Source organism: Thermobia domestica, chromosome 14, assembly GCF_964235325.1.
Source record: "Thermobia domestica chromosome 14, izTheDome1.hap1.1, whole genome shotgun sequence".
NCBI lineage: Eukaryota > Metazoa > Arthropoda > Insecta > Zygentoma > Lepismatidae > Thermobia > Thermobia domestica.
Genome location: NC_137467.1, coordinates 48,139,051 through 48,283,229, shown reverse-complemented (window position 1 = coordinate 48,283,229; position 144,179 = coordinate 48,139,051).

Genomic DNA, 144,179 nt, shown 5'->3' with positions numbered 1-144,179 from the left:
CCTCAGCCCATAATTAAACTAGTAATATAATTTTGGTATATGTGTGCTTCTGAAGGATGAAGCTTCCTACCGAATGTATTTTATGTACGTGGGGGGTACCACGGTGGACGAAGGAGGGTAATTACGTGCCTTGATGTTTTTTTCTTCGAGATTTTGGGTATGGCAGTCCTTCCCTCTTGGAGAACACTCAGAAAAATTGGTATGTGATTGAAACATGTAGTCAACTGTCTGGTAATACCCAGCATGTGCACTTCATTCTTATATTGGGGACAAGGGAGAGGACAAAGTTGACCAGTTTTTTGAACCTCAGTTTTAGACTTAAATTATATTTAATTTCAGGGTGGCTTCATATAAGACGTTTGCTACGAATATGATGGAGACTGCACAAATGTTACCATTTTGCAATTTGTATAAAATGGGGTTTTCAACAATGTATCGATTATGACTCTGTAACGATTATAGGGTTCATTAAAGTGAAAGAGTATGATTTCGTTCGAACCTGTGGTGGCGTTTAATGGTTAATTTCCTTAATGCTCAATTCCAACAATTCTGCAATTGGAAAAAGTGACAAAAGAACAACCGCTCTTGCATCTGAGAACCACAAATTGTAAGAATAATGCGTATAGATTAACGAGTTGTTTTTTTCGATGATATATTATCGTTAATCTTTAAAAATAATATAAAGCATTTACAGTCTCCAAGAATATTTATCGGGTAATAAATCAGTAAGACACACAAAAAGATAAGAGAAAGGAGCGAGAGGGAGAAAATGAGATTAATGAGAAATAATTTCGAAATAATAAAAAAGAGAAGTCAGTTTAGAGGAAAATCTCTTAAATGAAATTGTTACGTTTAGTATTTTTTTGTATGTGTTCACCTTTGGATTATTCTTATACATATGTTGGCAGCCTTGAAAAAATGCATTATACGGAACAATGCTCACTATGAGCCGACAATAAATTTTCAGATCGAAGATAAGAAAATTGAAACAAATAATATAAGACAGCAAACATTTCAAAATTTCATTAGGAATATCGAAGAAATTTTTAATTCTTATTAAAATAGCTTTGTTGTTGCTCAATGTTCATCGAAATATGCAAACACATCGCGGCCTATAAAGTACAGAATGAAATTATTATGATAAGTTACAAGCACTTGAACAATAGACACTTACCTTACAGAAAATTTTTTCTCATGAAAACAACTTCCTGCTTTCAACTTCTTTTGCTCCAGGAATAAACAAATCAGTACATTCAAGCACGCTGTGCTACTCCGTACTTGGAAGAGAAACTGCTGGAACGCCTCTTTTTCGAGGGGCATAATTATAAGTGTTCATAACGGATGGTAGGGCATAAACGAAATAGAAGTGGCAACATGTAGTGTATCAGCTTCAAACTATCATGCTGAGCATAGCTTTTTGATTTCGACTAAAAAGGCGCCATATCGCTTCAGAGCAAAACTGATGGTATGCTTCAAAACACGATGTTAGGGACTAGGCTCTTTTCTTGTACAGATACACATAAAATGAAGTATAACACAGCATTATATTATGTCTCGCAAATAATGAAACTCTGACCAAGATATGTTAAAAAATCAACAAATAATACCATGCACACAATGGTCTCAATATCATACCTAGCCATAATGTGAATCTAAACCTTTATTTGGCAATCTTTGCTAAAGAAACATCTATCTGTATTGATAGCCTCTGTGGTCGTTTAACTGATATTGTTGCGTTAATAAATATTTCATTTACGACATTTGTGTATTAATTGTTTTGATAGTTATGATCTTTGTCGACAAAGAACAGTCCTATTGAGTGGTACTTAATTTTGCTTTCCAGACTTTCGCAAAAGTGAAAAATGCAATATTGTTCTTAAATTGTGTATTTTATTCCTAAAGTACAAAAAATACTTCTTGTAGAAATATCATCAGAAAGAAGTGTTTTAATCAAAAATAAAAGTAAATTATTTTAACAGATAGTTCTAAAAGTTTATCAGTGAAACTGTTATTATTACCAGAATCAGTAGATATTTATTAAAATTTGTATCCACACACACGGAATATATTTAGAACCTATATCACAAAAGTAACTCTGTCTTGGTATTTTAAATATACTTAATGTTACTCCAATGTTACTCCATATTGTTTTCATCATGAAATGTTTACGAACTGTAGCGACCTATATCAGATATCATGTACAATATTAGTTTAATTAAACTAACCAGTAATAATAATAATAATAATAATAATAATAATAATAATAATAATAATAATAATGTATTTCTAGGTTTTCTTATTCCCAGGTGTATCGTTACCTTCAAGTGATATAAAAATAAAACTTACGGATACAGGCCCTACAAACGTTAAATATCAGATAGTGCTTCACGAAGATGTTGCTGATTACCAAGTTAAGGATTTGGTTCCTATAAGCAGAAGGAAATGTAGATTTTTAGACGAATCGCACGGATTATGGGCTTTCAAATATTACTCCAAAGGTGCCTGTATCATACAATGCTATGTTGCAAGAAAACTTGAGTTATGTAATTGCACGGATATTAAGGCTGGATTTTCTCAAGGTATATATTGAAGAAACCAAAATATTTATAATATATAGAAGGTTGCTCCATATTTGTGAAAACTAACTGTAACGTTTGCCAGTGGCACTAGAATCACAGACAGTAAGCACAGCAGAGCAATCATAAACCAGTTGTGTGGACAATTCAGTAGCAAGAAGTGAAGTGCTCTGAGTGTAAAATGATTCCAAAAGTGACCCCATTCTGGGAGAAGTACATCACCGTTCTTTCCGACATTGGATACAGCTACAGTACAATTTTGAAACGAAGGGTTTCAATGTTTGAAAGAAGGGCATTGCTAATGTACTCAAACACAACAGAAATGCAAACCCAGAGAAAGCGGGTGTGCTCACTGTGGCATGAAAACAACATCCCTGTCCTAAACGTTCAATGGATGTGGTTCGACATGTGCGGGAGTTAGTAATCCGGGAGATTCCACAAAGAGACATTGCGAGGAGGGTTAGAAGATCCAAGTCAATTGTGCAGATAGTTAGCCAGGATTTACGCTTACAAGTGGAAGCATAAGTCACGTGTTCACACACTCACAGATTAATACTTCCGGGAAAGAAGGGATCCATTGTAAAACGGCTCTATGAATGGTATTTAGCAGGTGTCAAATGAAAATATGTCGTCAGATTAGGCGAGGTATGGATCGATTTCTGAAATTCGAAGCAGGTATGAGGCATTTACTATCATTCCAAGGATACCTAATACGCCAATCGCATCCTACGTGCAGCGAAAATTTTGCCGTGGCTCCATGGTGGTTGCAGGTTTTTGCTATACTTCCCCTGAATAGAGTTGAACGAAATGTGAAAATTAACAGAGCATATTATCAGAAACACATTCTGGAGAAATTATACTGGCAGCATGTTTTGTCGTTGTTACGTGCGGAGGTGTCGAAAGTCTTCATTCAAAAGAAGAAAGCAGCCAGCCATATGGCTCGAACAACTGTGGCATACATGGCCTGTAAAGCACACGAAACTGGCATCCATGCTATCCCGTATTCAGACATCCCTGTCACGTGTCCCGACGTTGCACCAATTGACTATCGTGCTTTAGGGTGTTTGAAGCGACCGAGATCCTTACGTCCTTAAGACACAATGACTGGCTTGTGGAAAGTTTACAACGAGGAGTGGTCAAAACTGAAGCCACTTGATTTCTGTAAACAGAAGCCTTCTCCAGTGGAAAGTTGGATGCCTATATGTTAATAGGGTAGGCATATTGAGCATAACTGATGGTGGAAATAATGTTTTACGCCCTAGCGTAGGGGACACACAATCGTTTCCATATGTGGACCAACCTTCTGTATTCATGTATATTGTAATATTGCTCTTAATAGAAGGAAATATTTACAGGAAATATTAAAAATTTTCTATCGAAATTATTATATAGAAGAGTATCTTATTATTTTTACCTTGTTATTTATTATCTTCATAAATCAGGCTGAAATATTTATGTAATAACATTTATCTAAATATATGAAATAATGAAGTGACCTCATAGTATCGAATAAATGTTGGTAATGATTTTCCCTTACTTCTCTAATGTTATATCCGGATATGATAACTGAAAATTTATGAAATTGTTACATATGTCACATATTTCATCATAACACTATTAACTAAATAGTTAAATTAAATGTTGTTTACAACAAGTATACTTAATACGAACATAGTTATTGATTATGCAGTAATGAACATATTCAACAATTAACAAAACCATTATTCTACTATTGTGATTAGACTAGGTTAAACTAAGGATAGCATAATAATTTAAGGGAAAGTAATAACGGTGCATACGAAGAAACAAAAGCTACACCAGAAAAGCAGTAAACTTTCACAGGACAGAAAATATACAAAAGTGAGAGGGCTATCATATTTCTGTATAAAAAATATGTTTACATTAAAAAAAAGTATCAAAACTTTAAAGCTAGGAAGCGCGATTTTCGAAAGATAGATGAAGTGATCATTGGAATTGTTATATGTGTAGCACAACGCACACTCGTATATGTAAAAATATAACAACAAATTTAAGAAATGTTGCAAAACAAAACCGAAGAGCATAAACAAATTTAAAAATAAATCACTATGAACAAATTAACGAAACACAAATCTCCTTGTCGTTTAACGTTCTCCTATACACCAACGACTAATACGAGAATAAGAATGACAATTTGCATCTAAGTGTTGCAGACGACACTAATTCAGCGCTGGATACTGCCAGTGTTACGAAACCCCAGTACGGGAAATTGCCAGTCACTTCTCTGTTTGACTTTCACTCGTAGAACGGATTCCACCGTATCATTTTCCAACCCCTTAATGTACCTCACAGTTGATTTTGCTAATGGTAAGAGACTTATTGCTATGAATTGAAAAATGAGATCTATAGTATTAAGACAGAGACAGAATTTCGTGTAATTATTCTAGCTGCAAGATATTCTATAGTAACCTATATTCATTTTTATAATTTTTTGCAGCACTGCGTAGCGAAAGTTAATCATAGCAATGGCCACAACACTTATAAGATTTTGCAAATACCTTCCAGATATTCGTAAAAAAAATACAGCGAAATGTTTGGATTTATAGAACCAATAATAGTTAGTCGTTTTCCCACATTCCCAGAAACATATTTATACAAATTCTACGACGCTGCAATGCTCTACCTGTTCCACTATAACCGCCACCAGGTTATAGAAGTATTTTTGTGGACGCCCTGTATATTTCGTGAAGACAGTGATTATTATTTTCAATTTGTACTTTATTCTGCAACGCATATAAGTTCTTTCTTTGGTGGGAATTGCTTCTTTCCCACACAATTGGACAAAGAAGTCTTTCATCATTTTTTCATATATATATTTAAAACGTTGCTTTTGCTGAGAACATTTCAGTTAGTGACTAACCATTTCAGTGTTTCTCCCTGACTCATTATATGCACAGCATATATTCTATAGTTAATGGGAACTGAATTTAGTGTTTTCTTTAATTGCTTATGGAAACATTATAATAGATTGGAGAAATACGGGCTGACCAGATGTTTCAGTAACCAAAGTGGCACCAACTGTGTTGTTTCGTAGCCCGTTATCTGTACTTTCTCACGCCAGTGTTATCGCCGTGTCTAGTGCATTATGGGCAGTTGACTAAAATTAACAGAAATTGTTTTCTATATTCTGTTTGTATGTGCATACAGGTGAGTAACTGAGTAATTTTTGAAATGTACTGCCAACACTTTTCTGTTGACCATTGCAACCCGTAGCTTGAGCTTGGACGCTCGAGGAGTTTGACTACAGGTCTGGAAGATGTAACCACGCATCTCGCGTTGAACTTCAAACATAAGTTGTGTTAAGGGGCACAAGCTATTTAGCCGATGAAGGACGATTTCTTACGGCTAGCCCCAATCAGTGAAATCCCAGGTCCGCAGACCTTGTGCGTTTCAAACGTTATATACGCGCCCTCCAATATCAGAATTCAACTGTGAAGACCTTCTTTTCGTTTATTTACTCAAGATTTACTTTTACGCTGCAGGACTGTTCAGCGTAACAATTGGGTTCATCGTGGGACGATCCAGACAACTTTTCCCCAGTGTGAATCCCCCAAGTGTGTTAATGGTGTGAGCAAAGTATTTATAGTGATACCTGAATTATAATCATATATACATAGAAAGGGCTATATTTCCCGAATAGGGCAAAACGTAATTTCAGCGGCAAAATTTATTAGTGTCCAGTGTTGTATTCATTTCTCTTCGTTATTTTTTTCAAAATAGTGTTCTAATAAATAAGTATAGTGTCAATTAATCCAGTGTGTTTTCGTTGTTTGTATGAGTGATGTTTGTGTGTGTTATGGTCTGGATGACCGTCTGATCGTCCGTGAGGTTTTCGAGACGAGACACCCGAACCTCTCGGCGCCTAATGCTCATCTCATTATTGAGACCGACGAGCTTTTTGGGAAACAGTTTGTAATCTTCTTTGGAGAGGTCTTCGTCGTCCTGTCCAGGTAAGTTAAGGTATCAGGAATATACTTATTGGTAATACCACGAGCCAAGGACAGCGACCAGAACTACTGACGGTTACAAATAAATAGCTGCCCGAACATGGACCACGAACTCGAGACTGGTTACAAATAAATGTTCGCCCGAACATGGACCACGACCTCCAGGTGGTTACAAATAAATGGAAGCCCGAACAGTGACATGAACACTCAATCGATTACAGATAAATGGCGCCCGAACAGGGACTCGAATCGAGACCGTTGGTGCTCGAATATTTATAAGATAAATATTTTAATATATCACTTCTTTTCCAGCTTGGAACCAGTAATCTGAAAAAAAAAAAAAAAACTTCTCTTTCAGATGATTTTAAAAAAATGTTTTACTAATAGTCTATTCTATTTTGTATAAGATGGCATACAACGAGGCAGATATAATCAGGAAACTAAAGTTAATTTTTGAAGAGACTTTTGAAGATTTAAAAAAGGAAAATAGAGAGAATTTTGCTAGGTTAGAACGAAAACTGGATAAAAATAGAGAGACTTTTACTGAGGTAAAGAGCGAATTAGGGCAAAAGATAGACGCTTTACGGGACGTGTTTCGTGAAAATAGCCAAGAAACAGAGAGCGCTGAAAGCAAAACATCGGAATGTGAATCCCAGTTACAGTCAGATTTTCCTACCGAAAGCAAAACACCGGAATTTGAGCCTCAGTTAGTGACTGATATTCCTAGTGTAAATAAAACATTGGAATTGGAACCTGAGCTAGAAACTAATACTCCTAATGAAAAGGAAACGCAGGAATCTGAACTCCAACCAGAGACAGGTAGTCTAAACCAACCTCGTAACAAATCTGATAACGATTTTATCTATTCAGAATCTAGTGACGCCGCTTGTAGTAGAAGTAGTGAAATCCACGAACATATAATTGTAGACGACAGAGGTCGTAAGCGCATAAAAACAGCTGTCACAAACCGTAATTATCAAAGCAGAAACAGTAATCATAGAAAAAGAAAAAAAAAGTAACCAAGACTTTGTGTGTTAATACAAATTTTTCTCCTCGGCGAGCGACGCATTTCCAAGCGATAAACATATATTCATTTTTCTTCCTTTTTGCTTTTAGTTTTTGATAGAACACCTGGATACGAAAAGAAGAGCTACGCATTTCTTTTAAAACTCCTTTTTGCTTCCAGCTTTTAACTGTTCAGCAAAGAGCAGATAACACGTTTTTCTTTCTTTATTTTGATAAGATAGTCGCTGCATTTTCGATCACCTGTTAATGTCGATGAATGACGAACAACACACAGCTGATTGATTCTTTGTGTGTGTGTATGTGTGTGTCTTTGCTCAACGTAGTACTTCATACTTCAACCAGTTGTGCATTTGTGTTGCAAACCTTATCACTATTTACTATTAGTTTAATGTTATTAATTTTTTCTTCTTTTCATTACAGATGTTTGAATTTAGATTTTTTAGTAAATAATTAACGTATCATATACGTAGGGGAATTGCATCCAAAAGCAATTTGATATCTTGGCGAGATATCCGTACCCTCAGCCAGTGGGAAGATATTTTGGCCTTATAACATATTTTTATTAAATGTTTTAAATTTTAAATCCCTTTTTAGGATCCCCTCCCACTTTCGAAATTCTTAAATATGTTATTACATGTTATTTAGAATTAATGTTTGATTTTCTTTTAGAAAAAAAAAATGTATCGAGATGCCCAGGATAAGAAAATTTTTAGTTGTTAGTTACGTATATATTTCTGTATTTGTAAATGAAACTTAGTATGTAATCTCATGCGTAGAATATGAAACTTTACATTTATAATCAATGTTAAATTCCTTTTCAGTGTTAATCTTAGATTTTCGTTTTCATTTTGAAGTGTTTACTGTAATTTTATTGAACCTCATTTACGTCATTTACCCGATTTTGACTTATTTGAATTTCCAGGATATGACATGATATATTTTGTTCGAAGAGAAAAGTTTAGAACGGAAAGTAGACTAAGCCTTAAACAAGTGATAACAGACATTTCCTTGTTGGTAATAGAATGTGCAGGAATGTCGTGTGAATAGTATAATTCTCCGAACGAAAGCAGTAATCTTTTTATTGTAGAAGGAACTATATGAACAGATATTCTGATGGTGAACGGTCGTTTTTCCCCTCATATTAATATATATGCGGAAATATGTTTAACTTCTATATTTTCTTGTAATTTCTAATTAACATTTTTTTTTCGTCTTCTCTAGACCACTGAACGACCGTAGGGGAACTTCTTCGGGTAGGATATTTTATGGGGATAAATATAAATATTTTTTTTTTCAGGGAGGCAATTTTTCCTGGAATTGCAGATCTGTTGCAAAAATGGATGTGGCTAATCCATTGGATATTCCATAGCTAACTGTATTTTCGCCATCAATCGCAAAATATAGTTTTTCATTTCTCTTCTTCTTTTATGGTACCCGTAACTAAGCATGCATATTCTTAGGTTAGATTTTTTTAGTATGTTTTAATGTCTAGTAACATTTCAGCGAATATTTTAATGTTTATGAATCGTAACTATATTGTGTACTGGTATGCTAATGTGCTATAATGTTTAGTTTTACATTAATTTTGAGAAAGTTATATTTTAGTCACTGTATGTCCCAAAACTATTTGGAATTTTTTTTAGTAAAATTGTTTTTGTTATGGAGTATTTCCTTCAGAAATCAACATGGCCAAAGGTTTTGGAATATAAACCTTTAGGTTTCAGCCATACTGCAAATGACGGATGATTTTCTTCAAAAATCGACATGGCCCATTATTTATGAGGTTTCAGCCGTCTTAGAGATATTGATATATATCCCGAATAATAAACTTATTTTCTTTCCAACAGCATGAAGCCATAACGATTTTTTAAAATTATTTTGTTAATTATTTCATATGCTCGATGACTTTGAATTTTAATGTGTTAATAAGACCATTTTGAATATTTTGTAGCGAAGATGCCTAAGAAAGTTTAACTGTCGTGGAGTGACATAACTGTTTTGTAGGGAATTTAATTGGATGTTTCAGACCAACCAGAAAGTTGTAATGTCGTTGACTATATTCTTGTTTGTATCTCATGTTTTTCTCTTAGTAGGTCTCATGTATTTTGTCTTATAGAGACATATCTTTACGATGCTACGAGAGCATTTGTATTTTGTGTGTTTACACATTTTTTCTAGGTGGAAGACGTATGTTATGTTCCAGGGAACATACGCGTAGTTTACTGAATATTAATGTTTATATTTCAGTTTTGTGCAGAAACAATTTTGTAAGTGCCTAGGGTTGCAGGCCTTCCTCGTTTCTAGTTTTTTTTTGCCTCGCAGGTGTCGATGGCATATTGCGTGTGTAAGTACGTGTAGTATTACACATTTTTCCCACCTATGGTTTTGGTCAATTCATGGTGTAATGACCATTTATTTTCAGGAATGTTTGGACTAGTGAGTCAACTTCCTTGATTCAGACCTTAGAAAAACTTGGATCAACACCGTATAGTTTTCAACGCTGCATTAATAAGTTCTTTTGCAGATAATACCCATATGTTCTGGTAACCCTACAATGTTTACGTTTATGGAAGTGAACAACGACCATTATTCTAGGCCTAAGCTAATAATAACTTTGTTTCAGAACGAAACCATTTGTTGTAATGAGCATTATTGAATTAAAGTCTCGATTTTCACGACGAGCAGATGGCATTTGATCTTATGGCGTGCCGAATTTTCTTCATACATGTCAACGAAATTACGATCTTTTCTTTGATATGTAGAATCATGCTTATTTCTTGGGATTACTATGAACGTCAATTTTGACACTTAAGTTTATTTTTTTTATTTTTGAAAAACGATTTTTCGTTCTTTTCTGCCAAACAACACGAGGCACAGTTAAAAAAAAAAAAAAAAAAAAAAAAAAAAAGGACATACAGGTGAAAATCTTATTTTGTTTATATATTGTCAGTTTATCATGTGTTTACATTTCCATTCATTTTACTTTTTCAATGATTTTCATATTTTTCAAATATATTATAGTAATATTGAAACTGTGACAATAATTTTAATATTTTAAATACAGATATCAGTATATTTAATAATTTTTATTGAGATGTTTGATAATTCTTTAAGTCGATGTTTTCATGAATAGTTATCGTGTGTGTATATTTATCTCATATTATACAAATGAAGTGATCGAAACGGAACACTTAAACATTTTACGAAAAGAATTTATTAGTGTTAAAAAAAAAAAAAGAAGCATTTAAATAGCCCTATAACGTATTTACTTCATATTATATCAAATAAAGTGATCGAAACGGAACACTTAGACATTTTACAAAAAGTATTTATGTGTTTTTTTTTTTTTTTTTAAAAGTAAGAATTAAATAGCCCTATAAACGCTTTCTGCGAACTTTAAAAAAAAAAAAAAAAAAAAAAAGTTATCATACAGGTGTTATAACCGTACTTCGCTTCTCACACCAGTGTTAAAAAAAAAAATCTCCCCTTCTCCCCTCATCAACTCATCGTTGGAGAACCATGGAGGATACTCACACAGGAAGACAGCATGGTTTCAATATGTGAAGAAACGGAAGATAAGGAAACCCAACTGCACCAATTGTTCAAGAGGATCTTATTACTTTATGGAACATTTGGATTGGACATTGCTCATGCAGGAACCTCATCATGTTGTAGTGAGTGGACAAGTTATTTAACTATTTTAAATAGCCCTTTTTCAGGTGAAAAACCATTCATCGTTTATACACGTAAGTCTCACACCATATGACAGTGTTGCCAACTAACTTATTTTAAATTTTCAGGTGAAAAACCTAATTTTATTCATATTTCGTCATACGGCCAAGGGTTCTCAACCTGTCTACGTGTGCACTTAACAGGTCGTTCCACTTTCGGACACCAATCTATAACCGCCACCAGGTTATAGAAGTATTTTTGTGGACGCCCTGTATATTTCGTGAAGACAGTGATTATTATTTTCAATTTGTACTTTATTCTGCAACGCATATAAGTTCTTTCTTTGGTGGGAATTGCTTCTTTCCCACACAATTGGACAAAGAAGTCTTTCATCATTTTTTCATATATATATTTAAAACGTTGCTTTTGCTGAGAACATTTCAGTTAGTGACTAACCATTTCAGTGTTTCTCCCTGACTCATTATATGCACAGCATATATTCTATAGTTAATGGGAACTGAATTTAGTGTTTTCTTTAATTGCTTATGGAAACATTATAATAGATTGGAGAAATACGGGCTGACCAGATGTTTCAGTAACCAAAGTGGCACCAACTGTGTTGTTTCGTAGCCCGTTATCTGTACTTTCTCACGCCAGTGTTATCGCCGTGTCTAGTGCATTATGGGCAGTTGACTAAAATTAACAGAAATTGTTTTCTATATTCTGTTTGTATGTGCATACAGGTGAGTAACTGAGTAATTTTTGAAATGTACTGCCAACACTTTTCTGTTGACCATTGCAACCCGTAGCTTGAGCTTGGACGCTCGAGGAGTTTGACTACAGGTCTGGAAGATGTAACCACGCATCTCGCGTTGAACTTCAAACATAAGTTGTGTTAAGGGGCACAAGCTATTTAGCCGATGAAGGACGATTTCTTACGGCTAGCCCCAATCAGTGAAATCCCAGGTCCGCAGACCTTGTGCGTTTCAAACGTTATATACGCGCCCTCCAATATCAGAATTCAACTGTGAAGACCTTCTTTTCGTTTATTTACTCAAGATTTACTTTTACGCTGCAGGACTGTTCAGCGTAACAATTGGGTTCATCGTGGGACGATCCAGACAACTTTTCCCCAGTGTGAATCCCCCAAGTGTGTTAATGGTGTGAGCAAAGTATTTATAGTGATACCTGAATTATAATCATATATACATAGAAAGGGCTATATTTCCCGAATAGGGCAAAACGTAATTTCAGCGGCAAAATTTATTAGTGTCCAGTGTTGTATTCATTTCTCTTCGTTATTTTTTTCAAAATAGTGTTCTAATAAATAAGTATAGTGTCAATTAATCCAGTGTGTTTTCGTTGTTTGTATGAGTGATGTTTGTGTGTGTTATGGTCTGGATGACCGTCTGATCGTCCGTGAGGTTTTCGAGACGAGACACCCGAACCTCTCGGCGCCTAATGCTCATCTCATTATTGAGACCGACGAGCTTTTTGGGAAACAGTTTGTAATCTTCTTTGGAGAGGTCTTCGTCGTCCTGTCCAGGTAAGTTAAGGTATCAGGAATATACTTATTGGTAATACCACGAGCCAAGGACAGCGACCAGAACTACTGACGGTTACAAATAAATAGCTGCCCGAACATGGACCACGAACTCGAGACTGGTTACAAATAAATGTTCGCCCGAACATGGACCACGACCTCCAGGTGGTTACAAATAAATGGAAGCCCGAACAGTGACATGAACACTCAATCGATTACACCACGAAGATAATGATATTACGCATTTCGACTGTTCACATTCCTTTGTTGTTGCCAAGGACACACTGTGCCAAGCGCCTGGTTGAGAAAGGGTGAATATCAAGTTAATATATTTGGTCACGGTTATCTCACCAAAATATTCATGCGAGATTGTGTCGTATTATTCAACGCCAGTTGCAAATAGCATGCTTTATGTTATTTGCTGTTGCGGCAGAAATACATTACTGCCCTAGCAAATATTCAAGGCGATATTGTTCTTCCGAAATGAATATAGATCACAATTGAGCACACCATATATGATATACAAGCATCTTTCTTATATGTAATACCCTTTAGCGCAATATTTATTTCCAGCAGAGTTGACGATTTTTTTTTATTTTGTAGAAAGTAAATGAATTTTATTTAAATAGCGAAATAAATGTGCTTACTACATTTATTAAGTATCAAACACAAACCAAGCGAGAGCTGATCGACATATCTATAGTATTTTGAACATCTTTTTTTTTAAACCGTCAAACTAACCTCACTCGAAAAATACTCGAAAGTCAACAGAGAAAATAATGGCGCATTCTGACATTTTCCCACGTGCTACTGAACTGAAATTTAAAAAAAGTCATAAGTATGAACTTATATGTGGATCAGAATATCATATTCTTATATATGATAATTAAGTTAAAACTACTTTTGATATGGATAACACAATAAATACCACATAAATAAATTTCTGTATTTAGTATTTTATCATACCATATATATCGTACTACAAAATCTATAATACCACCTGAAGTGTCTATAGCAGGTTACAGTTTACAGTAAACAGTAAACAGCAATATCAAATGGAGTTCTGTTATTTTAGGAACAATACTGGGATACTAGGAACAAAGTGATTTTTTATTGGAATGAAAAACATGAGTTCCATAGAATGGGATACTTATAAATTACCAAGCCGTTAGTCTCATGTTTCTTCGGCACAGAGTAATGATGATATAAACATCTTGTGTAAACAGAAAGCCAAGCGCCTACTTGGCCGACAGTATTATGGTACTTTTACGTCTGAAGTGTGAGACGGGAACAGTCCTTCCCGAGTAGGAAGCTGGGATTAGCGACATTCATAGCAGCCAGTCTTATTGGTAAGTGTGAAGACAATACTGATTACAAGCACAAAAATGCTGATCTATGGAGAATTCGGAGAAACATGTGCCTGTAGGAAGAGAGATATCTGCTCAGAGTGTAGGAATCACGACGTTACTTTGCTATGCTACTTTGGAATTTCAGAGACACCGGAAAGTCTGTACTTAGCAACGTGTGCAGAAGAAGCCAATTACAGGTGAGGAATGCGCTACAAATATTCTAGCAATGCTTATGTAGTAAATCGACACGTTTGTTTCTGTGTTATTTACCAGGGGCGGCTGCGACTGTTATTTGGTGTTAAAGAAGAAGAAATGGTCAATGTTAAGAAGCCATCGTGCTCCAGAGGATGTTGACATACTTATGGAACAGGCAGAGCGAAAACTAAAAGGCAGAGGTGCTTGATATGTATGAGATGGTTGAGTGGAGGACATCTCAAAGACATTTGTGTAACATGCTTGGAATCAATCTAGTAGTCAAAAGAAAAATATGTTATATTCAGTACAACGCTGTATACAACAAAAAATATAACCTGTGATTAACATTTTATGAAATAAATGAAAGAATCGTCATTTAAAGATAATTTTACTTATAATAGGTGGGTGACACCTGTCGCCCACGCGCCTAATGGCGCAACCAAAACGTACGCGCCTAACGCAGGGTTAAGGTGGTACTATTAGATGCCTCATACTGACATTACAGACAAAATAAACGAAGACATATTATGACCCTTTGTATATATTTTCAAATTTTCCAAGTAAAGTTCACGTTTTGGTGAAAAAATATTAAATTACTGCCAACATGTTCTGGAATTTTCCAAATATTGTACGCTTAAACTAACAGAGATCTATAAACTGGCTAATTTGGATGTTTGTTTCTTTGTTTAGTAAATGTTTCATCTTCTCTCAGAAGGAATGTTTCCTACCAATTTTCAAGTCTATTTTTGACATAATAAACACAATGCGTCTTCACAAAAATAAGTGCAATGGCACCACTATTTAAGTATATTTTCTAAGTAGTAGTTCGGAAAGAGAAACTTAGGTTGTTTTCTCCTTAAAAATATAAAATTAGAATCCGACATTTATTTAGTCAGTTATTTCCAGTATTTACTTTTGATGTAAGAAAAGTTATGTCTGTTCCTTGGCATGTGCCTAAGTTTCCGTTTTGACATAAATCTATCAGCACTCAATTAAAGGAAGTTATAAAACCTTGCAGAAGATCTAATAAACCCGAGCAACCTCAGTACATGCTTGTTCATAATAGAATGTGCTAAAGAAACAGGGCTGCACCGCTGTCTACTGAGCACCGATATGTATAAGGGCATTCAGGAAATCCGTGTCATATAACGACACCCATAAGCGTAACATTGATATTCATATAGCTGCAAGTCTCTCTTTGTCAATTGCTCATATATTAAGATTTTCTGAATATAAAGAATGTTTTCTTATTGAAAAAAATAGGAACGAGAACATTGAAAATCAATTTTACTAAATAAAATTGATTTCAGCAACTTGTAAAATGTTTTCGAGTATTATTACTACCAACGGAATGATATTTGCACGTCTCATGCCAAACAGCAGCATTGCCCTGATTCATCTACAGTGCGAAAATTCCAACAGATAGCTTAATATCTCTGAGCTTCGTCTCAGGGCATCCTATAGAATCTGAAAAATGGCTTACCAAAAATTCGAACGTAGCGTGAGTTGTGTAACACATGAGCAACGAACAGGCCATTGAACGAATAAAAATCAATCCGTATCGGTATCTTAAATTGATGTTTCAAAGCGTGCATATACTATATTTTCTTATATTTTAAAATTCGCCATGATTATTATAAAACTCTTTGGAGTAAAAGCGAGCTGAATTGCGAAATATTAACACAAATTATGCAATATTACAACTAATTAAAACAAAGGTAAATGCTGAACGTGAGAATAGTTTCTTGCCAAGCTTTATGAAAAAACAAAAAAATAATCGAATTCTTTCAATTTCTTAATTACAATAAGTTGGTAGTAAATCTTGAACAATATGGACAAAAGAAGTAATTGTCTTCCCGTTGTCTCGCCAAAAACCGATGGTCTCCTTGACGACGACAAACTGAATGATACCACAATGTTAACAATTAAGTCTTCCGTGTATAATAGGACTTACAATAAAAAGATAATATAAAACTTTAGTTAAATATTCTTGTCTACTGCTTGGGGGCTATGTACCCAACATATGTTTCTTAAATTGATGTTTCAAAGCGATTATATACTATATTTTCTCATATTTTAAAATTCGCCATGATTATTATAAAATTATTTAAAGCCAAATCTATAGCTTGAACACGAAAGTGTAGAAAGACAAACAATAATTTATGGACTTGTGTTTTAGATTTCTTTGAAACTCATCAAAGATGCACCATAAGTGGATTAATATGTCTGAAGATAATGGAAGGTACGTATGTGCCATATATATATATATATATATATATATATATATATATATATATATATATATAGTCCTTCCGTATTTGTTCTAGTTAGACTTTACGTGATTGTTTACATGTTCAGAATTGCACACATTTTCATTAGAAATATATCCGTTTCGATTAGAAAATAAAGAATATATTCCGTTACTTAGATACTAGAAATATTTAGCATTTTTGAACTGAACTATATAACCTGATCCATATGCAAATTTACTCCAGATTTATTAAATTGTTCTATTTTTTATTTGCGCAATCTATCAGTGAGTAGGTTTCCTTAGAAACCTAAGGTAAATTACAGTAATTATATCCACAATTGGAAATAGGTCTTTGCCGAGTTTAGATTCCAATAGTTTCATTTTTTTCCTGAACCAATAAATAAAAGTGCCTTGTTTTCCATGTAACTCTGCATTTTCAAATATCAATATTGGCTGTGCTTTTAAAAGAAATTTCAGTTCAAACACATTTACACGTCACTGAAATGCCTTTTTTGCACTATCACTTGTATTAGTTAATGCGCTTACACCAACATTTAGTCTTACATAACAAGAATATACATAATTCCTGCTTTTACTATCCACTAAGCTAAAATTCATACGTGTTCATCAGATACAAGCTATTTCAATAACATATTAATTTTGAATACTTGCGTTTAGCGCTACAAAAACAGGGAGCCATATACAATCTTGCCATATACAACCTTATTTAAACGGGAGTGATGTTCACAAATTTCAGAATGTATTTCTTATTTTAATTATTTACATGCACATTTTCCTTGTATTGAAGCCAAAACACGTTCCGCACAATTCCATATTATTGAAGTCCTTTGTTTCTAAGGATGCAGTAGTGCTCTATAAAAAGCTTTAAAGCATGTACCAATTTTCTTTCAAAGCAACATTACGATATGTTACCTAGGAATTTAAATATTTTATTTCATTTTCCAATAATGATAATATTTTTTTAAGAATTATTCTTTGTCCTTATTACGAGTATATTACCCTTCATTCATAAGCTAAACTTACGCACACTATATAATCAATGTAGATCTTGATACGACCTAGTATTTTTGAACTATTGCACAAACATTGCTCAGATGTTGCGCCATGCAAGAATCGCGATAAGATGTATTGCTAGAAATACATAGTGACGCTACGAAAATAGCATTGTTGAAACCTAAACGTAAAGTTGCATTTCTTTGAAAAGGCATTGTGTTAGATGATCAGGTATATTAAATTTACGAAGACATAATTAAAGGAAGACATAATTAAACTATTTTAAATAACTCCAAAATGATGTGAGTTATTAAGGTACTGTAAGCGAAAATTTCGTAATCAAATCTTTTGAAATATATCTAACTAAACATTTCCTAGAAATTCAAACTGTTGAATAAATGAATTCTAAAATTCCTTGAAATGTTGTTTCTTCTTTCTGTATGGCACTTTACTCTCTCTACTTTGCAATGCTGCTTAACGTGTGTGATATCGAATGTTTTCCTTGTAAATGTTACTATTAAAATATATATAATACCTTGATGGAACGTTATGTGAAGTAGGAAAACTTAATATTGGTTAGCAAAAGTGATAAATTTTATGAACAAGAATATATCAAAATATATCGCTCTGCCAATAAGTGCTCAACAGAATATGTTAGTTGTAACTTATCTGATATTTTAAAACTTACAGATATGTACCAGAATAACTTCTTCATTCGAAATATACTTACATGTTTTTTTTTTAATTTGACTCATTGTCAATATACTATTTGTGTGATGGAATTCGCTGTAACAATTTGCTAAAGTATGATTAGAAATATGCGCCTCATGCTAATCAGTGAATAAAAAAATAGAAAGAGTACATATACTGCTCCATGTGAAATATATTTTGAACGGAAAATTTGTAAAAGTTTCTATGTACATGTAATCTGTTAAATTTTATTTGGAGTTGAACAATAAGACGGGGGGGGGTATTTATGACAGACTAGCATAATAACTAGCATTACACAAACCACTGCCCGAAATGAGAAAGAACAATGAACGCAATAAATATTCAATGCGCATCATTGTATATTGTACGAAAATTTAAAACGAAAGGAAATCTCTTAATAGTGGAATTACCAGAAAAATCGACTTAACAGGTAAATTCAGTACTTTTTAAACCTCGTTAAAGGTTTCAAAGTCTATTCAATTCATATGGTCAGCAGCTATACATAGGAAATTACACAACTAATTAACTCAAGAAGTGAGATGTAAACGAGAACTTGGTCGTATATGTCGAAAACTTTGTAGCAAAGAAATGATGCTCCTAATATTAAAGGCGCAAATCGATTTTTTGGCCGAAATTGAGAAGTATATTACTTGTTATATGCTTGATCTAAAAGGAATTCCATGGAAACAGAATTTTGTTTAAAAGCTTAGCTAATATTTCATACTAAAAATCTAGTTTAAATATTTGACTTCACTACACGTTTTGTGAGATTACTAGAAACTAAGCGGAATGGATGTGTCGGATTTTGATACTAGGCGCCTCAAATATTAGATATGTAAATAGTGTTTGCAATTGTGAATCTCAATCTTCCTACACTGACTTGAGAAAATAACAATTTTCTCTAATATTGGATTATTAAACTACGACTTTATTATCCAAGGATTTATTTGAATTTGATATTATTGTGGCTATAATATTACGTTTATTAAGTATATGCACTGTGTTACAAATTATAAGTGAATTGCTGCTAACAAAGTGAATCAATAACACTCGAACGCGTAAGTGAATTAATCAACTATTGTAGAGCCACCATTGTTATTCAAAACCTTCCACTTCAGTGTAGCCAATCACTCTTAGAAATGATCAAATCACTGACCACGAATGCAATATACAAAAAGAAATTTTGAACTGATGTAACATAGTTTAACAATAATACGCCATGTGTTTTATAAGTAGTGTGCATCATGTGCACAATAAAGTTAACTATTATATAATACATAGATGGTAAAAGTGTAATTGAAAATATTATATTTTGACCACGAGTCTAATAGATGGACTTGTATCGAGTGCTTCCTGATTTATTTCAGTTTCAAAGCGTTTTTTTCTTTATACAATTTTACGCTATAAACTTATACGTTAGGTGGAGTTACTAATTAATTAACATCAAGTCCAATAAATTTTGTATAAAGTTAAACAAAGTAATGTATTTTGCATACTGTTGTTATTAGGTAAAATATATTCACAAGATGTGGTAGAGAAATGCAATTGTTTACCTGAATGTTTGAAATCTTGGTTTGTTATAAAAATGAAGACTTTGAGGTAAGTTGACTTAGTTCATTCATGAATCCATAGAGTTAAAGTGTATCTTACTGTTAAAGAAGTTTTGGTACCCATACTACACGTTTCAATACTGATAAACTTCAGCAATTCCTTACCTGTAGAAGTAAATGGAACTTTGACCTTCAGGTCGATTTTTTATATAGAACAAGTCAAACTCGAATTACATGATTATTTCCCCGATCTTGATTTGTTAATGTTCAGTAACGTGACCTTCAAATCACTGAGAGTATTGGAGTCCTTAAGGAGACCTTAAGTGGATGGATTCCCTTGGTTAGTGAATGAGCTTAAGTTTTGTAAAATTCTGACTAACAAAGCCAATCAACGTGTGTGCGAGATATTCCTCAGCCAAATATGGAAAAGTTATATATATGAAATCATATAATGCCGTGCTCTCTCTCGGTTTTAGTTTAAAGGAGAACAGTCTTGCAAGTAACTGAAATTATTTTTATGTGTACTATAATTCGGGTTAAATGTAAGAAATAATACATTCTGTTTCTTACCAATTCATAGAACTGGGATCCAAACTATGTATCATGGAACTGTTACTCATTTTTCACTTGACCTTGCACCTGTCGCTGCACCTATAATACTTTTTAAATTAAGATATTGAACATACTTATATACAGAGTCCTGATTAAGATTTTAGAGAATCATAATCACTAATAGAATATTAAATATTAAATTCGAACATCTATGACCAGCAATGTATATTCAGTGAAATGGGACAGTACTTTTTTCCTCGGACTATAAAATATACGTAGGTACACATATCATTATAGCTATTCCCAACGAGATATGGTTCGAATTTCAACGTAATTTCCACAAGTACTAGCGTAATAGTTTCACAGTTCTACCCTATTATAATAATATCTTGTCGATACTCCAATTTGTTTACACCTAGTATTCAAAACTGTTCATAACACTCGTTGTTCATAGAGTCGAATTAGTAGTAGAAGTCATCATAATTATAGCGATAATGTAATATACTGAAAGATATTTTTTGTTAATTTTTTCGTGTTTCAATGTCCTAATAAGAAGTGTAAATTACTGTATTTTTCGTTGTTTTAAATGTTCAACATGTCAAACGCATCTTTATTAGAATTATTCGAAAAGCACAATTTTTTTTTCAAATAGAAGTCTAAAAATGCGGACAAGTTAGACCGGCTTCGTAAACGTGATAATGTGTTTCTTTTAATCGGACAATATCTTCAGTTTGCGCATCGAGGTCAAAGTTTATCAAATTCTTAAAAATCCTACTCCTTTCCGATCACCCTGTACAAAATACAGTTTACCTCTTATAGTTCTAATAGGACAGTAAGTTTTTGCTAGGTACGCATCAATATACGGAAGAAAAAGAATTGAATTCTGGCGGTATCTTCAGCTCGCGCAATGAGGTCAAATTGTCGTCGTATTGTGAAAATTCTCTCTATGTGGAACACCTTGTATGAACAAAGATTACTTCCTATAAAACTGACAATTTTTCAAATCCAAAGAACTCTAAAAGCTTTCATCAACTAACAAGGGAATGAAGGGGAATTGATATCGAGTTGGAACTTGGTGCATACATCAATCGAAAGCACTAGTGATGCTGATTAAGAATCTGTAATGGAAAGTTTCCTCATAAATGTATTGAAGGAGTTATGTCGATTTGTCACTTTTCACATTTTGCGAGACTTTGTGGTTTTGAAATTAGTTAAGTAGGTGAAAATAAAACGATGAACTACATCACAGTGCTTGCTACTTTCTAAAGCTAATCATCTATGTGAAATGCATAGTGAGAAAGCATCATAAGCCATATTGCACGCATAATAAAGTCCCTGTGTGGTACTGCCGTCTATGCGGTAAATTGCGCAACAACTTCGATTGTCCCATGTCTCGCTTCGGACTGTAAACACGGGAACAGTTGTGTGTGTGCTCTCGCCGAGGTAACAAGGTGCTTGTTTTGATGTGTACTCAAATGTTGTTCATTTGTTACGTCAAGGTGCAAAATGCCGCAAATGAATATCGCCAACGTCTTGGCAATTCTAACTGAACAATTCAGCGACTATATCCAGTGGAATCGGATCAAATCTGCTGAAAAAACGCCAAGTAAAATTGACTTCGCATCCGTCATTAGTGACATGATTATTGAAGATTGTGAAAAAGGCTGTCGTTTCAGAAACTTTGGTTTTCACAGACTTTCGCGTGATTGACGGTGATACACCAGTGGCCCATTTACATACATCACGAAGAAGCTGTACGGTTTTGGATGAAGACCCTGATTATGAACCATCGACATAAGCAGGTCGTCCGAAAAATTCAGACACTCGGAAATACACAGACGACGAGATGAGGATGGTTCTTGATTGTGCATGGACACCGCGAGGCAAATGCAGAAAAATCACTGCCATCCGTAAGAAACACAGTTGGACACAAGACTGCCCTGTCATTCGTGCGTGGAAAAGGCAAGTCTCATCTGGTGGCAATAGAGAATTGAAGCTGAAGCAAATAAGCGACGACACGTTTGCCGATTTCAACGCAACTGCTGCGGCTGGGCATCCAAATTATGACGACGACATACGAATCTGAGCGATGAAAAATGCAGCCAAACTTGATCTCGCTCATTCGTTCGAGGCTTCGTCTTGGTGGGTACAGCAGTTTAAAAAAGCCCGTGGAATTACCAGCCGCCGAATCATGAGTTGCGTGGCGAAGCCCTATTTCGAAGATCAGGAACTTTTGAAAATGGAAGCAGACAAATTAGTAACCCGCATCAGAAACACAATCAATGAAAATCGCAAGCTGCCGCAAAGTTTTTAACGCCGATCACAGTGGAGTTCAATATGAAATGATAGGACATCCCACTCTAGCGTTCAAAGGACAAAATAGAGTTGAAAAAGTTATGCAGTCAACAAATGTTACAACCCACTCTTTCACTATGTTGCCAATAGTTGCGATGAGCGGAGTTGTTCACGACAAAAAGAGGGTAACACTCCAACAGTCTAGAGGAAAATTTGGGCCGAGAGTGTGGGAAACAATGTTCGAACCCGAAAATCTAGTGCTTGATGCATCGAAAAGTGGCATCATGACAAGTGACGGCCGCGACAAGTTTGTTAAAGACTTGCTGTCTGCAGCGATTTCACCGAACGAAGAAAATATCGTTCTACTTGACCATTGGGGACGCGTGTTCGCCAAATGGCGCAATCGTGAAGGTTGTGAATATCACGAAAAACTGCACGCGATTCTGTCAGCCGTTAGACATTTATGGGTTTGGCGTTTGGAAACCTTATTTGAAGAAACTTGAACACTATGTGAAACTCGAACTTGACGGGTATAAAATATTTCAACGAGACCAGCGCATTATATTTGCTTCGATTCTACACAATCAGATGAGTTTGCCAAGATACATTGGGTTGTCTCAATATGCATTTATTAAACCTAGTTATAAGACTGGTGAATATTCTGCTTTTGATTCGCCAAGCAATTTTGATTTCAGGTTTGGTGTCGCCAACTGTAAGCATTGTGAGAAACTTGCGAGAATCCGTTGATTTTGGTGCAAAGACATTTTCTGCTTGAACCATTTTCTTATTGATAATCCTGAGTATGTGCTGAAATATCATTACCGCACATTTATGTCAACTAATACATTTAATTCTGTTATGCTCTAAACGTATTGTTTCCTCAAATATGAGTAACGAAAACATTTCCAAACTATTTCTAGTGCGTGAATTAGTCGTTTGTATGTGTTTGATAACGATTGGAATTGAAATAACGTGAAAAGTGCGAAAACTGTGAAAAGTGACAAATCAACATAACTCCTTCAATACATTTATGTGGAAACGTTTTATTACAGATTCTTAATCAGCATCATTAGTGCTTTCGATTGATGTATGCACAACGTTCCAACTCTATATCAATTCTCCCTTCATTCCCTTGTAAGTGGACTAGAGGAAAAGTACAAGAAACTTGATAGAGTAAGAGCGAAAGAAACAAACGCTGCGCAATGCTACTATCCAGTCCCAAGACGACACTACCTATACCTTCTGCGATTAGTTTGGACTAAAAGGATCCGGGTACTGTTAAACGCAATACTGAAGATAGTATACAAAAAGAACATGCACCACCATAACTTCAAATGCAATTGAAACTGGGTGCCAAAGCCTTAACATGTGATTGGTTTATCGAAAAGAGCGATTGCAGCACTTTCTTTCTATGTCTTACAAGATTTTGGTTAATATAAAACTACGTCTTTTCGTAAAGTTTTCGATCTCTAAGTTGCAATGTGAGAAATGAATATAATATCCAATTTTCTTTTCTTAGTGTATTGTTACCTGCCTGCGAGGAACTTGCAGACCTATTAAAACTACAGAAATTAAGCTGTCTTTAATAAAGGGAGATTCAAATATAACACGAGTTTTGATAGTTTGATGAAATTTTGATCTACATTTGCGAACAGAAAATACTCCCCAATTTCAAAAATCTGAAGTAGAATTACACGTTGGCATATAAGATTTAACGATCGGCACTATTAGAATTCGATTAAAAAGTGTTTGTTTTCGGCCTAATCTAATATTTATATTTAAATTTTAACATTTAACGAAACTAGTAACAAATATTAGGGAAAGTTCGTATCCAGTACAAAACTAAATACCCATATTAAGAAATGTAAATTAGCAGAGCATGTGTTGTTCTCTCATCTGCTCTATATTACACTGAAGAGATGTAAGTTTGTTAGTGCAAGATATCTGCCTTTGTATACACAGTAATTTGATTAAAGTTCTTAAAAGATGTGTAGATAAATATTCGAAGTTAAGAAATGTGTTTTAGATTCTTTCTGTTTGTATTCGTGTTTACAAATGTATGAAGAGTTACTGAGTTTTTCTGTCAATATATTAATGAACAAATTTAAGATGACTGACCACATATTAAGAGATAATTTTAGGAAAACGTATTGAATACAGGATAACGTGAATTCAGCATGTCAAATATTAGAAGACTATAGAACTTCAAGTTGGCAAATCTATAGAAGTTTAATAATGTAATGTTGGAATGGTTTAATTTCTTTTATTAAATGTGCTAATTAATTCACACTAATTTAAGAGCATTGAGAAAATTGATGAATGAAATGTATATTTCCCTGTTATTAACTTTTGTAACACTGGGTATATGAACACTACATTTTGATTACTTAAAATGAAATATGCTTCGATTTATGTTCGTTTCTGAGCGGTAAAGCAAGTTTACCACGATATTCTTTCAAAATAAGGCAATTTCAGAACATATCCATAGCTTCATATTATATTGGAGTTTCAAAAACGATGTTTACGCTCAGTATTTTTCGATTTGTTTTAGTAAAGTTACTAGCTTTCTCTATATACATGCGCTTTTCTCAAGTTTATAATATTAATGAGATATAATTTAATTATATTATTGTATATATATAAACTGGTTGTAATGTGTTTATGAATGTTCTGAAATATTCAATAATGAAGAACGCATTCTAATGCATTTGTATCAAAACCACCATAAACGAATTTTGACTTTTATAATGCTACACTTGACTTGGACATTAAGATAGTTTACTTCGGGAAACGTAGTTTTAAATAAAAATATCTCAATGAAATGTATTTACTGTAAAATGTATTATCTTTTTCAGACTTTATAAACCTTCGTCTAGAAGGCCTTCACACTATTTATACATTTTCGAAGCAAGTCACGTCAGAAGGACGCTAATTGTCACAAAGGACAATCTTGATATTTTTGGTATGTGTTTGAATTGTCTAGAATATTATGATGGCATTTGAGTAGAAAGGTAAATATAATACCCCGATTTAATGCAATGCTTCATCATTCAAAGCAAAGAGCATTTGCTGTTCGCTATGTGAAGTAATACTGAGATCATTGTAAGTATTCAAATATGGTATATATCGAAACACTTTTGAATGCTGCCTAATACAGTCACATTTGTGTATTGTAATTTACGATGGTTAATTTGCATGTCTCTTTTTAATTTTTAAATAACATAAACATAAATTTTAAAATTAAATTATGGAAAATTAAAAGTAAGAAATTTCATTTTCGAACAAAAATGTATGACATAATCTATTAGGATCTAGACACTTCTTATGAATATGAAATCTTCACACCATTTTATAAACTACTTAATACGTTTTATTTGGGGAATTATTGAGCTCGTTTGTGCAACACATCTAATTATATATCTAAGCAGTGTGCAGTGTTGTAAAACTATCGTATAGTTTGTTATGAATATAGGCTCACTGGACAATTATAAATATTGTTGAGATCGAATCCACTCAGTTTTTTTGTTTATCTCAATCAGTTCGTGTGAACTAGTAGAAAGCGAATTATGTCCATTTGATTTCCGTCTAAACATTCCTAATTTAGTATATTTGTTTCTAATATTCACAATAGATTATGCGTTGCAAAGCAAATGCTGAGTTTATAAGTTTTATTACGTGATGATACCACTACAATTTTAAACAAAAACTTAAAATGAGAATTTCTGTCTTTTATTATTTGTCTTATCCAGTGCGTAGTAATGTATGTTAATGCAACGATATTCTCATCAGAAATTAACATTGTTTTACCACCGTATTAGATTTCCGTTCAAGTTCTTAAAGAAATACTATAATACTATTTATTATTATTTGTAGGAGAAACATGTCCTAAAATAAATTATGACTAAAATACCGTGGTATTTAACTCCCGACCATTAAAAAATGCAAAATCAGTACACCAAATGCTTCCACATAACTGGTACAATTCCATTGGTAAAATCCAGTATCACTGCTGCTACACTATCCAGAATGTACTGCTACTTTAACAGGCATTTACAAAGAAAAACGAAGCACTAATTATCTATGTGTTATAAAATAGTGGATCTTGATATAACGTATCGAATCTACAAGACTTGAAACAGTGTTTCTAATCCTTTCATACTGAAAAAAACTGTTAAATCCTTGTTTCAAATTTCCCGCCAATCTCGTCTTCCTTCTCCACAAAATAATATTATACATATCACACAGCATGGATACACATTGTAACATGTTGAGTATTTCTAACGTCGGCATAACTGACTAAATTTGAATACCATAGCCGCTTCCCAGATGAAGTAATAAATTGTTAGCAAGCTTAAGGAATTTCTTGCAAGATAAATTTTGATTCTGCATCATTTATATTGTTACGATTTTTAGCTCAGTTACTCATCCTTTACTCGTAAAAATCAGAAAAAAAATGTTAAATGAAACTTCATGAATTAGAGAAATATACCTTAAGATCAGATTGATGTTTCAATCCTAATCTCACAACCTAACAAGAAGAAAAGTCAAGGAACGTTATTTTATACTTGCTTAAGTTGTGTAGATACACAAGATGTGCAGGTATATTACTTAGATTTCGAGAGTTTAGAAATCAATATGATATATATATATATATATATATATATATATATATATATATATATATATATATATATATATATATATATATATATTAAAATAACAACTAAGAGCGACTGAGCTCCAACGTATTACTTTCGATTTCAAAACTTTAATTTACGGTTATTTGTGATTTCACGTTTATAAAAGAGACAAATGTTTTTTAAAACGTGTACTTTAAATAAATTACTTAAAAATATCTTTTTCACAAACTTTATCCTTTTAAATTGTTGTTCAAAGCCTTTGGATTTTAAAAAGCCTTCTCCAAAATAAATGCAAATGAATTGTGGTGTCACCTCTGGAGTTTTTAAAACTATAAGTTTGAAGACGTTTATATGTTTGTGTCAAGATCGCGTTTTCACTGATCGATTGAAATTTTGCGTACATCGTCCACTTCTAACTCATTATATTTTTTAATAAAAATATTTCCATTATTTATTTATTTCATTTTTACCTGTACACTGGAAATATTGAAATTAAAAAATAAGGCATCATATCCTACTTATTATACATCCGAACACCATTGTATATAGGGCCTTCATATCTCTCAGGTGTTTGTTTCATGGCCAAATTATAATGAAAAACGAAGGATAAATATTTCTCCAGTCTAAGTTGAAACTTTATTGTTTGGAGTGTTTCCGAATGAGGACGTATATCACTGACATTATAATTGATTAAATAAGTAATGTAAAATCTTATTTTAAAATGTAAAAAACGATAATCATGCCTGTTGTGCTGTATGGTTGTGAAATGTAGTATGTTCCTCGGAACAAAGAACATAGATAGAAAGTATTTGAGAACATCCTTAGACGAATATTCGGATCCAAGAGAAACGGGAATGGGGAATGGCGGAATCTTCATAAGGAAGAACTACATAATTTATACGGTTAATCCAACAATTTTAGGGTCACCAAATCTAGGAGGCTCAGGTGGGCTGGTCATGTAGCCAGGATGGAAGAAAGAACGAACGCTTTCAAAATCTTAGCTGGAAGACCAGCCGGAAAACGCAGATTATGAAGACGTAAACGCAGATGGGAGGAAAATATTAAGATGGATCACGCAAATATAGAAATACAAAGTAGGAACTAGATCCAATTGGCTAAGGATAAAAGTCAGTGGAGAGCTTTTGTGAACGCGGCATTGAACCTCCGGGTTCCATAGGCCATAGAGTTACTTAGTTGATGTATTTGCTTATTACATACTACATGCGAGAAGAAACAAAACACAGATCATACATTAATTAAAAACTCCAACCGAAAGTAGGCGCAAATCTTTCGAACGGTACGAGATATTGAAAAAGTAATCGAAGAAAAAGCCGCTTTACGGTATCTCTTGCCGATTTTTACCAAGACTTGTTTCACTAGTGTATGCAAAGGGACTATACAGATATGAGGAATAACAAGGAAATTCATGCTGATGTATGAATGATGCGCTGTGTAAAGAGCGCAGGTTCTGCTAGTGTATATATATATATATATATATATATATATATATATATATATATATACATGTGTGTGTGTATGTGCATATACACATATAGGCAATGCAGGTCCAGTATAACTTGCAGGTATACTGTCAGCCTTACATGAATGACTTGTAGCACAGAGGTATCGTACTGATCAGCACTGTGCAATACTTGGAAATGTTCTAAAGTTAAAAAATTGCATATTTATGGAACTATTTTAATTATTGTTAAAATTGAATCATCCTAACGTCTTCTAAATCTCACCCAATTCATTACTTTAACATCAAGAAGTATTTTATGGAGTATGTGCTTTGTTTTATAAGTACTTGTAAAATCATTGCATATATTTCATCAATTTTAAGAAAAGACATTAAACGATAGAGTAGTGTTCCCTCAAACTTCACGCCATATTCAATTGCGTTATACAAGTCTACCAGATTGATTAATAGAAAACGTAATTGTCCTTATGTATCAACACGCTTGGGATTCAATTCACTTGGTGTAGTGTGTTGTTACACGTACAGTGAAAAGCATTAACACATAGATTGCACTTGAGAATAGAAGTGTGTACAGGCTGTCTACAACTTGTGACATGCAAGTGTTTATCACAGCGCAGTCTGACTATGAGTGAAGCCCGCACTACATCCAGATATTATCATCAAGATGAGTGAGGGCTATGCATTCATCACCCACGGCAGATTTGAGGGATCTGAAATCTAATCGTCAAATTCAGCACTGATTCCATTGTGTCCACATATGCAAACTTGTCAACGTATAGATGGACGCTTGCAGTACAGCGACAGTCTGTGCAGATTAGCGTGAATCATGTCTGACCTGCAAGAGTTTCAAAGAAGACAAATTGCGGTTACGCATACAGTGGGTACTTCCGTGACGAAAGTAGCGGAAATGATTAGTGTATCAACACACGAGGTCTAAAATATCACTGCGTACGAGTGTTAAGAAAACCACAGAAAACCACCTAAGAAGTATGACGCAAGTATGTGTTACACGATAGAGACAGACGCACATTGGATAGGAGTGTGACCAAGCGGAAGATCACTGCTGCGCTAAAGGTACAGAGTTAAATAAAATGATTATAAACAATGTCGGCGATAAGAGTGTCAGAAGAGAATTCCTCAATCAGGGTTTTTATAACAGATCTGAAATTTCCAAACCAGGCGTGGGTGTTAATCATGATGTTATACACGGACAGTGGTGCTAAATCCACAACAAGTGGACAATGAAAAATTGGAGGACTTTCCTTTGATCAGATTATTCTTCCATTGCAAAGTTTGCAACTGGTGGAGATGTTTATGTGTTGAGAACAGCAGCACAAGCATATGATACAAGTGTGAAGCATTGCATTCATTCAGTGAAGATTTCGGAACCCATACCTTTTTAGTCTCTCAGAGTCTTCATTACCCTCCGTGGACATGTCACTACCAAGGACTACGTAACCATTTTGGTGACTAACTGCATCCCATGCTACAAACTTTGTTTCCATATGGCAATTATGTATTTTAAGATTACACAGCCTCTTTCATACATCTCACATCGTGCAGGACTGGTCTGAGCAGCACGAAGATTAAATGTCTGATCTGCAATAGTCTCCACAACTACCAGACTTCAATTCCATTGAGCTGTTTTGATCAGTTTTGGAGATTGTTGTGCCGGTTTAGTATCTACTACCGTCGTATACACAACAACGTGCAGCTCTGTTGGCAGATGAATGGTAAAAGACTGCATTCACAACCATACTCGATCTGTATTTCTTTATTTAACATCGGCCGTGATATGGGTAAACGTGAACTGCGCATAAGATATGACAAGTCTCCTAAACATATTACAATATCAACATATTCAGTCCTATCACTTTTTTAAATATATGTAGATATAGCTGCAGTATTTAGCCCTAGAATTTCTAAGATACATCAAAATGACCACACATTCACAGCAGATACTGTCTTGATGCTCTCTACACTCCTTTGAGGAGTGACTACAGAAATGTGTTGTCATACTCCTGAGTCTTCGAGGGCAGAAAACACAAATGATCCTTCCTTGCCGTTTGGGTGGTCCTTTAACTGGATTTTGATAATTGCCATATTTTTCCTCTGCCGAATCTCTAAACTCAAGGCAAAGAATAGAAAATTAGAGATTTCTTAATTAGAAATCTTCTCCTTAATCATTTTCTTAATCAGAATTGAAATCTGGTCAGCATCACTACCGCCTGCGTCTTCATGACTTTTCGTTTATTCCTCGCCGGAGGAAGTTTCACTTTCTCTTTCCTTAAAATAAAGATTTCTCTAGATATTTAAAATTTGACATTTCACAAGGTCCATTTTGTTTGCCAACAGTTCGAAGAAAACTTAACACACTAAAACAAGAGAGTTTGTATATTTAAAGCTGACATTCTAAAGAATGGCAGCCTATATAACGTTAGTCAACAATACAAATTATACCTACGCTAATGCAATTGGATAGTATGTCAGACGACGCGAATTAAAATTACGCAAAACGGAAGCACACACTAACTTACCACTCGATGTCCTACTCTGCCTAGCCACAGAATGAAGGTACATGGAGTATGAGAAGCGGGTAGCGAGTGGAAGTATGCAAGGTGAGATTTCGGCATTAGTTACTTAGTCTGCTAGACGACGATTTTGTAATCTAGGGTTAAAAGATGTCCTACTTGCTATTAATAATGGTAATGTGCAATGTTTAGGGGCTTTCTAATTCTTGTCCATCCCCTGTAATTAGCTATGATATATATGATTAACAATATTAATTAAAAGCCTGCCATTATTTCCTAAGAAATATAGTACGGAATAAGATGGGCTCTAAACAATACCCAAGCAAGGCCAAGCTATATACTGCAGCAATTTTATTGCCTTTTTAATGGCACTATTGCACAAAAAAATTATTTAGATGCAGTCAATACTTACAAAGAAATATTGTACTAGTTGCATTCAATACTTACTATCTGCTAGGTGATACGAGCAAAACTGAGAGTTTCTTTAGTTATTTGCCTGCCAAAGTTTGTCCAAATACATTCAGAAGTTACGAAGAAACATAGTACAAATATTGAAGAATATAAATACATACAAAAAATATGCATATAATTATGTAGATTAAAACTCTGTATCTTTCCACCAAGAGCTAACACGTTATTGGGAATCGAAATCACAGGCTGCCGAAAAAGAAAGATTTGGAACACAGCCCTTGGTAATATGAGAAAAGGAGTCCAAAAATATTACCTCACTTATTTTCTACATATTGGAATAATTGTCCATATTTTTTTCGTTACTCAGCAGTAGTTACCAAATATCAAGTAACACGAAGAGTACGAGAATATCTTGAGACAAGCACAAAATGTGTCAAATATATCCAAGTTTCTTTTATTTTATTGCTCCATATTTGCGTAAACACATTATGCAGATCGGGTAAGCAGTTAACAAGAAATTAAACACCACATGTAAGATGTCCTGTCAAGCGAAGCCTGTCCCTGACCGAGACTGGTCACCAAACAGAGCAATTTCTTTTTCATTGACCATGGGCCTTTTTACTCCTCTTTTAAAGACGCAGATACAAGTAAGGGGTTATAGAAACACATAAAAAGCAATCCTAATATTTTTCTAGTGAATGTTCATATTATATTTACATCTCATGTTTGATTAACTTCTGACCAAGTTACCAAGTACTTACCATGAAATAAAATATGTTATAAATACAAACAATCACATGCACTTAGAGGAAAACAAAAATATAATAATTGAAAAAGAATACTAAAATAATAACTGCTCTATCTTAATTTTGATCTTTATACGCAGGCATTATCTATGGCAACAGGAATAGAAATTTATACAAATTTTGCAACTTACGCTTCACATAGATTGTTTCAATGTTAAACAAAAAGCTGTATATTAGGGTATCTTTCTTTACTCTTACACGAAAAGAATATGACTATGCACTTTGTGGAGTATTGTATATTAGGTTTCTCCTTGTTCAATAGGCTGAATTCTTACATATCTCCATTAACACTACTAACTAGTAATCTGCAATAAACGACTAGTCGATTGTACAACAATTTGTCAAATTCTGTGAACAACAAATCATAATTGTCAGTAAAGTCTCATACTCTGATGTATCTTAGACATTCCCATTTGTGACTCGGTAATACTACTACTACTACTACTACTACTACTACTACTATTGTTACTACTAACAATAATAATGTAAAACTTCCAGTAATAAAAATGCATACCGCAAAGTATCATGTATAAAACTATCTGATGCTTGGAGGATGTATTGAATAGTACTCATCTGTTCAAATTATTTCCCTGAGATCTACAATTTCTCAACTTCTTCAGTTAATGATAACTTGTCATTCGAAATTGAAGCATTTCTTCTGTCATTTTTATAAAATGGTTAAAATGACATGGTCTAAAAATTAATAAGAAAATGTAAAAATCTTTAAGTTTTACGTCGCACGGTTATGCCGGTTAGGCTAAAGGAGACGGTGATGATGAGTAATGAATGAAATTGTGGAATGAAGAAAGTGGGAGGAAACGGGAGAACCCCAAGAAAATCCACGCACACGGTACTTGTCCACCACAAAGTTTACTTGGCGGGGGCTTCGTTCGAACCCGGGATCCCAAGTACCAGACGTGAACGCTCTACCACTGAGCCACCGCGGCCCAAGAAAATGTAAATATCTCTTATATATATCGTCACTTGGTGTGACTTAGGCATACTTCAAGCATACCTTTGTTCACAAGTTTTTCTGTGACAATGGTCTGATATTGTCTCTGGTATGGAAATAAAGAGGGAAGGCTACAGTATCATTGGATATTCGAGTTTTAAAAGTAGGACTTCCCATTACCCAGGAAAAGAAACAACACCATTCCAATCTTACAAGAGTTTTGGGTGTTTTTGGCACTCCCTCTTTCCTTTGCAGAAATGAACAGAATTCCTCGTAGAAATGCCAGGGTCAAAACTCGTATGTAATTCTGATGACTTACTGAAGAGTTGTAGAGATTTTGATTTTGGGGTGAGTTTGGCATCTTTAATTGAGGAGTTTGATGCAATAAGGGCGTAAGTCGGAAACATGCAGTTTGCAGTCGGAAACATGCAAACATTTGTTTCCTTCTTACATAAAACAATATAATATAAAACATTTTATTCCGATATTGTAAATGCTGAAGGCTAAACAAGCATGGCAGAAGCCACAAATGAGTTTCATCCAAAAAGGGCATAAACTCACTCACGCCCTTATTTCATCAAACGCCGCAAATTCATATCACTTATGACAATTAAATACACTGTGTTGCATTGAGATCTCTATTGTGCTTCTAGAAAAATGTAGAAATGCTACAAATAAAGATATTATATTAATACGAAAATATAATTCCCTTGTACAAAATATATAGAGAGATATGGACCTTGAACTAAGAAAGTAACAATAAAGCAATTATTCTAGCTTCTGGCTACAGAAATGTACCAAACATCTCTCTTCCTAGAAGTAGGTAAAGTTGGTAGGACCGGGAGTATAAAAACAGTTTCTTTTTTCTGCATCAATGTTAATCCTTGGCCTTGGGGGAACTAGATGAGATAAAACTGCATGTATGTCATCTTTAGGAGTCTGACAGCAGGTTTGTTCGAGTGCGGTTCGATTTTTCTGTCGTGCTAGTGCTACGAGTGCTGAACTTTTGAGTTTGTGTTTTATCTACCTTGGTGTCATTTGTAACTGTACCTTGTGTTTCCTTATCAGTTTTTTGTAGTGTTCTTATCTATTCTTTATATTATTGTTTTCCGCCTTGATGGAAGCAACATCCGATGGTTCTGTGCCTAACCAGGCCACTTTGACGACAACTACTTCTACTTCTCCTAATGCTATGGTGATCGATTCTACAGAAAATAATTCAACTTCTGCACCTGCTGTTCCTAATAATGTTTATGGTGCTCTTCATTTGGGCCCTTATATTGTCCATGCTACGGATTACGGCACTATTGGTAGACAACACCCTATGAAATTGGGTCGCTTATTACATACACATGGTGTTGCTGACGTCTTGGATCTCAAACAAGTAGACCGTAGTTTACTTAAAGTTTATTTTCGTACTGGTTCCGCAGCGAACCACTTTCTTACAAATTCATTATTACAGGCAAACAACTGGGAAGCCTATGTGCCTAACCATCAAGTTTCCTGCAAAGAAGTTGTCCGTAATGTGGACCCGTCTCTTAGTGAATCCGATCTTCTGTCCCATATCAAAAGTTCCGCTAAAATCACGCACGTGAGGCGTATATTTCGTACCACTTCTTCTCCTGTTCCGAGCTTTCACCCTCCCTCTACAGCGGTCGAGGAGGCTCCATCCCCCACGCTTCCTCCCCGTTCCCCGTCTGTACCCCCTTCTTCCCCCCTAAAACACCGACTACTACAGTTGTTTTAACCTTCAATACAAATATTCTGCCCGACCATTGTACTCTTTTTTACACGCGCCTTCAGGTGGCCACTTATATACCCCAACTGAAACAATTTTACAAGTGCTTCTATTTTGGCCATTACTCCCAAAATTGTAAAGGGCGCTCCCATTGCGCAAATTGTGGCTTAGAAGGGCATGCTTCATCTGTCTGTATAGCACAACCTCACTGTCTACATTGTTCTGGTGCATATGTTGCCACATCCTGTACCTGTCCCGAACGGACCTTCCAAACCCAAATCAATCAGCTAATTTCCCTAGAAAACCTCTCTTTTCACGAAGCCAAACGTCGCGTGCATACTACCTCACCCTTTTCCGTTCCTTCGCCTTAATTCCTTACACATTCCTCATCTTCTCCTCCCCCTCCGTCTCGCCGCCCTTTATCCTCTGCAGATACTGCAAAACTACCTCCTCCCGTTTTCACTGTTGGTTCTACTTCTCCTGTCACACCCCGAAAGAAACGCTCTTTTGGTCAGGTCCCTTCTAATCCTTCTAAGGATCGGATCCAACCTGTTTCAAGGCCTTCGTCGCCCAGGCACACTTCTCTTCAATCAGATGTTACTCTTCATTCATCTTTTCGAGTCTCTTCTTTTCCTTCCTCTTCTCCTACTAAATTGAGTGGTATTCAACCACATTTCTCTATTACTCTTATGACTATCCTTCAAGTTCTGGAAACACGTCCGACACACTTTACTTCTCACGAATTGAATACCTGTTTACAAGTTCTAAAATCCCTACCTTCACTTGCATTATGCAACCATTAACTGTATCATTTCCTTCCATACTCCAATGGAACTTGCGTAGTTGTACTCCCAAGATTTATGCTGTACAAAAACTCTGTACCTATTTTCACCCTGATATTATATTCCTACAGGAAACATGGCTTAAAACTTCTTCTCCCCGTCTCCTTTCTAATTATCATTTGCTTCATAAAATTCGTGCTGATGGCTACGGCGGTAGTTCCATCGGAATCCGTAAATCGCTTCCGTATTTTCTTCTTCCGCCTCCCTTTCAACACTTCGAGATACATTGTCAGGCTATTCGAGTTGGCTCTGTCACCTTCATTAATATGTATCTACCTCCTCATCTTCATCTGTTAGCATCGGATTGGATATCGCTTTTTTCAATCTTTACCTTCTCCGTGGTATCTTGGTGGAGACCTTAATTGTAATCATCCCCTCTGGGGGGCCACATTCGCCAATACGGCTGGTAACGAATTATATGTTGCTTACTTTCATTCCTCTTGTTATCTTCTAAATGATGGCACTCCTACTTGTATTCCCCATCCTTCCAAAACTCCTTCCGATCCTGATCAGCCTGTCTGCTCTCCTTCTCTCAGTCGACTCCTCCGTTGGGAAGTCTTCGCTGACGCTTTCGGTAGTGATCATTTCCCAATTATTATCCATGCCTCCTCCCCCACCCTGCTTCTCCACCTTTGTCATCGGCTTTACCTCCCTCTCCTCCCTCCTCTACTCGCCTATCCACCTCTTTGGACTGGGCCCACTATCAAACTTTCCTCCAACATTTACCCTCCACACCGCCTTCTACCCCTTTCCACGACCAAGCAATCCATTTTCGACATAAAATTGCTATAAGCACCCGTAAATCACGCCTACACCATTCTATTACCCCTTCTCCTACTCGCCGTTCCGCTCCCCCGTGGTGGACCTCTGAATGTCAAAAATGGATAAATCACCGTTTAGATGCTCAGCAAACCTATCTCCGCACCCGTTCCACAGCCAATTTCCTTCTTTACCAACGTGCCCAAGGTCTTGCGAAACGACATATCCGCCTTTCTCGTCGATTAACCTTGGAACGCTTTTATTCCACTCTTACTTCCTGTACTAAACCTTCTAAACTTTGATCCTTTTACCATTCCCATACTCGTCCGTTCCCTTACATCTGGAATACATATTTCTTCCTCCTTGTTTTCCCAATTTCATGCCCAATTAGCCCCGGCTACGACTATGTTACCTCCCATTTGGTTTTCACCTTTCTTTCAAGATCCTTTGGTTACGCCACTGGATTCACCCTTTTATCTACGTGAATTAACCATAGCCCTTTTCAGACCTAAATCCACTGCTCGCGGTAAAGATGGCGTCTCGTTTAGTCACCTTCAACACCTGCCTCCTCCCCTTCTATCCGAGCTTTTACAACTATGCAACACCGTCGGGACCACTGAACATATTCCTCCCCTCTGGAAGTAATATGTCGTTCTTCCTATCTTAAAGCCAAATAAAAGCCCTTGGGTAGCTAATCATTACCGTCCTATAGCTCTTTCATCCTGTTTTTTAAAAGTCTTTGAGCATCTTCTTAAACATCGACTGCAATGGTTTGTGGAACATCATAATCTACTGTCCCAATATCAGTTTGGATTTCGTGTGATGCGCTGTACTTACGACTGTCTCACTACTTTGGTTTGTGATATCTGGTTGGCTTTCACTCAACGTAAATCTCTGTTTGCAGCGTTTTTAGATCTTGAACGTGCCTACGATACAGTTTCCTTTTATTCTCTTTTAGACGAACTCTGGCAACTAGGTCTTCCTCCTAAATATATTCGTGTCATACATAATTTACTCATCAATCGTACTATTTACATCCGCATTTGTCATGAGTATACTTCCTCCAGACATACTTCCCAAGGCCTTCCTCAAGGTTCTGTTTTAGCCCCCCTTTTATTCAATTTACATATCACTCAGCAGATCCGTCATCTTAGTAATACTGATCGTATTTTGTGCTTTGCAGATGATATTGTCGTGTATGCTACAGCCCCTTCTCCTTCCCTAGCCTCAAACCTTCTTACTACGGCTCTCACATTCTTCGCCCTTTGGTGTGATAAATATAATTTTTCAGTTAACTGGACAAAAACACATCTTGTGGAATTTACCCGGAAACGTTCTACTTCCCTTCTCAAATTAGTCATTCGTGGCGTTTCAGTACCTCAGGACAAATCTGTTAATTATTTGGGCATGTACTTGGATTCCTCTTAGCGCTGGACTCCTCACTTTCGATACCTACAAACTAAAACTGACCGTTATACTCATCTTATCCGAATGATCAGTAATCCTCGTTGAAGTGTTGACATTCGTCACCTTCTTACCCTATTCCGTCAAGTTTATCTCCCTATGATTACTTATGGCCTTTTCGTCCTTTCCCCAAAACCTGTTAAACGTATTAAAACCATCCAATCCCTCCAATATCGCACCCTTTGTCGTTCCCTCTTACTCCCTCTTACTACTGCCGCCACAGCTCTCTTTACGGAAGCACGTGTTCCTCCCCTCACAATATATGTTAAATTCCTCAGTGACACCTTCTGTCTTCCTCGCTTCCCCGGTACCTCCACTGTTTTCCTACCCAAACTCCAACTATTATCCTACTTACATACCTCATCTCATCATCGTTCCTACCATTCCTCTCTTCCCTTTATTTATTACAGTTATACCACTCTTTCCCCTCTCCTTCCCCTACTTTCCCGATCTCGGACCACTTTGCCATATTTGTATGATTATGTTATTTCACCTTTAGATCTGTATATCGAACTTCCCCCTTACCCTCCCTCTTCGATTGGTCTCCGATTCCCCAGTATTTATGTTTCTATTTTCCATTCCTGGCTTTCGCACTTCCCCTCCAACACCCGCTATTTATATACAGATGGCTCTAAATCACGTGACTCTGTCGGTTCGGGTTTTTACGATTCTTTTCTCAATCAACATTTCAGTTATAAATTGCCCCCGTCTACTACTATCTTTCAAGCCGAAGCTTACTCTGTGGCTGCTGCCCCTCGCCATTCTCTTCACCATTCTTATACTATAGTATGTCTCGTTACTGATTCCAAATCCATTCTTTTCACATTACAATCATACCCTTGGACTTCTATATCTGACCGTATTATTTTAGAGATCAAATCGTTGGTAGCTCTACGCCACTCATGGCTATTCTACTTTCTTTTTACTCGTGAAAAGTCACTTGGCTGTCACTGGCAATGAATCAGCGGACCGCGCTGCACGTGTTGGGAGTTTGTTTGGTCACTCGATTTCTCCCAAACTGACCCCCTCCTCTTACCGCTCCTATTCCCTTTCTCGTCATATACAGCGCTGGAAAAATTATAACTCTCAAAGTCCTACAGCTACTTGGTATTGGCATCACCCTTCTCCCCTCCCCATCCCTCCATGGTTTCTTTCCACCCCCCTCTCCACCTTTCAAATCCATAACTTACTACAACTCCGTCTCCATGTCACACCTACCCCGTTCGCCTTTATCGCCTCCGTCAACGTCCCTCTCCCCGCTGTGACTGTGGGGTGGACCTTGGTACAGGTCATAATTTTTTTTCATGTCCTCTTTCCTCTCTTTGTCGTTCCCAGTTCTACTCTCTCTTGTATACATCTTATGGTTTGGGACCTTTGGATTTGGATTCCATTCTACACACGGCGCCGATTTCTCTTCTCAATTTTTTCTCTTTTACCTCTCTACAAATCGCATGTTTTCCTGTAGTTAATAGTGCTCTCTCTTGACGACAGCTTATCTATTAACTTTCACAGAGTTTATTCTCTACCCTCTTTGACATATCTTACTGCTTTGCTGTTACTTCCGTAAATTGCCGCTAGGTCTTATTCAAGACGGAGGCAACCTCTCTGCGTTATATTCGGCGCAAAAGGAACAGGAATGTCATCTGTAGACTGATCGAATGCAACAGTACTGAACACATTTTTCGATTTGCTGGAATAGAGTTCTGTAACCCTAAAGCCTTTGTCATGAAGGATATATTTGATGACGCAAACATACTTATATGTTGGTGCATTTCTTTTGCACCCTTTGAATGACTCTAGAACGAATTTCGCAGGAAGGAGTTTAAATAATAATGGAGCTTCCTACTGGTAGATGTCCATGCTGGCAGAGGATTCAGTTTAACTAGTACCATCATTGACTGATTATCTGAAGGTAAGTATAAATCTTCGTTCTCGTCTGTGTCTGGAGAACTTGCAGCCGTCATTCTTTTGCCTGGATCAACAGCGAGTCGTTCCTTTTTCTCATGGAGTTTTGACACGAATTTGGTTAAAAAATATTCTTTCTCCTACAAAAATGTAGACTCCTGTGACTCCTTGCTCCTGATTTTGTGCCTTCCCTGCATTATTGAATGATTCAGCCAACTACAAGAAATTCTCTTCACACCCCAGAAACGCATCCCAGTTCAAAAAGAACAAAATTCATTCTCACTCTTGTGTGCAACGATTTGGTACTCTTGGGATTGTGAAAAGAACAGCTTAATTAAAAAAAGAAAAACATGAAAATTTAGAACTCATATTTTTTGTGGTTTGACGTGTAGCACTGAAATTTTACAGCTACTGAAAAATGACGTTACCCTTAGGTGTATTTAAATAGCGCGTGCAGCTGAAAAATGCTTATTCTTTCCTATAAATGTCGATGATTTATTAGAAAAATATCTGTTTACACAATTATACTCAGCAAATGCAAAAATTATGCTGAGTTTGTTAGTAAAAATAATTAAATATTTTTGGTAAATATGGAAAATTCACCCGAAGTGACGCTATACATATATATATATATATATATATATATATATATATATATATCCAGGGTGTATCATAAATGCATGTCCAAAAGTGACGAGGTGATTGCGGACATTGACATAAGTAAAAATGTTCCGAGATAAGCGATGTTCAAATGTCGGTCCATCCAATTGCTCACTATGTGGAAAGTGACTATAAATGCTCAATATTACAGGAATAATACAATCAAGTGGAATTATTCCTGTGCAGACATATTTACACTAACATAAAGAATGACACTAATCAACATTTAAGTTTATTGCGTTGCCATTGTATCCACCCTAATACAAACTGATATGTTTTCAAAAAGCACTAGAGTTCAAAATGTTAGCATATAATTGCTTACATTAAACCGTTCCTAAATATGAGGCTTATTTCGCTTCGTTATCAAAATACAACGTTCTAGTGTGAATAAAAACTAACGGCTCACCATAAAAAAACAACAGTTTATATATCACAATTATAGCATGTTTCCAAAAATAGGTAATTGAGGATAATATTCGACTTTAGCCACAGCTTTCGTTTATACCACACATAAACTTCGGAAGACTGTTCCCCATGTTTAGGAACGTTTAGATATCAGGAATCATATGTTTAGGCGTGAAAGTCTAGTGCCATTTGAAAACATAACACTCTGTACCAGGTTGACAACGCTGCTAACCAATAACATCAAATGTTGATTAGTTTTATTCTATATGTTAGGGCAAATGTTTTTTTTACACAGGCAAAATTTCTGTTGATTTATTATTCCTGTAATATTCAAGATATCAATTCACTATCACGTAGTGAGTCATTGAAGGAACTCGGCATTTGAACACCCTGTATCTCGGAAACGAATTGGCATCGTACCCATGCTTATGTAGGAATACTTTTACTTATTTGTATGTCTCCCAACACCTCGTCACTTTTGGTCCTGCATTTGTTATATATATATATATATATATATATATATATATATATATATATATATATATATATATATATATATATATATATATATCGCTATATATTAATCACGCTATATACTACCTAATTTTTTTCACAGTGACCTGATAATGAGGAGTGTTTACCTGGAAGGTGAATTATTTCGTAACCTTATTTCTTGTCGCATTTATATATTTTATCCAGTTACCAAATCTAATTATGTATTTTGGTATATATTATTATTAAACCATGATATAAGTTAGGTGTGGAACTTATATGGAATGCAGTGGAACTTAAAGACAAATAAAAGTGATTTAGTACTTTATAATTTTGTGTTCTTCTTACAGTATACTTTGGCGGAGTGATATCCTTGTTCCTTGGAGCCAGTGTCATCAGCATTGTAGAAGTGGTATACTTTATATTTATTCGACCGGTTTTTACTTACTTCAATGCAGTTGGTGGTCATATATAAAGCATTAATATGAATATAGCATTGGTGATAGAAATTTTTTTCCCGTTTGAATCTTAGATAGAGTGGAAGAAGTTAATATGCATGCAGGAATATTCTAGATACTATACAAAATCCGTACACTAATCATTTAGTTTTTAGTAGTACTTAAAATTAATAAACTAAAACTATAATTGAGATTTCCTTTTTATTGCGACTGTAGTTGAACTCTTGATTATGGCATGAAGTCAAAATAAATATATATATATATTGAAAACTCATACGCTAATTCACAGTAAATTGAACCTCACCCATCGGAATAAAATGTGCACTATATAAATACATGATTAATAATAACCATCCCTGACACTATAGCTATATATCAACAACTTTAATATTAACAAGTCAATAGGTCTTATAAGTAAAGAGCACAGAGTGTGTTAGAAGCTTTACTGTGTTATATAAATTTACCTTGTAGCATCTCATCTGGAATATATGTACGTAATGAGATATATTCGTATGTAATATAAAGCAATTTAATTATTATTGCTACTATGGAATGAACCGTTATGTCAATGTCATGTTTGGTCCTTAAAGATATGTTGACTAACTTTTCGTAGTTGCAGCACATACTTTATTGTAGCAAGCGTAGTAAATATTCTAGCCTGTCACTGAGTGTGTATCTCTGTTTGTGTTTGTATGTATAATCTTCTGTTGAAAAAACAAAACTAATGTAAAGGTATATTAATTTTAGTAAAACGTGTTGTATTCAATCGTTACATCTACATAATAAACTCTCAATGCTTGGGATTGCAATCCATCCTAAACAAAAGTGTAATTCGAGGTCACATGGCAAGTTTTGAGGAATTCATACCAAAAAATTCCAACCTAAAGGACATAGAACAATGCCTTTTAAAAAATGATATATATGCATTTTTTCTCGTGTCAGCAGAGTAATGCGTGGGGGTTGTAGTCTAAAGTGTTTGTTTCCTAGTCAGTATCTTACTCAATTGAAAGAATGAGACTGATAAATATTGTAAGGGGAGAGCCCAAAGGAACCATACTTCTTTCAGATAGGATCAGCATATGAACCACAAATATCTACACCATGATTCTATTCCGTCTCAATGTGTATCAAAACGTCTAACTTTACCTGAATAATATCGCATCGGAGATAACGAGATAGTGACTTCGGACGGCTTTTAAAAGTAAATTATGTGACAGTTCATGTTTGAGAAACCTGAAGAAGAATCACTTCACTATAATTCACGAAATTAAATGTGAAACACACATAAACAGTTCTTAACTGCAGAAAATTCACGTGCAATTATTTCTTCCATGAAGTTTTGCATCAGGGAAATGTATCCAAGTTTTCCGAAAGTTAAAATTACAGATTGGAGTGCAGAAAAGAAATACATTGTATTATTTGCTCTTGGCCTGAGGCAACTAGCTTCTGTTTCATAACATTTGAGTTTACTATATCATAGTACGCGCTTTTCGCATTGGTCTAGCTTATTGTTCCGCTTCCTCTTTTTCCTCGTCTCTATAAAATAAACAATTATTCCTAAATCATATAAAAATCAACCGGAGGAAAACCAAATAATCAAGTTTGTAACATTACGTACAATGTTTTGAAAATAAACATATTTGCAACATTATTATTTTGGGAATCGACAAACGCGTCACAGCACTCCACATTCATATTGCCAGAAACATACAAACGGTAAGAGAAAATTATTGAGAAATAAATGATACTAATAACGTGGAGCTTAAGAGATAGAAGTAAAAGTTTCACTTCAATAATGTAATTCAAAAACCGCTTGTAAAAAGTGAAATACTGAGAAGGAAACATAGGATTGAAATGATATATACACAACAAAGTTGTTACATGACAATATACGAACAATTATGACAACAGAACTGTATCATAGCACTAGGATATCAGATATTTTGTCAATCATATTACGCACTCTGAGCATCTAAAGGACATGGCATTGGAGGAATTGGATCATGAGTACGTTTCTGAAGAACTACACTCGACATGAGCTTAATAAAAGTGCACTAAACATCAAGAATGGTTTCTTAATGATCTTGAGGATCAAGTTGTGGAGCAAAAACAAGCCATATATTTTCGTGAAAAATAGGTAATATATAACTGGGATGCAGGACTAATACAGCGGGAGAAAACTTTCAAAATTCTTAACCAATGTAGCTCGATGTTTGTCTGCTGGAAAATATCATAATGAGTAATTGAAAGAGTAAGAGTACTTTGTGTAACGTTTGCTTTTATGATTTCCTGGGTCAAATGTTGTAGGCAATTATATTTAAACAATAATATTTGCAGATTTTGCCCAATGTTTTCATAAGGTTGTGTTATAATTTAGTATAATACAAGTGGGAATACTTAGTTCATCATCGCCGAATTTACTATGTATGTGGCAATCACAATAGGAAGCGTTGAAGTGGGATTTACTCAGAAACTACACTTGGCTACTCAGTATTTTAGTGGCATTGCTCAAGTGTCCAATTTATTTTGAAGCGTTTTTGATTAATGAATTGCAGCCAACAAATAACCTACATTCCATCAATTCAACTAGAAAAATACGTCATCAGACCGTCATGCATAAATGTTAATTATTGCTGCTGTCTTAGACCTTTGATCCAGCACTGCGCACATAACTTTACCATTCGTTACGACCATGTGAACAGCTGTATGATAAATCCTTGCAAAGAAATGAAAATTACGTTCGTATACCTTTAGCGATGAGTACAACTTCCTATTGCCTATCGTTTATGAACATGCATAGTGTATGTGTCAATCTGCTCTGAATCATCGTACATTTCACGGCTATGATAATTATTTTAGAACTAACTAGTATACATTGTGCCTTTTGACGACGTTGTGCTCAAGCGTTTTTGTTCGCGTATACAATATTTTACCAGTCCTTTATTGACTGATCGTAGCATAACAGAACCAGAAATATGGGCGCAAGTCGGGTATGATAGCATACGCTTGAGAGTCTTCGGTTCCACCATGTTCAAGATTAATCATATATTACCACTACCCTTTCCCCCCGGTTCGGAGTATGCTTTAATGAAGCCTTTTTTTTTCTAGGCATCGCAATTTCTCAAACGGATTGTGTTTACAGTTGCTCGAACTTCGTAAATATTACATTAAAGTAACTATGTATAAATTAACTGGTGTGCTAGAGATTAATAAGATATTATTTCTCTTGTCTTACGATGCTAATAAATTTATATTTAATACGAACTTATGGAGAAAGACCATGCTAAAATTATTTTAAATACTATAAGTAATTATTGGGCGTCATTATGTTAAAGTGTAACAACACTTCAGTTTGAAGTTGACCGTCGACTTAGATCGGTAAGGGAAAAGCGATAAAAAATATATAATAATTGTGAATATAGTATTGAGAATAAATAACACGATTGTCATGCGTGCAAGTTCATTCAATACGGGTGAGTAGATGTAAAGTTGTTTTCTTTCTGATTTTATAAATCATAAATAGTCAATACACATTTCCAAAATAAACAATGATCCAAAATTGACAGAGAGGAAGCCTTGAAAGCAATGAGCACGATAATTCGAAAACATTATGGAGCTCAGCAACAGAGGTTGTGTGTGAGAAATTATTATGTGACAGGTTGTTTGTCTTTTGGACGCAAAGTCTATGCACATCTTTCACAACTAGCCTTACGCAAATGTCGTTGAATTATCATGAAATATGTAAACATGAAAACTCAATTTGTTAGGAAAAATACAGTTCAAAAATAGTATGTAATTATCAAAACAGTAACCTCTGAATATTACTAATTTTCCATAACAAGAAAAGAACGTAATTTAATGTTTAATGATTGAGGTATGCAATGATTAAATAATAACACTAAATGAAAAAAGAAAATATTTAAAAATTGGATAACAAATTCCTTTTGAAAGCCAGGTTCTTACTCAGTCTCATTTAGGCATGTACAAAGGATTTTATTTTGGATGGTATCCAAGAATTTGAAGGATCGAAATTCGATAATAAATAATATTTATTTGTTTCTAATTACCCCTAAAATGAGACTAAATTTCATGAAAAATCGTTATTTTATGAGTCAGAGTCACAAGTCACTCAATATGTACGCTTCTGGCCATGCTAGTATACTTTTACAGCAGGCCGCGTAGAAGAAAATTATTTAGATTAGATTACGTAAGTTTCATTTATATTCCAAATTTGACATGAACACGATACGCATGTAGATCTAAGAATGAGGCATGTAATGTCCTTATGTGGATGTGATTACTCACAGAAGGAATATTAAGTACAAAAAAGTTATAAACCAATTCTGTATTAATTCATTTAAAAAAATCTTTACAACTTAGTTGTAAGATATCAGGATAATCTAGTGGTGTTATGTGTTGTTAAAATGTTTGTATTGCATAATGTTTAACATGAAAATCACATAGTGTTTGCTTTGAACGGTTGTGGCTAAAATTGATTAATAATGTTCAAATATACTGTAAAAAGATGTATCATACAATGTTATTAAAACGAGTGAGGGTACCTGCATAACTTGTCCACATTCACAATATATTTTACTAACCAACTATTGACACCTGAGTTAAGAGTGGTTTAGTTAGAGAATGCGATATGAGTTGTGAAATGGGAGCCTAATAAGAATAGAGGTTAATTTTGTTGTTGTTAAATGTATTGTTTTAAATGATCTAAAATATTTGTTGTGATACCTTTGTAAATCAACTCCCCAATATTGATTTATAATATACCTAAGCTTTCCGTTTCTTATTTTGTTCATATTTATAGAATCACTCATTTTGCAACTTGTAAATGTCAACTGTTTTCCGAAATACAAAAAATAAATAAATAACTATAAAAAAGACGTTTTCCTAGTGTTTTGATTTCATTAAATGCAAATGATCGGAAATATTTGTCATTTTGTTTTCATCGAAAAGAAACGAATCTAGTCTGGATTTGGTGCCAGTAATATTCTGTTAATTTAAATATGAAATCGTACATATATTAAAACACAACAGGAGTTGTACTTATTCGAAAAGAAACTCCATGATTTTTAAAAATACAGATCATGGCAATCAGCATTTTACCCAGACCTTCCCCAAATTATTTTTTTTGTTTATTTTTTAGTTATTCGCTTCATTTACTCTATTTAGAGTCCAACAACTATCAAGAAAGTGATAATTTATTTTTCTCTCCATTTACAAGTGCGTAATAAATCGCCCGAAAAATGCAGCAATGGGTACAGGAGGGTAGATGATATGAAAAATACTAGTTAAGGCTAGCAACAATTATGGTATATACGTCCTAGCAAAGAAAAAGAGCGAACTTGAATGTTTTGTTTTATTTAGAACTGTATGTGTTATATAAATTGGAGGAAAAACATTAATACCATGTAGTTCAAACAAGAGAAACATACTTATACGTGCGCTCTTTTTCCACCTTTATTATTTTAACACTGATCAATTTCATATTCTTCTTATATTGCGCTTTTCATATTAAAAACAATTATGTATCAGACGCCTTAATAACGCGACAGTAGGAAATGTTTCAATGGTGGGAGTATAATCTGCAGAAGTTGTTGGTTTGCACAACGTTTACCTCATATTTGAAGTTCGTATGTAAAAATAAAAAAGATGTTTACAATATTTGGTTCTTGAATCTGCATTACTCGCTTTTAAGATAAATTTGGACACACACACACTTACACACATTAAAAAAATGGACAATAGTCAGTATCACTTAACACAAAAGGTGAGGAATGAAAGGCAACGTAAAAAATATAAGAATAAATTTGGCGGTATGTCTATTACCGGAAAATAACATCAAAATATGAGTTGCACTTATGTAAACGCTACTTAATTAGGACATCAGAATATGTTAATGTACATTGCAATAATCCCGCCGTGGCCGGTCCCAAGCCCGTGCTGAGAAAGGGGGAAGGACCTCCAAGGGCCCATGTCCTGTGCCTCCTGGGGGAGATAGGGTCGAGAGCAGCGTGGGAACACGCTTCACTCTTGTCTATCCTGTGCACAGAGCTGGCAACGGTTACATAGTTGACGGTGCGAACCAGGATAACAACCTACCGACGGAGGTGAACCTTAGGGTATCCACCGAAATGGGCGACTAACTCGTGCCATTGTATCTGGGAGAGTACGTGTGACCCCATCACGTCCTAAGTGGGGTAGGTAGCTTCGGCTGCCGTACCTACCGGCGGGAGTGAGCTTTCGGGTATCCCCCGAAATGGGCAACTAAGCTGTGCCCTTGGGTGGGCGGATCCAACGCCCTACCGGGAGGATGATGTAGGTACTGCCCTCAAAGAGAGTGTAATGCGTTCTCTTGGGTTCGGGATGGGATACCTAGTATCCTAACGCATACTCGTACCTCAGGAGCGCTGAGGAAGTGGGTCACTCCTTCGTCCCAGTTATGTGAGTGCAGCTGGGTGCAGGAGCCACGACCCTACCAGGGGAGCCGCCGCTCCCAAATGGCCATTGTCTTTAAAGGTAAACAGTCTACATCAGCCATTGTGTCTGGTGATGTACGGTTCACCTCTCCCGTAAGAAGAGGTAGTTCCGTATTGTTTGGAGGATCCTACCGAAGGAAGGGTGTGGATGTCCCTTCTAATGGTGGCTTACACGTACCATTGGGATTCGACAGGTAGCCTTGCTACAACGTGTACGTGGTGCCTAAACACATTAAAGATAGGTAGCCACGCATTGTTTGGGCGGGCCTACCATGGGGAGACACGGCTCCCAAATGACAATGTCTGCCTTGAGCAAACGGTCTACATCAGTCATTGGCTCTGGTAATGTACGGTGTACCTCTACCGTAACTAGAGGAAGTCCCGTATTGCTTGGACGACCCTACCGGTGGAAGTGTCGGATTCCTGCCTGCGGGAGGACCAACCGTAGGTGGGGGAGCGGCCAATCCCAGGAATCTGGGTAACGGTTCTGATCCTGCTAAAGGGAGGAAGTTCCGTGGGACATGGGCCGGCACCAAACTCAAATGGTGACTCAACACTTACCATTGGGTCCGGAAGGAGATACGGGAGTATCTCGACCTGTGCGTGGTACCTCTACTCGACAAGGCGGTTGCCAATTGAACGATAGAGGTAGGCAGGGCCGGGATTGAACAAGCCCCCTCGGACGTTGCCTGGGGCCCCGGATTGGGTTGCACTCAGCCGGGCTGTGGTCATACCGTGGGATTCGGTAGCTTGTAGGAGCCACTCCCAGGGATCTGGGTAACACGGGCGGGAGGTGAGCTTGCCTTGTAACGCTCGGGCGTCATGCCTGCAGAGCATGGTAGGACTCACTGGCTATCAGTCTGCCTCAAGTAGTAGGTTTACTGGTAGGCACTCAGGACTTGATCTGGCCGCGTAGTGGGTGTAACCAACTTTCTCCGAGAATGGGGGTGACACACTTAGGTGTCAAGGTTAAGGGATAAATCTTGACGGTGCACTTCGTGCACGAGCGACGATAGCGTATATTGTGCAACTACGGGCGGGGTGCATTACATTCTTGCGGAACCCGTCCATTAAATAGACCGAACGGTCGCGGGCATGCTCCCCATGCATGCAATTAAGCGTGGCATAGTAGACCACTAGCTCACAATGTACATTGCAATATCATATCTAAGTGTCTAAATTCTGAATAACTCCCATAAAATGATAAGCGTTTAAAAGAAATCGAACCAAATTAATTAGATGCTGAAATATTAAAAGTTTGTTAGGGACATTCCATAGCATTTTGTGTTTAGTTTGCCTTAAGCGACATAGGTGTTATTACTGCTTGTAGACGATCCAAGAAGGCTTAACAAGAGTGTTGTTCAAGACCATTCAAGACAATCTTATGAATAAGATGTCAGCATTGAAGTCATTTTTTTCTTGAATTTAATAGTTTCGTTCAAGACATTTAGTTAATTTACTGTTCTAAACAATCCAATTCAAGAACGTTCAATAGCCAGTCACCGCTCGAGTTGAGTGCAGGAGAATACGAAAGAACTATGATAGCGTCGTAACAGAACAGCAGTTATTGAATAAATATATTTTCATTAACTCTTCCATACTTATCTGATGTCCAAAGTGTGCTTATAATAATAAACGAAGCCTAATATCTGCGCTGAAGATATTGTTAGTATTTTTGTTGATAATTTACACCATTTATGTAGTTACAGTGCTTGTATGCCCATAACAATTGCTAAATTTTGTGGCAATGATATAAGAATTAATTTGAGAATTTAATATACAAGAATATCTGCTGTAGATTAAGAAACACGAGTCCATCAAATGAAAAAAAAACATATTTCTGACTTTTCTTGCTTTAATCAGACGTTTTGTATTGTTATTAACCTGGGAGAATTAAAAACATAATTGCGTACAGATTGATTATATGCTCGCAAACTAAAGTACCGAGGAAATGATTACATGTTGTCCTATTATAAGATTACAATTCTTTTATTACGGAATTTACACGTAGCATTTCAGAAGTTATTTCTTAAGGTAGGATTTCCTTTCATGCGTGCAGGTAAATTTTACGACGACTTTCCCGTAATTTACAAATGCGCATCCAGACATACACGAAAGTGAAAAAACACAAAAATCGAGAATGCTATTTAACATAACCAGGGTAGGAACATAGAAAGGGCCCAAACGAGAGTACGATTGTAGGGAGCAGGCGCGTCATCGACGGAGGTTATACTGCAAGAAACATAAGAATAAGAATAGTGCAGCAAACCCTTCACATCGTATGTACTCAATGGAACTTAACTATAGCCCTTGTAATTATATGATATAGGTAACATTAAACCTCTAAATACAAAATACTTTTTTCCTTTATTAAACAGGCATGTTCCGAAATTGGAAATTATCACAAACAGTCCTCTTTCATACGCACTCACAGATTTTAAGTGTAAAATTACATTTTGTTTGACGGGCTATTCTTAACCACTATCAAATATGGGATAGGTTTGTGAAGAAAGTGTGATGCAGATATGGGCGGATAATCCAGTGGGTGAAAAAAAATATCATTGCTCCGTTCGGTTTTTCTGCGTTTTCAGCCTTTTCTCTAAACAGTATTCGATGCCAAAGCATAAATAACATCTAAACGTAGTAATCGCCTCGTGATACAATTTTGGGAAACAGTTCTTTTTTTCTTTTCTAGTATGATTCTGCCATCAGTACGCCATTTGAAGAATCAGATTTTTAAAAATCTTAGTACAAGGATTTGATATCTAAGCAGCACTTTACTCTTTTAACTTAAGCAAACCTAACCCGCATTTAATGTAAAAGGAACAAAATACTTAGTGAAAATTCAAAGGGTGTTGCTACAAAATCAATTGACCTGTTTTCCAAATGATTTAATATACCGGTAATGTATTACATTCGAAATGCTTAGAGAAAGTAAGGAAAGATATGCTAATATTATAGCTATTGATACGTAGGTCTGAACTACATCAGTACGAACTTTCGCTTTCATTTGCTTTCAGTCACTTGTTTTGGACTGCCACCTAGCAACAAGTATACAAAACATGATACAATACCTTTATGATCATGTAAAAGATGTTTCAAGACCATTCGAGCCTGTCGTTCAAGTGTCTTGAACAATATTCCTTTGAAAGTGTAAATTTGATGTATTAAATGGGCTTGTTCAAGCTTTCTTGGATCGTCTTCAAGAAACATTAGAAATATTTCTGCAGTTTTTACGTTGCGTAGCTAAACGCAGCTTATGCGTTAACAGACACGAAATACTGTCCATAATTACATTTATCTTATACGTAGATATTGCAGATACAAGAAGCGAACGTTGTAAATATAGTTTTCGATTTACATCCAGATTGCAAGAATCAGGTAAAGTCAGACAAACCAACAACTGCAGCACATTATGCTCCGATCATGCTTAGCACATTATGTCAATTAACAATATAAAAATACAAGATTAGTACAGATGATATGTTGTTTGTGGATACGGAAGGACACAATATAATTAAAAAATGACATTGTAGCAAGATAAACTATTAAAAGGAAGAAAAAAAAACAACTCAACTTTTCCGACTCGAGATTTTCTTGAGATTCCGTGAAATTAACTACTTTTCAAAAGCACTTAATAAACAAATGAAAAGCTCAAATTGCAGGTCAAGTTTTGCTAGATACTAAAGACGTCTATTAATAAAGTAATTGCTTTTAAATAACTATTACGGATTTTTTGTGGCTCATTAATTTTGTTAATCAATAGAAGGAAGACAGTCTATGCAGTGTTAACTTCCAAATCAATGAACAGGTCTCGTATGAAAATTGCCAAGAACTCTCTCTTCGTAAGCATATACATATATGTTTGAATGTGTGTGTGTGCAACTAACTTCGATCACATCGCACAGAAATCCTTTTATGGCAAGAAAGGAAGAAGAATCGCTTCACAGAGCACTGCAGCAAGAAATCTCATCGCTAAGTTTAGCCATTGCATCAGTTGCTTGCGTTTCAAGTCAAAACCGGGATTTTCCCTTTGGAGAAACAACTCAAGAGTTTGCGAAAAAAGCAAATCAGTCTATTGAAGAGGCTTGGAACAGCAGGGGTACGCCTGCCGCCTGTCGTGCGTCCTGCACGTAGAGTAAGCTTTCATGCGGGGTCGCACCAAGCCCGTCAACACAAGTTTAGTTTTCGGAGTGTCGTTCCTAAAAGGATTACACTTACGATGACAATTACAAGACGGACCTTGTAGTTGTATTTCCTCCCTCGTGGTTGAAGATGTTGTTGCGGCCGAACAAAGAAAGAAACGCTAGTAAGTTAATTTTAAGACTATTCAGTTATTAGTGAATTTCAGCATAAGCAACGTTTTATGCACACCCAAACGATAACCCTGAAGTGAACAGTATAGCAGTTGTATGCATTTTCTTGTTTCGTATAGCAAATGAACTACTGGATTGGAGTTGTGAAGGAGATTTCTGAGAAGAGCAAACTGGGGGTAACGTAATACCTACTCTCCTTGTGGAGTGCATTATTTTTGTGAAATGTGAATGTTATACAATTATCCCTTACTCTCATTCCTTGCCGCTAGCGCGAGCTGTAAGTAGGATTGAGAAAGAATAATTCCTATAAATCAAAATGGCCATCTGATTAAACTAATTGTGTTTAAGAAAGTAAAAATTAAAAGCTCAGTAAATGTTTTTGGGCGCTCAGGTTTTTAAATATATTGTAGTTTGTTTATTGTATATTTTTTGCTTGATCAAAAATATCGTACTCGCAATTTTAATCTCACGCTTAATTCTGAGCTCTAATGGCTCTTAGCTGTACAGGATTTTGTAACGGTTTCTAGATTATTTGTTTTAATTTGTTTTATTCATTAATCTTTACGGGAAGCACTCTTCTTCTCCCCGATATCTTTCCAGCAGTCGATGGAGACGGGGACTACTTGTACGGATTTTGATGACCTTTTGTGGGCGCTTTAAGCCACGAAGCCAGAGTTTGAAAAAGTGGTAAAAGATATATATATATATATATATATATATATATATATATATATATATATATAATGTCGTCTGTTAGCATTCCAAAATCAAAATAAGTCGTCCTGTTCGCGAAAAAACCCACAAAGATCGGTGATATAAGATTGTAGGTAAAAAAGGATAAAAATTACACTGTTCCACTTTTGGGGCAATGGGAAGATGTGGGACATATTGTAAAAAAAAAGAAGTTGCCTGATTTTTTTTAAATACAGATCAGGACTATCTAACTAACTAACTAACTAACTCTATGGCTTATGGAACCCGGAGGTTCAGTGCCGCGTTCACAAAAGCTCTCCACTGATCAGGACTATCAGATTTTTTAAAAGAACTAAATCTTGTACGATATTTCGGCTGAATGGAATGATGATTTACTGAATAATATATTTTATAAATAATGTTTTTTTCTTTAGGAATTTTTCGATTTTATTAGACCTTTTCACTTAATGTCCACCAAGAACTATTACCATTCTTAATACCTCATACACTGCCCTGCCAAGAAACTTCCAATTTTCAGAACATTTAAGTATATGATCCTTTGAACGTGAATACACTTGTGACACAAAAGAAGTTAATTTCTTATTTACAATTGATTTTTTTCTTAACGCTGGCATCACTGACGGGTCATATTAAATGTAATGGACTTTGTTTATTCTAATAGCTCAGATTTAGCTAAAGACATTATGAGATTTTATGTTTTTATCAACTTGTACAGAAATACGACATATTTTCATAGTTGAACTATGTTCTTACAATTTATTTGCAAGTATTGTTTAAGTAGATTTATAACTTGTGAAGATACTAGATTTCTTCATTCACTGATGCCGATGAAGTAGAGTATGAAGGAACATGTGTTAGGTAGAACTTGATAAATAATGGTAAGATACGGGGGGAAAGATGTTTGAGTATATGAAAAAATCAAGTTAGATTTGGGTTGGCATTTGTAAGGAAAAAGCCTTCATGTGCTCTTTCAGTGTGATTTGTATTTGTTGAATTCATATCTTATGTACACACACTCAACATTAACTGTTTCTTAGAAATTCATAATAAATCAAAATGGCGGGCGAAAGCATCATTTGTAACGAACTATAATCGTTAATTAGCTAAAAATTAAAAATTAATATCAAATTTCAATTAGCGGATCATGTAATTGTCACTTAATCTCTTACATTTACTAGGCGCTGTGCATGAGGTTTGTTTGCAGTTGCCCCAAACTGTTTTGCATGCAGTAATACTGTTACAGGTTCTGAACTCCTCGCAAGCGTCTGGAATTGGCTGTAATGCTAATAAATTAGAGAAAAAAATCTTTGTTTTCCTTTCTCTATTACATTGTTAAACTGCATGCTTTAATGGGTTTGGTGAGACAACGATACCTGGTAATAAAAAACGTCCTATGTTAAATTAAAGTGGAAAAATGACTGGTTGCACTTTCTCTATTGTAATGTCCTTTAAGACTATACAAGAACAAACTTCATTGATGTTGTCACCATCGAATCGCCATGACACATTGCAGAAGATTTCAGCTTTCTTAATGGTATGGTGCTAATAATCATCAGAAGCTAATCTTCTCAGCAGATGATTATGCTGTGCAAACACATCCCAGCACGTCCAGGAAAGCACGAAGTTGAATCATGTTCGGCAATAACATGAAACGCTGGAAGAAGCTAGAGAAATTGTGGTTACATCTGTAGCATTTCAACGTTGGTTTTAACTTGAATGTACAGTCTATTCTTTACTGTCCCTGGTTTGATCAACAGTTTTTGCATGGCATCATGAGGAAAAAAACTAACCACAAAGACTAAGATGTCAGCGCCCCTTGTGGGGACAAAAATGGATCTTGCTCTGCTTATAACACAGAAACAAACATGGTATCAGCTTCTTCGTGTTTAGCCTGCAACTCATTAGAGACAAGGAATGCTTTAGACGCTTCGATTCTTTCCTCGTCACTGAAGCCGACTGCAGCAATTGTGGTCTTGTTGGATGGTGCTTGCAAAATTATCTGGTGTGAGAGAAGTTTAGCGAGACCTGCTCTGTTTTCATCGCCAACAACAAAGTTCTCCAACGTTGCAGGAGGAGGCTCTCTCTATTGGTTTCCTATTTCTGCTCTCTATTGGTTTCCTGATTTACACGAAGCATGTCTTACGACGATTTCTTTTGCCACTCTTGACAAAGTGATGGCAATAACGACCAAAAATGATATCAATGCGGTTGAAGTGTACCTCACTTGGGAAAACAATATAAAATAATATCTATGTGGACTCCGAAAGAGGGTGTTGTTTTGGTCTTTCCAATTGCTATTATCTGGGCCTGTTCATCAATGATTAGCTGTGATTTACAGTCAAATCTTTTGATGTAAATTTTCTTTTGAAGAGGAATACGATTTATCAATATTCCAGCAATAATTGTGTTGAGCCTCCGCGAAATTGTTCATTTGCTTGTGTCAGAAATAGAGAAACCACGAACAATTCATGCGCATAAATTTGTTTCCCTTGCCTTACGGTCTTTTTCATATACAGCGATGAGTAGCTGCTTTTAACCTTCACTGTTTTATATTTCTAGTAATTGCATCTGACTTCCTAGTATTTGTCACCTAATCGAGCCTGGATCGTCAATGAGACTTTCATCACAAAAGAAGAAGAGAGAGATAGGTGTAACAATAATGTAAATAAAAGTAGAACAGAAACATATTAATATTATACATATATTGTAAAGGAAAAGTCAATCAAGTAGTTAATTAAAGAAGTAAATAACTTGGAATTTTTTACCAACAGGTATTATCAACAGACGACACTTCTTTTTCTCCTGGATCTTTTCCTTCGCCAAGAAAAGAGAATGACTCTAGTGAATCTTGTCCAGGCCTGAGGATTTACCATGGTTATTTGTGCAAGGATTCAGTGCAACGTGTTGCCTTGCTTAACGAGTTCGTTTGCAAGCGATATATTGTGAACGTTTAGCGTTACTTTTGCCCATATGTCTAAACAAGAATGTTCTGTGCTAAAACTCTGCCTGTGATATTACAAGGAAGAAAGTGGCTGTGGATTACGTGCAGTTATTTTCGTTACAGGGAAAGGAAGAAACTTAGTGAAATGAGGAATTGTTTTGAAAATTAGAAATATAACAAATAACTTATACTGATGAGTAGTAGACTTAAGTAAATGAATGATTTATGAATTTTTGAAACTCACATTGGTTATTTGTTTAGATATCGTCGGAATACTAACGGACATACATAACATGTTTTAACACGTATTCAAAATTTGATGTAATCTATCCAAAGAGATGTATTACTACAACCTTAGTACAAGGCTTAATAGAACTCATAATGTGAAAAGGTTGTGATAGAATATGTGGTGTCCTTGTCAGGCTTTCATGTATATTTTTTTGAGTGGTCCAAAGTTGACAGAATTGTAATACTTTAAAACAACACGTCTATATACTATTGAACCTAATTGCAATTATACGCTCGCAAAACGATGAGTAATTTTTAAATTATGTCATATTGTTAGATTTGTGTAGATTGTTTTTATAAAGAAACAAAGAGCGAATGAAGAGTAAAATCAAATCATTAAGTTTACTTCCAAAACTTTGTAATGCATTATTAGAGGTTTGTTTTAGAAATGTGTACTAATATTTGTCCTGTCATGATATTTTGAGGGAGAAACCGGACAATTTGGAGCCTGGCGTAGTTGCGACTCAAGTGCTTGCGTTAGTAATATTGTGTTTCTTAGCGTTTTTATACCTTCTTACATTTCTAATCAAGTGTTCTACGAATATTACATCTTCCAGATCCAATTTCCCCTCCAATAGGAAGCAAAGAAAGCAAAACAATTATATTTTCATTTTCTAATCTGTCAGTCATTTGTTGTGGACTGTTTCCATTTTCACCTCCTGGTGATTAATGTTGGTTCATGGATCATGGCTTTTTGGGCTATTTTTTAGACTTTCAGTCAAGCAGCTACTGCATCGTCACTATTTATCCTAGGATCATGGTTCATACCTCGTTCTCTTCAGAATAGGACTGGCTTTCAAATGGTACCACTTGCATGCTCATACCATATACCAGAAGCGGAAAAAATGTCTAAGTGGAAATTTCGGAGGGAAATTTTTTTCCTCGAAATTTGGCCCAGCTGTATCCCCCCTGTGTGAACGTAGCCATCTAGAAAAAATCTGATAAATAGTACTTGGTATACTGAATGTTTGTGCCAGATTTCAAGTTTCTATCTTGAATAGTAAGGGCGAGAGAAATTTTATCAAAAATTCCCATAATGCCCCAAATTACCACAAAACACTATGATCTCAGGTTAAAAAATTCCTGAGACATCCCTAATTACCCTAGGGACAAGTGTCGCCCATATTCTCTTCTGAATAGAACTGCCTTTCTGGCGGTACCATTCAAATGTCTTCATCATGTATGTAAGGCGGGACATTCCAGAAAAAATGGATTGTTTGGTCCAAATTTCACTTTTTTCAACTTTTAGCCCCTCTGGACCCCCTGTTTTAACGCAGAAATCTGAAAAAAATCTGTTAAATGTTACTCGGCGGACTGAAGGTTTGTGCACAATTTCAATCTTCTAGGTGCAAAAGTAAGCCCGTCAAAAAAAAATATAACCACCATGTCCAATTTTTCCCTATATAGAAGTATATTTTTCAAAAAATCCCTGAGACGTCGATAATTTCCCTAGGATAATGATTCGACCGTCATTCTCTTCAAAATGGAACTGCCTTTCAGACGGTATGACTCACGTGTCCCCAGCATGTATGCGAGGCGTAAAATGACGAAAAACGGGATTTTGGGGGTAAAAATATCCCTTTTTTCACCCTTTTGCCCCTCTGGTTCCCCCCTGTTTTAGCACTGACATCAGAACCAAAACATCTGGTAAATACCACTCGGTAGACTGAATGTTTGTGCTAAATTTCAATCTTCTACGTGAAAAAATAAGCCCGCCAAAAAATAATGAACATAGGCTTCATAAGGGAAAATTTCTATTTCAAAATTATGACGTCATCACCTCATATGTCTGAACGCAGGACAGTCTAAACCATACGTAATGTCTTCTACAATGTCTCTGGACTTAAAAAACAAAAAAAAAATCGGACGAAAAATCTCAAATAGAAGAGAAATAACGCAATCATGAAAAATGCATATGGTACAAAATGAACCATAAGATCCCCAAAGGGTTATATTCAATCTTTCTTGTAACCTTTTCCAATACGTCTATGTGTTAAATCATATACATTAAGTTGCATTCAAACAATACAATTTCTAGACACAAGGGATTACTTTTGCTACAAGAAATATTCCACGAGATAATTGTATGTGAATTAGACTTCACACTTGCTAGTGTTGACATTGTATTGTAGGACAATCTATTACTACTAACTTTTTAACTATATTCTGAAAGACTGTATACCCATGTAGCATTTTTAAGTCTATATATATATATATATATATATATATATATATATATATATATATATATATATATATATATATATATGTATGTATGTATGTATATGTATATGTATATATACTTCAGTTTCGCGATGAAGTCGATATATAAGGCTGGGTATAATCTATATTTTTGGAAAGGATAGAAGGTATACGTTTCAAAGATACTAGGAATGTAACTGGTACCTGAGAGAAAGGAATAATAAATACTAACAACAATAATAAATTATAACAACAATAATAAAGGAATAATAAATTATAAACATACCTCCGCAAAACCTTTCGGAAATGAAGGAAACAATGCAGCACATCAAGTTCCATTTCCGAACTTAAGTAAATTAACTTTAAAATATCGTGGTTTTAATCAAATATTAAAGATAACATATGTTGTTTCACAAAACAATGTTTGTATATTTATATTTCGTATGTGCTAAAGAAGAATGTTGAAGAAGGAAATCAGGTTCCAAAATCCAGTCCTTCAGATTTCAAAATACAAAAGATAACTACTGTAGCAATCTTATACAATATATTATGTTTTTTCATAAAATATTCGCTTTTTTCACAAATATTCAATTTGCTAGGTAGGGACTCTTACCCTGCCAAAATATTCTGACTAAATTGAAGATTAATTTTTATTCTGTTAAGTTACGAATCCGTTGTTAAGAGCTCTAAACCTCTCACTCTTCTCGTCAAAACCTCGGAAAGTAATATATGAGGTGCTATTGGAAAGTTTTAAGACTAGATTTGTAGTTAAAAAATGGAAGTACTTAAAGGCTATTGTGATTGATCTCCTTCAAAGTAGTTCCCTGCTGAATGAATACACCGATTCCAATGGTATTTCTACCTTTGGAAACATTCCTGTAAATTATTTTCCGTTATGATTTGAAGCGCTTTCTCCGTATTTGCTTCAATGTCGTCAGTTGATTCAAATCTCTTCCCCTTCAATGACAATTTTAATTTAGGAAAGAGGTAGAAGTCAGTCTGGGGAATGCGGGACTGCGGAACTACATAAATATTGAATTTGCCCAAAAATGCCTAGAACGAGAACGCACAATGAGCTGGTACATTGTCGTGGTCTAGAATCCTTTTTTTCTTTCCAGACGGCAGGCATTTTCGCGCAGACGCTAAAGGACACTTTTGTAGTATTCCTGGTAAACTGTCTGCCCACTAGTTGAAAATCCATGATGCACGATACCCTTAGAACCGAAAGAAACACATACATTATCTTCACATTCGACCGACTTTGTCGCGCTTTCTTTGTTCTTGGTGAATCTGGGCTCTTCCACTAAGAAAATTGGACCCTTGTTTCTGGGTCATACCCTTTAACCCATGATTCATGACCTGTTATTACCCTATTCAATAAAACTGAGTCCATTGCCAACACTCGACGCAAGTTCAAATCATCAATAAAATTGATAGAACCGAATAGAAACTTCAATTCAGGTCTTCAGTCATATCCCTAATTGTACGTATATGGTTCTAGCGCACTAAATTGCCAACTTTCGCAATTTTTAGTTAGTTTTTGATCTTGAAAGCTTGCCAGACCTGGGGTCATCCTCTACTGACTCGCGGGCATCTTTGAAACTGCGAAATCAGATAAACACGTTTGACAGGCCCCGACATTTGTCTCCAAAAGTTGTTTTTGAGAGTCTCCGAAGCAGATTATCCAGTTTGAGAACAGAATTTCACACAAAAACATTCTAAAAATTTTCCCTCCATTTGGCACATTCAAAAATCCGCCGAAACACACACAATGACCGCACTATCTAGTTCCTACGCTTTACTGAAGATATCTCGGTGCATGTTTCAACACGTCTCAAGGACAGACTTAGCCTCCGCCTCCATGCTAAGGAACATTATATCTACTCCTCCAGAACAGTGCTGCCAACTGCCTTAAAACTTTTCAACCACGCCACCAACGTATTTGTTAAATTAATATATTTTTTATGAAACACATAAATAACAAATAACTGAATGAGTATGTATATATATTAGGGTGTCCCTTATTTTGGGTAATTTCGTGTTGCAACACGCACACCCCCCAAATGCATTCTATAAACACACATTATAGAAATTGCAGCTCTCCACCACAATGTTTACTCGTGCTGATATCGGGACAAAATCATGAAATGGCGTTTCCACATTAAAATATATTTTAGAATTTCCAACCATGATTACGAAGAAACTAAAAGAGACAGAGAAACGAAACTTTGCACGAAGCAACTAGAGAAAGGGCGACATCTGTTCTTGTATTACCAAACAGCATTAGATGAACAGTGTTGCCAACCCAAGACAAAGTTGTGTTTCTGAAAATGAAATGTCGTAAATTCAATATCATTGTTGGAAGCAGCAATGAAGGTAAAGACAAAATAGATTGTAAAGGCAGATCAGTGTTTCAGACGTTTCAAGAAATAACGAGTAATATGTTTTGGAGCACACAGGGAGTGAGGTACTAACGTTTTGTACACCTCAAATCAGATATTGGCAAGAATTGTTTGCGTTGAGTCTAATTCTAGAATCATCCTCTGAACAGTGTTGCCATCAACAAAAGAGAAAAATTGAGTTTGGAAGAAAGACAATAATTCGGAAAAGATCACTATGTCGTGATATGTGGTTGGGATACGCTGTTGAGAAATATAAAAGAAATATTAAGTTAAAAATTCAAGTTAGGAGTGAACATTTGCGTAAAATCTTGAAATTTCCTTAGAAAACATAAAGTTTATAGATGTAGAAATAAACCGCTGAGAAACAAAATGTCCAAACCAATTTTGTCTCCGATTTTTTCTGTTCTCTAAAGTACATAATAATAATAATAATAATAATAATAATAATAATAATAATAATAATAATAATAATGAAGATATAAATCAATGTAAGAATTGGTTTCCACTCAGGAAGAGTTACACATTAATTTATATAATATATTTTACGCGTTTTCGACTTCTTATTTTCGGTTAGGGTAGTAACTTGGTAATCGTCCAATTTTTATACACAGACGATAGTATTGTACCGAAAGGTACGTAAAATGATAATAATAAGTAATATCAGCAAAAGGAATTTGAACGAATTTTAAAACCATGGACCACTAGAGAAAACTAAAATTAAGTGTCACATTACTTTCGAAACTACTAAACAGCTTTTCTCCAGTTGTATGGATACAGAAAGAACATATTAGCAACTCTCCTTGTTGTGTAACGAATTGCTTTTTCGAAAATTGTGTGTGTGTTCGTGCTACATCCAAACTTTCCTGTATGTGTAGAGGAACTTTATTTCTGAACGTAGCATTATATTAAGTAGCAAAAGAGGAGCTGAGGATATGAGACAGCGAGTTTTGATCTGTGTTCTGAAGTATGCTTACTTTTTTCTATGATATCACTTCCCATTACTTGAATGTTTATTTGATATATTTTAAGGGACTCGAAAGAATTGGCGCCATATTATATGTTGAAAGAAGTGTAAAACATTACAATATTTAAAATTAAAAATAAATGTTTCCTATATTATTTTGATATATTAATGGTTTTAATAATTCCAAAACATGGTTACCTCCAAATGAGTTAATATCAAATTTTGGCAGCGGAACGTAAGACATAATGGGGAAGCTAAGATATTTGCTTTTTTAAAGTAATAACCAATATCTCAATTGCAGTATTTTTTGCGGTAGACACGTTGAACATTTATTGTAATATATTAACCAGAAAATCCTTTCAAAATATTGTTTAGGGCCTTTTTACTTAGTTTATTAAAAATGGCTCCTATCCCCATTATGCCCCTTACGTGGGACATATTGGAACATAGTGATGGGTAAATTCCCGGGAAGATATTTTTCGGTAATATTCCCGGTAAGATTCCCAAAATGGGAATTTATCCGGGAATTTATGTTCAATCAGAAAGAAAATTGCATTCTATCACTATATTATGATTTGAAAGTTGAATTAATTTTTATATCACAGCATATTATTACTATTGTCCACAGAGGATTCTTTAAAATCTATATATTCTGAACGGTACTATTTACTTTATTAACACTTTATTATACTTAAAGGGTACGAATGAATGTATATTTATTTATAATATGATCTATCAATTAAATATGTGTGAAAAAATTATATAGTAACATTTATAATTCATAATTCTAAATGAATGAATGAACAGTTTAAATTTATATGTTAGTGTATTTGCTCAACTTGATTCTATTGCTGATATTATGAACACATTAAATTTATAAGTGTTATAAAGGAATTAGATTGGGTAAATGCTAGAAGATACGTGTCTCACCAATTATCAACTTTTGCGCATACATATTTATCTTGAAAAAATTTGCAAGATACTTACTTATCTTTATATTTTAGCACGAAACATTGCCATATACGACCTTTCATTCTAGGGGGCCAGATTTGCACCTACTTTTGTTTGCAAAATTCTATTCCGATACGGTTGTTTTATGGTTCATACGGTGAATTACGTTACCAACATTAAATTCAGACAGCATTGCAGAGCAGCCGCGATAGCGAATGAAGACGGCTTAGCCCCGCATGGCACGTTGTTTTCTATATTCGTTACCAACAATTCACTTTCTTTTCTCACATAAATCCCTTCCACTTAGCTTTCCGTTTTTTACAAATACCCTACTGCCCTAAAAAATGTGTTCGATACTTAATTGACTACTTGAACATCAATATCAAGTCATTTCTTCCACAAATCATCCTACTTTTTGCTAGTTTTGGTCCCCCAATACTAAAAAAATACCTTACTTTTTAGTGCAAATGGAAATGGAACTTAAAAAATCATATTATTATTTATATAAAGTACGTCAAATAATTTAAAATTTTTTAACCTCCAAACTCTTTAAAACCTGGAAGTAAATCATAATATAATAAAATAAACTAATTAGTCATATAGTTCTTATAATTTGGAAGATAAAGTAAAGAAATGTAAATAAATTCCTTCCCGGGAATTTATAGGCCAGGGAAAAAAACCGGGAATATTCATTTTTTTTAAATTCCTTCCCACCGGGAATATTCCCACTGCCCATCATTATTGGAACATTGGATTTCAGTTAACCCCATCATGCCCCCATCCCATACTGCCCCGTACACTATTAGATCTATATTAGTCAGCTCTAATATAGATTTATCCTAATAAAACAACAATATATGTTTACTATTATACAACACAACCTGAATGTTATGAGTTATTTATTAGACTCAATAATTAAATATAACAAAAGATGAATACTCATTTTTAAAAAATGCTGATATTTTTTTTTAAATGTATAAGGTGCTTTCTGAATTAGGGATTGGTAAGAAAAGGAAAAAAATATGTCCATTGGAAATTGTACTATAAAATTTATACAGATTACATCGAATTATTCTCAGTTAAATCGTAATATTACCTGACAACAACAACATAAACAAATCCTGCAATTGAGCGTGAAAAACTTAAACCATCTGCGTATTCGAACCTTATATATACATTTACACGAGGAAAGAAAAAATAGGCAAATATATAGTACAACTATTAAGTCTGAAGTAGATGTGAAACATTGGAAGAATCAAGCTTTTTCTAACAGCATTTACAATAGTATTCAATTTCGTCGTCATCGCTAACAATCCCGGCACACGAATTGTGGGCCCACTGATGACATCACACGAGCTTGATGACTATTTATCTAGTTTACCTATTCGACCATTCTTTGGTAGGCATTTGTTTGAGATTGCTTGCTCTATAGTACGTTTTTTCTTCTTCGCACCTTTGATTGTTTGGAATAAGCTTGAGCTAATTGAGATTCTTTTTTGTACAGAGATGCAGTTAATATGGCTGTTTTACCCCTTTTATGGTTTGTATGTTTTGTACCTTGCTTAATTTTTGGAATAGCTATTACGTTTTAAGGCGAAGCAGAAGAAAAACTTGATGTTGATGGAGTTTGTTCTTTACAAGAGCATCCGGGAATTTCTGCGTCAATCGAAGATCCAGATGTATTCGACTGTACGATTTTGCGTTTGGTTTGAAGAGGGATTTGCTAGGTGCAGTTAGTGTAGGGTTTTCATTTCCTACTGACTCACTGACGTTTAGGCCTATGTCTGTTGCATCTGCAAGTAGAAAGTATTCATCTGTAAACACGTTCATGTCCAAATTCGAAATCCCGGTTTTCTTGAAGTCGTTAATTGCGTTCAGCATTGATGCTGCTCGCAAAATGCAGGGTCCAAAGAGTTTAGAGATGCCTTGGAGAGTAACAACTTTTGGGTAATTGGTTCTAATCCATTTTCTATCCTCATCTTCATAGAACTTGGTGAGTGGCCTCGTAAGGCCGACGTCAAGGGTTTGAAGTGGGTTAGAGCAATGAGGAAGCAGACAAAGCAAAACTACTCCATTTTCTCTTGGCATGTCAATTAATTCCAAGTGTTTAGTGTAGGCGCTATGACCATCCAGAACAACAAGAAATGGTTTACTTGTAGATGCTCCTGAAAATATTAGGAATTTCCTGAACAATTTGAGAAAGAGTTCATTTGTAATTCATCCAGTAGTACTAACTTCTGCCCATGATAAAGGTGAAAGTAACATCTTAAATTTATGCTGCACCCTTGCTCTAGAATAAATCAACATAGGTTACATGTAAGATCACGCTGCTGAACAACAAATTAATTAGTAACCGTTTCTCCTCTCTCTGTTGAAGTTACAGCTCCAACTTCACTGAAAAAACAGTATAGTTGGGAGAACCAGAATATAGTCAATATAGGGACAACTATACGTATAGTTGCGAAAACCATAAAATATATTTGTTTTTTCTATAGTTGCATGAACCATTTTTTGTTGTTATAGGTAGGTGTTTACAAAAGCGCAAGATACACAAGCCTGTCAACTCCAAACTGACAACCAACGCTACAGAATTGTGTGTAAGGGTTTCCTATATTTTATGGTTTTCGCAACTATACGTATAGTTGTCCCTATATTGACTATATTCTGGTTCTGCCAACTATACAGTTTTTTCAGTGTTGACGTTTCCCTTTTTGAACAACAACCGTTGTATGTCCTTTAGGATTCACGGTTATTCCGGTTTCATCTACATTATGCAGAGAGATTATGTTCATTAATGACTCCAGCCAAAAGCTCAAAAAACTTGGAAACAGCTACCTTGTTGAACTACATCGCGCGAGCTCCCGATGTAGATTCTGGTTTACGATGTGTTATTTCAGGGTGACGCTTAACAAATCATCTTAACCAGTCAATTCCAGCCTTTTCCTTCTTTGTTCAAAGGCAATTGTTGAAATTTGTTTCGTTCTGCCAATTGAAACGCTAATTCTCGCAGTTTATTCCCAGTTAGGCCAGATAGTCGCCTCTCCAATTTCACTAAATAATCGCACTACTGTTCATTGGTAAACGCAGGCTTAAATGTCCCATTTGTTTCTTGAAAGATCCAGGTTTTTTTTATTCCTTGTCACAACGCCGCTCCAGCGTAGTCTGCGGAACTTTGAACTGCCCGGAAGCTTTATAATATCCCATTTCACTACGTATTACACTCTAGATGGCCGCCTTCATACATTCTTCCTCCCAACTTTGCCTCATATTTCCTTTTATATGTGCGAACCATCCTGAAATGACAGCAAACAAGAGCTTATGAAGCCCCAGCATTAACAAGATATGGTTCGAGCTGGATAGTAAACTACAAAATCGATACTCTTACGGGGCATAATGGGGTAATGGGGCAAAATGGGGTGATTATTATCGTTTTGCCCCACCTCGATTTGCTCCAGATGAGTTCTAGTGTTAAATCAACGAGTATCACTATTATAACTTACAATCCTTAAACCTTAAAAACACAAAACAAACACAGAAGAAATATTCTTTCAATATGTGAATAGTTTAAAAGTGTGCAATATATAACTTGCCTTACCTTGACAAAAGAAAAATCTCAATGGTAATATCCCACAGCACGAAAACAAAGAACTGACACACAGCACTGTTCCTTTTCAACTAATAAGAACGATCCCCAAGCGCGACAGCCCTTCGTCCTTGAGAACCTTGTTTATGTACTTATCGCTAGATTGCAGTAGATTACAGTTCGAAAAATAGCAATACCTCGTTATGCTCACCTAACCCCGCTACGCCCTACGTTCCCTAACAGTAGAGTCTAGAAGTCTTTAGTATCAAATAAAGCTTCACGAAGATATTACTGATTACCCAGTTAAAAACTCTGTTCCCATATATTTGACTAAATGTAGATTTGAAGATGAATTGAGGGCAATCAAATGTTACTCCAAAAGTGCCTGTACCATCCAATGCTATGTTGCCAGGAAACTAGAGTTGTGTAATTGCATGGATGTTAAGGCTGGATTTTCCCAAAGTATTTACTGAAGAAAAAAACATACGTATATTACGTTTATGTCCACTAGAATCAGTAAGTGAAAAAAACTATTAACATAAAAAAGAAACACGCTAAACGATTGGAATTATTATGCACAACATTGCTTATTTTTTCTATTATTTCATTGTCAGTACTTATTATCTCTACAATTGAGTGGTATGCTTTCTCCTAAATGTATTTCTCTAAACGCAAGGGGTAACTAAATTATTTCCTATTGAAAAGGTGGCCAAAAAGTAAGTATGCAGTCCCATGCTAATCAATTTGATTTTTTAGTATCATTTCTTATTATTATCCATTAATTAGACTTCGTTTCTTTATTATTTGTCATAAACCCTTCTTACTTGTGTCTTAAGCTCGGAACAGCCGGAACAAATAAACCCATAATCTAGAATGTTATACTTGGTTAATGCGTGGGTGTGTACCTACTTTTGGTCTACCCTCTTTTTCACTTCTTCCTAGAATGTTTCATGCGTGTATCGTAAATACGTAATTACAAAAGTTTTGCATTTCCAAGAAACGCATTTTTTTAATGAAGTATTTTCTAAGGTTTGGAATATAACTGCTTTTCGCTAAATAATTTAAGGACATTTCGGTTATGAAAAGGATTTAACTTAATACCAATATTATTTTTCATTATATAGTATATTTATTATTTGGCCTGTATTGAAGAAATTGCAATAATAGTAATGTAGAATACTATATTACTATTTGTACGTATAATATAGCTTGTTAAGTTCACATATATTTGCATAGTTACAGGTAAAGAAATGCCTATGCTGGTACGCTACGTAAGCAATGATGTAAGCAACGAATCATATAAGATATTTTAAATTTTCACTTCCAACTGAAAGGCAGAATGTTTTTTCTATGTGAATTTACTCATTTTCCTGATTGAATTAGCATCTTTTATGCAAATATTATCACATTTTTATATTATACAGAATATCAATTCAAATATAAATTTACGCTATATTACAATTTTATCTACTTAGTAAACAGCATAATTCTATCAGGTTTACATGTTGATATTTATGCTGCTACGATGCGTTACGGACTTACTAAATGTCTAGTTTGTTCTAGTTTTATAAACATTACATCTTCAAAACTTTCGACGACCAAGCTCCCGTTCCTACACAGTAGACTAGAAACATATCTTTGGTACTCGCCAGAGAATCCTATATAAATATCAAAAAATATTTGAAACATTTTTGTATTATGCGAATATCCTATCCACTACGAAGTAGTTTGTTTTCCTGTACAAATTTACAAGCTTACGAAGTTACATTACATCTCAAAATATATGGCTTAATTATAAAATGGTATATAGTGACTGTATAATGGCCACAAGGTATTTGTTATATAATATAGAACATTGTCTATAGGGTTTCCTTTAACTCAATTGAAAAATGGTGATCGATGGGTCAAAGAATTAACATGTAGTGGAACAATTTCGGACTGATGAAGCTATGAACCCTGCCTCCTTCGCCTTAATGCGAGGTAATGATATAAGCAGAGAAGTAGTTCTCAGTCTTCATCCCCCCCCCAAAAAAAAATAAGAAAGTAACTATGTCGTGTGTAATTTCCATTTGTGAGATGCAATTCTTATCCCATCTAAATTGCTGTTCAGAAGAAAATAATAGTGTAAAATACTAATATTCAAAAATCCTAAACATCCAAGTAGAGGCTAGTGCTGATTAATGAAGAATCGAATACAATATTGGTTACGTGTTGCGTACGATGAACCGCAGCGACCGAAAGTCTTCTTGTTTTCTTTTCTTTTTCTTTTTTCTTTGTTTTTTGCAGTCAGAAGTTATGTTACCTAACGTAGCTCACATTTGAGGGCTTTCCATTTGTAACGTTCATTTGCAATTGTTATGACGAACATAAAAACAATAAACCAACGTTTCCCTTCCAATGCTCACTATTTAGTGAACTCCTGTACACAGATCCACAAGACAGACGTTGCAACTTCCTACATTTCTTCCTCTATGTGAAAACGATTTTTTTGAAATAGCTCTCGCATTTGATAGTACTAAGAAGGTGGTGTTAGTCACTATGATGGTGATGTGTCAGTTTGAAATCGCTACTACTTACAACATATTGTTAGTAGAAGAAGACTAGTAGCAGAAAACTAGAAGCTGTTTCTGAAAATCGATTAAGCGTCCTAAGAATGCATATTATCTCTGTTCTTAACCTACAAGTAAAACAGGAAGTGGTAGCGATTAACTATTTCCTGTTTTTAACGTTGATTGCTATGGAAGAAAAACTGTAATAGATATCTAAACGCTGTTTTCCATAATCCAATAACCATCCGTTCTCATCTCCACCCTTAACCTTATACTAAAACCGGAGGTGGTAGACATTAACTCTTTCCGGTTGATCACTGCCGAGCAGAAACCGTAACCCGGTTTTCTAATCGACTGAGAATACACTTCATCTTCATCCTTTACCCTCTACTAAAACTGGAACTGGTAGATATCAACTTCTATGCGGAAGTAGGTAGCAAGACGCAGTTTTCTGCAATGAATTAAGCACTCCAAGAATATAATTGTGTCATCAATTCAATCCCTCTACTAACACCGGGAGTGGTATAAATCTACTTTCACTTCCTATTTCATTATTAATTAAGAAGATATTGTGTGAGCCTCCTTAGTGTCTTCATCAGAGTTTATTCAATACGAGCCTTCGTCTTGCTGAAGGCTTTTCCCTCAGACTCGCAAATTTGTTCGGTCTAACGCTTTGGATCTCAAACCTGCAATCATCAATGTTTGCTAGGCTTACGGCCTCACACCTCACATACCTGCAAACATACTGAATTTCAGTTGAAATACCTGGGTGCTTTGCTCACAGGCCACCGTGTTTGTTCGGCCTATGGCCTTGCACTTTATATATCAGGAAACATACCAATTTCAGTTCAAATATCACGTTTTAGTCTTCAACTTTACGGGATCCCTAGATATAAACATATTAGTGTAATGATAATTTTAATATCCACCTCTATTCTCTTCCAAACCCTTTTCTTCCCTTCTAGATCACAATCAAAAACGCGGAAATATGTATCTAATTATTGGGATTACAGAGTAAGATTTATAATAATATTGTACAGTTAGTACTTTGGTGCATCCCGTCCGTTACTTCGCACGAAACTCTTGAACGAAACTGAATTTGACTTCTGTTTTTTGCAATTGATAGCTAAAGTAATTATCTCGAAAGCGTTCGTTAGTAGGGGATCATAAACCAGGAGGTTGTGGATCAGAAACCAGAAGTGGTAGAAATCAACCATTTTTGCTTTTAACGTTGATACTGTAAACCAAAAAGGGTAATAGTTAGCAAGAAACGGTTTCCGGCAGTCGATTTAGCATCCCAAGAATACCTTTCAATTCCATCCCTAATACTGTATTGAAATAGAAAGTAGCAGAAATAAACAAGTTCCCGCTTTAACATTGAATGGGGAAAAACGGTAATATATATAGCGAGAAGCAGTTTTGGGAAATCAACTAAAAGATTCCAAGAACACCTTTCATTTCTATCCTTAACACTGATAAAACTAGAAGTGGTAGAAATCAACAATTTTCCGTTTATTTTTCATTACTGTGGAGCAAAAGCTGTAATAGATAGCGAGATGCTGTTTTCGACAATCGACGGAGCATTCCAAGAATACATTTTGTCTTTCCATTACACTCTAATAAAATCAGAAACGAAAGGGTGTCTACTAAAATTCCAAAATGAAATTTTATGACTTTCTTTAACAAATCATTAAATTTAGTAACATTCTCAAAAGCGAATTTCAGTGCGACTTGCGCCAATTTTCACGCACGTGGTAGAAGCGTGCTTTACTTGTGATTTGGTAGCGTCTAGAAACCATATGTGTTTTTGGTGGTGAATTTTGACATTTTATAGAAAAATATTTACAGGTATGTATTTATATTTGTACAGATAAAATGAATCGTGAACCAAAAGTAAAATTTCTTGACTTACATGACCATTTTCTGATTTGCTGACTTTCTTTAATCCTTTTCGTGACCAATAGATACCCTGCTAATCCAGTATGACTTCCAGGTTCAATGTAATATACATAGAACATGACCTATAAGAGACAGCGAGAAGAGTTTTTCTTAATGAGTTAGCGTTCTTAAAATAGGTACTATCTCTTCTTTTACCCTGTAATCAAACGTAATTATTACAAATCAACCACTTCCGGTTTTAACGTTCATCGTTGTACAGTCTTGTTCAAGAAATCTTGACCACTCACCCTGCTATGAAAGATGATATTCTTGCAACCGCAAAAGGAAATTATAATGATGTGGCTCTTAATAAACTTCTTAATCGACCAAACGAAATTCACATTTATTTGATTTACTTCTAACTATAGGTAAGACCACAGGTATTTTCAAAGAGAGATGAGTGACAAAGTTTTCTTGAACAAGACAGTATATGACAAATGGCAATAGATAGGCACGGTTTTTTTATTCGATTAAGCGTCCCTAGAATATATTCCATCTCCACTATAATCACTAGTAAATAACACTAAGTGGTAGATGTCTACTACAACTTCTGGTTTCAATTTTATTGAAAAATATTGGGTTGTCCTGTTTACTGTCTTTAAGTGATTTTGTTTTAAATGAGAAGTCCTAAAGCCAAATTTCATGTTTGTAACTTTCAGAGATTCTGAGATACCGGTATGCTATTTTATGAGTAATCATTCCTATCCTCACCTTTTCCTTCTCCTTTATTACTAAGATATAAAAGAAATGGTGAAACATGTGTTAAATTATTTTAAATTGGAAATCCAAATACCAAATTTTAAGTTCCCAGTCCTATACGTTACAGAGATGAGGGTATCTTACTAAAATAACTCTCACAACAATTCCTCCTCTTTTCGTGAATTTTCAAAAAAAATTTCTTAGTGGTACCCCACGTCACAAATCCTATGTACGTGAAAATTCAAAGCTTCTAGGCAGTCCCTAGAGCAATGGCTCCTAATCTAGGGGTGCGAGTCTCTGACAGAACTAAATTTAAAATTACAAATATTACGAATGTTGTAACAAACATTAAATTAAATATTTAAACACGAAATAACTATTCTGTAAGAACTGTGGTTTCATTGGTAAAATATAATATTCCACTGCACTACAATGCTATACAGGAATCTTGCTGGAAATAAATATAAATTTCTGAGAATATGGCTATTATTATATACTATCATTATATGCAATCCCGTTCTTCGTACGGGTCAGCGGCATAGCGTAAGGGAACGACTGTATGCCCGGCATCCCCTGTTAATAATAAAAAATACGTATTTCATTGTATATAAATTGTTTGCTTCTAATTATTATCACAATTATTTCCACTGCAATCTTCAGGATGTCCTCTCTCGCCTTACTTTGACAAGTGAAACCTACGCATGCGCATCACTTAGATGTACATTTTCTCTCTTTCTTCTTGTCGTATGCTAAGTTCCTTGGGCAACCACGCCTACTGCAAGCAACGTGGTTTTCGTCTGCTTTCTGTCGAATGCGCATGCGAAACTGCTACTCTCTTCATCCCTTGCAACTCTACATTTTGCTTTAGATATGCGATAGCGTATTCAAGTATTTCCAACTCTTATATATCATGAACTAAGTTATAGTTTCTGTACACAACGTACAAGCGTTAACATGAAGGAAATAGAAAAAAACAAAAGTGGTTAATTCAATGTCTTTTTGAAGCATGCCGGTTATGTAAATAATAGTATAAAAATAGATATGCTTTATTCGTAATTAAATGCATCGTAATTGTAGTCGTAATTAAAGGCAAATTATTAACCTTCATCATAAATACATAGTATGTCCAGTGGCGTGGCCAGAAACTTTTTGAGGGAGCTCACACACACAAGCATAAATATAAATCATTCTGTACAATCACGGTCACCGATCTGGTAGACCAAGAAAGCTAGTACTCCTTGCCCCTCGTAAGGATTGCTTGGGACCTTCTGTCACTGGCACGTATCCCGGGGAGATGAGGAGGACACGTCCCCTCCAATCTTAGAGCAGGGGGACTGTCCCCCCCAACTATCCGATTTGAAATTGTTATGATTTGTATCCAACTGCTACAAAGGAAAGCAAGATGAAACTGATGTTCCTTGACTTGTTTTATTTTTAAAAAAGAATCGTATTTTTTAATATTTCATTGTCATTATTTTTGTTAGTCTATTTGCAGCTACTTGTTTAATTCCTGTAAAGATTCCTATAATGCTATTGTGATCATCATAATTTTGGTCAAATAAGAGTATTGTTGCGCCATACATAGTTGACTTTCTTTCATAGTTTTCGGGAAGTCATTATATATATTATTACAAAACAAGTGTCCTGAAATTTTAATGTGGATCATTGTGGATGCGTAAATAGAAACATATCAATTATAAATATGCATGTATTCAGATTTCAGAATGTGTTCACGGTACTGATACGTATCACAATTTCATCTACATCCCCTGGTATATAAAATACAACAGATTCACCTCAGAAATCAGATTCATCTACCGTAATATGAATCTCATCTCCCCTCCCCCGGAAAAAGCCTCAAATCTGCCATCCTCCCAATGTTGAAGACAACTCTGGTCCTATGATCCTCCACAGCATTGATTTTCAACTTCATAAATATTTTGAACATCGCTTTAAAAAAAAGGAACGGTCTTACCCGTTCCCCGAATGTTGAAGACAGAATTGCGCCCCTGCCTTCAGTATCTGGATACCTGGCAACGAAATACATACACAGAAACTGGCCCCCTGAGTTGGTTTAAGTGCTTTCTATGTGCATCTTCAAATGATATCCGTATACAATCAGGTCCATATTCACGAATGGGCATCTAAGTTCCGGACTCAAGATGACAAATTTCTAGGGGCGACTTCTTAAAGAACGAGATTGAAGTATGGTATGCTGAAGAAGCTGTCCACGAGAAAGAAATAAAGGAAATTATACTGGAAACAATGTTCATACAACAGCGGGGCCGAGTTTTCTTTTCACATGGTAGTGGTAAGAAGGAGCTGAGACAATTGCTTATTAGCTTCTAACGTAATCCACGCATTTTCTTTTGTATACCCCACTAGGCCACCAATTAGGGGGCTTCCCCCCTAAAATTTTTAATAACTCTATATTTCCCATCAGTATAGCTATGTATTGCTGGTTTTAGTAGTGTTGTATCGCACAAAGTGAACAAGTTTGTAAACAGAACGCTGCAGCCTAGCTGTTGCGCACCTAATCCTACATTTCCCCACTCCCTTCTCCGCGACAATGATGTTTTGCAGTGTTGCAATCTGCAGGGAGCGGAATGGTCTGAGGATTTTCTACGACATTTGAGTGTAAATGCTGTATATTGACTGTTTTAAATTGTTAATGCATTTTAATATTTTCTCTTTGAATATTAAAAGAATTAAGTACGATTAGGGGAAATAATTAAGTATTTCTTACCAACGTAATATATGAATTTAAAACCGTTGGAAAAGTTGGAAATTAATTTTAATGAAAAATAAATAAACGATAGAACAGAACTCACCTTCTAAATGTTTTCCATTTCTCCTTCAGTTTCACTCTCCCACTCATCTGAGTCTCTATCGGCCGATGAATCTGAGTCTGAATCGGTTTCACCAAGTCTAATTATCAGTTCATCTACACGCTCATCCATAAGTCCGTCTCTTTCAAAGTAAGAATCTTCAATTTTTTTCACATGTTCATAACATTTTACCCATTTCTGTGGTGAATATTCATTAAATAACTTTCCCAGTAATTCTTTCTTTGCATCCAGTGAATCGGAAATGCATTGCCTCGCTTTGGTCTTGATTTCCCCCCACACAAGTTCAATAGGATTTAAGTCTGCGTGGTAAGGTGGAAGTCTTATTATAGTGTGCCCCACGTTTATAAATTTCTTGTCAATCGCGTATTGTTTCACATAAGGTACACTTTGAATTCTTAAGAACAGTTGTCTTTTGTTCATTCTCCACAATGTTTTTACTCTATTCTCCGCTTCAATTTCGGTTTCGTTTATAGGTTTGTCTGTCGTTGATAACCACTGTATCATGTAGCTTTTAAGTGAAGACATAGTTGGTCTTTTATTGATTTGAACATTGTGATAACTGGCATTATCAACGACAACAACGCTGTTTTCGGGAAGATTAGGAAGTAGTTTTTCATCGATCCATTTTGAAAAATTTCTACTGTTCATGTCATCATGATAATCTCCACTTTCTTGCTTAGATTTGAACATTAATAAAGCATTATCAACAAACCCAAATTCCCCTCCTGCATGGACGTGGCCCTTTTCCAACAGTTTCTGTTACACCTATTTCACTCTCACTTTGCCAACACGCCGGTACTGAATGTGATGCGTGAATGTAGGTTTCATCAACATATACAATTGGCCTACCTTGTTTTCTGTATTCACGCAGGTCCGTTAAATATCGTGCACGCCACTCAGCAATGTTCGGATTTTCAATCAAAATCTTTCTCCTTGACTGACATTTTCTCCACCTAAACCCTATAGACCGTAAAAGACACCTTAAATACTCACTGCTACAATCTAATATGCCGTCCTCTCTTATAGTTTTAGTTAGTTTTCGTAATGTTGGAACTACTTTCTTTACTGTGTAAAATTCATGAATTTTTCGCCTAATTGCACCTTTAGCAAAATCATCTGTTTGTATTCGCTTTTTCCTTGGATTCTTTATACCTGTCGGTGTAGAGAAATTCAGCACACCTTTAGCCAGCGACTGTTTTCCTTCTTTTAAAACTTGAGAAACCATCCATTTAGATACTCCCGTGGCAGCGCTTGTGGATTCGACAACATTATACTTATGTTTATATAACTCTTTTTGATTTTGGAAATACGTTGCAACATTGAAAACAATTTCTCTGGCTTGCCCTCTAAGAGGTTTTCCAGAGCACATTGTGGATTTGGACGGACCCGACATGATTTGATTTTCACAGTCAATAATCACGTAATGCGCCTCACACACTCACTACTGCTCAGAAACGCAAACACATGAAAGAAAGACACTACTTCAAAAACAGAGAAACACCTCCGAGAACAACAACTTCTTCGACACGAATCAATCGGGTAGATGGGTGCCACACAAATGTCAGCAGTTTTAACAGATCACTGATTCCTCGCCTGAACTTCGATAATGTGCTTTTCTTTACGCTGACCTTTCTCAACCCTTAAGTGTGGTCATTGAACCGAAACACACATTTTGTCTTTGACAGGGCGGAGCACCCTTGATCTATTTAGGAGCTGGATTTTTTTTCTGTGACAATGCCGCCCGATGTATTACCAACTGGTCCATTTCTGTTTCAAAGATATAGACTATTCGGCAATGACATCTTGAAGGCAGGTCGCGGAAGGATTGTTGGGGGAGAAATGAAGAGTTCGTTACTTTTGTATTTTGTGTATATGGTGAGATTATGGAAAGAATGCCGCCGCCTTCAGTCTCATTGCCGCACCGTATTGTTGCAAATTATTGGTTTAATAAATTGGAAAAATTCTCTTGCCGGTTCGTACCAATGAAAAAATAATAACAAAAAGAGAAATTTTCCCTTCAGAAGGCGTGAAGGGATCGCCTCGTTGGAAAGCGTCACTGCTTACAGTGTATCCATGAGGTAGTCTGCACGGGCCCGGCCCGTGAATTAATAATATGAGGCTCGACCAGAGAGAGATATGTTTTAGCATTTGGGGCCGATTCCATGTGATAATCAAAGGAGCCCGAAATAAGTCCGAATTACAAAAACTTAACAATTAGGGCAAAATTGTATTTTTTATTTGCAACAATTACATGTTTATTTTTGCAGTTTAAAAGCTTTCATGATTCAGAGACAACAAGGAAATAAAGGTTATCCTTGACATTTATATGAATTCTCTTTTTAAAAAAAGTCATTATATAAATTCTCATATAATAGGCCCTATAAACTGACATTGTCTTGAAGAAAAAACCAAGACAGGTTGTTCCCAACGCTCTGGTTCCTTTACAGGTAATTCAGTGTAAGAAGCAGTATTTTCCCTCAGACCAGGTAAGCATATTTATTTCTGTTACTTTTAGTTTCTTTTTTTTTCTCTATTACACAACTTTTCTCACAATTGCACAGTGATTTTTAAGTGTGGGCGTCTCAAGTTACAAATTTAGGTGTGCGTTAAAAGTTCTCCAGAAAATATCGTTGTATTATGCCCGAAAAGGTCCCGAGAAATATGATTGTTTATTTACAAATTTACGGGCCAAGCCCGGCCCTAGGCCTGAGCTTGTGCAGACCTCTACCATGAGGTTGCTTATCTACTAAAAAAAGTAAGATTCGGACTTTAAACATTCCCAATTATGACAGAGCTACAAGGGGCCGTGGTGGCTCAGTGGTAGAGCGTTCACCTTTGGTGCGTGGGGTCCCTGGTTCAATCCCAGTTCGCGCCAAGTGGGCTTTGTGGTGGACAAACACCGTGTGCGTGGGTTTTCTCGGGGTTCTCCTGTTTACTCTCACTTTCTTCATTCCACCATTTCACTTATTCCTCATCACACCGTCCCCCTTAGCCTCGATGCATAATCGTGGGATGTTAAACTGAATATTTCACTCCATTTTATTATTACAGAGCTATGATTAGAAGGAAACATCTTTATATAGGCCTATACAGAATGATGATTATGATGACGTGTTCTGCCTGAAGGCAGGTCTTTGACCTGCAGCAGCTCCCTGTGAAAGATTAACCCATGGTGGTTTGCTATTGCCTTCCATGAGATGAAAATGACGTCCTAAAGACGAGGTCTACAGTTTAAAGTGAGATCCGAACCACTCGTATCCCCATCAAACCTGGGATGCCTTGATTACAAGACGACGAGCTTACACATTTATCCACCGTGAACACCCTGCTTTATAGAATAATAAACTTAAATTTATATTTTTACTGAATTGATTAGTGATGCGCACGACACAAATTTTGAAGTTGTCTCGATTCGAAACTATTTTGCAAAAGTGATATCTCGTCTCGAAAAATGTATGTTTCTATTGCAATAATTTTGTATCGTCTCTAATCTTTTCGTAAAAATTATGTCTCGTCTCGTCTCGATCGTATACCTAGGGTGATGATTAAATCAAATATTTTAATTGTAACTGTGCCAAATATTTTGATAAGCACTTCTGGAAGAGGAACTAGCTGAAATAAAAGAAATCGTTGAACATAGTTTTCTCTACTAGTTATCATTGTTATAGTTTTTTTTTTTTTTTTGCACAAGTATCTTCATCCTTGGAAGGAGAATAATTATTCATTCTTACTGAGAAGGATGGGGCCGCAAAATGTTAAATATTATAACACTTGAGACATAGTTTGTACTAACAATAGACTGAAAGCAGCTTATTTGTTGTCTTATATTGACAAAAATACTTTTGTCAACTCGTCTCATTGAAGTAAGACAGAAATATTTCCCTTTCAGAAAGATGCGCCCCCGTTCTGTATTCGCCCCTAGTTCAGTATCGTAATGTTCTAGTAGGCTCAGCTGTCAGGTCAGTCTTTAATGTGGCATCTAGAAAATTAAGTCATTCGCCTTTTGGTTTCTCTTCGTTATAAAGCTTAATAACGAACATACGTGAATATACTACCGTAGAATACGAAGAGCTACCACCGCAACGCATTTCCAAAAGCGGGATTAAATGAAATGGACCACTGATATGAGAATTACGAGTCGGTACTCTAACGCTACATGGTAATATTTATTTTAGCAGGTGATATTTGTTGTAACATAAGTTTGCTGAGTTAGTATCACTGGAACTTTCAAAGCCAGACCAGTGGATGGAAGAGTAGTGGGGAGGATGGCAGAATACGAAGTGCTCCGTAGCGATCTGCGCATCTTGGTTTGAAACTTGTCGAGTTATAACTTTGGCATCCCCATTTCGGAATACCACGCTACCCTACTGGTACGGGTAGAATAGGTTTATAGGAAATATTTGAAAGTTATATTTGATCACTCTTTCCCCATTATTTGAACAAAAGTGAAATAAAACCCCTAGCTCGACCATGTTCAAAAATGTGTTTCATACGATGCAGTATTTATTCTTTGCAAGAAATCTAAATTCTCTTCTGCTTTTACGATTCTTTATTTCGAAGAGAGTTGATAAAATAGAAATGTCCCACATGCTAAATATGTTGAAAAATTCATTTCAGACGTTTCAAACACTTTGCCACACTGTAACCTCTTATGGAAGCAGAATTTTCGAAAACGCTGGGGCATGTCCACATGATGACCTCGTTAAGTAAAAAGTTATATACCTAGTTTCATCTCCTTGGCTTGGAAGATATTTAATTTTCGCCGTATGCGTGTCTACTTGGTTTTTGTATTAAATCTAATCTTCATACATGAGAGATTTCAAAGATACTGTATTTTTAGCAAATATTTTAGACCTTGACCCCTCCCATTAGGATACGCATTTCATATGATGAAACCATGCTCTAGACTAGTTCTAAATATGTTCAGTAATTCTCCTCGAACATTCTATGAGGATGAGACAGCGAACGCCGATTTGAATGTCGAGAAATAAGTAAATTAATTCCTCCCTCCTTCTGCTTAAAAGGAGAATTTCTGAAATACGTATTCCATTCTTTTTAGTTCAGAGTTGGTTTACGAAACTTCACATTACGAATTTAAGCCAATTTCACATTTCATGACGTTTTCTGAATAAATAGTGGTAAATTTTAATATTATAGAAATCGTGTCTTTTCTCCATCTTTAAGAGGGGAATTTCCGGAAACATACGTTCAATTATTTATAATTAAGAAATCAAAATCAAATTTCACACCTCAAACGTAAGCAAATGCAGAAATGTTAATAGGTAGACACTATTCTCCATTATCATCTTAAGACAGAATTTTCGGAAAACCTAAACATGTATTGGTTCGTTTCTAATTCAGTTTAACTTTGAAATTTCACGTGTGCAATATAAAGAATTCTTATATTTATCAAGAGGGAATTATGATGGCAGTATAAAATAAGAATGGGAACTTAGCCAGCGAGAGAAATCAGGTCATAGGAAGGTGGAAAGAGTACGTTGAAGACTTACATGCTAGTAGGGATATACCATGTAGCCTAAATGTTGAAGTAGAGTGGAATGAGTTTGAAAATGCTATATCCGAGATTAGAAATGGAAAGGCAACCGGAATGGATAACATACCGATCGAATTCATTAAAAATATAGGAAACAAGGGAAAGAAACAATTGTTCCGATTATGCAATGAAATATATGAAACAGGAGAATGGCCAAAAGACGTTCTGAAAACGATCATGATACCGATGGCTAAGAAATCGAACCCAAAGAGATGTGAGAATTATAGAACTATTAGTCTCATATCTCATGCGTCTAAATTTCTGCACAAATACTGAACAGAAGTTTATATGAAAGAACAAATAAAGAAGTTGAGGAGGAGCAGTTCGGGTTCAGAAGAGGCAAGGGCACAAGAGATGCAATTGGATTATTAAGAGCGATCGGTGAAAGATTTATAGAAAAAAGGGAAAGAATTGTATGTTATATTTATTGATTGTTATATTTAAAGGCTTTCGACCGAGTGAATTGGGAATTGTTGTTGGGAGTTCTAACGAAGATAGGGTTGGAATGGAAAGATAGAAGACTAATAAGAAACTTATACATGAACCAACAAGTAAGTGTTAGGATAGGGGAAGAACTGACGGAAGAGAGTGCAATTGGAGGGAAGTTCGACAAGGATGCTGCCTCTCGGCAACACTATTTAATGTCTATCTAGAAGAGTTAGTGAAAAAGAATTTACATAATGATGATGGCATTTCGATAGGAGGTAGAATGATTAACTGCATAAGATTTGCAGACGATATGGCGGTTGTTGCAGAATCAGAAAAGAAAATCAATAAAATGTTATAAAAAATGAGAAAGGGCTTTGAAGAATATGGGATGAAAATAAATGTTAGAAAGACAAAAGCCATGGTGATTGGAACGAAGGGGTCTGTGTCAAATATAAAAGTAGGAGGGAAGAAAATAGAATAAGTGAATAGTTTCCGATATCTGGGTAGTATTCTTAGTAATAACATGAAGTGCGAACGTGAAATAAAAGCAAGGATAGGAATAGCGAAAGAAGCCTTTAGTAGGAAGAAAAGTTTGTTTTGTGGGACCTTTAATAAAGAGTTGAGAAAAAGACTCATAAAATGCTTCTTCGTCTGGAGTGTCGTACTGAATGGGGCGGAAACGTGGACATTACGTAAATGTGATGAAAATCGACTGCAAGCCTTCAAAATGTGCGTGCGGAGAAGGATTATTTGAATTATTTGAATTATTTTGGTGGCGGGAAAGAGAGGGAGGGGGCGAAGGAGACTACAATTAATGGATTATATAAAAACAGAAGGATCATACGCAAAGACGAAGAGGTTAGCGGAGGACCGTGGAGCATGGAAGCTTCTCAGCTGCGGCAAGTGACCTGCCAATAAAGGCAGAATAATTATGATGATGACATTTATCATTTTCTAAAAATAAATGAAATAAAATACAGTTGAAAAATTAATGTTATACGAATTACTCCTTTCTTGTTTAGGTGCGGAATTTTCAGAAACTGTGAGAAACATGTTCAGTTATTTTTAATGTTTAGTTTATATGCCTAGTTTCACCTCCCTTACCTCAGGGATTAGCAAGATATTTATCCTATTTACGCCCCTAAGGATACAAGTTTCCAAAAATTCTTCTTTATCCCTTGCTTTCGTCAAAAAGAGTATTCTTGCTAATTATAGCATTATGGCTTGGTCGATAATGAGTAACTCACTTGTATTGTCTTATATACAATATAAGCTATTATTATTGTTATTATTTTTGTTGCTACTACTGATGATTTGAGAATACAATGTTGCAACTAAAATTGCAGAAACTGTGAAAGAAATCGCAAATGATGTAGGCGTCAAGTATGTAGGGTTTAAGAATGTCGGCGCATGTTAAAAATGTTGGAACAATTGCCCTAGAGGATCCCAAAACTTTAATTTAGAAAACGCAGCGTCTTGTATCATTTCCTACTTTATAACACTACAACGAATACTCTACAAGAACATTGTACTTCTTTTCAATTACTTCGCTGAACAGTACTAAATTATCACCGAAGGCTAACATGAAATGGAAGATTCACACAAATAGATCCGCTTTATCTTGAGCTAACTAAACATTAAGTATAATACCGAAGTAGCATTATAGATAAAGTGAGACTGTAGGAAAAATGAACCTTTTCTCTAATAGTTAAAAGGATAACAAAACATATAATAATAATAATAATAATAATAATAATAATAATAATAATAATAATAATAATAATAATAATAATAATAATAATAATAATTCAATTTCTTAAAAATAGTATTCAAAAATAGATAGAGGAAACTGCAGTCTGGTAATAATGCAGTCTGGTAATAAGGAACCAGATTAAAACGTATTAGCTCTTCTCAACCCACTGAGGAGGAGAAAAGTTGAAAGTAAGAGATGAAAGGTAAGAAAGGAATAGTAAGAAGAAGATTGAAGTTGATCGATGATTTGAAAAATGGTATCAAATATTCGGAATAAAAAGAGGAAGCTGAAGACAGAGGAAGGTGAAAGAATTTCCAGACCAGAAAACGCACAATCATACTCACATCTTCCATTAGTCCCAGTACCTGCCAACAGGTAGAATACTTAATAATAATAATAATAATAATAATAATAATAATAATAATAATAATAATAATAATAATAATAATAATAATAATGATAATAATAATAATAATAATAATAATAATAATAGTAGTAGTAGTAATAATAATAGACCACGAGAGCTGCTGCGACTAAGTTACTGCCCACGAATGCTCTTGAAAGAAAGCCAGTTTTTATTTTATTTTATATATTTATTTATTTATTTATTTACTTTGCAAACTATGGGTAGAGTAATTATTTCGCGGAGCTAGTTAATTGAAGTGATCCATAAACCGAAAGTGGTAGAAATCAACCTTTTCCAAATTTTAACCTTGACCACTATAAAACGAAAACGGTTTTCGGCAATCGATTAAGCATTTCAAGAATATTTTACATCTGCTTTCGTTACCAACCGAAAGTGGTAGAAATAATCCATTTCCGGTTTTACGTTGAACACTATAAAGCAAAATCGATAAATAGTTATGAGCGGCTTTCTGTAATGGCAAATCCTTTAGATTGCATCTGGCAAGAGATTACTGAAAAATAAATTACCACACGCAAATCAAGCACAAAACTTTGCCAAACTTGGCCAGCAAATGTAGAAATCTTAATTAGGTTGAGGGCTGAGCACCACCGAATTTTGTTCCGAATCGGCGAATAGTTATCAAGAAAATGCTGCCGGTTAATTAATTACTTATCGAGAAATAAGGTATGAAATGCAACCCGCGTCCACCCTGTTCTTGGCCGAGTTTTACCACAGAATATGCCAGTACTTATTCCTTAGGAAATGGGCTAGTAGCTCGCAAAATTTAGTAAACATCCGGCTAGTATTTAATTTAAAAATAAACTCTAGTAAAAACCGTAAAGAGGATGACGTAATATGTTCTCAATTAATATGGATACCGGAATTTGTATCGTATTTCTTGCACTTCTGGTATTAATACAGAGATTACTGTCAAGATGGAATACACTCATGCGGTACTTAATGAATTACATAAGATCCCTTCTTGCCCTCCAATATATAACACTTAATTTATAATCGGAAGTGATTGACATATGCCACTTCTGCTTTTAGTATAAAGGTTAGAGTCGAGATAGAACATATTCTTGGGACACTAAATGATTATAGAAAACCGCTTCTCCTTATCTGTTTTCTTTTCTAATCTATTGCGATCAACACTAAAACCGGAAGTAGTTGGATTTTGCTACTTCCGGTTTGGAGTTTAAAAGAGGTAATAACTTACCTATTCCCACAACGTTAAATTGATTCCATAAAACTGCTTCTCCCTATATCTTATAGTTTATGCTCTATGTAAATTAAATTGAAACCGGAAGTTATAGGTGATTTCTACACTTCCTTTTTACTAGGGTGTTAAGTACAAAGATCAAAGTTTCTCCTGGAACGCTTTATCGATTGCCGAAAACTACTTCTTACTATCTATTATCGTTTTCGCTCTATAGTAATCAACGTTGAAACAGGAAATGGCTCAATTCTGTTACTTTCAGAATTTACTAGCTTGTTAAATGTGAAGAAGATTATCCTTGAAAACTTTAATTGATTGAAAAAAAATATCTCGTTATCTATTATCGTTTTTGCTCTAGAGTAATGAGTGTTAAAACCGGAAATGGCTCATTTCTATCATTTCCAGTTCTACTAGAATGTTAAGAATAAGAATATAGATTCCCTTGAAACGTATAATCGGTTGCCCAGAACCGCTTTTCGCTATCCATTATCGTTTTTGTTTTTTATTGATCAACGTTAAAACCTGAAAAAAAAATCATTTCTACCATTTTGTTTGTTGAGTCACCTCTATTAATGAACTCTCTCGAGAAAATCACACTATCTACTTATTGAAAATAATAATAATAATAATAATAATAATAATAATAATAATAATAATAATAATAATAATAATAATAATAGAAAATTCGCATCCTTTCAAATGTTATCTATCGAAGTAAGGTACGTACTAACATTACGATATTACAAGTTGCACCACGTGATCCTAATAATAATAAAATCTTAAAGAGGATCATGTTATATTTTGTGTAGTGGTTTGGCAACCAGAAGCTCTAGTATATTTATTTCACTTGAGATTTGAGTACAGGGATCACTGCCGTGATGGAATATACTCTTGGAGCACTTAATGAATTATTGAAAAAAGCCTTCTCGCTATCCATTCTATAACGCCCAATGTTATAACCGCAAGCGATTGATTTGTACCACTTCAAGTTTTAGTAGAAAGATTAGAGTCTAGATAGAACATATTCTTGGGACAGTTAATTGATTACAGAAAACAGCTTATCGCTAGTTAGTTTCTAATCTATAGCAATCAACACTAAAACCGGAAGTAGTTGGGTTTTGCTACTTCGGGTTCGATTAGAAGTTTAATAGAGATCATACCTGGTCCTACAACGCTAAATTAGTTCCCAAGAAAAGTTTCTATAACTTATAGTTTTTGCACTATATAGATTAAATTGAAACCGGGAGTTATAGGTAATTTGTGCCACATCTTTTTCACTAAGGTGTTAATTATGAAGAAGAAAGTTATTCTTGAAACTATTTCTCGATTGCCGAAAACTACCTCTTACTATCTATTACCCTTTTCTCTCTATAGTGATCAACGTTAAAACCGGAAATGATTAATTTGTACCAGTTCATGTTTTACTAGAGTGTTAAGGGTGAAGACGTAGATTAATCTTGAAACGCTTTTTCGATTGTCCATTCTCGATGGCTCATTCGTACCTCTTTCGGTTTTATTAGACTATTAAGAATGAAAATGAAAGTTGTCTATGAAACGTGTAATCGATTGCCAAGAACCGTTTTTTCCTATCTATTACCGTTTTTGCTCTATAATGATCAACATTAAAACCGGAAATGACTCAATTTTACCACATCCGGTTCGTTAATCTTCTCTATTAAAGAGCTCCCTCGAGATAATCATTGTATCTTTCTATTGAAAAAATAATTTAAAAATTAGCATCCGTCCAAATGTCATCGTACGGAGTAACGGACGGACGTATGTAGAAACATTACGATGTTACAAGTTTCACCACGTAATCCTAATAGTAAAAACAGTAAAGATTTACGTAATATTTTCTCAATTGATTTGGAAACCAGAACTTGTAGTATATCTTTTTTCACTTCCTAGTTGAGTAGAGTGATTACTGTCGAGATGAAACACACTCTTGGGCACTTAATAAATTTTCTATTCTATTCCTTTCTCGCTATATATTCTATAACACTCAATGCTTAAACTGGAAGTGATTGATTTCTGTCACTTCCGGTTTGAGTAGAAAGATTAAAGTCGAATTAGAAAATTCTTGGAACACTTAATGGATTACTGAAAACCGCTTCTCGCTATTTATTACAGTTTCTAATCTATTGTGATCAACACTAAAACCGGAAGTAGCTGGGTTTTGCCACTCCCGGTTTATTTAGAAGTTTAAGAGAGGAGACGATACTTATTCCCAGAACGCTAAACTGATTCCCCAAAACTGCTTCTCCCTATCTCCGTATGTAGATTAATTTGAAGTCGGAAATTATAGTTAATTTCTACTGCTTCCGGTTTTACTAGGATGTTAATGATGAAGATGAAAGTTATCCTTGACACGCTTTATCGATTGCCGAAAATTGCTTCCTGCTATCTTTTACCGTTTTTGCTCTATAGTGATCAGCAATAAAACCGGAAATGACTCATTTATACCACTTCCGGTTTTAATATAGTGATAAGAATGAGTATAGGAGTTTTCCTTGAAACTTTTAATCGGTTGCCGAAAACCGTTTGTCCCTATCTATTACAGTATGTGCTCTACAGTGATCAACGTTGAAATTTGAAATGGCTCATTTGCACCACTTTCTGTTGACTAAATCATCTCCGTTAACGAACTCCCTCGAGATAATTACTCTATCTATTTAAAAAAACAGAATTAAAAAATTCTCATTCGTTCAAAAGTTATCCTTTGGAATGTTACGGTAAGTTCCACTAAGTGATCGTAATAAATACTTCATACCACCGACCCCGCACACACACACACTAACTAATGTACACACGAAAGTATATCTGCTAGTTCTCATATACCTGTGCCGTTAGCCGGAAACAGAGAGAGAGAGAGAGAGAATTTTATTGCACATTTAAAGAGAACGCGCAATTACTCGGAACATCAATTAAAAAAGAAAAAAGAGAATAGTTGTAAATGAAACATTCAAAGATTGGTACCACTGCTGCAACATACACATGCAATTCTTCCATAATGATTGATTCGTAAGATGATGTATATGGGTTTCATGATGACGGTGTAATAAAATGCCTTCAAATTGACCACAAAATAAAAAGTTAAATTTCTCTCTCAAATTTTATAAAATCGAAGTCGATGTTCATTATGGGAACAGTCCACAATAACAATATAAGCAAACAAATATTAATATACTCCAAGCTTTCCACTGGATGCCAGAAAGCTTCGGATCATATTTGATGTCATAATCATAAGGAGATGTATATATATATATATATATATATATATATATATATATATATATATATATATATATATATATATATATATATATATATATATATATCACTTTCCAGATAGACAAAGTGTGAAATTACGTTAGTCGAGTTTACAAAAGATGTGTTAATTATTGTATATATGTATAATTGAACTACCTAATGATGAACACTGTAATATTAAAACGTAAAAAAAATGTTTTGCTTTCAACGGGAATCGAACTTAGGCCGTAAATAACAAACATAAAAATAAATAAAAATACACCATACATTAATATTAATTATTTTGGGGGAGTGAAAGCGAAGTAGACAAGTAGCCTTTAATCTAGTTTCGTTAACTTACGATTTCAAGAGTCTTACACAAAACTTTTGGTGAAAGCTTGAACGAATTTGATACTTCACGATTTAGAGTTGAATTAGTCCTTGCATGAAAATATTAATTTCACGTATGTAGAACTTCGCATTGATTTTCGTTTCACGACAGAAAGGATTGAATTAACCTAAAATATGTATTGCTTTCTCACCGAGAATCGAACCCGACTTGGGTGAACTAGTGTTGCCTACGAGTCTCGGATGTATTATTTCGAATTCTATACTATACGGTATTCATCGTTCGAAGCTTCTCATTTCGAATCACTACAATGCTTACAGCTGTTCAATGCTCGTGCCCCCCATCCTCGTACCTGGTAATCTTTTCATAGGATTGGGATGTTATTTTGGACCCCTCCCGTCGCAGCAACACTAACGATTTAGCATTGGTTGTATTCCTCACTGAAACGACTGTGGTTTCCCATGGAAAACAATGATTAGTAATCAAAATCATGAAACGTACTATTGCTAAGTGTTAGGATCCCCTTTGTTAAACTTTTCGCCCTGGGAACGTTCCCAGGCGCTGGTTTGCTAAAACGAATATCATAGTTTATGATTTTTTAAAATGCATTGGATTCCATTGATTAAGCATGATCTAATAAAGGTAGTTTCTCATAGCATTTCATAATGTTTTGACAACATAGGATGAAAATTTGTATGCTCATGCACCCCTTTCCTTCTCAGCGGAACCGAACTCATGATTAGGGCCAATACCTCTACACGGATGTTCATGTTCGTTGTTCCCTGGGCGTTAGATTGCTAAGATTAATATTGTATTTCATGTTTTTTTTTAAAACGTGTTTGCTTCCATTCGTTAAGCATGATCTAATAAGGAAAGCTTCTCATATCATTTGCCACCTCAGCGGAACCGATGCTATTTAACATAGTCTTGGTATTCACACGAAGTCACTTGTAAGTGTCCATGGGGAATAGATTGTTAGCAGATTGTCCTTACAGCATTTCAGATTACATGCATTGTTTTGTTATCATGAGAAGTACAGTGCTTGTTCTCTTCAGATATAAACGTATACACGAGTAATAGTAGATAATGTAATCTGAAGGCGCAATGTTGAGCTACGTGTAATGTAAATAAGTTTGTTTATAGATAAGATTTACTGAAAATGTTATTTTAAATACTAGAATAAAATATGGAAACTATCACAAACACTAACGTAGTAATGTCAAAACCCTTCTAACCCTAAGCGCCTAGCTTGCTATTTTGGAAATCAGTAGCATGAAATTAAGTGTACTACATTATTTATTTCTTAAACACGTACAACTACTTTTCTTGTTGTTAATTCGCTATGCGTTTGCCACTTATATGAATTCCAAGATTAGAATAAGAGATAACAGTGTCTGAAATTTCACGTTTCATTGATAATGACATTCGTTCGTAGCTATTGCCTGTGTGTATGTGTGTGTTTGTGTGTGTATGGTGTGTGTGAAACGTGCTATTGTCTGTAGATGTAAAGACATATGTCTGTAGGTGTGAAGAGAGAGAGACTAAGATGATTGTCACTTGTCGTATGGTAATAAAAATCACTACTATAATATGAATGATGCATGTATGTGTGTCTCTGTTTTAGCAGTGATAATATATAACTATACATTTAAAAGCTTATCATGAATAGTAAATTTCTAAATATTTCATTTAATTTATTAGAAATTCTGATAATCCTCATTAAAAGAAAAAGCGACAGAGAGAGAGAGAGAGATGAAATCTTTCAGTTTAACATATCACAAAAATGTTCTTTCTCGCTAAACAGACACGTGATTTAAATTTGAATGCTCTTTTTCCGTAAATCGAACCCAGGACCACGCTGTCCACAGGCCCATGCTAGCTATGAGACCAGCTGGGGAAGACTAAAGGAAGTTTTTATTACGAGTTGTCCTGCATAGTGGCAGAGCGGTTATATCTGTTGCATGGAGTCGCTAGTTCGACATCGAGCAAAGTATGCTTATCTTGGACAACATCGTGTTCGTAGACTTTCACGAGTATTCCTACTTAGTAACGGAAAGGAGGCCAGGTTGCATAGCGACAGAGCGCTGACATTTGGTGTATGGGGTCCCTAGTTCTACCCCCGAATAAGTTAGCTTATGGTGACCTTAGCATAATGGGCATAATCGTTTGGCATTAAATAAGTATGTGGTGGACAACATCGTGTCCGTTCATTGGCTTGGGATACTTCCGCTTTTCATTATACCATTTCACTTACCTTAATCAACCCTCGACCTTAATCTAAAGGAGATATTCGTGGGACGTTAATCTGAAATATTTCATCTTTATCGTTGCACACTTTGTTCTCATCCAACGTAAATACTATTCTAGAATTTATTCGTGTTTCCGTAGATTTTTCCAACTCTTTTATTACATGAAAAGACGTGCTAGGAAGATGAAGCTGAGGTATTGCAGACGAAACGAGAAAATTTTCAGCATGAATAGAGACAAGACTCAAATAGACAAGTACAGTTTCAGATAAGAAAGGGAATTTCCACATATAAATTGAAAATGTTGCATTACATATGGAGGAAATCCTATTTAAATGTAATGCAGGATCACGCTCATCTTAGGTTCGTGCTAATTATGAGACCAGCGGGAGAGACTAAAATAAGTTTTTTTTTAATTACTAATTGTTCTGCACAGTGGCAGAGCGCTTACACCTAGTGCATTGGTCTCTAGTTCGATCCCCGAATAACAATAATTCAAAATGATGGATATTAGTGTCAAATACACAGTTTTCGTATGAAGCGGAAGTATCCCAATGCAATCAACGGACACGTCATTGTAGTAATAATAAGGACGTTAATGCATCTCTCTTTGCTTCAGGCCATTCTCATAATTCCTGAAGAAAAAAAATATTACTTTCAAATTCATTTAAACATATGTTGATTAGTTTAAATAAATTTTCTCGGTATTTCAAATGTTATACAATGATATACAATGTTCTGTTACAATGTTATACAACGTTTCCCATATAATCCAGTCATAGGCCTTTCTCATGTTAATAAATAATTGATATGAATGTATATAGCATTTGCACCTTTTAGTTGTAAATGAGTGAAATAAATATTTGTTCTCATGATAATCAAATTATCTCATTATACTCCTCGTTGAGTTACTTAGTTGCAAATTTCATTATTTATGCAATTCATCTTATTCTTATTTCGTTTAAGATTTACTTTCTATATGATCAAAAGAATAACCTTTGCTCGTGTGATTTGCTAAGACATCATGCTATCACAATATGTTCAGGAAAATTAATGATCTTGAAATTTTTTTTTCAAGTCTGTGTGGATGTTATTAGTTTCGTGTCCCAGACAGGAGAATGCTTCATTATATCCTCAGAGAGTTAAGAAAGGTATCCTGTGAATTCTTAAGACAATTGGGGAAAGCTGATTTACTTGTTTTACATATAGATTACGTCTTCGAAACAGAACATGCTATGTTGTCTTCCCGAGAGAAAGAGACTTGTTGTTTAGATCTAATAGTTAAAGATTGCATCGTTAATGAATTTATTAACCAAACTTAATGCACCATCGTTAGTATCTTTTTACAAAATTACAGGACTTAGAAATTAATAAAAAACTATCGTATTTTAGACTGCAAATTAATTACAACCGTATATGGAAAGAAATTTGTGATATTTGAAGCAGGACAAAAAGAGATTCTACCAGGACGTTTTACTGAAAACCGTTGTACAAATCGTGGTGCATTATTACACTGGTTGACTTGAAAATCATCCCACGAGGGTGATAGGATTTAACGGATAAATTTTAAGACGCTGATTAGGAATATCTCATCGAGGAAGTTCCAGTAAGTAAAGTTATTTGGCGGGGTGCTGTTTCTATAATTGAGAGCAAAATCGTATTTTTCGTATTTAATATCTGTTTTCCGTGTTTGGAGTGCATAATTCTGAACCTTTTCTTAATCCAAGAACTGTTATTAGGTTATATCCCAGGAACATTCTTTTCTCCTGGTTTTATAATTAACTCGCGAGCATTCGCCGGCTCCCTTTTGTCTAGACGACAGACAGATTATTGAAAAAAGGCCCCAAGACATACACCATGTTGTCGCGTGAAACAAATTTCGAGTTGATATTCGTGTTAGAAGGTGGTGTTACGCTGTCTGTGTATATCGTAGGTGAAAATATGCTTGCGTGAAATATTGACATTTATGGTAAACGAACGTGCAACAATTCGCCAGATTCATTCTGGTACATATGTGGGGAAGTGAATTTCAAGGCCCAAAGTTGGCCATTGCCGCCGTTCCTGAAGACAGCCTACAATCGGGTGTAAAATCCACGACCAGGATCGCGTTTGGGCTCCGAAATAAAGTTGTAACTCGTGTGCGCGTACTCTCACAGGATGGTTGAAAGGGACACATAAATCAATGAAGTTCGTCCTAGCTATAGTTTGGCACGAGCCCCATGATCAGGTTTCAGACTGGTATTTTCAAAAAAAAATGAAGAATAAAATACAGTATCCTAAGGTGGATTCCGCGATGAGAGCTGTGAAACATAGTGTTTTTTTGTCTGTACCCGTACCACCATACTCATACACCATGTGCAGTGTTTCATCCGATGAAGAACCTGCTGGTTGTGAGGATGTTGCGCAATCTTCGAGTACAAGTCAGATACCAATTACGCTCCAGTGTCTGACACTAATGAACCATATGGGATAAGTCAGGAAGAGCTGAATGATCTAATCAGAGACTTAAACCTTCCAAACTGTTAGGCCCTGTTGCATCACGACTTCAACAATGGAATCTAATAAACCAAGATGTGAATTTATCAATGTATAAGAAAAAAAGAGGTGAGCATAGTTGCTAATTTTACAAAGGATGGTGATTTGGTGTGTTGCGGTGACATTCCATCGCTTATGGGACAATTGAAGTTGAGCTACAACACTGAAGATTGGACGGTACTTGTAGATTCATCTACGATAAGTCTCAAGGCAGTGTTACTACACAATGACAATCAAAAGCCGCCATCGCTATTGCTCTGCTGTACATATGGAAGAAACATGAGAGAACATGAGAAACCTATTGCAGAAAATAAAGTGCGAAGAGTTCTAGTGGTATCTATGCGATTACCTTAAAGTTATTGCCATCCTCACCGGTTTACAAGGAGGTTACACAAAGCACTGCTCCTTCTTCTGTCATTGGGATAGTCGAGCCAAATATCAGTACACCATCACAAAATGGCCCCCAAGGAAGCGACTGGTCCCAGGGGAGGTGAAGTGGCTAACGAAAGTCTTGTGGATCCAGATAAAATATTCTTTCCACCTCTACATATCAAATTAGGGCTCATGAAGGTCTTCCTCAAGGCCCTGAACCGGGATGGTGAGGCATTTAATCATCTCAGAAAACTATTTCCAAGGCTCAGCAAGGCCAAGGCAGAAGAAGGTGTTTTTAAGGGACCTCAAATCAGTGACATTTTTAAGGATCGTACATGTTCTTCTAAGCTTAATGAAGTGGAAAGTGAGGCTGGGACACCTTTCGAGAAGAGTGCAGTATCTTTTTAGGGAATCATAAGTCACTTGATTACAAAGACATTGTGGGTAGGTTAATTATTTCTTTTCGTAACATGGGATGTAATATGTCCCTAAATTTACAATTCCTGCATTGCCACCGGGACTTCTTCTCTGAAATGTACAGTTTGGAGGAGATCTCTGACGAACACGGGGAAAGGTTTCACGAGCAAATAACTACTATGGATAGGCACTACAGTGGTAAATGGAGTGTGAATATGTTGGCAGACTTCTGTTCGAATGGGACACGCGAGAACCCTGTAGTAATTACAAGAGGAGTAGGAAAACCAAATGACAGGTAAGTGTTAAACTTTAACTTTTTTATGCAATTTTATATGCATAATTTATATTGATATTTAAATTACAACGTGCAAATTATTATGAGTAGAGAGTAGCATCCTTGAGTGGAAATTCTACTTCCCCTCCTCCCTGAAAACTGGTACGTTCTGGAGAAAAACGAGCTACGGATTCGAACTCAAAAGTTCGAAACCTAGAGGAATCGCCTATTTTCGTTCCTGGGAGCGAAAAAGTTTCATTTTGCCGACCAGTGATACCATATTTGCAAAGTGGAAACGTATGTTTAATATACAAAGGGAAGAAGATTAATTTCACAGGCCATAGAATGCACAATATTTAATTCCCTGAGTTGGTCACACCGTAAGTGTATGGACATGTACAAATAAGAAAAAAACATTATTATCGACTTCTTCTTCATCCTTATCCTTTCCCTTTCATGTTTGCTCAGACAAACATGTATGTATAGTGACAATATTCTGTGTTGTTCAGCTACTGGAGTAACTTGCCCATGAATAATTGTACATTAACTATGATAACTAAGAAAGAGTGTTTGTTGTTAAATGTTCAATGTAGATTTAGTAAAATAAAAACAAAATTAATTTGTATTGAACTGGATAGTAATATATTTGAGCCAGTGATTCGCTTGTGTTTGGAGTGTTTTTTTTTTTTTTTTTTTTTTGGAATGGGAAAAGCTGATACATTTCATCCCAATTGTTTCCGACTAATTAAATTCTCAAGTTGAAATAACATGTATACAATCGTTGGACAAAATAATGACCTAATGATGCGAAACCTAATGGCTGAAAAAACAGCGGTGTTGGATAAAAAAGGAACACTTCATTCTCCTCGAAACAGTGTGTATTTAAATTCAAGCGAGTTATTTCATTTCTTGGAAATATTACCGTGCATCAATCATGCTGTCAAAAATAGTAAACCTCGCAGTGATGTAGTACTTGAATATTTTGATTTATGTACATAGACTATTTGCAATCATGTAGAATCGCAATGTTTTGCATGTACAGGACTTGAGGGAACTCATACATGTGTGAATGAACAGAATATTATTAACGAAATGAACATTAGTTTTCCTAATGTGTCTCTTGTTTGAAGAAGGACGTTAATGTAAACATTGATGTTGAAAGATTAAAATTGGAAATGAAAGTACGAGGGCTATCCAGAAAGTAGATTACGTTTTCGTCTGTGTCCGCTAGGGGCGGGGCTAGCGCGGCCATCTTGGGGTCAGAGCGTTGCGCAGCTCAGTCGGCATCTAGCCGTGCTAGTGAGAGGTTCGTGCTGTGCTCCGTTAAGATACTGTGACGGTTTGAAATGTCTGCGTTAATTGAAAATCCCGCGAGGTGCGTGCAGTAATAAGGTTTCTGACAGCAAAAAACTGTAAACCGATAGAAATCTATCGGCAGCTGTGTGAAGTGTATGGGGACAACATTATCACTGAAGGTGGAGTGCGACAGTGGGTCATAAGATTTAAAAATGGCCGAACCAATGTTCACGACGAAGATCGAAGTGGGAGACCCAGCAAAGTGACTGCCGAACTTGTCGAAAAAGTCGATGTTAAAGTCCGTGAAAATCGAAAGTTCACAATAACGGAACTTTCTTTGAGTTTTCCACTAATTTCGCGAAGTTTGTTGCACGAAATCATCAGCGAAAAGCTTGGTTACCACAAGTTTTGGGCAAGATGGATTCCAAAATCTTGACAGAGGACCACAAAAATCAGCGAATGGCTGCAGCGTTGCACTTTTTGGACGCCTACAATAAGGATGGTGACTCTTTACTCGATCGCATCGTTACTGGTGACGAAACATGGGTGAAACACGTGAACTGTGAAACGAAATTGCAATCAATGCAGTGGGGGCACACAGGTTCTCCCCAAAAACCCAAGAAATGCATGCAAACAATGTCGGCAAGGAAGATGATGGCGACTGTTTTTTGGGACAGAAAAGGTGTGATTTTGGTGGACTTCCTGGAAAGAGGCACTACAATAAACGCTCAAAGGTATTGCCAAACTCTGCAAAACCTCAGAAGAGCAATTCAAAACAAGCGCAGAGGAATGTTGAGCTCTAAGATCTTGTTGATTCACGACAACGCCCGGCCCCACACGGCAAATGTCACGCGTGAAGTTCTTGAATCTTTTCAGTGGGAGTTGTTTCCTCATCCGCCGTACAGTCCCGACCTGGCACCGAGCGACTTCCACCTATTCCCAGCAATGAAGAAGTGGCTGGCTATGCAGCGTTTTGATGACGACGAACAGCTGCAAGAAGAGGTAACGAAGTGGTTGAAGTCGCAGGCGGCCGAATTTTTCGACCAAGGAATTTCCAAGCTCGTACATCGCTACGATAAATGCCTTAATTTGAATGGTGACTATGTCGAAAAGTAGTATTTGTGTGTGGCTTTCATCTGTATATAATAAAATTTGTTTCCTATACTTTGTTGATTTTTTATTCCAAAACGTAATCTACTTTCTGGATAGCCCTCGTATTACCGTCAAATGGGGTGAATAGAAACATGGGGTGAATAGAAACAAAAACTCCCAGATTAGTTTTGGATTTATCTGGACGATAAATTAATCAACAAGGCTGAAATTTCTTAACATAGTCTTATATGGCTAAATTGTTCACAGCGGAGACAAAATATTTTAGTGAGTTCAGAACACTGACGTAGATGGCAGCAGCGTTAATATGTTACTGAAATCCTACACGGTATTTTGGCACTCCGCAAACTTCTTGGTAAGTATGACATTTTCATATTTGTTACGTTTGAACATATGCTTATTTTTTAGTTTGTTGCTTCATTTAATGAGGTTCATAGTAAAAGTTTTCCTTTTGTAAATTATTTGTAATCAAAATTTAACTTTACTGGGTTATTGTTATGAATTTTAATTAATGGTGTGAATAGAAACACTTCTTGAGGAGTGGAAAATTCTTGAGGAGCTGAAAAAAGGACCTGATAGGAATGAATCAATCATCTCAAAGAACAAATTTCCAAGTCTTCTAAGAAAAGAAATGAAAAAAAAGAAAAAAAAAACATGTGTGTGACAAACTGAAGGAGATTATAAGGGCTAGATTTTAAAAGTATGGAATTTTTACCTTTTCTCGAGACCAAGTACTGAGGATGCTGCCGAAAAGAGAGACTGAGCGAGAAGCAACAGAACAGCAAGAAACATCTCAGACTGTAGACCGTTCCCTTAGGGTCTTCTGCATGCGAGAAAATGAAAAAAATAAACAACGAAAGAAAAGAGTACGAATAGATGTTGTTTCTGGTAAGAATTTTGGTTTGTTTTCTGAAAATGATACACTTTCATCAAATCACAACGAAACTCAACCTGGGCTCTCTTACTCCGACAGCAAAGGAACGGATCTCTCACGAACAAGAAAGTTGATGCATACGGAACACTCGTCATCAGAGAGCTCCGACTATTATTCTCTTCACGACAGTGACAAATATTTAAGTTTAACCCATGTATAGTCGTAAGAGGAGAAAGACAACACTCCAGAAGAACACCATTCCAGACGGTCAGGAACTAGATGATGGTTTTCTAAAGCTGGTGATTTTGCTGTGGTAAACTAAAATACTCGGTGAGGCTATTTACTACCCAAGTGCGAAATTGTGAACATGGTGAATATATGGGAGTGTTTTATAAGAGGACCAAAAACAATGAAATTTTCAGAAACTTTTGAAGAATCGTTCTTACTACATGAGAGTATTGTGACGAAACTGTCGGGCCCTATTAAGAGCTCGTCAGCACGCTTTAAGTATATGATAAGTTTCCCTAGTGATTTCAGTGGTTAAGTCTTTTTTTTTCAAATATCATCAAAACTGTATGGTCGTTTGTACCTACTTTGTACATTGTATTGTTTTGTAAGTTTGTAACTTAGATAACATTGGTCTTATTGAACTTATATCTTGCAGATATCAAATAAATAGTCCGTTTCAACAAATACGCTGTTTCTTTTTACCTTTCCAATAGTATAAAAGAAACAACAATGAAAATAAAGTCATTGTTTCTATTCACCCCTATTCATGGGGTGAATAGAAGCATTAAGAAAAATCAAGGTGACGAAATGTGGAGTTGATAAATTAATATGACGTTTACTTAATTTCATTAGCATATTAAGACCGATTTTTTGGAATAATCTGATTCGCGAAATCTTTAACGTCACCAAACTTATATACTCATATAGCCAAAAATGTGTTTCTATTCACCCCATTTGACGGTATGTAAACAAAAAAATCATAGAAGCAATCAGGGAATAATTATTTGACAGGATCCAACCACAGCCATAGTAAGGGAAACTGATACCCAACCTTTAAAGGGTATCGATGAAAGGGATATGTATTAATAGGAGAAAAATATTTTTCAGTGTAGTGATTTTAGTGAAAGTGATATATTTGATGACGTAAATTGAGTGAAACGAGAATGTAAAGGATGTCTCTCTGCCTACAAAAAATATGCATTACCAAGTTTCCTATTCCATTAGTGAAATGGAACACCCAAAGAAGCAGAACATATTTTTCAGTCTAGTGATTTTATTGAAACTGATATATTTTATACCTTTCTGAAAATGTATCATTCATTAGTTCGGTAATGTTTTTCATTTCATGAAAAATCGTATTTGAATTAATTATTACTTGTATCTAGTTTACGTATACGCTTCTCTTTAATTTGGAAACTAAAAGATTTAAAATAATTAATAAATGAAACGCTTATTACGTTTACATTATCATCATACTTTACTAATCATGTTCATCATTGGAAAAATACAACCCCATAACTTTTGATTCGATTAAATTGATTTGTGTTTTAACGTCCTATACATCAACGATCCTATATGAGACGTGAGTCTACTACTGCTAATTAACGTAGAATCAAAACCACAAAGTTCTCAGACGGAATCGAACCCTGGGTCTCCAACGCTAAAGGAACGTACGTTAATCTCTTATACACGAGGGAGATCCCCTGTAACTTTTACGTAAAGATACGCAGTGGTAGATCACTTTGCACACTTCTATTGTTTAGGTCATGATATCAAATAAAAATGATATCAGCAATAAAAATCTGTCAGCAATAAAGAGAGAAGGAACTAATAAGTTTCGAATGAATCTTCTGTGTATGTGTGTGTGTTTAAACAAGTCATGTCCGTTTGTTATTGTAAATTGATAAGATATTTTACTAGTAATACAGAATGTTCTAAGACAAGGTTGTTGAATAGTAACAGGAGAACAACGCTTATACCCTCTAGACTAAAGTACATATATAATTACTGAAAGTGAGTGATTATGAAAGAATTAATGAAATAAAATATGTGAAGGAAACAGGAGAATCTTATGAAAAACCACGAATCCGATACTGTCATTTATGAATAAAACATTATCGCAAGTTGAATTTCTCACATATGAGAATGCTTCGTGAACACGGGACCAAGATGATGATAAGTTTCTAAATACATCATATTTTATTTATAAATGTGACTGCTGATAAGCATTTTATGGAGACATAAGGAAGTGTTAATTCTGAAGTAGATGCTTTTTAATTTTCAGATGACATTTAAAAAATATATATTTCATATTTTCTTTTCAACTTCTGAATATTTTACTTTTGTGAGTCTTTGTTGTGATCCATGGATAAGTAAATTTGTGATGATAGATATAATCTAAATACTAACAATTTATGTAAACTTTTGGAGTCAGTAAAAAAGGACGAAAACGTTATGAAGCTTAAATAATCTTGTTAAATACTTATAACGAGGGACGCGAACTGGAATTCATTTCGATTGGGAAAGTGTCCACATGAGAAAAAATTTTAAAAAATCCAGAATGGACAAAATACCAAAGTGGGGTTGGACCTGAAGCACACCTTTTTATCACAGCAAACGAATAATAGGGATTAATATGAATTGTACCTGAAATGTGTACTCGGGTTCAATCCCAGCTCCCGTCAAATGAACTTTGTGGTGTACAAACATCGTGTGTGCGTGAATAATGTTTATGTTTGTATTCCATAGAGTTTTCCTTAACTTCTTAATCAAAGATTCACAAAAATAGGTTATTTCTTATTTAAATGTTTCTTTTGGATTTCCTACTCTATCTTTGTTTTTAAATACCGTTCACAATTTATGTCTTATCTAATAACTACGGAGATATAAAAGTAGAAACTAAATGTACAAATGGAGGATTAAAAAGCTTGCTAGGAAGATCTAAGGCTGAATCCTCAAAATACTATTACTCGGGTAAACTAGTATTGGCAATCAATCGAGAAACTTCTCGGTACGAAAAGAGAAAACTCTCGAATCGACAAGTTCATTTTCAAATTCGAGATGATATAAAAACATCCAAGACCCTTAGGCAACACTAGTTCACACAAGTTTTACACTGTTTTAATGTTAAATGAGGTTATAAAAACTTTAAATTGGTAAAGTAATTGTATGCATAGGATGCATTTTTCAAGTTCAGGACATACAGAATCATCCGAGACTTATGGGCAATACTTGTTTTTCCAAGTTTAAATCTAATCACTATTTATGTTACATGAGTTATGCATAAAAATTATAAACTGATAAACGGAATTGTACGAACACGATGAAGAGCACTTATCAAGGTGCTGAAAAATCAAATTACTATTCCTTCGGTAAACTATTATTGCCAAACAATTGAGAAAGTTCTCGGTATCGATTCTCGGTGAGAAAACCTTGAATAGTTTATGACATTAATTTAATTTGAACCATTCTGACGTGAAACGAAAATCAATGCGAAGTTCTATATAGGTGAAATTAATATTTTCATGCAAGGACTAATTAAACTCTAAATCGAGAAGTACCAAATTCATTCCTAGCTCGCACCAAAATGAGGTTTTGTGTACAGACTCTTTATATCGTAAGTTAACGATGCTGGACTCACGTTTTCTTGTCTGCTTCACTTTCAGTCTCCCAAAATAATAATATTAATGTCATGGTGTATTTTTATTTACTTTTACTTTTGATATTTACGGCCTAAGTTAGTTTCCCGTTCGAAGCAAAACATATTTTCTTTTTTACTTTTAATGCAAATTTGTTTAGCATTAGGTAGTTCAATTATACGTACATACAATAAATAACACACTTTCGTAAGCTCGATTAACGTAATTTGATACTTGGTCTATCTGCAACAGTGATATAAATCTTTATTTCGAAGATTTTTGAAATAAAAGTCTAACCTATATGCAGCTGCTAAGGCTCTGTGTTAGAGTGCTTAACTCGAGTTTGATTAATTTTTTATGGTGGACACATCGTGTTCATAGATTCCCTCGGTTCGTTAGATTATACATACAATCATTAACACATCTTTCCTAAGCCCGATTAACCTATCTTCATACTTGGCTTATCTGCAAAAGTGACTTTGAATACTTATTAACACATCGTTACTTACATGGGTGTGCGGGTTCAATTCACAGTGAAAGAAAGAGTACTGAACACTTAAAAGTATTATAGTGCTTTCAAATGAAGACCTTCGAACGATAAATAAGGTATTTCCACAGTACATGGGGAGCCAACGACAATCAATATATAAGTATACTCTTCGCCAGAGGGGCTAGGGAGTATAAAATAGCTATCCAATAGAAGACAAGAAGAGGAAGGCCAACCAATTAGGAAGCTTCGATCACTGGATATCAGATGGTTGGGTTGGTGTGGGATGGCGGGAGGATCAAATTACTATGCTTCAAAATGCGTATTTAGCTTTGGTGAATGATGCGGGACAGGGGATAGAAGTAACTAGTCAATACACAAGCAGAAGGAAATGAAGAGGAAAAGGCATGTTTCATCTTGTTTCTACAGCTGGTAGGAGTCCAAGAGTATGAGCATAGCCTGGGTTCCCGGGGCAAAATTTTCTCAGGGGGCTCAAATTTCTCCTGAACAGGGAAGGATCAAATTACTTCCATAGTGCCTATCTCTACTGCATATTAGCTACTGGATCTAGAAGAGTACCACCACATAATTACTAGCAACTATAAATGAGTGTGCTGTTCGAAACAACGGCAAACAATACCACAACACATGTGCCCGGATTTGGGATATATTTCATATTGTACGTACGTACACAAGATACATCGCGCGTCCTCGTCATTCTGCGTCTAGGATACTCTTGGTTTAGACTCCGAGTTAATTCTGCAAAGGGGTTGTGTGCCAGGGTATGGTTTGCATGTACCCCCCCGGCATTTGCCTGTGTGGTTGGGGACACCCTCTCACCATCTGACTTTCACCTAGTAATGCGACCGTGTTGCTGCCAAGGAGGAAGAAATATGACTATATATACATATATATATATATATATATATATATATATATATATATATATATATAGATAGATAGATAGATAGATAGATAGATAGATAGATAGATAGATAGATAGATAATTTTGACATACTGAGATAGCTCTTTATTCAATTATCCTTGAAACCATGTTCACCCCTTTAAACCTTCCCTTTTTAATATTTGTGACACTGAGTAGTGATATAAGTCTTCTTCTGGCTAAAGAGCAATGTTGCTTGAATTCTTTTATTTCCTCCCTTTTTCTTAATTCGAATCTTTTTTTATTGTGTTGTTGTTGTTAACTGAAAAATGGGATGGAAGCTTTCTGCAGGTCTTTAACTACACAAGTGGATCAAAGGTACGGCAGCACTGAAAACAGTAAACACTTACATACGGGAGAGGACTAACTGAGACAAGGAGCAGTGAAAAGGAGCCGTGGATTTTGAAAAAGTGATATAAGCTTGTCCCGACCTTTACGTATATATTTTATTTCCTGACGCCGCTTTTTCTTCTCAATTCGTAGGCCCCTATATCTGATAATCACTTATCAAGTTCTACCTAACACATGCTCCTCCACATTATAATCCATCTGTACTATTGTTGTTTTTTAAAATATATATGTAATATTTTCAAAGTTACAAATCTATTTCCATTATAATTGGAAATAAATGAAAGAAAAGTACTTCAAGTAACAAAATATGGTGTATTTCTATCAATGTTGATAAAATCGTAAAATCTCATAATATTGCTACTAAAATCTGAGCTATTCAAATATGGCACATCCGTTATTCTTGTGTTAAAGGAAAAATTCATTTTAATTAGGAAACGAGCATATTTTGTATTGCAAATAGAAATTCAAATTAAATGGAAAATTCTCTTTAATGTTCGGAGAAATCAAAGTTTCTGGTTTGGACAATGTATGAGGTTTTAGAGTTGGTACCAACTTTTAGTGAACAATAACTGGATATGTTTAATACAATTGAACAATTAAAAAGAACAAATCATTAATTTTAAAATGTACTTTATTTCATTCAGATGAACAGTCGTACAACCACATGATTCTGTTGAATATAGTGAATGCAATGATCTGTATTCACAATATTATAAAATATTTTTAACACGATAAGAAGATATACATCTTGTATTGCAAAGATTCCACATCTAAATTAATAGAAGGACAAAGGTGCTAAATAGTGTCCGCAATTTTTCTTCTCGTAAGAAAGAGAATGACAAGTACTTTACAATGGTCATATTTTATGCAACTTAATTTATTTGTATTTAGATAAATATCAGACATTTACAATTTACAAATTGTTCTATTGTATAGATTTGAACTCCGTAACAGAGGGCAAGACTCTGTATATTTTAACTCTCTATTGGAGAATTCATTTCCAAAGTTATTACATCAAATATCGTGGATATTTTAATATAATACTTTAACAAAAAACAAGAAAAGAAACTCCTATCCTTACTAGACTCCCATTCCGCAACTTGCGTCGACCATTCACACTCAACAACTCTTCACAAGAGCGTATACTAAACTACTAGAGTATGTTGTGAATGTAGCTCAGGAAATAATGAAGTCTTAGTGCCTTTAACAACATCATGTGTTACATATTTTAAGTTATATTTATTGCACATTTGAACAGTTTAAAGGATAAGCGTGCTAAAAAACACTCTATTATTTAAACATACAAGAGGAATATTTCAACAACACACATCACAATATTGTTACCATTACATTGTACACCAAAAATTGTAAAGTTGTGTTGATTTGTACAAAATTGATACACAATTGAATTTAATCATTTGATTTATATTCTTATTATTCTGTGCGTTACTAATTACATTCACAAAAATGTACGATTTTATTAAACTTAAATTAATACTTAACAGTTTCCATAACGTAACATTTTATTTTTCAGATGTTAATTGACATCGTCTGTTCTTATTAATGTAGGTGATAGAGTCATTATAATATAAAGTTATTGATATACAACTTTAATTTTTACTTTTTATATAATTTTAAATTTATAATATGTAGCAATAAGATATTGTTATAATTTACCGTTTAATTTTAAAATTTCATATTATAACTTGGAACTTTATACAATCTGCTATTAACTTTATTACACTGTTACGATAGTATTTGAAAGTTAAAGAACAAATTAAATGTCGATTCATGGTCGGAAACAAGAAATATTAAATCAGAAATAATTATGTAATTATAACGTCGAAAGAATAACTATTGTCCTGGAACTGTTATATATTGTAATGTTTGGTAGAGTCAAATGATAGACCGGGTGTCTTTTCCCCTTCACCAAGTTTTATTACAAATATAATAAGTACAAGTGTCTTTAATTCAATGTCTCTTCCTAAATGACCAAGTGAAGGAAAGATGTTTTGCCGGGTGCCCCTTCCACTCAAGGCAGTTTCCAGAACACTTTGGCAGGTTGTTGGTTAGGCTTGGATTATAAGTTTAAGATGGATCCCTAGCCCAGTGCGGCATAGGGTAAGGAAGAGGTGCTCCTAGTCCACAGCGACATAGGAAGGTAAAAGTTAGGCGATCAGTTGGTCGACTGATACTGGGTCCCTCAGTGGTCCTCCTTTTATTTGTCCTCCTCGGGTCCTTCCATGAGGTCCGTCTGCTTTCGGTGTTCCTCGGTCTTCCGTGTAGATTTACTGTCTGCTATGTTGTTTATAAATAATAGCACGTGTTGAGTTAACACGTGCGTCTGATGTGATGTGGGGATCCTTGCAATATAAAACAATTCTTCTCAAAGTATAAACACCTCATCCAGCTCCTTGCCAGGTGGTAAAGTGTCAAGGACCGACGAGACGTTACCACGTTGGATAGAAACGGATATGCGCTGTATTAGATAACATGTGGATCGAACTTCGCCGGAAACACAAGCAATGCGTCTTCCTACCTCTCTAATAAATTCAAGACTTCTTGCACCCCAAACACCACCGGTTTCAATAGCGATTGGAGTTCAAAAAATATTTTCGAGAAGGTTGTTATATTTTCTTTGCTTTTTAGCTTCTCTGCGATGAGCAACAGCTCCAGCGTTCATTACTAACAGAGGGAGACTTGAACGAGCGTATGTATCAGCGCATGTGAAGTCCCACAATAAACAGATACCTCTCATCCATGGAACCAGTGTCATCCCATCCGGTCGCTTTCCATCCGAACGACAGCAACTAGAATCCAGCTGTGTTGAGGGCTCGTAGTATTATATCATTTACAGAGGAATGTCGGGCGAATCTACCAGCGCTCTTCATGCATGAAAGGCCATGCAAGCCACGTTGGTTACCTCATCCCCACAAGCTGGACAGCGATGAGGCTCATCAACTACTGAGCCTAAACGTAAGGCTGCAGCAATTCGAAAGCTTTCATTTGAAAAATGAAGGCCTAAAGACGGAATAGGTATCACCATCAACCATGCACCCGTTTCGGGAGACGAGGCAGCAAGAAGCCTGGCTTTATCTTCCGGAGGAACAACAGATTGTAACAAATGATTATGTAATTGAGAGGCAATTTGTGTATACCAAGATGACTGATAACACTTTTTGTTAATCTCCTGAAGGCTTGTATCTGCGAAGTTTGCCCACTTATTAGAGCCTTCTTGAACTGAACCATCTGGGTCCAAACAATAATCCTGTGGAAGGAGAGCTTCGATTAAACGTAGAGATCCGTCGTATGACGCTAATAATGTAGGAATCGGCATATCCACAGCTCGTCGAACACCAAGACTGCCCAAACCAACAGGTAAACATGCTTTTGTCCAAGAGTCATCATTTAAGGAGCAGTTCAGAATTGATTCAACGCCAGCTTTCAGAACAGTATCATATTTTTCCAGCAAAGAACTCTCATGCCAATATGGAAAGCATCGTAGAAAATAGGTTAAGCGACTGATTGATAAAGATGCTCGTAAAAGGGAAAAGGCTGAATGAGCTGAAATGGAGAGTAGTTGAGACAAGAACAATTCTAAAGTAGATATTTTATTCACTAGCACGTTAGTGAGTGCTTCCGACGTGAGAGGAGCACTTAGAAGACAAGCATTCTGAATTGTTAGAGGGTGTATGCCTGGTGCAGCATCATTAAATCTTCTAAAGATTTCGTTGAATACGGTTTCGTCTGTTCCAAGACAACCCACCTCGCATTTAGAAAAGTTAAGACGCAAGCAAAGAAGTGATGCCTTCTTATTTATTTCTATTAAAGATAAAAGAACTATCTCGGGTTCACCACCAATTGTTCCATCGTCCAAGTACCAAATGTTTAATTCATTATCCAGTGATTTAACTAAAGAGTGAATGGTATTAGCGAAAAGTGCTGGACCCAGGGGATCACCTTGTTGTACACCTCTCTGAGAAGATATACTGTTTCCGTTGAAACAAGATCACTTGGTTGAACATAACATTGATAAACATATGGATAAACTGAAGGAAAATTATTCATCACTGCAGCAAACATAGTATCCCGGCGAAGCTCCTTAAATACGTTACGAAAATCCAATTTTACAATCGCCTTAGTACCACTGTGAGTAGAAGAGAAATAAACTCGGGCTGCGTGAACAGCTGCCTCGGCACCATTAGGAACACAAAAACAAAGCTGATGGGGGGATAAAAGTTCTTAACTGGCTCACGTATTCTGAAGCATACAATTTTTGCTTATATTATGCGCCAAACATTGCCAACCCCTATGGGCCGAATACCACCATCCTTTTTTCTTAGAGCTGTAAGTTTGGCACCGAAGAACAGTGGGCGAACTTCCGTTGGTACTTTTCCAGAAATGATTAAATTAAATAGATCACATCAGGATTTTAGGAGTTTTTCCTTTGATTCCAGTATTTAAAAAGAAAGAAGGTATTTAAGAATTGAAGGACGAAGACCATCTAGACCTCCCGCGCTGCCTGACAGAAAGGAGTTAATTGTTTTTGAACCTTCATAGTCGAAACTCCTTGAAAAGTCTTTTGACCATCAGGAAGATCCGGCGCAATGAAATTGCCTCGGTGGGCAGAATGTTCTTCCAACAGGGTCTCCAATGCAGAGGTATCCGGATGCGCAACCGTATCATCAGAAATTAAAAGACGAGCTGCTCCACGGATGTCACCATCGGCAAGTTTATTCTCTACAACCTTCAATTTAGAAATTTTGTGGTTTAATTGAGATTTGTTCATCTTCGTTGAATCCAAGTTAAGGCGTCATGGCCAATATTAAACCAGAGGCGAACTCGCTGCTTCACCCAACTAGTTAGATTCTTAACTTTATCTGATTGTTTGGGAGCACTTAAAGCAACAAATGAAAATAGCCAAAGGTTGATCCAGTCTTTTGCATCATTTGTAATTGTTATATGGTTTAACACCTCTGCGAGTGCGTCAGCCACCGTTGAACGAGCACCTCTCTGAACACGTCTTAATATACGTGTCGAGCACCTTAGTGGCAGTAATATCTTGCCCAGGTTAGAAACCATCAAATCTTTCGTGTTGTTACTGCCGTTAGTGTCGGTAGCATTTGCAGTTTTACTCTAAAGGCAGGCATTAAAGGTGACATCAGAGCAAACATCATCATCACACGCAACCCGATGTTTCTTACCAATATGTATAGCTAAACCTCTGGCACTCACATAATGCTTTCCGCAATGAGGACAAGGCAATAGTTTAGAACTTTTAGAAGCATCAAAGAAACGGCTAACATTGGTAGCACTTGACACTGAATCACTGTTTGTAAAAATAGGCATCTTTCCAGCTTGCGAAGCACATCCGTCATTTGATGATTCCATTAATTTGGTTTATTACATAAATTTGTTTCAATTATATACATTTTCATTAACTTATGAAGGCAATGTTTCAAAAATCAACCGTTAATTTAATTATTTATTGTTGAACGCTGCATATGTTTGCTTCTATTCTTAAAACCAAATCATTTTTTGGTAATTTTAGTACTATTTCTGAACCGATTATAAAACGAATTTCACTGCTTTCGTCTCCCAAGCTTCACGTACACATTGCTCACAGATATCTTTCACTATCACAAGTTATCTATTGCTGCACACCGTAGAACCCTCAGAGGTCATCAACGGCTTAATGAACGATTTCAACAATCAACAATCAGTGCACAAAAAGTCAGTACAGGTTCACAAAATATATATTCATAAATTTATATGCTTTCTGTGTTGCTCTCATGATCATAATATAAATGTAATCTAGCAATATGTAATATTAATGTATATATTTTGCGAGAAAAGTATACGGATATGGTCATGCCTGTAGAATAGAGGTGATTCCTGAGAATTCGGACCCCCGAAATTACGACTTTTCCGCAAATTTATTATAATTTATAAAATAATCCGATAAGTATTAAAATATTTTATCATCAAATCTAGACCCCCTGAATTCTTAGATTCCAGAAAAAAATTTACCACCTCTAGTAAGGCAGAGTAAAAACCTAGCTCTCTGAACGAATGTTTGTAATTGTCATTTTTAAAAGAAAATAATAGGAGTATTATTTAATTTTGTATACCTGAAACTTAAGAATACTTAACTTTAATGAAATACTTAAATAATGAGACTTTAAGTACTTCCTTTCTTGCTATGTTAGTTATTTCTATTTTTAATCACAAATTAAGTTTGCGTATTTATTCATTTCATATGGTCACGAAAATACGTTATATATATATTTTAATACTGGTTATTCCACAGAACAGATTTCAGCAGACCAATTGTGGGCCACATGAATTGATAATTATGCAACTTTGTTTTCCGCTGCATCAAAGCGGAATTGCACTTATATATTGCCTGTCCTTAAACGAACACGAATGTTGTATAGTTTCTTGACAATTTTATTCGCACGACCTTTAAGCTATCATTCTAGTCATTAGTTAATTTGTGTAAAACTAGTGTAATTCCTTTGGAACGTATACATGATATACTTCATCAAATATCACATCCTGTATGGACTCTGATTGCAGAACATGGGGGTTGACGCAATACTTGTCACAATTGATCTGAAAGGATGTACAACTCTGTGATAATAATGGTTGGTATATTGCCACCTGACAGCATTGTGTAAGTTTTATTTCAATCCCATATTTCCTTTTTAGTGTTTCGCTTTTCACAAGCGGATATTCAATTAGCTTATTTAAATAGAACTTCTAAATTTATCTTTAAATGTATATGTTACTAGAACAATTCCCCACTTACTTTCTGTATGTTCTCAGCAGAAACTATCATGTTACTTCCAACATGAGAGTGAGGTTGAGTGATGCTTTGTTTGATTGCCAAAATAATTCTGTGTTCCAAACATGTTTATTTTCTTAATGCTGTATTTGATACTTTAAACATTAGTATTTGTTTCATCAATGTTGTTCTTTTGTATCAAATTCGTAAACCGTTCTTTCTTTTACAGTCATCAACGATGAGAGGAAAGCTGTCTAATGATGAGACCAAAGTGGAAAACACGATCAAATCTTCTGCAGATAATTTACATCCTTAGACCAAGAGAAAGAATATATTTCGTTTGTTTTCTTTCCTTTTCTTACCCTAAAATTTATTCCTTTAACTTCCTAGAAACTTTGTGATATTTGTCTCATATGAATCTCCCTCGGAGAAACAGTTAGATAAGAAGTTTATCGAGATAAGGCTGGTCTATGAGCATTGTGTGTTTCACAGTTAATTTCGAGTATTACAGAAAAGTGGTTGTTACTTCAGTTTTATGAACCATGAGCTGTCACATGATATACTTTAAAATGGACGTAAACAAAGTTTTCATTTCCTTATCTCCGATCTGATTAAATTCAATAAAGTTAGAAGTTGCTGTAGGCATAGAGTCAAAACAGAATGACTGTGAAAATAGTTGTGGTTTATGTGCTGATCCAATCTTAACCCTACGACTACCAAGTGGGTCCATTGGACTCATACATACTATTTTGTCACTAATTATAATGATTACTGTGCGTTTCCAGGTATTGATATTTTTTGACTTTATGCTGTTTACTTTCTTGTCTTAAAATACTCAAGTTAGGTTTACTAATTTACAGCATCAAGTCCCAAGCGCGTCCATTGATCCTGACCTTTATATAGTCGAACTTCAGCTTCGGTTTAAATTATGCCTTGTAGATGACAGCATTAGGATTTTTATGTTCTCATAGCTATCTTGGTGAAGCTAGAAATACACGGCAACATTGTTTTATCCCAGCGCAAGTAGTTTTGTTTGTGCTGTTGTTGGCAAAACATGTGGTGGGTGTGTGGAGCTACATAACGCGGTTGGCGGCGATAATTTAAGTGCTGTAGTGGTAGTAGTGGAGTGTGTTGAATGTACGTTGTCAAATCATACCGGTCTAAAGAAAACATTTTCCAAGTGAGAATAACGTGTATGAATAAAGGACGAAATAGCCCGTAGAACAAAACATCAGGCAATGTCCCTCTCGATTACGTGAAGGATGTGGTAATACGTTGCGGTATCAGACTGCGGTACTTTGGGTTACTGCGTTTCGTGCAGCACGTGATAGTGTGCAACAGGAACCAGGCGGAGTTTGACAAGGGGTTGGAAACAGGGTAATTGAAATGATTTAATCTTTCCTCCATGTGAGAAGCAGTGAACTGACAGGGAATTGGCTAGGGAGGTAGTAACACCTCACTACACTATTGAATGTGACGTCCTGCACTGTGCAGAAGAAGACCCAATTTAATAAGGAATCCCCACATTTTGAATGACAACGGCTGTTGTCACAACGCAGTATCCAGGAGGAATCTATTTGCACAGTGGGAGTGGAAGGTTCTAGAGAACACTCCCTATTAACCGGACATGAGTCCAGGTGATCTTCTTTTGTTCCCTAAAATGAAATAACCACTGTAAGGTTGTGAAAACTCTTAAGGAAATGTTATATACTTTTATTTTTATTACATAGGAACACACTTTTAACGTCTACATTTCAATATTATGTATCTAAGTATTTTTTACTTCATAAATAAAAAGATATTTTACATTTTGTAAAGAAAACACATTAAAGGTAAGAGTGTTTCATTGATGTTCCACCTACTAAAAAGTTCAATGGTAGTAATTTAAAGTTTTATTGCCCCTCAGTTTAAACAAAATGTGCAATATTGGCTAGAAAATTGGCAAAAAATCACCGTGGCTCCATTGGACTCGGTTGGTGTTGAAAGATATAAAATTTTGTCTGTAGTTCTGGTTTAAATGAATCTGATACCTGTGTGATCTCCAGTTACAATCTCTATCACTTCTATTATGTTTACTCCGTAAGATCATCATTATAAAACAAGAACTTCTAACCACAAGCTAGTTTCAACCGTAACCAATATGAGTGTAAACGCACATATATCACTGTTTTATTTTTTTATAGCTAGAATGATCTAATACCTTTAGATTGGAAAAATATTTTGTATGAATTCATCAAAACTTGACATGTAAGTTAGAGTTTTGTTTTTTTTTTCTGCAAAGGATTTTAACCCCAAGAAACGAGAGTTTGCTTCCACGTGTAATGATTGGATATAATAAGTATTACAGGAATTAATTTAGTACGTGGGTAAAACTAAAGAGCCAACATATACAAAAGTACCCACTTAGTCACATGGTAATATTGCTTTATATTGATTTATTATGTAAATGTATTTTAGATATTATCCTACAACGTACATTTAAGATAGACCATAATGATTCTAACACGCTGTGAGTCCTATATTAGTAAGGATTGAAGCGGTTAGAGTATAAAGGAGGTATGTACAAAATTGTATATTTTGGGAAATTTGTTTCCACAACTACGTAAGTTAACATATTCCCTTCATCATTTTTAGATCTCTGGATTTGCACAAGAGCTCAATAAATGATGTGTAACTTTGCACGAGTAACACATAACTCGCATGAAGCGCTAGAATGCAACCGCTAGAGTTCATACCATAATCAGGGTTACAACTTCAGACAAATAACAGGAAAGCTATGATATTAATTTAGTGATTTAGGTATAACTAAAAACTGTAAATACTTAGATTTACGATTTGGATATTAACTTTAAAATATATAAATTTATCTCACTTTAGCTAACAACCAATAGGAAAATACATGTTTTACACCAACATTACAATCATAGTTCTTCACTTACATATGACCACCTGTTAATTTAAGGTAAGTAAATATCGGACGGATAAATAAAAAGTAAATAATTTCCACAATGCTGATGACACTGGCTCCTAGGAACAAGGATATGACTCCGCCAAAATACACTGTAAAAGAACAGAAAAATGCAGAATATTAAATTGTTTATGATTCTCTTTAAATGTCGTATACCAAGCTAACTAACAAGCTAACGAACATCAGGTTCCGATTATATATATATTGAAAATACTAAAATACACTTGAATAGCATTACAATTTGATAACATTTCATCTGTATGGATATATAAATTCAACTCAAATTAAAGTTAAAATTACATATTCGTTTTCAATACGTATACACTGATCATTATGAATTGACTTTGACCACAATGAAGCCAGTAAATACAAAGATAAATATAGTAATACACATTTCATTCAATATCAATACTAGTTTTGAAAATCATGAATTGCTATATATATATATACGCAGGTGACTCGATGCATACCTTCCAAGAGGATATTTACAAGTATTGTGGAACATTTTCACGAATATGAACCAGCATTCTCCAATTTAATAGTTTCCGCGTAATTGGCACATGTGTGATTACTTTGAAATTTACCGGCTAACGAGAGGTGTGCCAGAACGTTTTACGCTGACGCTCTTCCGCATATGGTACAGCGATGAAATTTTACATGTGTAATGCCGAATACATATGTGGAGGTCATATCGTAATGTACAGCCTGTAACTCTACACCGCCGCTGTGTTATAGGTGCGAACGTGAAGTAAGGTGTAGTGAAAAATTCATTGGAGCATCTCAGAGAGTTGCGCGGCAACATCGCAGAAGTATTTGCCGCTAAGAAATGACTGCAAGCTTTTTGACGAGTGGTATGAAGATGGTGTGCGGTCAAGAGAAATCGCGAAATATGATACCAGGATCATGCAACTACCTGGCGAAAATTCGAACAGTGAATGTTGTTTTCCATTATGTGGACTCTTTTTCAGAGCATGCCATGCTCTGGGGTTTCATGAAATCCTGCAACGACCCAGCAGTGATACTTAGTATACCCTGGTAATAGTGGTAATGTTTTCCTGGATACCAAGTTGTTATATCCAATGGTGATCCCAAATAAAATATTAATCACTTTGGTCGCTCAGGGCTGAACACTGATTTCCTTTGACAGTGCTACGTCGGGGTTTGACTAGGTTTTCCTTATTTTCTTCACTCCCAAATGCTAAAGGCAGGAGTGGAACGTTATATGCATAAGGCCAGGTCCAGTTCCTTTCCAATTCCTCGAAATACCAAAATCACGGATGTGACCCCTGAATTGGAGGTCCGAACTATTCCCCGAGTCATTCTCTTCCACTCCTACATAAAGAAACAAAGAAATAACAGTAGAATACCTGTCTTTAATAACTCTCAACAAATAACGAACATTGGCGTACCAATTGCTACAATGACGATCTGATGTTAGAAGTTTTCTACAAAGCTAAAATGTAAAAATTTGAAAGTTTTAACAAATAACACCTTTTGCACTGTAGCACTGATAAAACTTGCAAAAAATGCAAACAGCGCATGATACGTGTCCGCCTCTTGGAAAACAATGCCCGTGTTCACTGTTTGAATGCTATCCAGACAGATACATTATTCTAGATATAAACTCCGTTATAGTTTGCATTTTCTCTTGACTGAACACCATCTTCCTTCTACCTCTTCCCAACAATGCAGTCATTTTTATAGATTTTAGTACTTCTGCGATTTTGTTACTCTGCTTTCTGAGATGCAGTAACGGATTTTGCATTACTACTCGTTATTTCACGTTCGGACTTATAACACAGCAACGGTGCACAGCTACGAGATAAACGTTATCACATGACCTACATAGGTATGCGGAAATACTCTTGAAAAATTTCATTGTTCTATGGAATGTGAATATAAGTAAGCATGAAATTTACTCGTTGGAAAATTTCAAAGAAAAGGCACATGTGCAAATTACAAAGGAAATATTGATTTGCGACGTCTAATTCATATAAGTCAAATTGTTCGGAAGTAGTTATAGAATATCAATTTGGAAGAAATGTATCAAATTACCACTCACAATCTGTCTGTATATATATATATATATATATATATATATATATATATATATATATATATATATATATATATAGGATAGTCTTGCATCAATGCAGGAAAATTCGAGAAATGAATCTGCAGGTATAAATCAAGCAAAAAAAAGTCATATGAACATTGGGTGAATGCGGTTTTGTTTTAAGCTAGAGGCGTCTCAAATATCACCTTCCGAGGCGGCAATTTGCAGTATCGCTAGAACGGAGACAAATACGAATGTCGGGTCAAAAAATATCAAAAGATACCGCATCTGAAGAATTCAGTTATGCGTAAGTGATGGCTAAACAGTAGCGGCGCCAGAGGAAAAACAAAGAAAGTGAATTAAACATGGAGAAAAGTGAACAATTTACACTGAAAAATTGTAGCAGGGGATGTGACTTGGAATATGCAGCAATAAATGTTAATTAACCAAGGGAACAAAGGGTACTCTGTAGGGACACTATGGGAGCCGAAATGTAGGAATACAGTATCTGTATAACGGAGAGGAATAGGAATGTCGGGTAAGAGGATTTCAAAGGAACACTCATCCGAAGAATCCAAGTATACATAAGTGATGGCGAAGCAGTTGCAGCCCAATGGGCACAAAAAGTGAATGAAACGTGGAGAAACGTTCTAGCACAGATATTCTCGGATGAGGCATTCATAAGGGGAGGCATCACAAATGTCCGCTGGACACCTGATAACGTGGTTTGTGGTTTATGCGTGATGGGGCCTCTTCCCATTCATGCGCTACTATTCGTGCATATCTGAACGAAAAATATCCACGCAGATAGATAGATCGTGGAAACAGAAGAGTATGGCCCCTACGTTCAGCCGATATGAATACCATAGAATTTTTCCTGTGTGATTACGTGAAGATTCTTGTGTATACTCATCCTGTGCATGGCATTGAAGATCTTCGTTAACGCGTATGAACTGCATTTGACACACTACGCCAAACTCCAGCGTTATAGCAAAAAGTCAGATAATCCTTACGCCATCGTGTAACAATATGTCTCGAAGAACAAGGAAATATTGAGCACCTTCATTAAGATGATGTTGGCCACGATAAGTACAATACCTCTTGGTTTTACAGTACACTGTGAATCATTTTTCGTGCGTGTTTTGTACGATTTGCACGTATCATCACTAAGAGTGTTTAACAGTTTCTTTATAGATCCTGTGTGCCAGTGTAACGGGCAATTTTTACCCTAGCAAATTATCACCCTCGAGAGTAAAATTTGCCAGGGAAAATTTGACGTCAACAATAGGGGTATAAATATTATCGTGAAAATATTACCCTACATGTCAATCAAATATATTGATGAAAGGTGGGTAAAAATTGACCACTAAAAAAATGGCTTCACAGGAAAAAGGGTAATAATATCCCGGGCAAATAGTACCCTCTTGCTAAACTATAGAATTACACTATACATTTCTCCAAAGAACGGTAATAATTGACCAGGAAAAAATTACTTCTCACGAAAGAGGGTAATAATTTCCCAGGCAAATTGTACCCTATAGCTAAACTCGCTTGAACTACACAGTAAATTTCTTCTAAAGAGAGTGATAATTGACCAGGAAAAACGACTTCTGAAGAAAGAGGTAATAATATCCCGGGCAAATTGTACCCTATAGCTAAACTCGCTTGAACTACACAGTAAGTTTCTCCTAAAGAGGGTAATAATTGACCAAAAGAAAATGACTTCTCACGAAAGAGGGTAATAATATCCCGGGCAAATTGTACCTCTTGCTAAACTCGCTTGAACGTGACAGTAAATTTCTCCTAAGAAGGGTAATAATTGACCAGGAAAAAATGACTTCCCACGAAAGAGGGTAATAATTTCCCGGGCAAATTGTACCCTATAGCTACACTCGCTTGAACTACACAGTAAATTTCTCCTGAAGAGGCTAATAACTGACCACAAAAAATGACTTCACGGGAATAAGGGTAATAATATCCCGGGCAAATAGTACCCTCTTGCTAAACTCTATAGAATTACACTATACATTTTTCCTAAGAAGGGAAATAATTGACCAGGAAAAAATGACTTCTGACGAAAGAGGGTAAAAATATCTCGGGCAAATTGTAACCAATAGCTAAACTCGCTTGAACTACACAGTAAATCTCTCCTGAAGGAGGGTAATAATTGACCACGAAAAAATGACCACAGGAAAAAGGGTAATAATATCCCGGGCAAATAGTATCCTCCTGCTAAACTCTATATAATTACACTATACATTTCTCCTAAGAAGAGTAATGATTGACCAGGAAAAAATGACTTCTCACGAAAGAGGCTAATAATATCCCGGGCAAATTGTACCATATAGATAAACTCGCTTGAACTACACAGTCAATTTCTCTTAAAGAGGGTAATAATTGACCAGGAAATAATGACTTCACAATAAAAAGGGTAATAATATCCCCAGCAAATAGTACTCTCTTGCTAAACTCTATAGAATTACACAGTAAATTTTTCCTAAAGAGGGTAATAATTGATTCCATTCTTAGGAGAAATTATAGTGTAATTCTATAGAGTTTAGCAAGAGGGTACTATTTGCCCGGGATATTATTACCCTTTTTCCTGTGAAGTCATTTTTACTTGGTCAATTATTACCCTCTTTAAGAGAAATTTACTGTGTAGTTCAAGCGAGTTTAGCTATAGGGTACAATTTGCTCGGGAAGTTATTAGCCTCTTTCGTGAGAAGTCATTTTTTCCTGGTCAATTATTACCCTTCTTAGGAGAAATTTACTGTCAAGTTCAAGCGAGTTTAGCTATAGGGAACAATTTGCCCGGGATATTATTACCCTCTTTCGTGAGAAGTAATTTTTTTCTGATCAGTTATTACCCTTTTTGGGAGAAATTTACTGTGTAGTTCAAGCGAGTTAAGCTATAGGGTACAATTTGCCCGGGATATTATTACTTTCGTTCATGAGAAGTTATTTTTTCCTGGTCAATTATTACCCTTCTTAGGAGAAATGTATAGTGTAATTCTATAGAGTTTAGCAGGAATGTACTATTTGCCCGGGATATTATTACCCTTTTTCCTGTGAAATCATTTTTTTCCTGGTCTATTAACACTCTCTTTAGGAGAAATTTGCTGTGTAGTTCAAGCGAGTTTAGCTATAGGGTACAATTTGCCCGGGAAATTATTACCCTCCTTCGTGAGAAGTCATTTTTTCCTGGTGAATTATTACCCTTCTTAGGAGAAATTTGCTGTGTAGTTCAAGCGAGTATAGCTATAGGGACGATTTGCTCGGGAAATTATTACCCTCTTTCGTGAGAAGTCATGTTTTCCTGGTCAATTATTACCCTTCTTAATAGAAATTACTGCCAAGTTCAAACGAGTGTAGCTATGGGGTACAATTTGCCCGGGATATTATTACCCTTTTTCGTGAGAAGTCATTTTTTCCTGGTCAATCATTACCCTTCTTGGGAGAAATTTACTCTGTAGTTCAAGCGAGTTTAGCTATAGGGTACAATTTGCCCGGGATATTATTACCCTCTTTCGTTAGAAGTCATTTTTTCCTGGTCAATTATTACCCTTCTAAGGAGAAATGTATAGTGTAATTCTAAAGAGCTTAGCAAGAGGGTACTATTTGCCCGGGATATTTTACCCTTTTTCCTGTGAAGTCATTTTTCCTGGTCAATTTTTACCCACCTTTCAACAATATATTTGATTGACATGTATTGTAATATTTTCACGATAATATTTATACCCCTATTGTTGACGTCAAATTTTCCCGGGAAAATTTTAGTCTCTAGGGTAATAATTTGCTAGGGTAATAATTGCCCGTTACACCGGCACTGTTCCGCGCAGTTCGCGTGCATAATGGGTTTCTTTGAATGGGTTTTTATTTGATATTTTTTGAACTGGCATTTTTATTTCTCTGCGTTACCAAAATTCTTTATTCCTACATTCCACCTCCAATAGTGCCCCTACAGCGCAGATTCTTGCCATTGTTCATTATCATTTCTTCCTGATGTTCCATTTAACATGTACAGTTTGTTAGTGTAAGTTGTTCACATTTCTCTGCGTTGCATTTACTTCGTTGGTGTCCCAGGCGCCGCCACTGTTTCGCCATCACTTATGCGTAACTTAATACTTTGGATGGGGTTTACTTTGATATCTTTTCATCCAACATTCCTATTTCTTTCCTTTACAAAGATACTGTTTCCCTACATTACACCACCCATATTGTCCTTACAGCGTACCCATTGTTGCCTTTGTTAATTAATATTTGTTGATGCATGTTTCAGGTAATATCCCCTCCTAAAATTTCTCAATATAAATTGATCACTTTTCTCCATGTTTCATTCACTTTCTTTATCCCCCTCTATCGTCGCCACTGTTTCGACATCACTTATGCATAATTGGATTCTTCGAATGAGGTTTCCTTTGATATCTTTTGTCCCGACATTCGTATTTCTCTCCGTTCTACATATATTGCAAATTACCGCCTCAGAAGGTGACATTTCAGACGCCTTTAGAGTCCTAACGAAGCCGCATTCACCCGACGTTCATATGACATTTTTTGGTTGTTTTTACTTGTAGATTCATCTCATGAATTTTCCGGAATATATATGCAGACTCTCCCATAATTCGTGTGTAAATTTTACTCTGATAGTACTCAGCACTTGTAAAAGCTAGAACTGTGATTTTCAAAGAATTTCGAGGAAGGTTGTAAGATTTTTTTTATATCAAAACTAGATCACGGGTATTATAGTCTGCGGTGTTACAAGGTCAAAGGTCAAAATGCGTTTTTTTTCCTTATGGGATTTCAATGTTAAATAGTAGACTCACCTGTCATTTCTTGGAAAATCCATCTACGGTAGAAAAAATAGCTATATCGACATTAATTCTGATCCGAAACAATGTGATAACGAGAAATGAGGTCAGCCGTGACCTGGTGACCTCTAGGAATTCACGTGTGACCTTTGCGGAAAAAGTTCACTTTTCAACAGCTTATTACACAATTAGACAATTAATTCAGTTGAAGGTAACGTTAAAAACATATGCATAAACGATCTACCAAACGTCTTTTTTTTAGCAAAGCGAAGAAGTCAGCAATATCATCAGAGGTCAAAGGTCACGTATTTGAAATACTTTGTCATACTTTATGTGCTAACAAATAGGAAAGTGTTAGGTTGGAAGTAATGATTTTAGCTGCCTTAGAACACATTCATAAAGTTTCTTCCACGGAGTGTGTATGTGCATAGGAAAAATGTCAACAATGTCATAAAAAAGAAACGGTTACTTAGTTAGAATTTCATGTTTGATGTTTTAACAGGTATGAAACTGCCACGTGTGAAAAATGTTTTGAGCCACAGTACAACATGCATAAAGGTCCTTAGAATACGAGCATAGGAAAAAGGTTAACAATGTCATAAAAGGTCAAAGCTCAGGCAGGCAAAGGTCATGTGTGATGTATTAACAAGTAAGAAAGTGCGATGTGGGAAATAATGATTTGAGTTGACATAGAACACATGCAGAAAGGTTCTTCCAGGAAATGTGTGTGAGGATGGGAGAAAGTCCAGAATATTAGAAAAGGTCATTTTTTTTGTATCGTAATTCTTATCTTCTGGTGGGGAATGTACATTTAAAATAATAAAATTTCACCACCAACCCTTAAAAGTAATAAAAGTTAGACTATCATTAAAAGATTCAACACATTTAATTGTTGATATTAAAATAATGGTAACTAAAATGCTATTTGTGTGGTCACATGCAGAATAAAATTACAACGTTTGCAATTATTACTGGAAATTAATGTTGTGACCGATTTTGAAAATTTATAGCCACATAGTGTCTAATATATTTAAATTTTATCCATATTCATAGTATGAATCGTTATAAATAGCTTTACTGTAAATTTACATAACTGATATGTATACCAGTCAAAGATAGTTTTGTCACGCTTAACAAAAAGTCCCAAAAAGTCCCAAATAACATAGTGTAAAACAAAAGCTGCTTCTCTTATATGGAAAAATAATAAATAAAATAAAACGGAAGAAGAAGATTGGTGGTGTGCGAGGGTGCGGGGAATTCTACTTCGCCAAGGTGCCGAAATTTCTAGCTACGGTTGTGGCCCATACATACCAATCGTTTGAATTTCTATGCATATCTTCTATGACAGCTCAAATCCTTATTTCCAACACCATAGTTGCGTACTTGCTAATATATAGACATGAAATTTTAACTGCGTAACCTTTGACATTTTGTGCCATTTTTTACCTTTTTCCTATGCCCTTACACACCCGTTGATATCATCTTTCTACATGTATACTATGGTATCTGAAATCATTTTTCAAACGTCGCAGTTCCATACTTGCTAACACATCAAACAACATATTGTAACTGCTTGACCTTTGACCTTTTACATGGTTGACCTTTTTCCTATATCCATACACACCTGTTCGAAGGACCTTTATGAATATTTTCTATGGCAGCTCAAATTCATATTTCCAATATCACAGTTTTATACTTTCTAACACTTCTGATACGAAATTGGAACTGCTTAACCTATGGCCGTTAATGACAATTTTACCTTTTTTTCTGTACTCATACACACCCGTTGGAAGAACATTTTTCCATGTATTCTATGGCAGCTCAAATTATTTTTCAAACCTCACAGTTTCGTACTTCTTATCACATTAAACGTCACATGTTAACTGTGCGACCTTTCACCTATCATGATTTTGTTGATTTTTTCCTATGCTCATACACACCTCTTGGAAGGATCATTATGAATATTTTCTATGGCAACTCAAATATCTGTTCCCAACATTAAAGGTCCGTACTTGCCACTTCATCAAACATGAAATTTTAACTCTGCGTTAGGCTCGTACGTTTGTCTTGCTCAATTAGGCGTGTGGGTGATAGGTGTCACCCACCCACACAAAGATATCTAGAATAAGTGATATCATCTTCAAATGACCATTCTTTGATTTGTTTGATACAATGTTAAGTACAGGTTATGGTTTCGGTTGTACACAGTGTTCTGCTAATACAACGGATCTTTTTATGACTGCTAGACTCACTACTAGCAACGTCTTTGAGATGTTCACACATCGATCTCTTATATTTTAGTCACCATTTCCTTGTAGTTTTGTCTCTTCCTCTTTGATAGGCAAGCCAGTGTCCTCAGGCCTGATGGCTTTTCAAGATTCACCATTCCTTAATCCTCAACACCCAGAAAGAATCCACCACTCTTCATTATTTCAACTTTAACTTGGGGAATAGAGCATCGCCTTTGTAACTGAGATTTAATCATTTCCCAAGAGATTTCATTCAAAAAGTCCTTCATGATAATCGAGTTGAACTCGTATTGAATTTCACAATGTAAAGCGCATAAATGTCACATATATTTAGATAAAAAATTTCACCATGGTCAATTTTGTTCCGTATCAGTATTGAGTGTCACTTTCACTTATGTGAAAAATTTCACTGTCATTAGAACACACTTCCGTCTCGTGCTCTTCCGCCTCAAGCGATTGCAGAACAATATATTTACAGTTTGTCGTCTCTGTCGTCCGCCGATTTGATATTTTACTTGTTACGTACCCACGTGCGAAAAAATGCGCGTATACTCTAACTCACGATTTTTGCATTTATTCCATTTTCCGTGGGTTTATGAGGAAAATTAAGCTATTAGTATGTGGAGATAGTAGCAAGATATCCATCTAAGGAGATATTTCCAAAAAATATAATAAAATAGTAAAAATATAAGCAAGTAACAAAATTACGCTCGGTTTTGTGTATACTGATAATCATGCTTTCGAAGGATTTTTTCAGTAGCAGAGCACGATTGCGAAAGGAAATTGACAATAGGTAGTGAACGCGCTGGCGGTAGGAACTGGAAACTGGAGTGAAATACTGAATTTATTAAACCTAGTGTCTAGATGCTTTGCCAAATATAAATTAGTTTCAGTAAGTAAGATGTCGTACAAAATATAGAATTAAACAGAAAAACACTTATCTTAACGTTCGAGGCGATACGCTCAATGGTTATGAGCATTATTTGTTAAGAAAAGAGAGCAAACAAAACGTAGTCTCTGTGGTTAGGTGAATATAGTGGTGGACTAGTTATCTTATTATTTTGACACCAGATCGAACCCCATCCCATCATATATTTTTTTACAAAACATTATGCGAAGTGTACAATTTTAATGTTAATAAGAATCAGGACAATATAATAACGAAATAACTTATTGATAGAACCATTTAAACGACTAATTTATTCGGTATTAGAATACGAGTACGATTGGACACTGATTGTTTTCAGTTTATGGTTTTCTATGTTACACCTCCCCAACCCGTTCTTCAAAAGCAGACAACTCACTTCGGATTTGTGTGTCAGGAATAGGAAAAAGAAAGTATGCGACCTTGACAGTCTTTCCAATCTTACACCTTGTTACATCCTCATGACGTTACATTGAATGAAGTAATGTAGAGTAGCTAGCTCTCATGAAAAAAGGAAGTAAGGAAAAGCTGATGACAAATTATCGTTTGCATGTGTATATGTGTGTGTGCTTGTGTGTTTTTAGAGTATTGACTTTCTCCTTCTCCCTCTTTTTTCATATCCACAAGTAAATAATGCAATCATAAGTCTATGTAAGAAATAAAGAATACTTTCGTTGAACGAAACCAAATTACAAGCTTCTATGTATGGGGATCTCGAATATTCCCAAAAGATGGCATGAATAGGAAAATAATCATTTCATGTTTCTACATTATATAGTAGCATGATAAACTAATATTAAAATGATATAACAAACATATAAAGGCTTTTTTCTAGCATGGTAACATGTAACGCATTAAACGTAACTCATTAAATTTTGGGAATTACAAATTATCACCTTACTATTTGTTTTCTAATACTATTTGTTTTCACGTTCGAGCGTAGAAAGAAGAAATTTTAGTGATAGTGATAAAAATCGATCTCGAGAATTCAATAAATCCAAATTTCACGCCCCATATATCGAAAAGGTGATTTTGATGTCTGTCTATCTGTTCGTCTGTCGGTTCGTCACGCTTTATATATATTCAAATACAGAACATACTGTTCAACGTATCTGGACCGAAGTCTAGGCATGAAGATGTTATAATACTTTATCGTTTCGAATTCTATATCCTCCGACACATAAAAACAAGGATAGTTTAATAAAGGATTAAAATTTAAAATAATTAAATTGTCTCAAAAACAGCTGTAAAGATTTTGCTTATTTTTTTTTTACAAATATATATTTTATTTATAACTTTTCACCGTAGTAAGAATAATTGCTTTGAAAAATACGTAAGATGTAGTTTACTGAACGGGGTGCGTTTTTTCAAACAATTTTATCAATCACATTTCATAAATAAATGTTACATTAATAACCAAACAATATGACAGAACTCGTTCGTCCTGTAAACATTCAGAAGATATAGTTTACTATTAGTTTACACTTCTCCGATGATTTTCCCATTAACGCCTGACCTTTCCCATTAACGCCTGATGCAATTTTGTTCATATTTCATAAATGAAGGTTACATAAATAACCTAACGATATGATGTAATTCCATCATTCTAAACCGCTATAAGTGGTATATAACTTTTCGGAGTAAGTTTTACCCTACGATTTTGTCGAGAACGACTAAGGCAAATTTGTTCGTATTTCATAAATCGCTTAACTCGTTTGTCCTGAAGAGGTATACAAGGGATATTTTGTACTTTGTGATGACTTTTTTGACGATTTTCTTGAAAGTACCCAGACGCTTTTGCTCTTAATTCACATACAAGTATTTCCTTAATAATTCTAATGTACGGCATAAGTTATTTCTAACAGAAATATAACCAATGGGTACTTTACTTTTGGACTAAGTTGCTTCAAACAACGTTTTCCAAAACACATTATTTCATTTGCATTTCCCAAATAAATGTTTCTGTAATTGCTGCAGCCTAACACGATTTTGAGAAATTCGAGTGAGAAAATTCGTGCGTTTCATCCGTATTCATTCTTAAATATATTTTAAATGTTACACCTAATCACAATTTTCCTAACAAAATCGAAACTTCTTTTCAATTGTGCCTTGTTGTGGTCACATAGTTCAAGTACATTGGTTTTGGATTTGATTCCCACTGAGAGCTAGTGTATTTTTATCCAACGTTAAGGTATAGGTAATAAGTAGGGGAAAGAGAAAAGTGTTTATACAAGCCTAACGAAGCTGATTAATAATACAAAGAAATAGTACAATATTACGAAATTATAGAAGAAACGTTGTTAATATTTGATGTTTGTGCGTGAAATGTCCAACCGATGACTATCAACTCCAAATGTAAGATAGTGAAACATCCAATACCAGCTTAATCAGTGGTCTCTAGGTATATCTATCCTACTAGAAAGTGATTGAGATACCAAAAAAAGTAGTAGCCGTTGGGTAATAGAGAAGAATACAGTGGGTAAGAGAGTTTAATACTGCAACTCATGAATAGTCTGCACCTCCGTTGAGTATTGAAGTGCGTAGTCGTATATAGGTTTATATTGAAATGAGCATTAATACACAATATCTGTTGAAAATTACGAGAGGCCTGCGGACAGGTTTGAAGTGAATTTCACGGGGTTCGATATTGCAACGATCCTAGCGAATTCCTGAGCCTTCCCCACTGTACACTATAAGTTAAATTTGTGCTTAATTAAAACGCTATTTGTTTAAATTTAACACTGTTAACCCAAGAAAGCTAATGTGTCGTAAATTTTACGAGCGAGTTGTATTATTTTCATGTTCACTCCCATTTGCCCGGCGAAAATGAACTCGTCAGCTGAGGTCCGTTCTCTACTAAGCCTGCATTGTTGGGCAGTATTTACTTTGCTTAGTTTCCGGCTGTATTTCTGTACGAACTCGTTAGCCGCTCGTAAGATTTACGATACGTTAGGAATAACGCTTGGATTTTTGTATATTGTTTACTATTATTTTCTACTTCTAGAGTGTACTTACAGATACATTTTAGTGAAAGTGTTGGTTTTATTTTATAGTAATTATTCAAGGAAAGTTAAAAAATGAATCGAACGGCTATTGATGACAGTGACCTTACCGAGACTTATAATGCAACGAAAGGAGGCGTTGATGCACTGGATCAAATGTGTCATCAGTTGTGGAGACGTAAGACCAAACGATGACCCTTAGGTCTTTTTTGGGATGATAAACATAACCCTGGTTAATGCCTACGTCATTTATGTTCACAACGTTGTGAAAATGGGACAAAAGTCTCTTTCTAGAAGGAAATTCTTCACGGAAATTAAGAGCAGTCTTTTGAGCCGTGGCTCAAAGGACGGGTTCAATTCTCAAATTTGCCACGAAAACTCCGGTAATCCATTGCTGATATCCTGAAAATACCGGTGCCAGAGAAGAATGTTGTCCAGTAAAAAACCAGCCTCGCACAATTTGTAGGATTTGCCCATTAGCCAAGAGGAGAACGACGTCAATGTATTGATGCCGCTGCAACAGGCCGAACTGCGGAGAACATCGTGGGAAATGCTGTGTGTACTGCGCGGAAAAAAGTTTTAACAACCAATCTGACTGCAAAAATGTTCACTAATATATATTCTTACCAACTGTAGCATTAAAGTCCCAGTTTGTAAAAATATATGTATGTATTTAAGTTTCTGTAACCAATCGTAAATTTTACGATACGTTAGCTTTAACGTAACTTTTTGAACATGTTAACTTTCCAGGGTTAACTGTTATCACCTGTGCACTACGGGCAGCAATCCGCCAGTAATTCTTTATTTTTGCCCTTTGTTTTGGCGCCATAAATGTCTTCGTTCATAAGTTCCTTTGCCTATGGTCTTGCATAGACGTAGCTTGGACGGTAGATTTTTGCTCGGACATGGGCTTTGACCCCATATGCATCTAATTAAAAACACACGTACAGAACGAACAGAAGAAACTTGGAAGACATAGTTTGTGTAGGGAAAATCAAACACGAGGCGCTGCGCGGGAGAGCCGTGTGCATACATATGACAGTCAAGTTCCTAAGAAATTTATAATAATAATAATAATAATAATAATAATAATAATAATAATAATAATAATAATAATAGTAATAAACAACAGAAACGAAACATTTATTTACATAATTTATTTATTTAAGCATGTAAGTGCAATGGACTTAAGTTATTTATTTCCCTCTCTCTCTCCCTCTCTCTCCTTTGAAGGCAACATCTCTTAGTATTCCAAGACTGAGAAAAGGACTTGTGGCACTCAAGACTATAGGGTGGTATGTGGTTGGTACAACAGGTTCCTTTGTTGTTAGTCCCAGATTTCTGGACGAGATGTAGTTATTTCCGGTTCAAAATGCAAGGAAAAATGCCTTTCTACTACTATTAAAGTAAACAAAAACACTCAATCATTCAATGTGATACTTGTTTGTTTAACCCTAGAAAGGTAGCGTTCTCAATATGTACGTTAAAGGTAGCGACACGTCAAATTGACGTGTAGGTCATAACGCTGGACAAAAGAGTGATGTTTAATGTATACATTTATTTTATTCATCATTTTGTTTTTATTAAAATATTTATTTTTTTATTCATCTTAAACAGGACACTTTCTGCTATTACAAGAATAGTTTTGTTTCCACAAATGGCTATCTAATAAGTAGGTCTATTTATTTTACCGTATATAAAAGAAACTACAAATATGTTTTTTTTTAAAAAATATCATATGCATTTTACAATTACTATGTATAAATTTTACAATTATAAAAATCTACTCCTTGGATACAATGTTGAATAAGTATAATGAAAACAAGGACAACAATGTAACACATTGGCATTTAGGTGCAGTCAGGGCAAACTTTTTTCTGGTGCTCCCCACATATCGCTTTTCCACACTCGCAGTGAGTATTCGTCATTCTTCTTTTCCTTACATCACAAAAGGCACAGTATTTTCTTGCTCCTCTTTGGTCAGCTGTTGGTTGCGATTTCTGTAATTTCCTATAGTCTCCAACAACCTTCTCAATTGTCATTCTCAAGTCTCGACTCAGTGTCCTTTCCCTCAGTCGTTCCTCTTGCCATGATCTTGTTAACTGTTTGTGCAGGTCTATACAGAAGTCCTGCCTTGACATTGGTTTGGTATTCGCTCCACTCCTTCTGAAATATTTGTGCAGATAAATTACATATCCATTTATCAGAGAGATGTTTATCATATTATAGAAGAAACAGAGAGGCCACCTTTGTGTCTTACGACCACAGTTTATGTTTTGACACATTTGGTCCATGGTGTCAACCGCACCTTTTGTTGCATTATATGTCATTACGATCTCTGGCTTTCCTGTGCGATCGTTCAGAGTGGCGTCATCATGCATTGTGCTCAATAAGCACACCACCTTCTTCGAGTTTGGTTTATAGGAGACTGCTGTTACATCTTCATCAAATAGAAACATTGAAGATCCTTCTTGCCTATTCTGAAATTTCCTGTCTGTGAATTATTCTGGTAATTCTGGTTTGTTTCTCTTCACAGTTGCAACTGCAGTCAATTTCTTTGGGAGAAGTTCTTTGAGCAGTGGGATGCTAGAGAACCAGTTGTCCATGGTAATGTTTCGGTTTGAATTTTGAATGGTTTTCACCAAGTCATTCACAAAATAGTTTGCAGCAGGAGTTTTTGGCGGCACTGTCCCTTTCCCCAAATAAACTTTTGCATCAACCATATATTTGGTTGCATTGTCACACATAACCACAATTTTAATACCATACTTGTTGGGCTTTGAAGGAATGTACATTCGAAAAGGGCATTTACCCCGAAATCCAACAAGTTGCTCATCAATGGCTAAGTGTGATCCAACCTTGTAATTATCTCGACATCTTTGCAAAAACATATTGCAAATATCAGATATGGCGGCCAGTCTATCTTCTTTTTTCCTTACTTCTCTCGTTTCTTTATTATCAAATCTGAGACAGTTTATCAAGAACTTAAATCTCCTTTCCGACATGGTTGCCTTGTAGCGATCTCCACATAGGGTCGTATCAAACATCTTTTCAGTGGGCAGATGATTGTCTTTCAGGGCAGCAGATAAAATTAATATCCCCAAGAGTGCTCGAAGCTCTTCCATACAAACATGCCTCACGCTTCCTTCAGGTCTTTTGTACTTCTACCGTTGTTGCTCAATTTCTTCGTTGGTGTATTGGAGAATATTCGCAAGAATTTCGTCACAAAAAAATAGTTCAAAACATTCAAGAGAAGATGTGGCTTCACGAGAATTATTTGATGCTGTGGGTCCTGGCCGTATATGAATAACATTTTTGGACGGTGTCTTCCCCTTCTTCTTTAGGCATGAAGTGTTCCAAACAAACCCATTCTTGCTTTTCAATGTTTTTCTTGTACTTTGATAACACTGCCAGCAGATCTTCCCTCAACATTGTTGGAACATTCGTCTTTGTTTCTTTTACTTTGGTTCAGAACATTGTCTTTTTTCTTTTTCCGAGGCTGAATTGGAACAGTAGAAATTTCAATGTTCTTCACTGCTTCTACACAATCTAAGTCGTCCTCTTCCGGTGTGTATTCGGGGTCAGCATCACTATCGTAACAGCTTTCATCAGAATCCGAATGGACTTCAACTTCTAAATTATCTTCTTCCAGATTTTCGGAAATTTCTTCTTCCTCTTCGAGAGCAGCCAATATTGCATCTTCATTGTCCAAAACGTTTGTCATTATTCTCGTCCTTGAAGTGTCTGCCATCACCCAGAAAACGATCGAAAGTGAACCAAAGCATTCAACAAAACACCCGTTAAAGGTAGCAACACGTCAGATCTACGTGTACGAAAAAGGCGGTTAAAGGTAGCGACACGTCAAACTGACGTGTAGGTTTTAGAAAAAGAAAGTCGTCCAGAACAAAAAACGCGGAGACCCCTTATACCCGACGCCAACTAGTCGGCAACTAACACAAGTAAGCACTGCTGGCGTGCGGAGGTATGGAAACGAGGGGAGGGGAAAGGAGAGGCTATTATTCTCTACCTACACGTATATTTTACGTACGCTACCTTTCCAGGGTTAACTGCATACAGACAGGTGATCAGTGGAAGAATCGTTGATAATAAGAAATAAAATAAACTCGACAAATCCGCCAGGGTAAATAATAGGTAAATACGTCACACTGTTTGCATTGCTGGGCACGCCAGTGTGCCGTCTTATCCGGTTGTAGCACGTTGGGATATAGGGAATCTTTCTAATTTTTGCCAACTATTTTAACTGCTTCAATTAAATGAATCTTTTTTAATAAGAAAGTGAATTTAGTCTTCTTACCCAGCGATTTAGAAATAAGACCCGCTAGAATTATATATATATATATATATATATATATATATATATATATATATATATATATATATATATATATAATACTCAGGATTTTACAGAGTCGTTTGTTTTCTTCGAAACGGCATACTTCCTGCAGCTCTTTCGGTTAGAATTATTTGAAATCAAATCTTTAACTTTTATGACCCACGGTTATACCGGCTAGGTTAAAGGAAATGTGGGGAAAATGTGGGAGAAAACGGGAGAAACCCGAGAAAACCCATGCATATAGTGTTTGTCCACCACAAAAGTTACATATTGGGATTCACATGCACCTAAAGTGAACGCTTTATCACTGAGACACCTAGGCCACTCTGAAATTATTAATAGGAGAGAGTGACTACTTTACTTGATATCCAACACATTTGTTTAAAAATACCTGCTCTTTGTGAAATTCTGCTTAATATTCATGAAAACCTGCCAATAGAATAATAATAATAACAATAATAATCTTAAATTAAAAACTCTAATTTAGTGGCTTGACACAATTCCATTAGTACATAGGCACAATTCACGAATTAAAAGAATTTGTTTAGTTCTCGTGTAAGTGTACAAGGAGCTAATCCATATTCCTTTGAATATACGAAGAAAGTGTCCAAGTGTCAAATGGTATGCTACATAAAAGGCCCTATGAAACATAATGTAGTATAGAGTCATCATTTCTAGTTTGTCTAAAGAACAGTTCTATTTTAGCAAGAAAGGAAGAAAATAGGAAATGCTAGAAAGTTTTCAGAAAAGGCACACAGTTGATAGATATTAAATGTAGTTTGGATTAATGGAGTAAAACACCGTAAATAGTTTATTGTTTGAAATATACTGGGAGTGACCAAGCATTACATATGGAAATATTGAAAGAGATACGTTAATGGTGTTAGTTGCCAACTGTTGTAAAAATGAAAAAAATAAGGAAATCTCTATAACTCTGAATTCACAGATCCAAATTGACTGACTGTTAAGTAATACTGCTAAATCTGACTTAAGCACAACAAGGTATTAATGGCCACTGTTACAGTTTCAGACATATCATTTCATATCAAAACTACGATAGGAGTAAATTATGAATAAAGGTGAATTTACAGTTGTGGAATAATAACAAATGATTTTGCTAGATGTAAATTTTGGGAAAATTTTTTGTAAGGGATTTATTTATGGGTTTCATTGTTTATTAGCTTTCCCACGCCGTAAACGTCGCCATCACCTAGAGGCTCACTTGCCGGTAAATGGCGATCATCGATGGTATTTTTTCTTTACTTTTTTTTAAAAAATTAGACTGACCTAAATGCAAATAAATTACGCGTATAGGCGATTTAACATATTTTAGGGGAATAATTGTGGTTCGGTGGCGTTCCGTGGCTTCTCTGCCGCTGGTGGTATAATTTTGAAAACGGAAGTAGGACCAACGCCGATCGTCACTGCGGGACTGCCAATTTTGGAGGACATGGCGCTAGTTGCCTATCGACGGTGCACCGACGCTTACAGCATGGGGTTGTCCCCTCACAAGTGAGGCATATTGTAATCGACCAAGAGTGTTTTGGAAAAATGTGGAACATCTTCCGAATTTGACTTCTGAATAATCCGTTTAGAATCAAGTCGAATCAAGGGTGCCCCATGGGAAGGTAGAACAAGTGAGGCAATCGTTCCAAGCACTCCGCTCGAGAGCCTCCGCCTTATTGAAGACTTAGACTCTTCAGGAAAAGTAACAAGTTTATTACTTATATTTTATTCTTTGAGTCAAAGTATTTTGCAATAAACCATCGTTTATAAGATATTTTTGCGATTGTATACTATTAATTTCGAAAATTGCACTCCTAGTATAATTTCCCATCATGGATTTGAAAAAATCAAAGTTCAAACAAAGAAAGATCTCCGATCCGCATGTCTCTTCATGTTTGATATGGAAGTCTCGTCTTCATTGTTGACCCTCAATTTATTTTAGTCCTAAGCAACGCGAATCGACGGGATGGTTCTAAGTGAAAATATTCATTTAGGTCGTTAAGTAATCAGGATATCCCTGCTGTTATTTCACGAAACATAACAGATGTTGAGGGAAAAAGCAATTTTGCTTATCAGGGGGAAGAAGGAAATCATCTGCTTACGTTTTCTGAACTAGGAAGAAGACAAAGGCGCCGATCCTGGGGGTCCGGGCCCCGGAACTCATGTGGGCCCTCTTTGTATTTATGAGTATACAATATTTGGCATAATTAGAGTGCAATATCTCTTAAACTCCTCATATATCGGTGCCCTCGGAAGAAGGTCTAGTGAAATGAATAAAAATGTGATAAAGTAATACTTGAATAACTCTATCTAATGGAGGAAAATAAATTAGTATTCAACCCTTCTTTCAATTTTTAGCATTTCAAAGACTCTCGTAATTTGGTAGCGTCCCGGATTTGCATTTTTGAAATATGGGAACTCTATCTATACCTTAACGTAGGAATCGGTTTCGGTCCCTGCAGTTAAGCCGCTTGGCCACAAGAGGCACATAGGAGCTTTTCTTTCGATTTCCTTAGGAATATTGCGAATGGTATGGCTTTTAAAACCATGTTTAAAAAGAATACATATCGACACAATAAGATGATAATCTGATACCTAGGAAATATATTGAATTGTTTTTAATTTGTTCTCATGCTACCAAAACAGTATTTATGCCTTTTTTTTAAATTCCAGCCTTTTATATAAGCATTTCACACTATTGTCTGTTCTCGGATGATACAATTCTAGTTCCTGTATATGCTACCTTGGTGTGCGGTTTCGCTTATCCGACATAAACTGGCAGGCAGAACGCCGGATAATATGTGTTAAGAAAGGTCCTATTAAAAGTAAAACTTATGATATAATTTTACATATTACGCATTTAATAACAATGTTTTATAACAAATAAATGCACTACACTGAATCAGGGATTTGAGGGCCTGATGGCTGTCCCTATCCGAAACTCAAGCATTTTTTAATAAAGTAGATTTTACCCTTTTTAGGTTCTTTTGTATCAGTTTATTTGGAGTTAGTGTCCAAACTTTGGGCAACGTGTTGTTGTCTTGTTACTATTCTAAGAACATACCATAATGCCTTTATACTGGGTGGAATTAAATAACAGTTTTAAATAGGATTAACATTTCGTTCCTGTTCTGTTTTTAACTTTAATATTTTAGGACGATACACTCAATGTCTTGTTGCTATTTTTGTTATGGGATATACGCAGCAGATAGTTTTCTTTAGTTACATTTCTCTTGAAAATATGTTTCATTTTGTTTCAGCTGTAATGCAGTTTCTAAAGTAAACCGGTTTATAAATGAAAAGTAGGAAAACGTTTAAGCGAAATACAGAACTGTTGCATTATTATTATTATTATTATTATTATTATTATTATTATTATTATTATTATTATTATTATTATTATTATTATTATTATTATTATTATTATTAAAACATGGATACGTGTTTGCACGAAATGATAGACATATTTGTCAAAGTGTAGACGCGTGCGCTAGGCGATAGATTCCAGAGCATGAAAAATAAATTAAGACCACAACTTGCAGTTCTTTTTGCTGATTGGTACTATCTGCAACGATATGTCGGATCAAATGGTATGTGGAACAAAGGAAGGTCGGTGTTTGGTATTGGTGTTTCAAGCACCTAAACTGTAAGATGTTTGTATAAAAAATTATCTTTCACTCCGTAGCTAAATTTGTTTGTATGATCACACACCTTGTCTTATAAAGTATACTCTTGTAAAGAAAAAGACATTTTTACCTTAAAGCTAAAGAGAGGCCAACTTCAATCATTTACTGTAGTTTTTTTAATAATGGCAAACTAGTCCATTTCATTACAAAAAATCACGTTTGGTACTAAGATGTATTTTTGTCGGTATATATATCCTTCACACTTTGTTGGAGACAAAATTGTTCTTTTCCCAAGAAAACAGAATGAGAGAAGCTATACAACAGCATGAACTGAAAAGAATAGCTATTGCCACTAGTTTTCTAATCCTGGATAAATACGTCGTTACAGCAAAATATCAATAAGTTATGTCCCTATTATATTGCTTCGCTTCTTATTAACATGAAAATGAATATTTTGTAAAAAAAAAAAAGATGGGATGGGATTCGATCTAGTGTCAAAATAGTTTAAGAACTACTAATCCACCACGCTACCCATTCAACCAAGGAAATTACTTTTTGTTTGTTCTCCTTTTCTTAACAAATAAATGGTAATATCCATAGCGCTTGTCACTTCCAATCTCAGAACAGGAGATTTCCTCTTTGTTTCTATATTTCCGTACGACATCTTGGTTACAGAAGCAAATTTATATTTGGCAGACAATCTACACGCTAGGTTTTAACCAATAAATTCAACATTTTACTTTACTATCCAATTCCCTGATCCAACTCCTTCACTCCCCTACTGAATTCCCTCCGCAATCGTGCTATGCTACTGAAACATCCCTAGAAATCATGATTGCCAGTATACACAAACCGATCAAAATTTTGTTTTTTCTTTATATTTTTATTATTATATATATTTTTTAAATACATCCTTAGATAGATAGCTTTCTATTTCCTCCACATACTAATAACTGACTTTTACCCATAAACGTAAGGAAAATGGATAAATGCGAAAAATTGTTAGTTACACTACACGCGCAATTTTTATTGCGCATGGGATAACATAGGCCCGCGGTTAACAATTGTCACCCAAATACGCTGCTTCAGATCTAATTTATTTCTTATAAACTGTAGACGGGAAGAAACGTGCACACTGCCGCCACATCAAACACCAACAATTAACGTTCAGCTACTGAAAAGCGCGATTGCATATACCTATACGCAGTGTTGCCATTTTGAGACAAAAATCACTGGGGGACACCTGTCACGCACGCGCCTAATCTAGGGTTAACTGCGTGACCTTTGACGTTTCTGACATTGTTGATTTTTTCCTATGTCCATACACACCCGTTCGATGGATATTTCTATATATTTTCTATGGCAGCTAAAACAATTTTGAAAACGTCACAGTTCCATACTTCCTAACACACTAAACATGATATTTTAACTATGTAAACATTGGTTTTTACGATATTATTGACCTTTGTCCTATCCATATATTAAGGACCTTAACGCTTGTGTTCCATGGCAGCTCAAATCGATATTTTCAACCTCACACTTTCTTATTTGTTAACATATCAAATATGACATTTTAACTACGTGACCTTTGACCTATGATAATATTGCTGACCTCTTCGCTTTGCTAAAAAGGATGTTCGGCAGATCGTTTATGCATATGCATTTTTACATTATCTTCAAGTAAATCAATTGTGTACAATAAGATGTTGAAAATTGAGCTTGTCCCAGGTCACCAGATCACGGTTGACATCATTTCTCGTTATCATTGTTTCCGATCAGAATTTATGTCGATATACCAATTTTTGCTACGGGGAATGGATATTCGAAAAAAATTGCATGTGAGTCTACTATTTAACATTGAAATCCTATAAGGAATATCGCATTTTGATCTTTGACCCTGTACATAAGCAGACTATAACACCCGTGATCTAGTTTCGTTTTCAAACAAATCTTATGATCTTCCTCTAATTGCTTCAAAATTTCACAGTTCTAAGTTTACGTGTGCTGAGTACTATGAAATTAAATTTTACACAGGAATTATAGGGCAGTCTCTCTCTCTTTCAATAAATATTTTCTTCCGATAAGTTGCCTTTGTTACTGATTAGAAAAAATAAGAGAAAAATTTGAAATCGGTTAACATTTTCCGTTCGCGGATCGCAGTTAAAGTTTAATAAAAATGACGAAAATCTTGTGATTTTTAATTTCTTTTGTCCTTTAAATAAATAATAGTTAATCAATTAGATGATTTATTTTCTGTAATATAAATTGAATTAAACTGTAAAAAATAGTTATTGTATTTTGTAAATTCACAACATAACCAAAAATTATGTTCCAGTTTTCATTTGTATAACATAGTTTGGATTATTTCAATTAAATGACTGGTTTAAAAAACAAAATGAACATTGGTAAACCGTTCATGCAACTTCTTTTATGTTTTTTAAATTGTACTTAAAATTTAAAAAAGTTTCATCTGCAGCTCTTCGCCCATTCGTAAACAGGAATGACTAAGAAGTCACCACGAGGAGGTGGCTCCAGTTCGAGTTCCGCCCACACCCTTCCCAACCAACAATCCAATGCAGGTGTGTTTCACATATTTTCAGTTAATCCTTAATTTTGAGGAATTTATTACTTGTTTTAGCAGTGAGTATTCACTTTGAAATGAGACTTTGGGCTGAAGTGTGGCATAATGCCTCTGGATTGCAGAGTTGCACTGATATATCCACAGTAGATGTACCCCACTTCAGAAGGTCGAGTCAGCGAAATTTGATCTTGTTTTCCTAGAAATCGATATCATTTCCTGGAATTGGGAGGCAAGATTCGACAAGCCATTAGTTGCTATGGTCATAGCCTTTTACGGCTACCACAGAAGCGCGTGGGAAAATTTTGGTTTATTTGAACCCCCGTCACCCCCTACTCATCTTTAGTTGCTATGTTCATAGCCTTTTACGGTTACCACAGAAGCCCGTGGGAAAATGTTGGTTTGCTGTTGCTATGCTCATAGTCTTGGACGCCTACCAGATGTAAAAAACAAGATAAAACATGCCTTTTCGTGTTCTTGTCGTTTATTGGCTAATCATTTGAATCCCCAAACCGCCCACCCCTCTTGCGAAGAGCGTAAGCGGAACGTATGTGCTTGTGTAGATCATTCCGTTAGCAGCTGTTGCAAAGGAAGAAACGTCAAAAATTTTAAAGATGTCATCGTCAATGAGTTTATTAGATAAGCTTAATAAGCCATCAATGGTACCCTTTACAAAAATGCAAGATTTGGAGATTGGAGTACCATTTCGTATTGTAAACTGTGAGATAATTACAACGGTATATGGTAGGAAGGCATGTGTGACATTTGAAGGAGGTGGAAAAGTGATTTTACCTGGACGTTGTACTGAAAAATTGGAAGCAGATAATGGTGCATTATTAACGTATTTACAAAGTGGGGATGTCTGTTTAATATATAAAGGAATGAAGATTAATGTATCTGGACGTAACATGCACGATCTTCAATTTACTGAACTGGTTTACTCATCGTAAGTGTATGGTAGCATGTACAAACAAGATGAAACATGAATTTTCCTCTTCGCCCCTCCTCTTCATGCATGCGCAGTCATCTGTATGCATAGTGTCGTTATTCTGTGCTGACCAGCGACTGGAGTAACATGTCTTTGAGTGCTTGAGCGTCAACTATGGACACCAAGAAAGAGTACTTCCTAAATGTTGAATATGGACTTAATTCAATGAAAACGAAATTAATTTGTATTGGACTGGATAGTGATACATTTGAACCAGTGATTCTTGTTGGCAAAGGACTTGTGTTTGGAGTGGAGTTAAATTTGGCAGAGTGGGAGTAACCTATACATTTAACCCCATTTGTTACGGACTATTTAAATTCTCAAGTGGAAATTAAATTTATAAAATCTCTTGGTCGAAAAAACGAACTGGTGGTGCGAAAACTAATGGGTGAAAAATTAGTGATGTTAGAGAAGAAAGGAACACTTCATGCTCCTCGAAACACTGTGCACTTAACTTCAAGTGACTGGCTTTATTTCCTGTAAATATTACCGTGTATTGAACATGCTGTGAAAAACAGTAAAGTTTGTAGTGTTGTGCTACGTGAATATTTTGACTTGTGTACAGATACTATTCGTAATCATGTACAATCGCAGTGTCTTACATGCAGAGGACTTGCCGGAATCCATACCTGTGTAGATGAACAGAGTATTATTAATGGTACGAAGATTAGTTTTCCAAGTGTCTCTGTTGATAAGAACAGTGATGTGAACATTGATGGTGAACGATTAAAATTGGAAATGAAAGTATTTTGCAAACAAAAACTCATAGATTCAATTATGGCTGATTTATTTGATAGTGTATCGACACAGCCATGGTGGGGGGAAACTGACACTCAACCATCGGAGGGTATCAATGAAGTGAACGTCTCTTCATAAAGAAGAAGAAAAAAATCGATTTGTTTTTTCATGTATACTAAACAACGTAATACCAAATGTAATAAAAATATATATAGTGAAAAGTGAAATGTTTTATTTTTTTGTGTGTTTTGTGTTCGTTTCATACAACCTCAATATGATAGGATTTTAAAGTTTTTTATAAGAAAAAAATCCTAACATTTTTTTTCATCGTATATTATAAGTGATACGTATAATAATAATAATAATAATAATAATAATAATAATAATAATAATAATAATCATAATGAATTCAAATTCTTGAAATGAATGTTAAAATAAAAATTAGTATTTGAAATTGTTATTATTATTATTATTATACAACTTTGTCTTAAGAATGATAGGACTTTTTTAATTTTTTAAAAAAGGAACTAAAATGATTAATATTAAAATTTTAAAAACAAAAGTCCTATCATAATAATAATAATATTGAATTCACATACTTGATTTAATTTACGAAAGAATAACTGATTAAGTATTTGAATTCATTATTATTATGTAGTTATACGATTACATCATTGAATTAAAAATCAATTTTAGAATCTTTTTTTTAAATCACTATGAAATTCTTTAATTCAATGACTTAAAAATGTTTTATGATATGTGTATTTAATTACATAACTGGTCATAAAACATATTTATTTATTAGGGAACGGAGAAAATAAGAAATAAAACATTTATTTTCAAAGAGAAAAAAGAATACAAAGTGTTTATTGCTGATGAAACTATTTACACAATTAAAACGACGGTAAGTATAGTACATTTTAAAAGAACGTTAGATTTTGTTTTCATTGTTCATGTGACGATAACTTCACAACTGCCATATAGTGTTCACTGATGATACTACTGCTGTTGATGATGGTGATGAAACGTAGATAGAAGTCAATCTGTACAATGAAGATGATGTCCATACACACGATGACGATCTTTTACTCTCTGAAATGAAAAAAAAAATTGAAAAACAAACTTAAAATTCATTTTATCTATAATCATGAACAAATAAAACAACAAATAATAATACATACAAACACATTATAATAAAGAAAAAGAAGAAGAAATGACTACCTGCATTAATATGAAAAGAAAGTAATCAAAACAAACGAAGAAGAAGAATGAAGACACGATTACCTGTAAAAGTAAATACAGCAAGCGCCGATCATTTTTTTCTGGAGTTGATGAGAAAGTGTAATGAAATTCATTTAAGGATTTTCCTTTAGCTTTGAAGCATAGGAAAAGATATGAATAATGCCCACATAGGGACGATTTCACACTTTGAATTTGTTTATTATTAAATGTATAAGAAGTGGAATTTCTACGTAGAAATTGAATATGTTGTATTACATATGGAGGAAATCCAAATGTATCGAAGTAGTGGGCACGTCCGTCAGTATGAATACATACGGAAATCCAGTGTGTGCCAAGTTTGTTCGAGGGATCTGTATTTATGATGATAGCTGCAGGTAGTGGAACATGTGCTGGTAATTCATTGGCTGCATATACGCCAACGAAATGATTGTGAAATAAAGAATTTGTTTGCAAAGCATTCAATAAATCTAGTGTAGAGGACATCATGTATAAAAATGCAGACATGTACATATATGATATGATATTTAAATAACGTACCTTTAAAAATCCATGATGATGTTCCTCTGATGATCCACTTCTAAGAGAGATTGGAATTCTCCATACAAAATGCAGGAGATAGGTGCTGGTAGAGGCTTCGTAAAATGAACTTCCAGACGAACACAGCCGTGACGTATAAGGTTCCAATGCTGCACAGCGCTGGCTTCTCCATCTTGAGTAATGTCGAAAACAAAGATAGTGTATCCTTGAGGAAAGTCAAGGCGAGGAATATTGTTGCCATGATTGGAAAAGTGAATGCCTTATCCACAGAATAAGGTATGATATGAGGAAACATAGAGGTTGTTTTCGAAATTTGGTTGTAATGGTTTTGAAGGTACAGGTTTTCCATCAATGTATAGAGAGAAGAAATTGATGTCAAAATGTTTGAAATGAAATGGATTTGAAGTTATTGTTCCTGTATAGGCATCATTTTGTGTAAACGCCACAATCACTCGAGTTGGTAATACTCCCATAAATAAATTATCAATTGTTTTTGATTGAAGATCCTTTGGAATGACGAATGACTTCATTTGCACTCTTGTGAGAGGATATTTGGCTGTTGTTGATTGCAGAAGCTTGTTATGTGCTAGTTTTATTGTAGGACTAACATTAATCTTTTTAATATGTAAAGCAGCGTCTAAAATATTCACTTTAGCCTCAACAGACGCATCACTAGCGATGAGACAAAAGTTTGGCTTTGCAGGAATTAACTTGAGACGTAATTCTACTCCTTGGATTAGAAATTTATCTTGATTAAAAATATCGCAATGAAGATGTCCAAGCATGTCGAATTTTGCACTTTTTTGTTAATTCATAACGTTGTTGAAATCCTCTATTACCACTATATGTTGCATCCATATATCGAGCAGTATCTTGAAACCAGAATGCACATTGAAGATGAGTATTTTTAGGAGAATCATCATAATTTAACAGTTTTTCAATGTATGATCGATATGGATGATTATGAGATGGAAATGAAATCAGTTTGTTATTTGAATACACCTCCACTTCACTGAACATAGAATTTAAAAAGTCATTAATAGGAGCCACAGCTTTATCACTTTCACCAAATGCTGATCCATCAGGCTTAACGATTTGAGCTTCGATGTAAAGAAGAGTATGTGGTAGATCTATGTATTCATCACTTGTTCCTGGGATGACAAACTCTTTAGGAGCATTATCAGCTAGTGAACTGATTGGTTTGTATGTAACAACATGGTTATCAAATATACTGGTTTGCGTTGGTTTTGTAAAAAAATATCTAGTTCACTTTTTACACACTCGCAGGATTGATGATGTAAGAAAGCCATAATGGTGATGGTTTAATCAAAGATATCGTGTGATAACTTCCTCTTCTTATAAGACTGATTTTTCTTTGTTTTCTGTGTACGTTTCCTCTTGCCCTTCTTCTTCTTCTTGCGCTTGATGATGTGTAATGATGAAGGGTTAAAGATGGAATGATGTGTAATTCTTCTTTTCCTTCGTTGATATCCAGATCCTAGCATAGATTTCAGTTTATTTTTTGCTTTATCTTGCAAGACGGATCTCGCTTCACCCATTCGTTGATGAAAGGATTCGTTAATAGGTTGATTGTCGATGATGATATCAGTAATAACGTTTGCTCCAGATTTTAATAATTCCTTTCCTACTGTTTTAGCTCCTTGTTTTATTAGCGGCATGACAGAACGAAATAATCCTCCAAGGAAACTTCCAATACCATGTCCAACTTGATAAGTGGAGCCAACATAAACGTTTCCACTTCCAGAAAGAGCTTGTTTTTGATAATATTGTAAATATGGATTATTCATATTTGTCGATGTTGACGCACTGGTCGAAAATGTAGTTTAACGCATACAGTTCCGAAAGTGAATGCCAGTGGAGAGCCTGTACTAACTCTTATATCTATTTTGATGTGTTCAAAAGGCATCTTCGCTATAGGCACATAATGTGGCGGATTAAAAATTTCTATAACACTACTTCCAAATGTATGATTCACAGGATTCATATTTATGATACGTAACAATGGTGCTACTGTATCTCCAACAAATACAGATTGAATTATATCACAATACACATACATTGTAGATGGAAGTCCTAAACGTAAATTTGGAATGCTTTGGCCTTGCTGCATATCCTTTAAATCAACGCTTGGATCAAACCCCAACATCGCACTAACACTTGGTGATAATGCAACGTCTACATCTATGTCTTTATGAAGACGTCGTATAAAACAGGTATTACTCTCACGAGTATAAGAAATATGTAAATTTGTGAATCTGTTGTACGTATTTATTATCTTTATCAATTCTGATATGTCAGTGTAATAACGTACAGGAATAGTTATAAATTTCCATTCATCACTTTTTGCAGGTTTGTAAAAAAATTTATTTTTTTCGTCATTAATATTTAATATTGAGTGAGGATAATGAATTTCAACAATAGCCACTTCCCACTTTTCATGGAATTCCATTCTTTGATGAAGTTTGGTAGTGTATGATGTTAAGGTGTTGTCAGGAAAATATTTCAATAGAACTATTACTGGGAAGCCTAACGTAAAAATCTCCATCAGGTTCCATTGTACTTCTCGATCTTCTTTACGGATGATGCAGGTATCCAGGAATCGAAAGAAGAAGGATATCCTTTCCAATGAACAAGATATTCTTTTCTGCTGCCTTTTCTTCTTGTACGTATGATTTTATCTATGTAAAATGTCTTTGATAACGTCACAGGTTGTAATTCCTCTTTGTAAAACAATCCATCCAGTGGTTCCTTGTTTAAATCTTCAATTTCATAAACAGGTTGATCTCTTGGTATTTTCTTCTTCACTTTAAATATTTCCCAAGTCCAATTTTGCATATATCCTTTATCAAATGTACGTTTAGTTTTACTAATTCGTACTGTATCACCAATCTTAAGATGTTTTGAGAAATTTGAATTCTTCTTTATTTTATTATCATATTGATTATGCCATACTAGTAATAGGTTATTTTGAGAAACATTTTCAGGTGACATCTTTATGCTTGAATGATAACCTTCATTGTATGATTTCACAAGAAGAGGTAATACATTTAAATAATTATACGTTTGATACTTTGTAAAATACTTCCACATTTTTTCTTTTAGAGTTCTGTTAAAACGTTCTACAATACTAGCTTTTATATCAGGATTTTTAGTTGTAATATGTTTTATTTTGTTGTCCTCTAAGTACTTCTGTATTGTTTTATTAGTAAACTCACTTCCTTTATCTGTTCGGAATGTAATTGGTTTTCTGTCTTTGAACACAAGTTTCAGTGCTTTTAAGACATAATTTGTACTTTTAGATTTTAATGGCACAGCCCAAGCATATCGACTGAACACATCTACCACTGTAAGAATATAACGATATCCATCATTAAATTTATGAAGAGATTGAAGATCATTAATATCACTTTCCCACTCATCATCAATGTTATTCACTACATAGAAATCTCTTTTAAAACGACGACGTACAGGTTTGTGTAACGTATATGTTGTTTGTTGCAGTAACCATCATCTTATTCAATGTATAGGAATTTTCTTCTTTGTAGCTATCCACAATTTTTTAACAGTTGAAAACGAGGCAGGATGTGAAGGGTTGTAGTAAATCTTGCTTAACTGTCTGTTTACGGTTTCCACCTTGACCATACTGGACCTTTACAGGCACGTTTCCTTTTCCTTATAGGAGATATTACTTTTTCCTTTTCTTCTTCTTCTTCTTCTTCTGGTTCTTCGTCGTCTTCAGAGGTATTTTTTCCCTTGACGATGATGCTGTTGGTGATGCTTTAGTTCGTCGTAAAATATATGACAAACGTTTTGGATTTCCAATAAGTTCTTGAGGTGTGTTATTAGAAGATAAATAATTACAAAATTTCTCCCATCCCGGTGGATTTGTGTGTTTCCGGGGTCGCGACACATCAGAAATTAAATCTACAATGTGAGACCCTTCTAGTTTATCACCTCTGAAGTAAACAGTTCCTTTATTATCCTGCGTGATATTATCATCATGTTTCATTCTATGTAGTAGTAATTCAGCTCTTTTACGAAACATTTTGGGTATAGATAATAATATTTCTTCTTCTACTTCAGGCTTCTCTGATTTAGTTGACGTAATTGAAAGTGTCACAGGTTCTTCTTGTTTTCGTATTAAATGTAAATATTTTTTGAAGAATATTATTATACTGATTCCACTTTTCTTCATCACTAAGCGACTGTAAAGTCTCTTGCATTTCTTGATCCAAATTAGATTCACGTTTCTCCAGGGCTGCTGATGATGATGATGCTGGTGTTTGTATACGATTCAGAACTTCAGGTGGAACTAAAATCATCTTCTTTGCGTGTTCCATTGTACTAACGGAATAGTAAACTTGATAATGCACCAGTTAAAATAGGAACTAATAATGCCGGTAGGAATCCACCCTGCTGCTGCACTAATAAATGCTTCTTCTTCTTTTGGATGGAGTTTCCTTTCTTCACAAGATATCGAAGCGTCCTCTTGTATCGCTTTGTTCTTGCTTTCTGTGTCTTTGTAAGAGGTACATTCCCTTTTAATACATTATAACAACATTCACAAATACTTCGAATCACTGAAGAGTCTGCATTGGCCAGTATAGCTTTACGTAATTTAGGATTTGCTTTG